The sequence below is a fragment of the Astatotilapia calliptera genome, chromosome 16, assembly GCF_964374335.1.
Source record: "Astatotilapia calliptera chromosome 16, fAstCal68.1, whole genome shotgun sequence".
NCBI lineage: Eukaryota > Metazoa > Chordata > Actinopteri > Cichliformes > Cichlidae > Astatotilapia > Astatotilapia calliptera.
The window spans coordinates 37506462-37650114 of NC_137437.1; the positions used below are offsets into that span (position 1 = coordinate 37506462).

Genomic DNA, 143653 nt, shown 5'->3' on the forward strand with positions numbered 1-143653 from the left:
CTGTGGCAGCTTCTTCGCTGTCAGTTTCATGTAGTTCACCTGGTTTCTATCACAGGTTCAGGCCAGACTGCCAGTCTGTTCAGACTCTGTTCCAGCGGTTAGACTGGCCCATTTTACCTTCAGGGATCAAACCAGAACAGTCTCAACAGTCATCACTGATTATTAATTATTATCGCTGATTATTATTTCTTATTACTAATAATTCAGTTCAATATTATTATGATTATTACTGCCTGTTACCTGATACTGATACTGTTTCTTAATGAGGAAAAGTTATGTCTGAAATGATGGAAATGAAAATTTAAAAAGTTAAAATTGTTGAATTCACATATTAATATTCTTTCATTTTTGTGCTACATTTAAAACATTTTCTGACATTTGATAAAGTTTCTATTCGACCTAGACTCCAAATGTTTTTAATTTTTAATTATTTTTTTATTTGACATTTTATTTGTTGAATCAGATTTTTTTGCACAAACTCTTTTGTTTCTCCTCATCAAAATATGTACATGGATAAATAAATGCTAATTTTCTTCTTTAGTTTTGTGTGTGTGGCACAGCGGGCCTGAGAGGACAGACTTCAAACCTTAGAGAGAAGCAGCTTCATCAGAGCTCACAGAGAAATCAGCAGTGTGTTTGAATAATGAACTAATAACAGCACCGAAGGCAGCGATCACTGTGATACCCAATGTAATGCTCTCTGGGTCTGACACGGGGACACGCCTGGCAGTTGCAGCGGGCTCCCTTGCTCGCTCTCAGACTGTGGCGTTGGACTGAATTCAGGGATTAGCTGTTCCAGGGAGGGAGGAGGGTTTGCTGGCTCGCATCATCCCCCAGAGGATGCTGGGAAAGAGGAGGGAAGGCCCCGAAAAAAAACACCATCCACCCCCATCATCTGTGTGTGTGTGTGTGTGTGTGTGTGTGTGTGTGTGTGTGTGTGTGTGTGTGTGTGTGTGTGTGTGGTTGGTTGGTATGCAGGGTGATGGCGGCCGACCAACCAGCCCGACATACCGTCAGAGCTGTGGAGGCCCAGAGCTGCCAATAACAGAAATGTTTGAACAATAAAACCTCCACAAAGATTTTAGTGAAGAGAAAAAACAAAAAGCAGCTGTTTTCACAGCATCAAGTGTAACCTTTCACTGTCAGAAACAAGAAGGAAATCATTAGACCTTAGGCTTTTGAACAATCTTGACTCATAGTCATGTTTTTAGTATTGAGTATTCAACAGATTTACTTTTTTTTAATGTAATATTTGGACGGACGGGGGGCGGGGGGGGGGGGGGGGAACAGGTGGAGTGCCCACTCTACGTCAGGGATGAGTTCTCCTGAGTAGGCTGAGGTGTTCGGCCGTCTGACAAGGATGCCTCCTTGCCGCCTCCTGGGTGAGGTAGTCAGGGAATGTCCCACCAGGAGAAGGCCCCGGGAGGGAGTGTGTGAGGAGGACCCAGAAGCAGACGCAGGCGAGGAGACAGACTCAGTTCCAACAAAAGGCGAGCCTTTATTTCGGGCAGATACACGTGGAACATAAATGAAAGCGAAAACAAACTAAAGCACAACAAGACTGATGAACTCTGACTTCACCAGGTAAACTATGAATCAACTATGGCACTATGACGACTATGAACTAACCAAGAAGGTATGACGACTGTGTCCACTATGACTTTAAACTATGACTATGGGAAAAGTAGCACAGACGACCTGACGCCGACTGAACGAAAACACACAAATACACACATGAGGTGATCAGGGGAAGTGGAAACACACGGGGACACAGCTGACACAAATAAACATCATGACACCACAGGGAAGTGAACTAAGACAATGAACAAAGAACACAACACCTCTTCAAAATAAAACAGGAGACATAACAGGACACATACATGACACAATCATGAAACATGACAGACAAACACACACAGATACAACATGACGAACCAATAAGAGACACTTAAACACAGGCATAAGTGAAAGGAAGACACTGACGACAAGGCCACATAGTGCACAGGAAAACACTCATAAGAAGACACAGAATAACCTTAACTAGACCTAAACTTAAGGCAACCTGATAATAATCCTGAAACTTAACATTCTTTCAATGTAGCATAAGAAACCACTAATACCAAATGCACACAAAATGCCGGGTCACAGACCCAGCCCCTGACACCCGCCACCCAGCCCCGGATAAGAAGAAGAAGATGGAAGTTTTTAAACACAACTCTCCTCCTGAGTTCACATTTTATGACTTTATCGTCAAATATCCTCCAAATACAGAGGAGATTATTTTGGTCACTTTTTTACATGAACATCAACTAAATCATAAATGTCAGAGTCTATTTTAATAAGTAGACTAATAATTCATAACAATGTGCAGAAATTAACCGATAATCTGGTGCAGTGTTTGTGTCCTCAAACCTGAACAGATCTGGAATATTTTAATATTCAAAGACTTTCAGGCATCATTTATAATTGATTATCTCCCCAAAACCTTTTTTATAAAGTCAGTGGGCCTCCGTACAAGAGTGATGTGAGTGAAGAGTGAGAACCAAAGAGCAGAGACTCCTGAAGCTGTGAGCAGCTTCAGGAGTCGCAGATGGAGCACAGAGAAGAGGAGAAGAGCTCCACCTGCAGGACAAACAAACAAACACATCCAGCTCATTTTATCCTGAGACCTGATAGAAAAGCATCATCATCACTATTATTATTATTATTATTATTATTATTATTATTATTATTATTATTATTATTTATAATAATGTTATTATTATTATTAATAATGTCTGTATTTGTTTTCATCCCCAAACTGAAACAAGCAGCAGGATAAAATCAGAGCTGGAGTTTAAATCTTTACAGTCTCAGAAGGACAAATCTATGGTCTGTCTGATTTGTCTCAATGATACACATATATACTCATATACACTTCACATATGTGTATTATACTCACTGTATACACTGAATATATACATGACTTGTAAAAAGTCACAAAGCACTGAAATGATCCCACTCTTAAATAAAGACACATGACACATGGCTGTGACTGGTTTACCTGTGAAGCTGACCGCAGCGCCGCAGTGCTGAGAGCGCTCAGGGTGGCCGTTCAGCCCATTAACCTCCAGATGAGGGGCTGCTGTGAGCTTTGTCCCACATCAGAGAACAGCTGCTGGTCTTAATGAATCTGCAGCGATGCACATGGAGCTTTCATTACCATCTAAGAGCTGCCTACCCCCCTCGTCTGGAGGCTCCACAGAGGTACGAGCAGAGCTGTGAGAGCTCCACAAATCTGAAAGAACTTCATTCAGGAAAACACACCAGGTTCAAATAAAGAAGAGCCAGCTGCTCCCTCGCTTCCACGTGATTGATTTGCAGATTTCACTTCTAAGTTATCCGGATAACTTTCATGTGTGAACTTTTTATTTCCTTATATAGTGTAATATTTTGTTTTGTTTTAAGATCTAGAGCTTTCACCCCACAGGCCTCACATGTTCTGGATGAATTTAGAGTTGTTTTTAGATCAGTGCTGAGCAGGAAGTGACAGGCAAGTAAGGGAAAGTTATGCTGTGGTAAAGTGAGACACAGCGAGCATTGAACATGACTGAGAACATTCCAGCCACTAATTTTCTCTGCAAGTATGTTCCTGGACAGCTTTTAAGGTTACAGCAGTAGGAATTAAACTCCAACCAACTTCATCACTGGAGGGGCCACAAAGAAGATCTGGACAGTTCGCAGCATTATACTGACCAGTTTTTTGTTCTTATGTGGAAACCAGGTAACAAGGTGCCGACTCCCTCCAGCAGCAAAGGAACACCACCCTCGAAATGAAGCCACACCGAAGACTCACCGGAACCAGCTTCTCCACAAAACAACAACATCGTGGACCTTTTGCCGTTCATACACAAAGCACTGTCCAACTTTGACCCATCCTGGAAATCCCCCATAAAGACTTTCAGGTGCTGTGTGCGTCAGTTCATCCAGCAGCAACAATTACTGCTGAAAACTTAGAGAGTTAGAGAGACTTAGAGCTTATATTGTCACTGAGCGGTTTCTTGCACAGCGAAATTGGGTAGCTGGACCACAAAGGTGGAAAAGTAAACAAAAAATATATACAATAAAGGGGGGGAGCAATATATATATGTATTTATTAGGGGTGCAACGATACACAAAATTCACGGTTCGGTTCGGTTCGATACTTTGGTGTCACGGTTCGATATTTTTTCGATACAAAAAAATGTTCATGCCTTTTTAATTTGTCATTTATTAAAATTATAAATATATATTTCAACTCAAAAGTACAGTTTTTGAATTTAACCCTAACCCTTGTGCGCGTTTTTTATTTTGACAGCGAATGCGCACCTGCGGACCACTTATGTGCAGCCCTGGTTATTTAGCTCATCATATCGCAGCCACAGAAATTCTTTTGTCCATGAAACCATAAAGCTGCACTTTCTTTTTGCCTTATTGATTTGTCATAACTTTTCCGTTTTGCGGTAAGCTTTTCTTTGGCTGTCACTTCTTCACCCTGACCTGTCTTATTTGGCTCAGCAGAACTGAAATATATATCTGTCTGTGAAGGTTCTCAGTCATCCAGGTCATCGTAGTCAAATATAAATCCTGCTGCTTTTACACACGGACTCACATAAGCTCAGCGATTCTCTGCGCGATCAACCTCTCACATGTTTAAGCTTGCTGCGGGAGATTTCACTTGTCATGTTTGCATAGTAAGCTAACGATTAATAAGACGATGTCAGAGGAATTGGTGCACAAATTATCATCACTCACAGATCAGTGCTGTCGCTCTCTATACACAGTTCGCACGATTGCAAAGTGAAAGCAAAAAAACAAGCGCAAATATGTCACATATTGACAGTGGCTCACCGATGCCAATGACATAATTACCCAGCTACATTTCCGAAAGAATGCAAAAGCATTGACATATATTTTTCCTTCCTACAATAGCCCGACGGGCAGGGCAGAGATAGATTTTGGTAGCCCGACTGGAAAAATCGCTAGCCCCAGGACGTCGGGCTAGCGATATTGCGAGCCCTGTATCTGATTGAGGAATCACTCATCTTTGGAAAAGAGAGTTTATTACAGAGAAATGTCTCTTTCCAAAATAAAAGTTATACTATCCGCTTCTTCTGGGAAATGACCTTAACGCCACAACACGGCAAATCTCCGTTAACGAGCTACCCCTGATCGCCCCGGGCATGGGACTAGACGGCCAACACGTTAACGAGCTAACTGCGCTAACACACTAGCTCCCACCCATGTAATTGAGCATTGCTGGCACATCCAACTGTCATGGTCCTGGGCAGAGCGTTCTCACTCCCGAGGCGTAACATGTCGACGTTTTGTCACGTCCCGCGGCGTTCCTGAGGAACGCGAAAGGAGACCTTCGGCGTTCTTATGGTACGCGGCGGGTTATTGCTGGAATCCAGTGCAATGACGCTCCCGCGGTAGTAGACGTTCCAGCCCTGTATTCCAGCCCTAAACCTAACCTTATCCCTAGCCCTGACCATAACCTTATTCCTGACCTTAACCAGGACTTTAATGATGTTAAATAGCGTGTTTCTAAGCGATTTGAAGAAAAAGAGCGAACATGTGTAGGTTCAGTCCAGACGGTTCTCATATTTCCTCTTTTTCCGAGGTCGTCATTTAGGAACGTGGTGGGTAGCCGAAAACGTAATATGGTGACGATTTGTCACCTAGCGTAAAATGTTACGCTTTGGGAGTGAGAACGGGTTGTCCTGGGCCATGTTGGCCCAGTATTCTTAGTTCTCATGTATTTTTGTATTTTGTTCCTTATTTAGGCCATGTTGCCTGAGTTGCCCTGTTGTGTTGTTCCCTAAGTGCTTTCCCTTCGTGACTCTTACCCCCTGTGTGCCCCTCTGTGTATTCATGAGCCCTCGTCTCTCTTTGTGTTTATTCTATGTTTTCCCCAGCCCATTATGTCTGTGTTCTCCCCGTGCTCTCTCTCCTCCTGTCTGAACCTCTGTACTTCCTGCTTTACTTCGCCCGTCTCCCGTCAGTGTTGTGTTCACTCCTGCCATGTCTTGTTATGATGATCAGTGTCACCTGTGTTCCCCATGTGCTCCCACTCCGCTCGTTAACCCTCTGTGTATTTATGTCTGCGTCTCCCTCAGTTCTGTGTCGCGTTCTCCCTCATGCTGCGTGGATTTCCCTGTGTCTCTCTGCGAGTGTTAGTTTACTTTTCCCAGTTTAGTTTTGTATTTCCTACGTTCTGCCGTTCCAGCATTAAAGCTGTGATATTTGAGTTCATCCTCGTGTCTGTGAGTTTTTGCATTTTGGGTCCTCCTCCTGCCTGCCACACAGCGATCCATGACACCAACATACTGTTTTACTTTAGTCCATGACGCGCTTACCTTCAGGGTCATACGTCACATGAAAACCAAAATAATTCCAAACGCCAGATCTGAATGAGGGCGGGGGAGGTTCAATTTGCCATGTTGCAAGGAGAGCTTAACTTCTGTCTCGCTAGCTTGCCCTGCGCTCTTCCTTCTGACTATGCTGTCTGTGTTGAGCGCTCAGTGGATCTGCGCTCGACAGTGCAGCCTAGGCGGAGTAGTCGAACGCAGATTCACTGAGCGCTCAACACAGACAGCATCGTCAGAAGGAAAGTTGATAAAATAAATTACAAATGTTATATTGTTCGATACATATGCGTACCGAACCGAAAGCACTGTATCGAACAGTTCAATATCGATACGAATATCGTTGCACCCCTAGTATATATATATATATATATGTGAGTGAACTATATAAATGGTGTATGGGTAGAAACATTGAACAGGATATTGAAAGGTTGGTGGTTAGGGTGGAGGTGGTCTTTAATAATCCCCCTGGCTCTGGAGAAACATTTTGAGCTGGCAATTAAGTCCAGAGTGGAGAGTGGACAGCCGATCACCTTCTCTGCAGTTCTGATGACCCTCTGTAGTCTCTTCTTGTCAGCTGTTGTGCAACCAGCGTACCACACAGGCATGGCGTGCACCAGCACACTCTCGATAGTGGCACGGTAGAAGGACACTAGGAGGTCAGTCTGCAGCCTGTTCCATCTCAGAGCCCTCAGAAAATGGAGGCGCTGCTGGGCTTTCTTCACCAGGGCTGATGTGTTTGTGGACCAAGATAGGTCCTCAGATATGTGGGTGCCGAGGAACCCTCCCCTCTCCACATAGTCACCTTTTATGGAGAGGGGAGGGGGATCAGTTCTTGTTTTGCAGAAGTCCATGACCACTTCCTTTGTTTTCTTGGTGTTTAGGGGCAGGTTATTGTAGTCACACCATTCTGACAGTTGCTGGACCTCACACCTGTAGGCGGTGTCGTCATCGTTGGTGATGACCCCATCAGAGTAGTGTCGTCTGCAAATTTGATGATGATGATGTTGCAGGGGTGCGTGGGGGTGCAGTCACTGGTGTAGATGGTGTATAGAAGTGGACTCAGCACACATCCCTGTGGTGAGCAGGTGCTGAGTGACAGGGTGGATGATCTCTGGTTGCCTGACTGATTGTGAGCGGTCTGTGAGGAAGTTTTTGATCCATGCACATGTGGAGGGGGGGAGTCCAAGTTCACCAAGTTAATTTTACTCTTCCTTTATTTCTTCACTAGTAACACTTCATGTTTTTTGGTATATGACCACCAAACTTTACTGGACATAAGAGCTAGGCTTTCTCATCATTCCCTGAAGTTCAAGTTGCAGACCCCACATTCATGTCGCCTGAGACGCCTCTGTTGGTCCGCATAGCCGGCGATAAGTCAGACTCGTTCCTGGTGAGTGATGGCTCCGCCAGGGCTGCCCTTTGTCACCAGTTCAGTTTGTAATTTCTATGGACAGAATTTCTAGGCAAGGCCAAGTGGCAGAAGGCTTTCACTTGGGTGGTCTCAGAATCTCATCTCTGCTTTTCACAGATGATTTAGTTCTCATGGCTTCATCAGGTGATGCCCCCCAGCTAGCTTAGGAATGGTTCGTATCATTCGTATCATGCTGTGAATCAGCACCTCCAAGTCTGAGCCGGAAAAGGGTGGAGTGCCCACTAAGGACATCTTAGACAAAAACAGCAGCTTCGACATAAGTCTAAAATCATTATTAGCTGACAAATACAAACCAGTTTGGGGTTTATTGTGGCTGAAGAAGAGGTAGTTTAAAAATATGAAGAGGAATTCCACTTGAGGCACTAATACTTACAATAGTGAGGATGTTAGGGCCAGTTGTCTACAACACATCTCTGAGAAATGGCATGGGGACCAGGTCCAGGGCACAAGGATCAGGTTTCATACGCATGATTATATCAGTAAGATAAGGTAAAGTTCAAGGAGGAAAGAGCAGCATATTGGTCGATCAGAAAGGCCTGGAGATGGGAGCAGAATATGAGCTCTGATAACTCTCAGTTTCTTCAGTAACAAACCCTCACAAGTGTGTGAGGCAGGCTCACGTATAGCTGTACTCGTGGGATGCAGGACATAATTAAACAGGACTTTGGGACAATCAGAATTCTTTGTAATAATCTCAGAGAACCGATTTGCTTTGATGGTGCGCTAATATCTATTCAAACAGTCTCTAAACACTCTTTAAGAATAAGCTTACTTTTCCCTGGAACACTCTCTCACAGTCTGTTTCTAAAACCTAAAAGAGAATTATGGATTTGATCAACTGGTCTCTGAATGCTATTGACACCCTTTTCTCAACGAGAAGTCTGGGCTCGGGAGAGCCCGAGTGCCCTGGAGGGACTTTCCCTGCCGGATACACGATGGACGGGTGGCAGGAATGGAGGGTTGTGTGTCTGGCGGGACTGTCGTTCGAGGACGCTGAAGATATCTACCTATTCGGAACCATGGTAACAGGGTTCTTGCTGATCGGAGCTGGCTTGGCCCTGGCTTATCGGAGAATTAAGAAAGCGGAACCGGCTGTTCAAACCCCCCCAAGGCTGCCCGCTGGGATTGAAACGATGAGACGAGGCGTGACTTCTCAGAACGGGCTCATTGAGAGCAGCACGGTTAAGAGCTTGGAGACGCTTACAGCTGCCGTGAATACTCAGAATAAGACCTCTGAGCGTACATTGGATTACATCGTGGAACAGCTCACTGCGGTCGTGAGTTCTCAGAATCAGCTCTCTGAGCAAACGAATGACAACACCACGGAACGCAAGTTTGATACCATCATCGGGAAGCTCGCGGTTCTCCAACGGGAGATTGAGAGACCAGTGTCGGAGTGTTAAAGAACAGCTTGAAATTCTCATGAGTTGTGGCAAAAGAAAAATCACCATCATATTCCGGCTACCCCTTCGGCGCCAGCTGTGGGCTCAAGGCTGGAGCCGAACAACAACACCCTGATAACGACTGTGTTGATACTGTTCCTTCCCATTCCATGCAAGGCCACCTGGGTTGGCTGGAAGACTGTTTACTTAGCCTGGCAGGGCGAAGGACACTGTCTCAGCTGAACTATGGACACGCACACACATACTGATACTGATAAGCACTCACTGACGCATCACCCTCCCTACCCCGGATCCAAAGCCACCTCCAACGCTTACTTCCCCTCTGATGTGGACATCGGGTCAGCTGGAGGCGCAGTTGAAGATTGCAGCGGTCCCAGATCAGCTGTACACACTGGAACACTTTCCCATGTTGCTTGTCTGTGTTTATTGTGCTATGGTGTGTTGATATCTGTGCATTCCTGTATTATCCTTCTGTGTTACACATTTCGATGTTTTTTTCCTCGCTACCTAGCCTGACCTGTCTCCCCAATGTGATGTTTGTGTATTGTATGTACGGTCGGCAAGGTCTGTCATCTCTGCAACTGACAAATAAAGGCTATCTCATCTCCCATCTCATCATGTTTCGCTGCACTGCTGTCACAAGTGACACTATTTAACCAAGGTGGAGTTTTTATTTACACGCTTGTCAGGTTTATCGTGTTTCATATGTTTGTATCTGTATGATGTCACAAGAGTAGAGCAGGTGAGTGTCACCCACCTGCTCTACTCTTTTGTGAGAGGCAGCCAATGAGGTTCAGGTTCAGGTTAATGTTTATTCGTCTAACAAAGTTTCTAAATGTGTGAAAGATGATTTCAGACTGAGGTTAAGCTGACTGCTGCCACTGCCTACTTACACTCAGGTGCCTTCATGAAGCAGCGGTCCAGCAGCACAGCTCTGTGAGCTGGACGGAGGCTCGGCCTGGTCTGTAGAGTAAACAGGAGGTTCATCAGCCTCGTCCCTGTCACAGTGTCCTGTAGACGTCCCACTGGGTAAAATCACTCAAACTCTGGCAGCCTGTAATTCATCTGCAGCTGTAAGCGCATGAGCGGCGACTGATGGCGTTCAGTGTTTGCTACTAATCAGCTCCTACTCTGTATTCATGTGAAGTGAGCTTGGAGAGGATAATGGGCAGCTTTCTGCTGCAGACTATGACCCAGCCCTCCAAACCAAAAAAAAAAAAAAGATTTTAGAAAAACCAGACAGCTGATAATGTGAGTAAACATGGAGTGCTGCAGCAGAGGAGTAAAACTGTGACACATGACTCTGGACTGTACCTTAATGACTGCTGAGGATCATTAAACATACAGAACCTAAGACCGGCTGATGGAGCTCACAGACATACTGAAACCAGCTCTCAAGATCTGGGTCTCTGGGTGCCTGTGAGTCGTCATTCAGGGCTGATGTTTGTGTAAAGAGGCATTAAATCAATAAAGTGTGTTTTTTATCACGAGGTGTGTAAACGAATGGGACGATTGGGTGTAATAATGACGCAACTCCCCATCTCTTTAGAAGGACAAGCCTTGCTGTGATTGGCTGCCTCAGTTTAATCTTCATGAAGTGTTTTTCTGGCAGTAAGCTCAGCTTTTTGGCTCGTTCCTCGCTTCTTATTGTAAATGCACCCACAGTGTTTCAGAAAGAGACCCAGCCCTCCTCTCTGACACTTCCCAAAGAACTGAAACTGAAGATCTTACCTGGGCTGAAAAACCCTGCAGTTCTTCTAATGTCCACCAGAGGCAGCAGTGATTTAGTCCCCATAAAATTAACACGTTTACAGCCTGGCGCACAAACTATTTGGTCTCTATATATAATTTGTCCTTTGTACCAACTGTACGAAGGTTTCTATAACTTACCTGTTTAAATTATTAGGGGCGTGGCCTCTTTGACTGACAGGTCAGCGGCAGCACAGGTGGCTGTAGCTGCTAGCTTGACCTGAACTGGACCTTTGTGCTGTTGGAGCATTTGTAAAGACATCATGTGACCAATAATAAGGCTCCTGTTAGGTCATTGTACTAACAGAGCATACAAGGAGGTGGAGCTCCAGTTTGGTGCACTGTGAAATTAAGGATTTGATTTGTGTGTGACTGAGCACTGATTAGCAGATAGCTAACTGTTTCTTTCGATGAATTTCCACTAGGTTAGATTTATGGTTTATTATTTATGGTCAGTGCTGCTGTAGATTTGCTGGATCATAAACACAGGAGCTGTCAGACTGCAGAAGCTGCTACTGTCAGTTTTGGAGGGAATGGCTCAGTCTGAGGATGTGCTAGCTGATCTTAAAGAATAGAGTCTCTGTAGTTTCTATGCTCATTACTGTCCCATAGAGACAAACCTGCATACATGGTGATTTCCTGTGTCCATAAATCCCCTGAACATCATGTTGGAAGTTTATTTTAAAAGCAGCTCTTGTCTTTGCAGCTGTTACACTCAAACTCGGCAGTGACCTCAGAAAAACATCCGCTGTAACTGTTTTAAGATCTAAGATAATGTAAACTGCCTGTTTCTGGAGCTGTGATTGGACGATGGGTGGACACCGTGTCATGGTTATTGGTCTGGTGTCAGAGGGTTTATGTTTGATTATTAATATTCTGTGATTTAGTGGTTTTTCATGGTTTAGTATTTTGTACTTCTAGCTCAGTTATTCTTTGGTATTTTGGTGATTTCTAGTCTTGAGGTTTTGTTACTGTGCCTCTCCCGTGTTCTTTGTCTTACGTCTGGTCATCATGGTTTCTATGTTCATGTATTTCCAGTTTCCCGTGTCCTGTGTTATTCTGTTTTGCTTTCTCCCTGTCTCGTGTGTGATTAGTCCCAGCTGTGTTTCCCTGGTCCTCACTCCCTTTTTACCCTTTGTGTATTTAGTCCTCTGTCAGTTCGTCTGCTGCGTTTCTCCTCCCATGTTTCCATGTTTCGTTTAGCTTACCCCAGTTTAGGTTTTTGTTTGTTAGCAGCATGGTGGCACGGTGGTTAGCACTGTTGCCGCACAGCAAGAAGGTCCTGAGTTCAGTTCCAACATCAGGCCGGGGTCTTTCTGTGTGGAGTTTGCATGTTCTCCCCGTGTCTGCGTGGGTTCCCTCCGGGTACTCCGGCTTCCTCCCACCATCCAAAGACATGCAGCTTGTGGGGATAGGTTAATTGGATAATCCAAATTGTCACTAGGTGTGAATGTGCGAATGAATGTGAGTGCGAATGGTTGTCTGTCCCTGTGTGTTGGCCCTGCGACAGACTGGCGACCTGTCCAGGGTGTACCCTGCCTCTCGCCCTATGACAGCTGGGATAGGCTCCAGCGACCCCCGCGACCCTGAAAAGGATAAGCGGAAGCAAATGGATGGATGGATGTCTTCCTTTTGTTTATAGTTTTGTGTAGCTAAATAAAGGCTCGCTTTTTGTTCATCAGCTCACTCTGCCTCCATCGTCTCATTTTGGGTCTGCATCCTCTTCACTCCACGCCGTCTGCCTTTCCGGATATAGAAACCTGTTTCTTTTATTTTACTGTAAATTGCTTTGGTTATAAATGTGCTATAGAAAGAGAATTTACTTACTTATTGGTCCACAGGTGGAGACTAAACTCAGTTTTGGTTGGGTGTCAAAGGTTCTGACAGTTTTCATGTGGTTGGATTCGAGTAGCACAGCTAATAGAATTAACTCTGCTGAAGAATTATAGCCGAGTTTACAGTCCCAGTCTTAGGAGACCAGAACCGAATGGACCCGGTTTAAAGTAAGCCCACGGTGTCAGTGCTGAAGCCTACCTGAGTTCCTGTGGACCATGAGAGGCTGAGCTTTGTGATGATGAGGCTCGTTGTTCTGCAGACTGAGTTTCTCCTGCCTCCTGAATGAGAGCTGTTATCTGCTGAGGATTCATTTAAAACACGTTTTGAAACTGGAAATGAATCGGCGTCTTATCGAGGCTGCTGCTCATTTTAAAATCAACATCATTTCACAGGCGTGCTCGGTTTCTGATAGGAAACACTCAGGGTCGGGATAAATGATGGGCTCTCAGGCTTTAATTAATCACACTTGAAAAGACTTTGACCTTCTGGGGAGAAACAGGAAGTGTCAGATGTGACGGGGAAACGATTGCTTTAATGAAGCCTGTATGATCAGAAGTCGGAGGACTTCAGGCCACCGTCAGAAACTTTCCTGATGATCAGCTGACATCGTTTAGCTCTTCCGAACATTTCAAACCAACAAAGAGATGAAGGAGCTGTTTTTTTTATTTTTTTATTTAAACCGGCCTCCAACGTTCAGACACGTGAAATTAAAGCTCCCCGATCACACTTCCTTTGGTGACCTCTGGGTCAGATCGCTGTTTCAGCTCCTGTCAGAGGCGGCGAGGACAAGTCTCATGCTTCAGGCTGGAAATGTGTCTGACTGTTTGTGTTAGGAAATCACCACAGGCACCGCCCTCGCCCACCGATAGAAGCTCATGACATTCATGGTTAAATTTCAGGTCATAAACATCTGCGTCAAATAACATTAAATATTAAAGAAACAAAACAGGCAGATAAAATAGAAATGCATTCAGTTTACAAAACTCATTAAAAATGTAATTAAAAAAATCAAATTCCTGTGACATCAAATAATGTAAACAAAATACAACGAAATGGGACATAAAATTAAAGGAAAATAAACAAAATGCTATTTCAAAGAAAATAACAGATTAAATCAATTTATACAAATAATATAACATTTAAAATATTAAAAGTAGTTCGATGGGTCTCAGTCAGGCAGGTCATTGAACATCAGCACACAAACGTCTCCAGTTTGCTTTGTTTGGATGGAAATCGAAACGCTGCGAGAGGGCGGGGCCAGAACATGACAACGGCGAGGACAGAGCCCGTTTATCATTGTCGTCGGTTATTTAGACGCTCATCTGCGTCCTGAACATTCACCAATCAGACCTGATCAGAGGTACAGACAGAAACACACAGTAATAGTAAGTTTAGTAGCATACATGTCAATATCTAATAACAGTAATTATGATATAAGGACTGATGTTCTGAGAAAAGCTAATCAGTTTATTGATTATTGAGCTTCAGTTTAAAAATATATTGATATGATGATGTTGGTGGCTGTGGGACATTACGGATCCTCATAGCTGAATGATGATGCAGCAGCAAGTGATCAATATCACTTATAGTATCAGAGGAACAAGCAGCGATAAGTGAAGAAGCAGCAAAAAGAAACAAGAAGCTCAGAGTGATGATCGCAGTCACAGACTAACAGGAAACAGGAAGTCAGACTCAGAGGAGACACTCTGATAGACGAGGTCACACCCATTATTTTATTTCTCCTGCCTGATGAAGACTCTTCCTCCTCGTCCAGCTGTAATCTTTAAATTCCTCATTATCGGACAGAGTGGCAGCAGATCGAGCTCTGATTGGATGAAGGCGACATAATGAGCAGCAGCTCCTGCGGCGTAATGAGACTCTGCCTCACAAAGACTTCTTGTCTTCACCAGGAGGAGGTGAGAAACGGAGGCGCCGCCGGGGTCAGGAGGTCATAGATAAACGCTTCGTGTCCAGACACTCTACCGCCGCCATCGATGGGTCTCAGAGACAAAGTTCGACCTTCAAGTCAAGCCTACCCGGTGTTACTTGCCTGCAGCCTCTGGCCGTGAACTGAGAGAACTCTGAGGGGGAGAAGTGATTATTGATTGATGATCAGTAAAAGCTTCAGACCAGTTTCAGCCTGCAGAGACGATTGAGCTGCTGCTGCTTCTTCTGTGACTCAGATTAAAGCCTCCCTGCATCCTGACACCTTCTTTCTGAGAAATAAACCAACAGACAGGAAGCAGAGCGACGGCGACACAAAGGCCGAGTCAGAGGCGCTCATGCAGAAACAACAAGGCGCTAAAAGGCCGTTTGTGGCGTCTCCATGTGGTCGATCTTTGACTCGCCGCCAGCTGAGCAGAGAAACCGGCATGATGTCCGCCGGTTGCCAGCTCGCTCAGACACCGGGGCGCTTTTCTTCCTCCTGACTCAGAGCAGGTCTGCAGGACGAGGAGGAGGAGGAGGAGTGAAGGCTCCCTGCGGGAGCAGGAAACACTCGTCAAAGGAAGAATGGGTGTGTTTGGAGAGCCCTCGGGTGCGTTTGGTTTTAGTGTTGGCTGCAGAGTTGGTCGGCCAGCGGGGAGGAGACGCTTCCACGGCTGAGCCGCTGTCACTTAGCAACACCACCTTTTAGCTGGCTGAAAGCTCAGGAAGTCCCCCAACAGCAGGACGGACACCATGAGAGACGCTGCCACCGTCCAACGGGAAGAGGAAGAGATTAACCCTTCAGTGACAGCAGGAAGCAAAGCGGTTAACAACACCCGATCAGTGACTCCATCATGTATGATTAATTATTGTTTCATCTCCACACACAGGAGGAGAAACAGGAAGTGATGCCAGCTGTGGTTATGGATGTCTGAAGACTATAAACAATCTGCTATCAAACCCTCCACTCACAGGAAGATGGCTCTATGGTGAAGCCACTGACCAATCAAGGTCAACCTCTTGCTGCTGAGATCCCTCCCACAGGTAACTCCACACAGAGTTTTTATAGAGACTAAAATAGAGCGATGAAGATTTTTCAGATTTGGTCTCGGTGCTGGGACGTGTTCGAGGCCCTCAGTGTTATAACAGTTGTGATCACATATATACATAACCAGCAGGTCGGACTAACTTGGTCTGTGGACTTGTTCAGGTGTTTCTCTGCAGCTTGTTGTGTCAGCCGTCCCTCCTCTGAACAACAACGAACAAAAACTAAGCAAATATATAAAAGTGGAAAAGTTCCGCTGCAAACTCAGATTAATGATTCAGTGTGGATCTGAAAGAAAACAGCTGAGCGCGGAGGATATTCTGACTCTGTGACCTGCAGACATCTGTGTGTGTGTGTGTGTGTCTGTGTGTGAGTGTGTGTGTGTGTGTGTGTGTGTGAGTGTGTGTGAGTGTGTGTGTGTGTGTCTGTGTGTCTGTGTGTGAGTGTGTCTGTGTGTGAGTGTGTGTGTGTGTGTGTGTGTCTGTGTGTCTGTGTGTGAGTGTGTGTGTGTGTGAGTGTGTGTGAGTGTGTGTGTGTGTGTCTGTGTGTCTGTGTGTGAGTGTGTGTGTGTGTGAGTGTGTGTGAGTGTGTGTGTGTGTGTCTGTGTGTGTGTGAGTGTGAGTGTGTGTGTGTGTGAGTGTGAGTCTGTGTGTGAGTGTGTCTGTATGTGAGTGTGTGTGTGTCTGTGTGTGTGTGAGTGTGAGTGTGTGTGTGAGTGTGTGTGTGAGTGTGAGTGTGTCTGTGAGTCTGTGTGTGAGTGTGTCTGTGTGTGAGTGTGTGTGTGTGAGTGTGTCTGTATGTGAGTGTGTGTGTGTCTGTGTGTGTGTGTATCCTGCTGCTCAGAGGTTCGATGAATGAAACATCTGAAGGTCGAGTCTTTGTTCTGGGGCTCGGATCTGGCTGCCAACATTATGACACAGTGCATTATGGGAAGCGACGGGAGGCGTCCCCCCCCCAACATCATGTTGAGGCTTTTATTCTTTCATTTATTCACTCTGGTTTATTACAAACTCTCTCTCTCTCTCTCTCTCTCTCTCTCTCTCACACACACACACACACACACACAGAAACACACACACTCACACTCAAAGGTTAATATTTGTGTTGAAAATCATAAGAACAGGGACACACTGACACAAAGGCTGGAGTGTGCTGCTGCCCCCTGCTGGTCACTCTCCTGCCAGCAGCCACTGATAACAGTGGGCTCAGTGTGACTCTGACCTGTGGTGTTACAGCCCCCTCTGCTGGACTCACACCATCACTGCTCCTCTCTTCATCCCAATCAACAGAGAACTTGGTCAGAGTGTTTGACAGATGTCGGGACAGACATCTGTCAAACTCAGCCACACACTCAGACACAAACTAAACAATAGTGTAGCTGTGCAGTGAGGAGTGCTAAGACCTCTACACTGCAGACATCAAACAGCCACTTCATAAACACACAACATAGAAGAAGAACCCCAAACTGTGCTTCATATCCTGACTCTTAGGACCTCCACACCTGTAGTTTTCCTCATTATCAGTCAGAGCTCTTCCTCATCCTCCTCCTCTTCTTCTTAGGTGCAGCCCTATAAATTTGGTACAACCTTTGGCCTCTCCCCTTTTCTACAGTCCCCCTGTGGGAGAGGTTGGGGTCATTTCTTTTCCAACACTAATTATATCTTTATCCATCCTGATATTTCTGATTGTGTATTTTAGTTGTGAGGGTCTCACAATGTTTTCACCTGAAACCTCTGCTGATAATCACCCACACCTGTTTTCACACCTTGGCTCCCGTGATTATGGCGATGATCAAAAATGGGTCCATGACCCTGTTAAGGGACCACTCCCAACAGGGTTTAAAATCAGGGACTCTCCATCATTTACATTATCATAGCGCCCCTCGAGGCAGACGTGTTTGCTTGCTCCGCTCTCAGATGCCGACTTGTTGTTGTTTGTTTTTTGTTCTTTTTGCACTGGATAAGTGCTGTGCTCTGTTAACATATCCGCGACAGGCACTAGTGGACATAGGTAACTCACACAATCTCTGACCGTCCTCTTTTCCCCGGATATGTCCACTTTTCACGTTCTGTCCGGGGGGATTTTCGAGATTGATGAAAATGTCCTGGTTTTCCTACAGAGGACCCACATGTGTGACGTCATCCCTGAGCTGTGGCTGTGAGTGTTGTTCTGCGCTCACAGACGGGACAGACAGCACGCATTAGTGATGTCTGGTGATGTTTAAAACCAGCCAAAGCGCAACTGCAGCTTTCAGACGAACTGCAAAAGAAATTTCCGTCGTACCATCCCGATACTGGTCATTTTTCTTATAGAGATGAGACCTTGTTTCTGTACTATTATCTAATTCCAGAGGTTTTTAAGTTATTTTCTGCCCTTGTTGACTTGTAAAAGTCTATATGACATTTTTGTTTCACCATTCATTAACCGAGAGAAGTCATCGTTTAAATATGTTAAAATTTTCTTTAAGCAAACAGTATTACTAAGTTCTTCATGACTGGGCCAAGCGTCCTCTTTTTTGGAAATCAAAATATGGTCACCCTAGTGTGCTTTCATTAAGAAATCGTGGCGGTGAAACGTGCAGACTATCCAGAAGCACTGTTCGCCAGACGTGGAGTTTTTAATGCTACATGCCGCCCTTACTATCTGCTGCGGGAGTTGTCAGCTGTGTTTTTGGTCATTGTTTACATCCAGCCACGCGCTAACTCCGCAGCAGCGCTCGGCAAACTCCTTGACGACATCAGCGCATTAGAGACAACTCATTGAGACGCTGTTTTTATCGTCGCCGGTGACTTTAGTGAGTGCAACTTACGGACTGCACTCCCAAAATACCATCAACGTGTGGCCATTCCTACCCGTGACAAGAACACCCCTGGATCATATTTACAGCAACATACAGGGTGCATACAGGGCTGCACCACGTCCTCACTCTGGACAGTCTGATCACATCTCCCTGTTCATGTACCCGGCTTACAGACAGAAACTGAAACCATCAAACCTGTGAAACTGTGGACCCCAGAGACTGCGAGTATCCTACAGGACTGTTTTGCCCAAACAGACTGGGATGTGTTTCAAACTGCAGCCACCAAGGGGAACTGCTCTGTCAATATATGCAGGTTTTAGATGTGTCCTTGATCCATCACAGCTGATTTAAATGGCTAAATTACCTCCTCAACAGGTCTTGAAGTTCTCCAGAAGCCCAGTAATGAACTAATCATTTTTTTCAGGTGTGCTGACCCAGGGTGATATCTAAAACCTGCAGAACACCAGCTCTCGAAGCCTGGAGTTGGACACCCCTGCAGTATGCCTACTTTAGGTAGCTTTAGGTACCTGGGTGTCTACATCACGGAGAACCTCACCTGGACACTGAACACCCCACAGCTGGTCAAGAAGGCTCAGCAGCGGCTGTATTTCCTTAGGAGGCTGAGGAAATTTGGTATGTCGGCCAAGATCCTCAGCTGGTTCTACAGCTGTATTGTGGAGAGCATCCTGACCAGCTGCATCACTGCATGGTACAGCAGCACTACTGCTATGGACCGCAAACGCCTGCAGAGAGTGATAACAACTGCAGAGAAGATCATCAGGAACCCGGTGCCCTCTCTGCAGAGCTTCTACCATCGCACAGTCCAGAGGAGAGCTGCCTCCATCCTCAAAGACCCCACACACCCCCAACACGGACTGTTCACACTTCTGCCCTCAAGACAAAGGTTTAGAAGTGTGAAATCCAGAACATCTCGACTCAACAACTCCTTCTTCCCCACTGCCATCAGACTCTTGAACAGCTGACCTATTTTAACAGTAATAATATTTTTTGTACATCAGGTCATCTCACATATTGCTCTTTTGCACATAAATCTATTTAATACTTCAGATGTTTTCTCCATTTATTTATTCATGCTATTTGTATTTTAGCTATTTGTACATATTAACCAGTCTGCGTGTGGACAGCAGACAAAAAAATTTCATTGTACAGAGTAATGCATTTTCTTGCACACATGACAACAAACGCTTTGAATCCTTGAATTAGATGAATTTGGTGTTAGAAGTGAAGAAGCTTCTTGGATGAAAAGTGAAATGTCTTCAAGATGTTAAAGAAGACCAGACGTTTTTCTTTCCAAGCTCCTTAGACTACCATGACCTGGATTACTGAGGACCTACATGATGTTAGTTCAGTCGCTAACTGCTGTTTCCACCACCAAGTGACGAAACAAGTTTAAAGTATAAATCTCAAAGGCCAGAAAGTTTATAAAGCATTTTTAGATTTTTTAGGTTTTATTTGGATTATAGTACAAAAAAAATTAATAAAAAATAGTTTTACTGAATTTTGATTGGTTTATGGAGGTTTCTTTCCGCTTTTATTTTTCTCCATTTTTCTGACAGCCCACCAACCTCTTTTCAGTGGGCGGGGCTTTTCCCTCATTCCATGGGCTCTACACACAAACACGGCTAATCATTGGTGAATAAATGGGGCTCCGGATTGTTCTAGGCATCCTATTGGTTTTTGCAGGTGCCCGTCAGATGATCGTGTACGCTGTGACAGGTGACTTTGGAAAACTGTGAAAAAAACAAGCTGATCGCAGCGTAGCCGCCATCTTCCTCCTGCTGTCGGCCTCAGAGTGTGGAGTGGAAGTAATACGGAGACTAGGTGAGGGGGAGGCGGACAGGTCGGCTGTACGCTGTGAGCCAGTCCGGGATCGTTCACACGGCGCTTCCTCCCGCTGAGCGAACAGACGGGACGCGGATGCGGTTTGAGGTTTTCCTCCTCGGAGCTAAGCTAAAGGGTAGCCGGGCCAGCTTGCATCCGTGTGACCGAGCAGTGATAATCAGAGGCGGGCTGAGGCTACACCTCCGCCCGGCTCTCTGCGGGGAGGTGAGTTTGATCCAGGGTCACAGCACGGCTGAGGCTTCGCGGAGAATGGTGCAGGGGTCCAAGGTGAACTGTGCTTCATGGCCGGAGGTTCGCTGATGGAGTTACTCCAGATCAGTCCTCTGATTGATAACCTGTCAGTTCGTCGATAAACCGATTTCTGCAGCATAAACCTTTACAGCACCGCTCCAACCCGGCGAGCAGCCTGTACTGGTCCTCAGGTCCGGATCTCCTGACAGCGCACCATGTCTCAGGGCCTGCCCAGCTCCTGGGACCCTCTTCCCGAGTGCTCTCACGGGGCGTCCCGGTGAACGGACCGCAACCGCTGCTTGGACTGGGACATGGTTCCGGTGCCCGGAGTCCTGTTGTCAGTCAGAGGGAGCGTAATCCCGGATTAGGATTGAAACTAGGATTTATCTGAGCAGCACCATGGGATCCGCCACCAGGCTGGCCTTCAGCGTCCTCCTAATCACCTGCTCCTCAGGTGAGCACACCTGGCTCTAACATCATCACCACAGACACAATCAATTAGAAACCAGAGTGTAATTCTGATGTCACAGGAAACAAGCCCCAGTAAATAACTCTGAGCTGCTTTGATCCTAATCCAGGCTCAGAGCTAAGATAGGCTAGAGCAGTCAGCTGTGTGTCAGTGATGCTGTCTGCTCACTGAAACGCCCCAGGGCAGCTATCCAGCAGCTTTATTTCAATGGTGTATATCATATATAGGTGATCTTCAACCACAGGTCACCTCAAACCTCCTGCAGAAAACCTGCTGATCAGATATTGGTCAGTTATTGATTAGCTCTTGAGCTGACAGGAAACAGCTGATCTGTACCTGTTTCAGTCACTCTCACGATGCTGTATGCTTCCTCCTCAGGTGCAATCCTGGGCCACACTCAGACTCAGACCTGTGTGCTGTACAGCTACAGCTCCTCCTCCTCCTCAGTGGAGGGCCGAGGGAACATCAGCGGCGTGGAGATCTGCTCCGGGCAGAAGGATAAGCGGCAGCACTGCTTCGCCACCTGGAGGAACACCTCTGGTCAGGTGACCGTGGTCAAACAGGGCTGCTGGCTTGACGACCCTAGCTGCTATGACAGGTAGGTGGGGCCAGAGAGGTCATGCTCAGGTAACAACAGGAAGTAAAGGAGCGCTTCTGTGGTTCAACAGGAGGATAGCAGAGTTTAGACCTGATCGGTTTATTGATTGATGATGCTCCCAGACCTGAACCTGACTTTGTTCGAGTACAGAGTGGTGATTTTATAAGTCCCCTCAGGGCAGGTGTGTTCAGGTGTATGTCTACCTGTAGTTGAATTGGTTTGCCCACGTGTTGCTGTAGGTTCACTCGGAGGACCAGAGTGATTTCAGGAGAAGAAGAGCTAGCTCACACTCACACACTCCGAATTAGTTAGATAGCACTAAGAACTTAGAAAAGTGTTTGTGTGAATGAGCGAGTTGTATAAAGCGCTTTGAGTGCTCAGAGTAGAAAAGCGCTATATAAGAACCAGTCCATTTACCATTACCTGTCACCAGTCACCCCATGTATCAATCAGAGCAATTGATCAGTTTTCATATGTGAACTGAGAGGTGCTGTAAAAGCTCACCTGTGTGAGCTCATGTGTGAGGTCACTTGAGAGTTCAGTGATAAAGCTGAAAGACAGTGCGTGTGAGGAGGAGACATCAATTGGGAGGGGGGGGGTTACTTGAGTGTGGTGACCTCACCTGTGCATCAGCTCATCTGTGCTGTTTCCTGATAGGTGGGAGTGTGTCGAGAGGAAGGAGTCCCCTGACGTCTTTTTCTGCTGCTGTGAGGGAAGTCTGTGCAACCAGAAGTTCTTCTACCTGCCCAACAGCAACCACACGCCGCCGCTGCCCCGTACGTACCTGCTCATCTCGCACCTTATTCTGAAAATCTTTGATGTTAAAACGGAACCTTATAGTGAAAAGCCTCCTGTACTTCATGTTGTAACCTCTTTTCCGTGTGTGTTTCCATAGCGACAAATATCCCACTCACACTGCGACCCCCGGTGGTCACCGCGCTGATGTATTCGCTGCTCCCCATCATGGCCGTTGCCATCATCGTCCTGCTGTCCTTTTGGATGTACCGACACCACAAACTGGCCTACCCACCTGTGCTGGTGCCCACACAGGTGAGACCTTCTGTGAGGAGTGGGTCATGTGACAGTCAGGTGACTTCCTGCTCTGAGTTTAAAAAATGAGGAACAAACTTTTACAATAAATGCTTCATAACAGCTTTAATCAGCTGTCTGTTCTACAGGAAGTCCCAGCAGCAAGTGAACAAACTCGTTCCAGGTAAACACTGAAGCCAGGTGTACTGATCAGGTGTTTGTCCTGACACGTTCCTGCTGCTTAGTCCAATCAGGAAGTCAGGAACACCGTCAGGTTGACGTTCAAAATAAAAGACCTGAAGCACTCGCAGGGTGATCAGGAAAAACACTGTTTCCATGGTAACAGCACACAGAGCTGGTGTTTGTTGTAGTTTTTAACAGCATCATCAACTCTGTCACGTGACTGTGTCATGTGACATGGATGCTCTTTTTGTTACCTGTGTCTTCACCTCTGGGGTGGGAGGGGCTAAGACACGAGGAGGCGGTGACACATAGCTGGAGTAGTGAGGCAATGCAGATGTTTCAGAGGGAGGCTGTGAGTTAGCTCCACCTCTTCCTGTCTGTGTGACTCTGAGCTGTTTCTTTGCCTCTCAGCACGCCTTTCACATCATGGTCGAGGTAAGGAGACCCACTGAGCGTGCTCTGTCACCACCCGCCTTGTGTTCTCCCACTTTGGGTCTCTGAGCACCTTTATGTTTTGTGTCACATGATGTCTGCACGTCCCGCTCCTTCCTTGCCCTGCATGACTGTGTCAGCACGCCACACCGCCCATCTTTAGGCCAGCCCACTCTCATGGTTCTGTCACTCTGTGTTTTTAATATACACATGTCCATGTGGGTGTGGCCCGACAGCCCTGACAAGATGTTCTTTATTTTCCTGTATCCTCTGTCTCTGATCTCCACCTGTCTCACCCAGGAGACCGGCCCCCTGCCCCCCTCCCCCGTCCTGGGACAGAAGCCTCTGCAGTTGCTGGAGCTGAAAGCCAGGGGGCGCTTTGGCTGCGTGTGGAAGGCTCAGCTGCTCAGTGAACACGTCGCCGTCAAGATCTTCCCTGCCCAGGTCAGTGTGTGTGCCGTTAATCTTAGTGTGATATTGTTAATACAAGTAGCCCATTTACTACACAAGTGCTTACAAGCACTTTGGCAAAACGCTTGGCTGTGAGAGGAGCATCAGAGCGTTGGTCTTCACGGCTCTTCTAACATCCAGACACTGATGACCTTCATACAGCTGAGCACCAGCAGTCACATGACTGAAACACAAACATGTACGCACAGCTCGCACTGCTCATTTAACAAGAACAACAAACGGGTCAGATGTGAGAATGATTTTGTTTATTGTCGTAGAAACAGAATAAATGTTAAAAACATTATCTGATCCTTTGTGTGAAGTCTTCATGAGCAGCTGCGCCAGATGTTTCTGCTCCATATACATGAGCACATCTGCGTGAGGGAATAATGATGAGCGGAATATTCGTTTCCAAACACAGTGACAGCGCTCCAGTGAGACGTGAAAGTTAAATACAACGATCCAGTTTTGATCAAACAGATTTTCTCTAAAACACTGAAATAAGCCAAACATGATGTTTAACCTCCACTGAGTGGCCAAAGCCTGGGGAGATTTAAAAATGATGTGGCAGGAGTCAGGGAGAATAAGCCTCGACCTTTTGGTCAGGTGACACCTGGCGAGGCAAACTGGCCGTTCGCCCAGAGGGAGGTGATGTTTGGAAATATCCGTATCTACATTCTCGCCTGAAACGTCTTAAGAGTTACTTTGTGTCACAGAAACGGGCACATTTCAAACTTCTCTCACAGTTTTAGCCGCTCTCCTCCACCACGGCCACTTTTGAGTTTCAGTTCAGTTTTATTTCCACAGCACCAAATCACAACACCAGTCGCTTCGAGGAGCTTCATATTGTAAAGTAGATTCTACAATAACACATATTTTCAGATGAAATGCAACCTAACCCTTTGAATTGATGTCTCACAAGAGCACATGTTGAGAAATTACCTCTGTGTGAGGTCACAGTTGGGCCACGCCCCTGACTACTCTGACCTCTGACCTGTGCTCAGGAGCGTCAGTCTTGGCAGAACGAGTTTGAGATCTTTAGCCTGAGCGGGATGAGACACGAGAACCTGCTGCAGTTCCTCGGCGCTGAGAAGAGAGGCAGCGAGCTGGAAACGGAGCTGTGGCTTGTCACCGCCTACCATCACAAGGTAACAGTGACCCCCGCAGGCTGGAGGTGGAACTGCAGAACACTCCTAAAACTCCATTAGAACCTGGAAGAACGTGGAGCGTAGACGAGTTGGAGCGGGTTCAGTTTGTGAATGTGTGGACAGAAGACTGAGTCACTCTAACAAATTTGACCTCTGACCCTCAGTCTTCACTCTGTGTTCTCCATGACGTGTTTTCAGGGTTCCTTGACTGACCATCTTAAAGCCAACGTTCTCTCCTGGTCTGAACTGTGTCGGATCGCTCAGTCTATGTCCCGAGGCCTGGCCTACCTGCACGAAGACATACCTGCATACAAACCGGCCATCGCACACAGGTACGAGCGTACAGGCACACACACACACACACACACACACACACAGAGACACACACCTGCCTGACAGCTCTGTGTGTTTTTCAGGGACTTCAAGAGTAAGAACGTCCTGCTTAAGTCCGACCTGACTGCCTGCATCGCCGACTTTGGCCTCGCTCTCAGGTTTGAGGCGGGAAAGTCTCCAGGTGACGCTCATGGACAGGTGTGTCCACCTGAGCTACGCCTCTGTCACGCTTTGTCATTACAGCAGTGACAGTGTAACAGTCAGTGGAAACGGAAATATCTAAGAGTGTTTAGCAAATGCATGATGGAGTTCCAGGTACACTGAGGTCCAGGTGAGGACAGTCTGGGTTAGGAAGAAGCAAATAGCTCCATCTGGTGGCTGATGGGTAAATATTCAAGGATGTTTGATAAAAGAAGAATAATTAGTGCTGGGATGTTGAGCTGGCCTGATTGCAGCTGTGCACAGCAGGGGAGGCGTAGCTGAACGGAGCAGTGTCCAGAGTGTGGGGAACCAAAGAGAGAAATGAGAGCAGAGCGGCCAATCAGAGGGTTTGAGGAGGTGAAGCTGCAGAGCGGATGGTGTGATAAACTCACTGCGTTTACATATTAGTAGCAGCTTTGAGGTTGGCTCTAAATGAGCTGTGTTTATTTACCGGTCACAGCTCGGTCTCCACAGTAATGACATCATTTAGATGCTGTTGTGTTATTACAGAGGTTTAAAATATGTGTGAGGACCTGCCATGAGGTCAGAGGGGGCGGGGCTTCAGATAAGTGCTGCGTAACAAGTTCAAACTTTATTGATATCAGTGATGTTATCCATGTCCCCTCCACCAGCTCCTCTGCTCTTTGTAGTTGTGTCATATCACCTCAGTAAACAGCTGATCTGGTTCCTGTCTGTGTCAGGTGGGGACCAGGAGGTACATGGCCCCAGAGGTCCTGGAGGGCGCCATCAACTTCCAGAGAGACTCCTTCCTGAGGATCGACATGTACGCTGTGGGGCTGGTGCTGTGGGAGCTCGCATCACGCTGCAAAGCTGCTGACGGTATGAAACGCCAGAAGGTCACCTGACTCACCAGGTCAGCACGTCAAAATTTAACAACAGCCCCGGCCTAGGCCTGGCCAGGGTCACGCCTGGTTGGTTGTTAAAGTTTGACCTGCTTACAAAGAATGGTTATGTGACATGTGAAGAAACTGACATGAACATGTCGTTGTGGTCGGTGGAGGCCAACGCCGCCGTCCTGTGTTTACGTCTTCACCTGCTGTGTGTGTGTGTGTGTGGCAAAGTGAAGACTGTCATTGACTGATCCCCACACCTGGTTTTCTGTGGTTCAGGTCCAGTAGATGAGTACCTGCTGCCCTTTGAGGAGGAGGCGGGTCAGCATCCGTCTCTGGAGGACATGCAGGAGGTGGTCGTCTACAAGAAGCTCAGGCCCACAATCAGAGAGTGCTGGCAGAAGCACGCCGTGAGTCACTACGCACAATGCACCAGCACATTACCCACAGCCGATGCATTTGTTTGAAGCATCAGGATGACCTCACCGCTGGTGTAGTTTATAAAGAAACAAGTGCTATGTTTGACCTCTGATCCAGGTCTCCTCTCTGCCCCCCCGGCAGGGTCTGGCTCTCCTCTGTGAGACGATGGAGGAGTGCTGGGATCATGAGGCGGAGGCGCGGCTGTCAGCGGGCTGCGTGGAGGAGCGCGTCGTGCAGATGCAGCAGTCGAGCGTCACGGCCCACGAGGAGATTGTCACGGTCGTCACCATGGTGACCAACGTGGACTACCCGCCCAAAGAGTCAAGCTTATGATCAATCAGAGCAGGGCAGGGACGCCAAAATAAAAGACTTCATGTAGGATGGAGAGTACAGATGTCAGAATAAAAGAACAAAGCCTGTGACTGTGCTACAGGTGTACAGGCTCGTGCAGGTAAGCACAGCTGATTGGGTCATCAGCAGGAAGTCTGATCAGGAACAGAGACAAACTTTATTCATTTTTTCACCTCCTGGAGCTGACAATCGCGTCCGCCATGAACCTTTTCACCTCCGATGACCTAGTCTCTCAGTCCTCGCCGCCAAGAGGTCGGTCTGACCTTCTGGTTCGTCTCGGGGTCAAACTCAGTTCTAGTAAAGCTGCTACATGTGGTCTCACTGAGTCAGTCAGGTGAGGACATCAGGAAACAATCATGTGATCAGATGTATTGATTATCGGAGAATAAAAACATCAATCGGTTTTACAGGAACACAAACAGAGCCGTATTTTTTATTTTCAAACACTAATTTCCTGTGTGAGTGTGTGAGAGAGAGAGACATGTAAGCTGACCTCTGACCTCAGCATTGTTTACTGATCCTGAGTTCTTCATAAGACGTGCATGCTGTGGAGACCATGCTTCTGTGTGATGCCATCTGAGTAGGCGGGGTCAGACTTAGGAGTCTCTTAGAGAAACAGGAAGTCATTTGATCATCAGGACAGGCTTTGATTGGTTGGTTATTTAGCAGCTGAACTCTGGGTGTCACCTTAAGCTGAGCAGCTGGAGGTCAAAGGTCAGCAGGACTGTTTTAACCTCAGATGATGCCGATGATGTCAGCGAACACATCACTAATCCTGTGCTGCATTCAGAGCGTCTGTTTTCTGACTGCTGAATCTGTTCAGATGAGAACATGTTGCGTGCAGGTCCCTGTGCAAATCGAGGATCGGGTTTCCTGATTGGTTTCAAATATCCTGACATCAGGCTCAGGTCACGTGATCATTGTTCTGAACTCAATCGGGTAATCCAGACTTTCTCAATCAGCTCTAAGCATGGTTAGGAAGGAGGCGGAGTCAGAAGCATGGACAGATTTATTTATTATTATTATTAACCTTTATTTAACCAGGAAAAGTCCCATTGAGATTAAAAACCTCTTTTGCAAGGGAGTCCTGGCCAAGAGGCGACAACACGTTGAAATTACAAAGTTACATACATATTATAAATAACAATTACATTTTAAAAACATTTTTCTCTGGCTCTCTCAATCTGGACTTAAAAGCATTTAATGAAATAAGATCTGCTATCTTCCAGTCTTTTTGCATCATGTTCCATGTGAAAGGGGCAGCATAAGTAAAAGCCCTCTTTCCCAGTTCAGTTCTGGCAAATGGAACATTGAGCAATAAAAGATCGCTTGAACGCAGGCTGTAAGAAACAGTACTTCTCCGTGTGAGCAGATCGCAAATGTAGGTGGGCATTTGTCCAAGCAGGGCCTTATAAATAAAGATGCACCAGTGAGCAAACCTCCTGGAGGACAACGAAGGCCATCCCACTCGAGCGTACAGATCACAACAATGGGTCAAGGCCCTACAGTTTGTAATAAACCGTAAGGAGGCATGATAAACTGAGTCAATCTTATGAAGACACTGGGCGGAAGCATTCATGTACAGCAGATCACCATAATCTAAAACAGATAAAAATGTAGCATTTACAAGACGCAGATGTGCTGACAGCAGGTATATGAGGATCAAACACCTGCAGACAGAGCAGCAGGGACTGATGGAGCTGATGGCACTATCACACTCTGACATCACTGCTGTGAGTGATGTCATCAGTTCACAGGTGCCGTTACTGTAGCTGCACGCCTGACGGATCAAACACACCTGAGAGTGAAGTCGGTCTACAAACTTCAGTTAACTTTAAAGTCTGCATCAACAAAGTAATGCTTTACTGTACTCAAAATTACTGAATTACTCTAAATTCAGTAATTTGTTTGTTCTGTTGTTTGTGTGCCACAAAGGCTCTTCGGTTCTTTGCAGATAGAAAGGAAACAAACAGGTTTGTTTTTTTTCTTCCTGCTACAATCATCTGATTTCAGTTGGTGTGTGGAAGGACGAGAATGGTGGAGCGGTCTACAGCGATCGATAGATATGGATGTGACCTTTATTTTTATTGCACAAAAGAAGAGAGCAACCGTAAAGTGCAGTACTGTGTCCAGGACAAACAGCTGCAAACATCTGGGCAGACGTGTTCATCTGGATGTTTTCAGTGGGAGAAACTTTACATCAGATGACTACAGGTTTCCAACCTTATTAACAAAATCACAGAAACCAAACAACCTCCGACTAAACGGATGGCACAACACGGAAGAGCTCAAGGAACTAACCTCCCAGCCCATTGTTCAGTGGTGCTAGTGTCAGTCATCATACAAATGTCATGTTTATAAGGTGGGAAACCTGCAGTCACCTGAGACTGAAGATGTTACCTGGCTGATGATGAAAGGTTCAGATGAACAGAATCCACTTTTTGAGATTACTGCTTTGTCTTTTATTGGCTCAGGGGTTCACGTGTGAAGAGTTGGGGGTTTGATACCTGGTGTTAGTGTGGTCCTGGTCCTGAGACTGGAAGGTTGAACCAGGAAGTGTGTGTGCTGCAAGTCCTGTGCTGAGCCAATGGCAATAAAGGAACAGCTGCACTGTGATTCAAATGCTTTTTAGAGCAGCAGCGTGCTGTGTGAAACACTGCCCCCTGCTGGTAAACCCCAAAATGAAAGCAGTGGTGATGGCAGCAGCCTGACTGCCTGTGGGGTTTGATCAAAGAGGAGGAATTGTGTCTGTAGGTTCTCAGTCCTCCAGGTCAAGGTGATCTAAGGAAACGACTGGATGTATTTCTGATTCCTGAAGATGTTTCACAGACTGAAGCTTCTTCAGTTCTAAAACCAGATGGTGGAGCGTCGCAGGTATTTAACCCATAGTGGGAGTTGTACCTTTTTGACCCACTGCTGACCATGTGTCTCATCACATGAGCCAAGGTGTGAAAAAGGCTCGGAAGTGAATTTCTTCACTGTATCCTGTTTATCCCACAAACCTAACAGTGAATCATGTTCTGCTGCAGAAGAAGAAACCAGAACATTTAACTGTGTGGTCATCATTATTATTATCATTATTATTATTGATGCTGTTGTTGTACAGTCTGTGATGTAAGAGAGTTTGATCTGTTTATGAAAATCATCATGTCCTCTGATTGGTCATCAGTCGTCCAACCTCTTCTGATTGTTTATGTTTTGAAGCAGTCTGAGATCATCACTCAGTAGTAATCGAGGTGACGACGGGAACATCATGTTCAATCTCCGAGCACGCTCAGATTAGAGGTGTTTTGATGCGTAGCGTGGGCGATGTAGCTCGACCTCCTTCAGTCAGAGGATGAACTGGAGACGAATGACGAGTGGAACGTAGATCAGTGGATATACTGATCACACGCACACATGTTTCTTCTGTTTTCAGATATTTGCCAACTAAATTAAATTTGAATTAAAATTTATATGTTGATATATGTTAACCCTCATTCTGCCGGCATATTTAGCATACCGAGTATTGACGCCTTTCTGGGGACTCAAAACTAATTTACTGTGAAATTTAATATGTTCTAATAAAATGTCCACCCATCCATCCAGATGTTACTAACAACATGTGCTGGGTAGGTCTGCCTACTTAAATATAATGTAATCTTTATTCCATTTTAAACAGAAAACAGCTGATACAGGGGTGTGTCATACTGAATTTATGGTTAGAAAGTAAAAAACTGTCCTAATTGAGTATTTCTACACAGTGGTGTTAATACCGTTACTCCAGGAGCGTAACCGAATACTTCTAGAGATCAGATCATCAATGACCCTGAGCATACTCTGATTTATCGGGTTAATTATTTATTCTAATCATGAAGTTGTCAGAAAATTCTGATTTTTGAAACGGGAATGTTTCTCAAGCCTTCTGAAAATCCACCAATCCTCTTCTGCTTGTCCTCGTCAGGGTCTCGGGGGCGGGAACTGGAGGCTAGCCCAGCTTCCATAGGGCAAGAGGCAGGTACGGTCTGTCACAGGGTCACACAGAGAGAGGGAGAGAGAGAGACAACCATTTGCACTCATATTCACACCTATGGCTAATTTAGAATCACCCCACTAACGACACCTGTTACACAACTGTGGGAGAAGCACCTGGAGAGAACCTGCACACTCCACAACAAAGGCCCCGCCCAGGTGGGGGCCAAACCGCCATCCTGTTCCTCTTATGAGGCAGCAGTGCTAACCACTGTTCCACCTTATCACACATTTATTTCTAAATTAATAAACTTTGTTCTATTCACTTATTTTAAAAACCCTTCTGACGAATAAAAAAAAAAGTATAAATGTTTATATGAGTTTTATTTTGTATCAATTTTGTTTTTCAGGGGAAAAGTCGATGAAGTCTTAAAGAGCCTAAAACGTCATGAGTCAAATATGACCCATTGGCTTTAACCCGAACTAAATCATGTTCACGCTGGATGTGAAGGAGGACTTCATGTCCCATGGTTCTTTGCGGCTCGGTGGTCCAGGGTGGACCTGTGAGAGGTGGAGCCTTCAGCCTCCTGATGGAGAAGCAGTAACCGGAGATCGCAGCCTCTGAGCGGACCGTGTGGACCCGAACCAGAGCCGAGCCTCCCGGTTTGTGTGTGTTTCCGCGTGCGTGTCGGTGCTTCTTGTCGGTGATGGAGGCGGCGGAGGGTGGTGTGTGCGGGGTGAAGGTGATGTGTCGCTTCAGGCCGCTGAACGAGGCGGAGCGGAACCGCGGAGACAAAAACATCCCGAAATTTAACGGAGAGGACACCGTGGTGGTGTCGGTGAGTACGCGCGCGCGCGCGCGCTCTCACACACACACACACACACACACACACACACACACACACACACACCGGTGTGTGTGTGTTGTTTAGTGTGCAAACAAACCTGCTGTGTGTAACTGCAGAACCACTGCACGCTGCTCCTCCTTAAATCAATCAGTGCATTGTTTGCATTGATCAATCAGGAGCAGCTGCTTCAAAGCAGGAGAGTCAAACATGTTCACTGCAGTTCTATTTATACAGCGCCAAATCACAGCAACAGTCGCCTCAAGGTAGATCCTACAATAATAACAGTCATATGACCCCCTATGAGCAAGCACTTTGGTGACAGTGGGAAGGAAAAACTCCCTTTTAACAGGAAGAAACCTCCGACAGAACCAGGCTCAGGGAGGGTGAGAGAAGGAAGACAGGATAAAGACATGTTGTGGATGAGAGACAGAGATTAATAACAGATACGATTCAATGCAGAGAGGACTATTAACACATAGGCTTTTTCCCAATTCAGGGTTTGCATCCTTTGGAGGATAAGGCCTTCACTGTAGACCGAGAAGGCCGGAAGTGCGATGCTTGTGAAATAGGATGTCTAGCTTCCATTGCACTGCTCATGTTGCCTAGCAACCATGATAATAACTGCTGGAAACATTTCATCTGGCATTGTTTGACAGAAATGAAGGACAAATTTCTTTTGTTCATCTGTTTGTTTTACATGAGCTCTGTTTGATTTGATAAGTATCTGAGGCTGAAACCACAGGACTGTAAAAACATGATTGTTGGGCTTCATTTCTGTACTGAACAGTTGTTTGACGATTAGCTAATACATAACAATTAGCTAATGTTGTTCATGACACTAAAGTCACTTCACTGGTAATGTAAATGTAATATGGCCAATATTAAAGTTATTATTATATTAATCATTATTAGTTATTACCAGTGTTGGGCAAGTTACTTTGAAAAAGTAATTAATTATAGTTACTAGTTACTTCATCAAAAATGTAACTGAGTTAGTAGCTGAGTTACTTTTCCTAGTAATTAATGACTTTTAGAATCTTGTAACTATTGCATTACTTAAAAAAAAGTTTAACCCTCTGGGGTCCAGGGTATAATTGGCCGTTTTTGACTACTTTTAATTTTACATATACACTTAATTTTAAGTTTTCATTTTGACATACTGTATTAACACAATTGATCAAAAATCAGACAAAAAACATACAATCCGAGTAGAAAAAGTATAAAGTATATAAAAGTATTTGTTACTGTAACAACCACGATGAATCATATTTCATAACTTTAAATGCAAATATAAATTGTCCATTTTAAAATCATACACTGTAAAAAGAATAACCCTATTCAAATTTAAAAAAATGATGTCCAATTGTCACATCCAAAATATTTGACTTCATAGAATCCAAATTGAGTCACTTGATATGACCTGATACTTTTATGTTGATATAAACAATATTACTAGACTTGGCTGAAACTTTAAATTTTGCATTGATCCAAATTGATTTTTTTTACATAGAACCATATTTTAATTATTGAACCAAGCTAATATATTGAAATTTAACCAACCTAATGTATTCACATCGAACCAAATTAACATGAACTAATATGTTTGTGTTGAAGCCAGGTAATTGATTTACATATATTCAAACTATATTTCATTTTATTTCAGTTCAAAAATGCTCTGCATTTCCTATAAAAAACAAGACAGTTGGCCAACCAATTATTTCAAAATTATTTATTGTTCCAAACCATTTTGACTATAATCAATAGAGAGGATTAGTAATATACAGAATTAGTGCTACGGCAGAAATTATTAGAGAAATGTTTGTTTTATAAAACCTGCAACCTTTTGAAAACCAGTATAAAACCTGCAATCTTTTTAGAACTGGTATAAAACCTGCAACCTGTCTAAAACTGGCATAAAACCATTATAAAAACTCTTTTTAAACCAATTTGCAAGTACTCAAAAATGTTTATATGTGCACTGTGCCTGTACAATGTAAAAAAAAAAAAAATCTACACATGTATCAATGAAATCAACTTAAATCTCCCTTTCAAATGGGTGTTCTTATAATTTTTGAATGTAGAATACCACTGCAGGCCAACCAAGTAAAAAAACCAAGCACACATGCACATGCATGTGCACATACACATGCACACATGCATGCAAACACACCACTGTGCAGTGTTAAGTTCACAATTAAGTTTGCGAATCTTAGAGGTCATCTTGTTAAAGTCAAGCTCCATCATAATCTTTTGAAGAGCCTCAAAGGTGAACCTGAATCCTCGTGGATATTCCATATTAAGAGCATAACAGAGTCCAAAGACCATTGCCACTCCAGCTGCCACAGAAGGCAACTCATTCAGGACTTCCACACCATCAATGATTATCCCGATGTCTTGAGGCTGATGTAGGAGGCTTGAGTTGTCCCTGAAGACAAAGAGTGCCATGGTGGTACTCTGCAGCTCTTCCTCAGCTTCATCTTTCTGGGATATCTTGAGGTAAAATATGGAACAAAATGTACAAGTGAAGAACTGAAGTCTGGCACACCTGATAAATCTTTAACCATAATAAACTACTATTTTGACAGTTGTTTGGTCACAGACTATTAGAACAATTATTTGACTAATCAGATTGTGAATTGCATAATCATTAAATTAAATCAATGGTGGAACATTTTCATAAATGTTCCACAAAGCCCAAGAAAAAAAAGAAAACAATACAGAACCCTAAGATATTAACTTGATGAGTTGATTAATCGTTGCTGTCCTACATTAATCACTGCATTTAATAGCAGAGTTGTCAAATTTACATCAAGAGACTGCATCCCATGTAGAGACAGAACAGATATGGACATACCATGTATTCTTTTATCAAGGTTCAAGGTTCAAGGTTCTTTATTTGTCACATGCATAGTTATACAAGTATAACACACAGTGAAATGTAACCTGACACGCTCCTCGACATGTGCAAAAAAATTGGGGGGGGGGGGGGGGGGTGTAGAGGAATAACATTATATATATATATATGTGTGTGTATATATATATCTATATCTATATATATATATATATATATATAGATATATATAGATATATATATATAGATATAGATATATAGGCCTGAACCCCCTCAGTGAGATCATTAACAAGACTGGCTACGGATACCGACTACGGAACGGAGCAGTTGTCAGCCGCCTCCTGTACATGGATGACATCAAGCTGTATGCCAAGAGTGAACGAGACATCGATTCACTGATCCACACTACCAGGCTATACAGCAATGACATTGGAATGTCGTTCGGACTGGAGAAGTGTAGTCGGATGGTAACAAAGAGAGGGAAGGTAGTCAGAACTGAGGGGATTGAACTACCAGAAGGCAACATTGCAGACATAGAGGACAGTTACAAGTACTTGGGGATCCCGCAGGCGAATGGGAACCATGAAGAGGCCGCTAGAAAAGCTGCAACCACCAAGTACCTGCAGAGGGTCAGGCAAGTCCTGAGGAGTCAGCTGAATGGTAAGAACAAGATCCGGGCCATCAACACGTACGCCCTGCCCGTGATCAGGTACCCTGCTGGGGTAATAGGCTGGCCAAAGGAGGAGATAGAAGCCACTGACATAAAGACAAGAAAGCTCCTTACCATGCATGGAGGGTTTCACCCCAAGTCCAGCACCCTGAGGCTGTACGCTAAGCGGAAGGAAGGGGGCCGGGGACTGGTGAGTGTCAGCACCACAGTCCAGGATGAGACAACGAACATCCAAGAATACATTGGGAAGATGGCCCCAACTGACCGAGTGCTCAGTGAATACCTCAGGCAGCAGAAACCCAAGAAAGAGGAGGGAGACGAGGAACCATCATGGAAGGACAGGCCCCTGCATGGTATGTACCACCGGCAGATAGAGGAGGTGGCTGATATCCAGAAATCCTACCAGTGGCTGGACAAAGCTGGACTGAAAGACAGCACAGAGGCACTAATCATGGCAGCACAAGAACAAGCTCTGAGCACAAGATCCATAGAGGCTGGGGTCTATCACACCAGGCAAGACCCCAGGTGCAGGCTGTGTAAAGATGCCCCAGAGACAATCCAGCACATAACAGCAGGGTGCAAGATGCTAGCAGGCAAGGCATACATGGAACGCCATAACCAAGTGGCCGGCATAGTGTACAGGAACATCTGTGCCGAGTATAACCTGGAAGTCCCGAGGTCAAAATGGGAGATGCCCCCAAGGGTGGTGGAGAATGGCCGAGCTAAGATCCTGTGGGACTTCCAGATACAGACGGACAAAATGGTGGTGGCTAACCAACCAGACATAGTGGTGGTAGACAAACAGAAGAAGACGGCCGTAGTGATCGATGTAGCGGTTCCCAATGACAGCAATATCAGGAAGAAGGAACACGAGAAGCTGGAGAAATACCAAGGGCTCAGAGAAGAGCTCGAGAGGATGTGGAGGGTGAAGGTAACGGTGGTCCCCGTGGTAATCGGAGCACTAGGTGCGGTGACTCCCAAGCTAGGCGAGTGGCTCCAGCAGATCCCGGGAACAACATCGGAGATCTCTGTCCAGAAGAGCGCAGTCCTGGGAACAGCTAAGATACTGCGCAGGACCCTCAAGCTCCCAGGCCTCTGGTAGAGGACCCGAGCTTGAAGGATAAACCGCCCGCAGGGGCGTGCTGGGTGTGATATATATATATATATATATTAGTATAGACATTGGGTGAATGTGCAGTAGTAGCAGCAAGCAGGTGAATTCTGTACATTAATATGAATAGACATCTGACAATTCCTCAACACGTTCTCCAAGGTAGATAATGAGAGATTTAAGTATACACTCCATCCTAATGTCAGCATCAGCATCCTGCAGGAACAGTTAAAATTGTTACTTTGCAATATGGAGAGTAAGCTGCGTGAGAGGAATTTTTTTTCACCTCTCTATCCTCATGAGGTGACTAATGCCCCTTTTCCACCGACAAATCGGCACGGTGCGCTTGAGAGCAGTTCAGTTTAGCGCGGATGAACTCGCTTGTTGCGGTGGAAACATAAAGCGGATGGATGTAACTGGGAACAGGGGCGAACCCATCTGGCTATGAAAAGTCGCGCGCAAAAGTCTTTGTCCGCAACGTCACAGCCCGAAGAACAACAACAATCGCGATATATGTGTGTTTTTGTACTTTGCTCTGTCTGTGGTTCATTTTGATTGGTTTGATTTTTGGTTCTTGTGGAGGAAGTCGCCATGGTCCAAAGTTAATGGAGTATGGTTGCTGGGAGTATTTTTTTAAAGCCTTTTGTGGGAGCGCTTCTATATCACATCACGTGGGCACCACACACACCCGGGCCAATCAGGTGTAAAGGCGGTGGAAAAGCATCCGCAGGGGGCTAAAGTGAACTGAGCCACACCGTGTTCTGTCGGTGGAAAAGCGGCATATGCTTTCTTGTCCCTAAATAAAAGTTTATACGTATATATGTATGTATGTGAATCTGGCGAGTGAGAGTGAAAATGTGTCTCCAAAATAAATTTTGTTGTAGTTGTGCTCTGTACTTGTATAATGACAATAAATCTCTTCATTCATTCAAGAACAAAGCCCACACTTCCTTTCAACATTTTAAAAGGTCACAACCATAATCACTGACGTTACCAAAATAAAACTGTAACAGGATACAAATTCTCATTAGATACAGGGGTTAAAATGCTAACTGTCATGTTAATAGTTAATTATATACACCCTACCTGATCAAGAAACTCTAGGATTATGGCAGTTTTTGCTTTGGTTGTCCCTCCTTTCTCTCTGATTATTTTAAGTAGCTGTGGGGAGTGCTTGTCCAGCTGGACCATGAATCTGGTTAGCAGGGGAACTGCAGTAACCCGCAGAAACTCTGCATTAATCTGTACATGAGTAGACAGTGTACAATACATTTTTTTAAAGACCAACTTCCAACAAGAAAAAGTCAAAACATATATTTCCCATTTCCAAACTATGATAAAAGGCATTAGTACAAAAAAGTTATACGTCTTCCATCTGAAATAGACCTGGCCATCTTTCCAAGAGGTTCTTATTGTCAGGCTTCTTATCCACAACCTCTTTCCTCCTGAATTCGAAGGTCCTGGTCATCAACACACAGATATTTATATGAAGAGAGACAGAGACAAACGTGCGCGCACAAACACAAGCTTGTGTCTAGAAACCGCGAGCTCACCAGAAAAATTCAAACGAAGCGGAGCACGGAGTTATACTATGAATGTTATGAACTATGAACTTATGCTAGCTAGCTGTATCCACCACCGATGCATCGTGGTAACGCTAGGTAGTTAGTATACTGGTAAAAAACGGCTTTTTGCCTAACTTGCATTCCCGACTGTGATGGTCGGTTGCTGGTAACCAGTTCTAACGTCGCGCCGGATAGCTAGCTAGCTTGTAGCTAGCAGCTACAATCATGCAAAAATTGGGGGTGGCTGTCGACCCAGCTTAAATGGGGTTATTTTCTGCAATTTTGGCAATACAAATTATAAAAGCTTTTGTAACACACTTGGCTTTACTTACGTTTATTTTCAGATGAAATTAATCAAAGATGTGACACGATGTTTCCAGCAGCCATGCAGAATAAAAATGGGTCCCGGTCTATTTCTGGTTGGCGTGTTCAAGTGCAAATCACTTTGACTCAAATTAAAGATATTATCTGTTCAACATGAAAAGAAATATATGTTTTGAGAGAAATCAAAAACTTTGCGTTGTGTCCTTTGTACAGATATTTAGTTTCATCCAAATCAAAAGTGGTATTTTAAAATGCAAAAAGAAAGAGTTTCACAATCAAATCAATGATTTTATTCTGTTTTGAATGGCACTTATTAGATTGAATGAATGACTGCATGTTAGACTTTTTTCAGTGTATGCACAAGTTTTCCAAACAAAGTTATTTGCATCCATTTACCTTTTACCTTTTTTAAATAACCATTTCAAACTGTTTACAGAACAATCAGCTGTTCTTCAGTAAGATGCCACACAAATTATTTGTGCCACTCCAAAAAAATAATTTCTGTCCACTATAAAGGAGAACATCACAGCCTGATACCTGCAGGTCTGACAGCAGCAGGTGTATCACTCCTGTTTCTACCTGGAGACAGCAGTCGCCTCATTGTTCTGACACACAACACAAAACTATCCACAACACACTAACTACACAAGACAACACACTAACTACACACTCAGACACAAACTTAACAACGTAGTGTATACTGTACAGTGTAGTGACGAATGCCCAGACCTCTACATTGGAGAGACCAAACAGCTACTTCATAAACGCATGGCACAACATAGAAGAGCCACCTCCACGGGACAAGACTCAGCTGTCCATCTGCATCTAAAGGTCAAAGGTCACTCTTTCGAGGATGCCAATGTTCACATTTTGGACAGAGAGGACAGATGGTTTGAAAGAGGAGTGAAAGAAGCTTCTATGTCCACTGTGAGCAACCATCTTTGAACAGAGGGCGGGGCTTATCACACCAACTGTCTGCCATCTATAATCCAATTTTGAGATCCTTCCCAGATGCCTGAACGCCCACTCACATCCTGGGCCTCTTGACCTTAGTGAGTCACATGATAGGGTGGGGCTAGGTCTTAGAACTGAAGAAGCTTCTCAGCTGAAACCTCTTCATCAAACTTAAAGAAGTCCAGCTGATTTTCTTGTCTTTTCAAGCTCCTGATGCACTGACCAACTTTTAGATTGAAATTAAATTATTCAGCAGCAGCCTGACAGAAAGTGCAGACACAGGCTGTTTACTGATGGAGCACCAACATCTGTCAAAGCTCTGAACCTTTAAAATGTTGTTTGACATCAATGACATCATTCAATCTCTAATGTGTTGACATCTGAAGAAGAAATGTAATCAGATTACCATCTGGCTGTCCACAGCTGCAAAGATGGAGACCAGATATTTTACTGTACTGATAATCAATCACACATTGATGTACTGAGGACTGATTAACTGTGATTCAGATAAATTCTCTCCCCTCTGAGCTCTGACAGAGACTTAAGTTAACCTGTCTGTTATCATGATAACTGAGACTGAATGACTCCTCTCAACCTGAAAAAGACTCAACCTGTGAAACCTGTTCCTGAAACGTTTTCAGTGAGAGGATTAAACATGTGACTGTAAACATTCCCAAATGCCCAGTGTTGTATGGTCCTGTTTTTCTCTTGTTCATAACTAAACGTGAAGCACTTTGTTGCTTTCAAATGTAGAAATAAAACCGATCATTGAAAAATCCTCAGAGACAGCTGCACTCTCTGAATTCTCTTGTTTGTTTGTTTTAGACTGAACTTTATTTAAACTAACGAGACAACAGTGAAAGGTTTGTGGTGATTTAACGAGCCCTCATTAAACTCAGACTGAACGTCTTGTTTTTGTTCTCATTACCTCCCCTGAGCCTCTGACCCTTGACCCTACTCTTTATATAAAGGTAAATCTGTTGTAGTGGTAATTCCTCCTGTTTGGCAATAACAAGATCCATTTTTTGTTTCTTCCTGCTGCTTCTCCTGCTCTGGTAAGCTCTTACTGACTAATTGAACAAGGTAACATCAAACAAACAAAACATTGAAACAAATATTAACCTACAAATAAACTTGTAAATAAACCCCAAAATATAAGTAAACTAACAACAAACATTAACAACAAATTTCAAAAATAATAAAAATAAAGAACAAATAGCTCCAACATCTGTTATTGTCTCGGTATTGTCTGTTTGTTTTTCTGAAGGAGAAACTGAGACAGTCATGTGACCATCAGGAGTCCCATTAAACTATAAATTCTATCAAACTTTATTTAAAATCACAGTGGAGACACTTTGTAAAAAAATAATAATTAGATTTATGTTCAGCTTTCAAGGGAGCCAAGGCCGCATTACATAAAGAAGGTCAAAGTTCAAAGATCTGAACATTAACTGATGGACGTTGAAGATCTCAGAGGGGAGCACTCACACAGAGGAGGCAGCAGAGCTGAAGGTCTGCTGTGGGGCTGGAGATGGTCTGACAGGTGCCATCTCCAGCCACCTCGTGCTGACGAGGAAAGCATGGAGGGGTTTGTAGATGTGGGACGGTCAGTGGAGGTGCCTGTGTGGACTGACCAATCAGGACAGCTCAGCAGGAGTCCAACCAGGAGGTGATCAGGGAAGCTCACTGTGACCTCAACGACCAGCGGACGGTTGGTGGTTTTGATCCCTGGTTGCTCCAGTCGCCATGCCAAATACCCTTTGGTGACATACTTACCCCGAGCTGCTCTGTGAGACCTCCATCAGAGTGTGAATGTTGTATAAATGCAGATACATAAGAAGCACTCTCTTTTTACTCCTAGTTTTGTTTGTTAAAACAGAAATCTAACAGTCCTCACTGACTTACATTGATAATCTTGGCTTCGATGTGTTAAGATGTTACTGAGAGACTGAAGCATCACACCATAACACTCAGTGTCAGTGAGCAGGGTGTTTTTTATATGACCTCTTCATAGCAGGAGGAGACTGTCTGCTGACAGCATAAATCTTTTTTTTTTTTCAAACAGAGGCTTTTAGTTTTTACAGTGTGTTTCCTGTGTTTCAGGGGAAGCCATATGTGTTCGACCGAGTCTTCCCCCCAACCACTGAACAGGTTCAGGTGTACGACACCTGTGCCAAGCAGATCGTCAGAGGTCAGTGCAACATATTCCATTAAAGAAGGAAAGTGACTGAGAGGAAGTGACGGCTGTAAACGGCGTTTGTTTCTTTGTTTGTGCCTCAGATGTGTTGGGAGGATATAACGGCACCATCTTTGCTTATGGTCAGACCTCCTCAGGAAAGACTCACACAATGGAGGTTGGTCTGTTGTTTTGTAGTTTATTTTCAGGTCTTTATTTTGGTGTTATTTGAATGATTAATTAAATGATTCGTCATGTTTCAGGGGACCCTTCATGACCCTCATCAGATGGGCATCATCCCTCGTATTTCCAGAGACATCTTCGACCACATCTACTCCATGGATGAGAACCTGGAGTTCCACATCAAGGTGATTCTGCTTGTGAAACAAATATTTTTATGTTGTTTTTGTGTTTCTGTTGTCAGATCTTAGGAAAATCTAACTGTAAAAAATGATTCTTCATCTTAATTCAAAGAAATATCATCATTTGATCAGTGTAGCATCATTTAATCTCCAAAGTGTTTTTATTCTGAATCACAGTTTTTCTTTTTAGAAGACTGAACATGTTTAACGTAACATAAACACTGGCTGTGTATCTGCAGGTGTCTTATTTTGAAATCTATCTGGATAAAATCAGAGACCTGCTGGATGGTGAGACCAACCCTGAACCTTTACTATGCTCATATAGAGTTGAATAGAATAGTAGAGTAGAAATAGAGTGTAAGTACAATCAAGCTAATGCTAACTGCTATGATGATGCTTTCATGTTTCAGTGTCAAAGACCAACCTGGCTGTTCATGAAGATAAGAACAGAGTTCCCTTTGTGAAGGTAAATAAATCGTGTTAGCTGCGTTTCGACTGCAGGAACAAAAGTCAGCAGAAACTGTCTCCAGATGTTTGTTTCCACAGCTGTGGGGATCCACTGGACTCACCTGGTAGCCTAAATAGTGACTGGATATAACTGCAGAGGCCTGAACTATTTTGGGTTAGAAGGTGGTTCATTCTTACTGGGGTAAATCGACACAGTAACTTATGCTGTGAATTTAACTCGCTCTGGAGCCCGTTTAGATCCAGATTAGACGTCAGCAGGTATGAAGCACCGCCCACTGACCAATCAGTTCTCCAGAATACAGCGTCACAGTTCCTGGATGATCCGTCAGAGGTTTGTGTGCAAACAGTAGGAGCGTCTAAAGTTTTCTACTTCCATGCAAAGACATGGTATTAAATCATAAATATTAAATAACAAATAATAATATAGATGTTTAGACACAGTGTTATTAATTTATAAGCGTAATTATATGATTATAAAACAGGACACCTGCACTCTACCTGCTGAGCTCAGATCAAATATGGACATAGACTCATGTCTGAATCGTTAAACGGCAGCTGAGAGAATAGGCAAGGCAAGTTTATTTATATGGCACAATTCAACAGCAAGGTGATTCAAAGTGCTTTACAGAGACATTAAAAAACAGAAACAACTAAAAAGCATGATTTAAAAAGAAAAAGAAAAAAAGGAACAGTAGATAAAATCAGTAGTTAAAATGTAAGTTTTGAAATTTAAGCTTAAAAGTAAAACTTTTAAGGATTTGGTGCTTTATTCAAATGCAGCTGAGAACAGGTGAGTCTTCAACCTGGATTTAAATAAACTGAGTTTTTCCGCTGATCTGAGGCTTTCTGGGAGTTTGTTCCAGATATAAGGAGCATAAAAGATGAATGCAGCTTCTCTGTGTATGGTTCTGACTCTGGGAACTGATAAAAGACCGGATCCAGATGACCTGAGGGATCTGGAAGGTTCATACTGGGTCAGGAGGTCACTGATGTACTTTAAAGTCTATCCTCTGACGGACAGGCAGCCAGTGTAAAGACCTCAGAGCTGGACTGATGTGGTCCACTTTTTTGGTCTTAGTGAGGACTCGAGCAGCAGAGTTCTGAATGAGCTGCAGTCCTAATGTGTTTTTCTAATTTTAGCTCTGCATCCATCACTACACCCAAATTTCTCGCCTGGTTTGTGGTTTTTAGATGTATAGATTGAAGTTCTCTGGTGACCTGTAATCGTTTTTCTTTGGCACCAAAGACTATTACCTCAGTTTTGTTTTTGTTTAGCTGGAGAAAATTGTGGCACAACCAGTCATTAATGTCCTCAATGCATTTACCAAGAGCCTGTACAGGGCCTTGGTCTCCTGGTGACATTGTGATATATACTTGTGTGTCATCTGCATAGCTGTGGTAGTTTATTTTGTTGTTCTTTATAATCTGTGCCAGTGGGAGCATGTAAATGTTAAACAGAGGGGGTCCCAAGATGGAACCTTGGGGAACTCCACATGTGATACTTGTCTGCTCAGATGTGAAGTTACCTATTGATACAAAGTATTTCCTGTTTTCTAAGTATGTTTTGAACCAGTTTAGTACAGTTCCTGAAAGACCTGCCCAGTTCTCCAGTTGTTTGAGTAATATGTTGTGGTTGACTGTATCAAATGCTGCACTGAGATCCAGTAAAACTAAGACTGACATTTTTCCACTGTCTGTATTCAGACATGTGTCATTAAACACTTTGGTCAGAGCGGTTTCAGTGCTGTGGTTCTGTCTAAAACCTGACTGGAAGGCATCATAGCAGTTATTCTGTTTAAGAAGTAATTGAGATGTTGTGTGTGGCCTCTGTTACATGCTGAGTCAGCCAAAGTTGCCCAGAGTGTTACTCAGGTCTTTAGTCCCTTTGTCCTGAGGGTTGTCCACATGGATGTTAAAATCCCCAACAATAATTACACAGTCGAAATCAACACAGATCACAGACAGCAGTTCACTGAGATCATTAAAAAGTCTGTGCAGTATTTGGGAGGCCTGTAAACATTAAGAAACACAACTTTGGATGGGGCCTTCAGCTGTAAAGCCACATATTCAAAAGACTGAAAACTTCCAGGAGATAGCTGCTTACATTGAAATGATTCATTAAATAAGACAGCAACCCCTCCTCTCCTGCTCACCCTGGCCTCACTGATAAAACTGTAGTTAGGAGGGGTCGTCTCGATGAGAACAGCTCCACTGTTACTTTGGTCCAACCAAGTTTCAGTTAAAAACATAAAATCACGGCTGTGCTCAGTGATTAAATCATTAATTAAAAATGTTTTCCCAGCTAAAGATCTAACGTTTAATAAAGCCAACTTAAGTGTTTTAGAGGTATTATTTGCCCCCTCGTGTTTGGGAGCAGTCTGTGGCACACAAGCTATGTTTACTATGTTTAAAGATCTTTTAGAGTGCAGCTCTCGGTGTTTTGACCAGGCCACATGTCTCCTTCTGTCACCTGAAAGTACAGAGATTTTAAAACCTTCTAGTAAACAGGGTCCCAGCTTCTCCTGGGAAAAGTCACCACTGCCATAATCTTCGCAGCCCGGACCCTCCACACATCACACATCAGACTGCGGAGACAGATCATGAAGGTGGTAAGAAGGAACTGGGGGGGGGGGGGGGGCAATGTAACTTCGATTGCTCTGTTGGGGGCGGGGCTCGATGGCGAACCTTTGGCTGTTCTGGTTGGGGGTTTGTGGGGACAAAAAGGGATTGGGCCGGGGGGTAGATCTGATCCCAGCATTGACCCGCTCCATCATCTCCTCAGTGAATTTCAGGTGTGGGGAGGAGGGAGAAAGGGAGGGGGAGGAGGGTGATGACCTGTCAGGGGTTTGGGGGACTGGGGAAGGTCGTGGTCCCTGGTCCTGGTCGTTGGTGTTGTTGAGAGAGTTGGAGGCAAATAGGGACCCCTCTTCTTGCCTCAGACGTCTCTCCTTTCTGAGGCTCTTCCCGGGTGGGGGCAGATGGAGCTCCTCCTCAAGGTTTCTGCTGGGCTTTGTCTGTTCTTGCAGTACTGTTTGTTCCTCTTTATGAGATAACTCCTCATTTATCTCAGCCTTGGCACCAAGCACAGATGGATGACGTATGGAATAAAACAAGTTGGAGGTGAACAGTTTCACCCCTGACTTGTTAAAATTAAATCCATTTGCTTTAAACAAATGCCTGTGTTCCCCAAAAATATTAAAATTGTTGATAAAATGCACTGAGTGGTCAGTACTAGTGATGGGATTTCTGGCTCTTTTTAGAGAACCGGCTCTTTCGGCTCGGCTCACTAAAAAGAGCTGGCTCTTTCAGCTCGAATCCGGCTTTTCGGGTTGTTTTGTTGCTTTAATTAATTTATTATTAACAATAATATAAAATTATGCACAAAAGGAATTACTAATATAAAAAAAAAGTGGTTTTATTTATATATGTTTATTAGGGGTGCAACGATATTCGTATCGATATTGAACCGTTCGATACAGTGCTTTCGGTTCGGTACGCATATGTATCGAACAATACAAAATTTGTAATTTATTTTATCAACTTTCCTTCTGACGATGCTGTCTGTGTTGAGCGCTCAGTGAATCTGCCTTCGACTGCTCCGTCTAGGGTCGACAGTGCAGCCTAGGCGGAGTAGTCGAACGCAGATTCACTGAGCGCTCAACACAGACAGCATTGTCAGAAGGAAGAGCGCAGGGCAAGCTAGCGAGACAGAAGTTAAGCTCTCCTTACAACATGGACCTCCCCCACCCTCATTCAGATCTGGCGTTTGGAATTATTTTGGTTTTCATGTGACGTATGACCCTGAAGGTAAGCGAGTCAAGGACTAAAGTAAAACAGTATGTTGGATGTGCCATGCAATGCTCAATTACATGGGTGGGAACTAGTGTGTTAGCGCAGTTAGCTCGTTAACGTGTTGGCCGTCTAGCCCCATGCACGGGGCGATCGGCGGTAGCTCGTTAACGGAGATTTGCCGTGTTGTGGCGTTAAGGTCATTTCAACGAGATTAACCTGAAAGCACTAGTGGGAACACAACGAATATGACTGCACATTTACGCCGACATCATCCTAGTGCAAAGACAAGTGGAAGCAGAAAAAAACAAGCAAGCATGCTACTAACTTTAGCCGAGTCATTTAGACAGCTGTTTAATATGCTGCTGAGAATATAGCCCAGAAGAAGCGGATAGTATAGCTTTTATTTTGGAAAGAGACATTTCTCTGTAATAAACTCTCTTTTCCAAAGATGAGTGATTCCTCAATCAGATACAGGGCTCGCAATATCGCTAGCCCAATGTCCCGGGGCTAGCGATTTTTTCAGTCGGGCTACCAAAATCTATCTCTGCCCTGCCCGTCGGGCTTTTGTAGGAAGGAAAAATATATGTCAATGCTTTTGCATTCTTTGTAGCTGGGTAATTATGTCATTGGCATCGGTGAGCCACTGTCAATATGTGACATATTGAAATCGCGTTTGAATTTGCGCTTGTTTTTTTGCTTTCACTTTGCAATCGCGTGAACTGTGTATAGAGAGCGACAGCACTGATCTGTGAGTGATGATAATTTGTGCACCAATTCCTCTGACATCGTCTTATTAATTGTTAGCTTACTATGCAAACATGACAAGTGAAATCTCCCGCAGCAAGCTTAAACATGTGAGAGGTTGATCGCGCAGAGAATCGCTGAGCTTATGTGAGTGCGTGTGTAAAAGCAGCAGGATTTATATTTGACTACGATGACCTGGATGACTGAGAACCTTCACAGACAGATATATATTTTAGTTCTGCTGAGCCAAATAAGACAGGTCAGAGTGAAGAAGTGACAGCCAAAGAAAAGCTTACCACAAAACGGAGAAGTTATGACAAATCAGCCTATAAGGCAAAAAGAAAGTGCAGCTTTATGGTTTCATGGACAAAAGAATTTCTGTGGCTGCAATATGACGAGCTAAATAACCAGGGCTGCACATAAGTGGTCCGCAGGTCCGTATTCGCTGTCAAAATAAAAAACACGCACAAGGGTTAGGGTTAAATTTAAAAACTGTACTTTTGAGTTAAAATATATATTTATAATTTTAATAAATGACAAATTAAAAAGGCATGAACATTTTTTTGTATCGAAAAAATATCGAACCGTGACACCAAAGTATCGAACCGAACCGTGAATTTTGTGTATCGTTGCAGTCGGGCTGCAGCGAAGTGAGGTCGGCTGCCGTGCTGGATGCTCTGCCCTAACTTCTCCACTTTTTGCAGTTTTTCGTCACTTTTTGCTATATCTGCGATAATCTTGCATGGGCATCATGCAAAACACACAAATCCGCTACAGTAGAGACACTTTGGTTTCTATTGGTCTGCAATACACGAACATTTCACCATGTTTAACTCCGGACCCAACCTGGCCAAAGGAGATCCTGAGAGAGAACAAAGGACACGACCCTAAGCGACGGCCTCGAGGTAAAAGAGCCGGCATCAGGAACAGGCTACGGGCTCGCGCACACCGCGCACCCATGCCCAGTATCCTGCTAGCCAATGTTCAATCCATCGAGAACAAGCTTGATGACCTCAGAGCCAGAATCAAGTTCCAGAGAGACATTCGGGACTGCAACCTCCTCTGCTTCACCGAGACTTGGCTGAACCCAGCGATACCAGACCACGCCGTGCAGCCGACGGGGTTCTTTTCGGTTTACCGCATGGACAGGACAATGGAGTCGGGGAAGAAAAGAGGTGGTGGAGTATGTTTGATGGTGAACAACAGATGGTGCGACAGCACAAACATCTCCCCACTCACACGCTCTTGCTCGCCCAATCTGGAGCTTTTGATCGTTAAGTGTCGCCCTTTCTATCTCCCTCGGGAATTCACTGCAGTCATTGCCTGCACTGTTTACATTCCGCCTCACGCGGACTCGGACACTGCCTTATGTGAGCTACATGAGGCTCTCACACATCAACAAACACTTCACCGAGATGCCGCACTCATTGTTATGGGAGATTTTGACAGAGTGAATCTCAAACGGACATTTCACAACCTTCACCAGCACATCAACTGCCCCACCCGGGGCACGAGGACATTAGACCACTGCTACACCCCGTTCAAGAACTGTTACAAGGCTCAGCCCCTGCCGGCATTTGGAAAATCGGACCATTCCGCCATCTTCCTCATGCCTGCTTACAAACAAAGGCTAAAGCAGCAACCACCAATCAGGAGGGAGGTCGCTCGCTGGACGGACCAATCGGTGGTCGCGCTGCAGGACGCACTGGATGACGCAGACTGGGACATGTTTCGGCGCAGCTCTGATGACATCAACATGTTTACGGAAGCGGTTGTGGGATTTATCGGGAAACTAGCGGACGACACAGCAGAAAGAACTATCATCCGAACGTTTCCCAACCAGAAGCCGTGGGTGGATAAAAACATCCGCGACGCTCTGAGATCACGCACCGTTGCCTACAATGAAGGGCTTGTCTCCGGTAATATGGACCTATACAAGGCTGCGTCCTACAACGTGCGCAGCGCGGTCCGAAAGGCAAAGCGGAGCTACGGGGAAAAACTAGAGTCACAGCTACGACAGTGCGACTCTAGGAGCCTGTGGAAAGGACTGCGGAGTATAACGGACTATAAACGACCAGCTTCTTCAATGATGAATGCAGATGCTTCACTGGCTGATGAGCTGAACACGTTTTATGCTCGCTTCGACGCCGCAGCAATTAAAACAACAAACGGCTGCGCGCGCTCGGAGTGCACCAGTGAAGAAAATGCATTCGTCATCACAGAGCATGCCATGAGGAACACCTTCAGGAGGGTGAACACCAGGAAAGCAGCAGGACCAGATGCAATCCCTGGCCGGGTCCTTAGAGCCTGCGCTGACCAGCTAGCACCGGTGTTCACGGAGATCTTCAACCTCTCCCTGGCCCAAGCTGTGGTTCCCACGTGCTTCAAACAGTCCATTATTGTCCCTGTTCCAAAGAAACAACAGCCCGCTTGCCACAATGACTACCGTCCAGTAGCACTGACTTCAATTGTGATGAAGTGTTTTGAAAGACTGATGACACTTCTTCACTTCCTGCCACCATCGACTCACTTCAGTTTGCTTACCGGACTAATCGTTCCACAGACGATGCCATATCTCGCCTGCTCCACACATCCCTGAGTCACCTGGACACTGGCAGAGGGAATTATGTTAGGCTGCTGTTCGTGGACTACAGTTCAGCATTCAACACAATAATTCCCTCTAAGCTTTTCACCAAGTTGACGGATCTAGGACTCAGCTCATCACTGTGTCAGTGGATCCTCAACTTCCTCACAGACAGACCCCAATCAGTGAGGGTGGGAAAACAAGTCTCCCCCTCCATCTCACTCAGCACTGGAGTGAATCAGGGCTGTGTTTTAAGCCCCCTGCTGTACTCAATGTACACTTATGACTGTGTAGCCACATCTGTTACACCCCGGCCTAGGCAACCGGAGTGCAACACGAAAAAAGTAAAAATAAAGAAAGAAAAACACACAAAAAAACCCCCACTAAAGCTCACCACCAAAATCCCAAAACGAAAGTATCGACAAATCTATTTACAGCTATTTACAACAAACTATTTCTTTACAACAAAACACCAAACTATTTACAACACGGGGGAGATCGCGACCATGACACACTGAAACACAAGGCTTAAATACATAGAAGGAGCAATCAGGGAATGGACCACAGGAGGGAAACACAGCTGGGGCAACTCAGAACTGACGAGACAGGGAAACGTAAACTGAAAAGACTAAGATAACACAGACTTTCAAAGTAAAACAGGAAACACATAACAGTCACGCCAAAAACAACACACTGACAACACCGAAACGTAACAACATCCGACACCACCTCCATTGTCAAGTTTGCTGACGACACTGCTGTTGTGGGCCTGATCTCCGACAACATCGAGACGGCCTACCTGGAGGAGATTAGGAACCTGGAGACCTGGTGCCAGGAGAATAACCTCCTCCTAAACATCAGCAAGACTAAGGAGCTGATCGTGGACTTCACTACAAAGCAAGCGAGGAATTACAAACCCCTCATCATCAGTGGCACGCCAGTGGAGAGAGTGGACAGTTTCCGATACCTGGGTGTCCACATCACTCAGGACCTGTCATGGTCCTGTCACATCAACACCCTGGTTAAGAAAGCCCGTCAGCGTCTCTTCTTCCTCAGAAGACTTAGAGACTTCCATCTGCCACTGAAGGTGCTCAAGAACTTCTACTCCTGCACCATCGAGAGCGTCCTGACGGCAAACATCTGCACCTGGTTTGGGAACAGCACCAAGCAGGACAGACGAGATCTGCAAAGGGTGGTGCGCTCGGCAGAACGCATCATTCAATCAGAGCTCCCTGACCTGCTGTCCATCTACACCAAGCGGTGCAAGTCCAAAGCTAGGAAGATTATGATGGACCTCTCCCATCCCAACAATGGACTCTTCTCACTGTTGAGGTCTGGGAAGCGCTTCCGCTCCCTTAAGGCCAAAACAGAGAGAATGAGGAGGAGCTTCTTCCCCCAGGCTATTCGGGGCCTGAACCAGGTGTAGGACTGGACTCTCCCAAACACGTCACTATAAGACTGGACTCTCACACACGTCACCACACGCACCACCACACATTTCCTATAATCCTATAATTCCTATAATTTATAATCCTTATCTTTATAATCTCTTCTGCTATTTGCACATTCTTTACTGTAAATTCCTAAGTTAATTTGTAAATTTCTGTAGTAAACTGTAAATTGTAAATATTGTAAAACTTTTCTTCTGTCATTTAATGTGCATTGTACAGCTACAAGCATTTCACCCCCAGTGTCATACTGTGTATGGTTATGTGTGTGTGACAAATAAAATTTGAATTTGAAAAAATTTGAATTTGAAACTGCACAAATTGACAGAAACACTGAAGCAGCTCCACATTTTATTCTTATTGGACATGTATGTCCTATTTGTCAGGTGACAGGAGAACCATCACAAAGCTCAGAGAGTAATAGTGACACAAGGTCACAGGTGAAACTGGATGATGACCTGGTGGTTCATGACTGTATTTGAAGCACATGTGTGACTGCATGTATGTGGAGTGTCTCACTGTTATTTATCAGGTGACAGAGGCAGCTCTGCCATGTTGTAGCTTGGACAGAGGTGAAGAGGCGAGGTCACTGGTGACTGACTGATGATTTTCTGCTATAGATTAACTAGTATTTATTATCATGACAATTGTTAGGCTGCTGATGTAAATTGATTCATTAGTGTATATTTGACAAAGAATCTGAATTGACATGTCTCACTTTTTATATGGAATATGGCTGAAGTAAACTAAAGTCTAAAATACTTAGTCATTTGTTTAATAGTAATTTAACATTATATAATTCACATATAAAACTATGAATTGTAATTTTTAAAAAGCATGTAGAATAGCATATGTAGGCAAGTATATTTCTCCTTTCTTTTAATCAAAGCAAAGACAAAAAGGAAAAAAATAAGAAACAGGGTTCGGTGGTTGAATCATCCGTCCCCACCAATTCCAAAACCAAATCTACGCCCTTGGTCCTCCCCCTTCCAGGAGACGTGATTTATGTCTTGGTTTTGCACCAAGACAGTTCAAGGGGGGATTATTGCTTGAGGATTTATTATAATGCACAGAGTCTACTTTCTTGGTCATGTTATCTGTGCTCCTTAGCTGTGTACTAGTTTGCTCATCGCCATTGTTTTGAATCAAAGGCAAGGTTGTTTCATTTCCACACAGTCCATTTACCTCCACGTTTACTTCTAAGCGATGAATTTTTGTCTCCAGTACTGCAATCTTCTGCAGGAGGCTGTGGTAGTCATTTGTGGAGAGGGGAGGCATTTGTTGCTAGTTAGCCTAGCGGTTAGCACCTTTCCAGGCTATTGAGGCTGTTAGGTGCCCAGACGCTGTAATCAGGCTTCAGCTGTGTGTAGGCCACAAACATACAGAGCGCTGAAGATAAGGTAACTATAAAAATTTTGCTGTTTCTGTTAAGAACACTTTAGTCCTAATGATCTATAAATGACCAAAAGCTATTGCAGGTAAGCTCATGCGGGAAAAAAAGGGAAAAAAAACAGCATAAAAATCAATAAAAGAAGCAAAGCATTTAAAGAGCAAAGAGAGGAAGCATCGACACTCACAAAAAGGGGAGGTACAACCTTTGTGAGGAGCAGGTCATGTTTTCTGGATCTGGTTGTCACAGAAAACTCTGTTTTATTCTGGTGATTTTGAAAATGTTTAATTGTCATTATGCTTGATTCTGATCTGCTGATGAGTCACCGCTGGAAACGCAACACAACCGACCACATTCATTCAAGTTTCCACGTCTCCTTTATGGAGCTGTGGAACAGTAAGCTTTAATATTAAATTGATATATTATATTCGTTCAGTTTATGGAGAATTTTGTTTGTCTGCTGAGTCTCACAGGTGTGCTGTGGGTGCACGCCGCCTCCAAACAGCCATATTTACCGCATGTCTGCAGCGTCCTGCTGCTGATACTCTACTGATGTGTGTTTCATTGTCAGGGCTGCACGGAGCGCTTTGTTTCCAGTCCCGAGGAGGTGATGGACGTTATCGATGAAGGAAAAGCAAACAGACACGTCGCTGTGACCAGTAAGTCTTCACCTGTACGTGTGATACTTCCGCCCCGACCATCGTGTGTTTGTTCTCGGATCAGTTTACTGAATGGGGTTTCTTCTTCATGCAGACATGAACGAGCACAGCTCTCGCAGTCACAGCATTTTTCTGATCAACATCAAACAGGAGAACGTGGAGACGGAGATGAAGCTATCAGGGAAACTTTACCTGGTGGACCTGGCAGGCAGCGAGAAGGTCACACTACTCCATCACACTCAGTGAGCACCTGTTCTCTGTAAATTTCTGCTTGCTGACACCTGGATTGTGCTTTCTGCCATCCAGGTGAGTAAAACAGGAGCAGAGGGTGCCGTTTTGGATGAGGCTAAAAACATCAACAAGTCTCTGTCTGCTCTGGGGAACGTCATCGCTGCCCTGAGTGAAGGAACGGTGAGTCTTCATGTCTCCGATCTTCAGGTCTCTGACATGTATGCCTGAAATATTCTGGATTTAACTTGATTTGTTTGACAGAAACGTCACAGCTCACCTGATTTTCAGGTGAAGTGATTGTCACGTGTCTCGTGTGTCTCTAGAAAACCCACGTTCCATACAGAGACAGTAAGATGACCCGGATCCTTCAGGACTCTCTGGGTGGAAACTGTCGAACTACCATCATCATCTGCTGCTCGCCGTCTGTTTACAACGAGGCTGAAACAAAGTCCACGCTCATGTTTGGACAGAGGTATGGCAAGTCACCTGATCAGAGGAAAAAGCAGAGTACTGTGGTTGAAGTACGTCCTCCACAGATCTGAGTGTTTCTTCATTCCGCGTCCTGTTGTTTCAGAGCTAAAACCATAAAGAACACAGTGTCTGTGAACCTGGAGCTGACCGCCGAGGAGTGGAAGAAGAAGTATGAGAAGGAGAAAGAGAAGAACAGGAGTCTGAACATCATGATCCAGAAACTGGAGAATGAGCTGAAACGCTGGAGGAAAGGTGAAAAAAGATGTTACTTCAGGTTTTCACCTGGAGACGGCATTTATACTTCAATCTGCCTGCACACTCCAGACAGCTCAAAACCCACGATTGATATTGCTCTCTCTCACCGCTGGCACTCCCACAACTTTTTACTCAGAGCTACCGAATACCCATGTTGTCAAATAATCTGATTGGTTGATGTGGTGCATTTTTCACCAACAGCAAAGGGGGCATCATGTTTGTTTGTTTTTCAGTTTTCTTCCTGCACTAAATGTGACTATCCAGGAAACAGCTGTAAATGATGTATGTGCTTTAAAGTCCACAGTTTCCACAAAGGTGGAGTGAGACTGCATCTTGCTGCTACGTCATCTTAAATCTGTCACGTGTTTTGGAAGGCAGGTCATTTGGTGGTGGCACGAACGCATTCTGCACTTTAATTTTTTTCACATTTGGTTCTGGTACCAAAAGAGTTCGGTTAGAGAAAGATCATGATTTTTGCTGGACTCAACCCTCTGACATCAAACTACTCCTATCAGCAAGTCTCCCCACGTGACAGCCTCTGGTCATATATTCTGGCAGCTTTTCCTAAATGAGCTTTAATGATAAAAAAAACACTCATCCTTTAACATTTACCAGCTTTGTTCCAAAAGAAAGTTTAAAAGCTTTTTCTTCCTCCTGGAAGGTAAACGTCTGCCTCCATCTTTGTGTTACTTTAGTCTGTAAAGGTTTCACTTCAGGACTCTGAAGTAGGACAGAGCAATGTGGCCAAAAATATTTATCATGATATACATTTGAAAATTTGTGATAACGATATAACTGACGCGAGAAAAAATACTTTACAACTCCACAACTTTATTAGTGCAAACAATTATGCAAATTCCTCGCTGACAGTCTAACCAAAAGGCATTTCCAGTGGAAACTGGCCGACATAACCTCAGCATAACCATTTATAATATCCACAAAACTTAAAAAGAGGTTATACACACACAATACGGTAACATTATGTTGAAGCACAGTACATATTACACCTGTGGCTCCTGACTACGATGCCATAATGCTCCGACAATCCATCAAGCGGTGCGGCTTTGTAGCTTAGCAAAGTCATATTAAAACATTTTTGACAGATTTCTGAGCGCCGTGCACATAAAATCGGTTCGAGGTCAGTAAGCACAACCAGAATTCATACATAAGGCGCACTGTAGATTTTTTGAGAAAATTAAAGGATTTTAAGTGTGACTTATTTTCCGAAAAACACGGTAATAATGACGGCCCGCTAGCATGCTCTAACAAAAACTGTGCTTTGTTGTGTGTCTGACGGACAAAAGCTAAACCAGTTCCACACCACTGAAGTTGCAGCATTTTTACAAACCAGTTCTGGTTCATCTGATCAACGATCCGCTTTCGCCCTTCTCATTCTCTGCCATGCTTTTTCTGCCATGTGCTCATGAAAACAAAGGCACTGCGCATGCATGTATCACCATATTCTATTGCGATATTTCATTTTCTTATCATTGCCTAACATTATACCGGTATTACCATGAACGGCATGATATGGCCCAGCCCTATTTTGAAGGTTTCCGTTTCAAGGTTTCCGTGTCACGCTTTGATCAGTTCTCTTTAAACTCGTTTTAGAGAAGGCAGTGACAGTACCAGGGAGCGTTTTACATGCAGCTATTCACCTGTCCACTAGAGGCTGCTATACTGTACACGTGGTATTAGTTTGTTTAGGAAAGCTGTCACTGTGAACCGTTTATGATGGAGAGTCTCTTAATATTTTGTCAGAGTGGAGCTGTTTGTGTCTGAGCCTTCATTTTGCGTCTGATTGAATTCCTGTTTAGTTTCTGTTGGCAGCTCACTGATAAGACTCTCAGCTGCAGCTCCGTCTCTTGTGATGTGAGCATGTGGCCAATGTTTTATTCATGGATCCTGATTTGATTCTATTATCAGTAATTTTGACTCCTCCAGGTGAGTCTGTACCTGTGGAGGAACAGCTGGGCAACAGAAACAAGAAGTGCAGCAGCGAGACAGCAGCAGCAATTGACAGCTTGGCTCCGCCCCCTGTCGCCCTGTCTGTGGAGGAGAAGTCGCAGTACGAGACTCTCATCACTGACCTGTACCAGCAGCTGGACGACAAAGTGAGTCGCACCTGTACCCTGTGTGAGGCCAAACTATTTAAAAGCTCAAAGACAGCAGTGCTTTTCTTTTAAAGCAGGGGTCCCCAATCCCAGTCCACGAGGGCCGGTGTCCCTACAGGTTTTAGATCTCACCCTGGGTCAACACACCTGAATCACATGATCATTACCAGGCCTCTGGAGAAGTTCAAGACATGTTGAGAAGGTAATTTATCCATTTAAATCAGCTGTGATGGATCAAGGACACATCTAAAACCTGCAGGGACACCGGCCCTCGTGGACTGGGATTGGGGACCCCTGTTTTAAAGGATTGTGGAGGTCTCATGACGGCAGCTTTGACTGCGGAACAAAAGATTTTTAAAAGGGATCACTACAGGTTTTCCCTTAGTCAGCAGTTGTCCCTCTCCTAGATCAGCTGGAGCTTTCTTTAGGCGCCTTCCCAGCTTTGACAAATGTCCAGCTGTGATAACCACATTTGCTCAGGGCCTTCTTGATGTAATGAACATCATATCAAAGAAACTGACCTCACAACCCAGTGTTAGTCAGTGGTGCTAGTTTCAGTCATTGTGCTAATGTCCTATTTATAAGGTTGGAAACCTGCAGTCAGCTGAGACTGAAGAGGCCCACCTGGGTAATGATGCAACGTTTCTCCCACTGAGAACATCCGGATGAGCACAATCAACCTTTGGAATGTTTAGTGAAGGTTACAAATGATCTTCTTATGGCCTCTGACAGTGGACTCATCTCTGTGCTTGTCCTGCTAGACCTCAGTGCAGCGTTCGATACTGTCGACCATAATATCCTATTAGAGCGATTAGAACATGCTGTAGGTATTACAGGTACTGTGCTGCGGTGGTTTGTATCATATCTATCTAATAGACTCCAGTTAGTTGATGTAAATGGAGAGTCCTCTTCACACACTGAGGTTAATTATGGAGTTCCACAGGGTTCAGTGCTAGGACCAGTTCTGTTTACATTATACATGCTTCCCTTAGGCAATGAGCATCTGCATTTTAAAATTGGCTTCACCGCTGCTACAAAAAAGTAAGAAACACTTAGTAACAATAAATAATTACTGTAAAAGTAGAACAGTCAAAGTCTGATTCTGCCTTTCTAACCTGGATTTCATTCATTATTTTCTCCAGGTAGTTCTAAACACTCTGGATTCTCTGATTAGTTCAGCTGCCATTCCTCTGCTGCTCTGCACCGCTTCGGTCATAGACTCCCGCTCTGACCCACCCTGTCACCATCACCTACATATTTATTGATCAGTCACAAATAGCTAGCTCTTAGTCATGTTAAAGCAGCTTTTACATCAAAATGTATGTCAATAATTGTGTTGCTAGGCAACACCTCTGTAGTGGATAATTTATGCCGGGTCAAAACATCCTCTCCACTTCTAGGTTATAGTGGTCATAATTATTTGTCTTTGGATCCCACACACCCAAAATTCAGTATTTGATGAGTAAGTCCATTTTAGAAAAATCGGGAAATATGAGATGATAGGGTTTTATTTTAACAAGGTAACAGTAAAATAATAATAATAATAATAATAATAATAAACTTTATTTATAAAGCACACTTAAAAACCAAGGGTATGCCAAGGTGCTTAACAAGTAAAATAGAGTATATGAGGAGGATAATAGAAATAGGACCAAAGCAAGTACTAAATATGCAAGCAGATAACTGTCACTAATACATAGGAAAGCAACAGGTACAGAGCAAACAAGAATTTAAATGAGCATACAAGTGCGTGATATAAAATCATAAAAGAAATATTAACTAGAGGGAAAGGCAAGATTGAATAAGTGGGTTTTTAGTCGTGATTTGAACAGTGCAATGGAATCAGATGCGCGGAGGTCGAGAGGAAGGGTGTTCCACAGTACCGGGGCAGCCAGAGCAAACGCACGGTCACCCCGAGACTTCAGTCGAGATCTGGGTTGGGTCAGAAGTAGTTGAGTGGCAGATCTGAGTGTTCTAGCAGGAGTATGTGGTTTGAGAAGTTCACTAAGATAACTTGGCGCTAATTTATTAATAGTTTTGAAAGTAAGAAGTAATATTTTAAATTGAATACGGTACTTTATGGGCAGCCAATGCAGGCTAGCTAGGACAGGGGTAATATGGCAAAATTTCCTGGTACCTGTTAAAAGGCGGGCTGCTGCATTTTGGACTGTTTGCAGTCTAAGAAGAAGAGAAGAGGGAAGACCGTAGTACAAGGAGTTACAATAATCCAACCTGGAGGTCACAAAAGCGTGAATAAGCTTCTCCAGGTCCAGAGGTGTGGACTCGAGTCACATGACTTGGACTCGAGTCAGACTCGAGTCATTAATTTTATGACTTTAGACTTGACTTGAAAAAATGTTCTAAGACTTGTGACTTGACTTGGACTTTTACACCAATGACTTGGGACTTGAATTGGACTTGAACCGGTTTACTTGAAAAGACTTGATATTTTACCCCAAATATAAAATTTAACATGCATATTATATAGAGATTGAAAATGTGACGTCATTCACGGGTAGAACCGCAAAGGATTCTGGGAACTCGTGGCAAGCGGTCAAGCGGTACTAGCGCACGCAGGCTTTCAATTAAAATCAGTTATACAGCGATAAAAAGAAACACAAAAATGTCAAGAAGCTGTTGTATTATTAACTGCAATAGCCGGTCGCATGACAGCCACGGGAAGCCGACGGGTAAAGAGATCGGTTGTTATCGGATTACGTCGTTGAAGAGAAATTGTTCGAGCCATGTTTCCGAAGTAACAAAGAGGCGACGGATGGCAGCCATTCAAAGACCAATTATAACGTCCCAGAACCCTCCAGCTCACAGGTTAGTCTGCTCCAAGCATTAACACGAAGGTCAGTGTTTTTTAGTAGTTAATACGTCATTTTCATAACATAATTGGTGATATAGGTTACAAGCAAGTCTGGCGCTGAACAGAAATTGTCGCGCTATGCTCCTTTATTTATTGTGCATAAATAGTGAATTGTCCTGACACAATATTGCGTTTCGCTTCTGTTATTATGGTACATTGACAAAAACATATACTTTTATTCACAGGATAAAACTGTTGTTTTGTATCACTAATTGCCCAGTGCGATTACAGCATACAGTATTATTGTCACTGCTACATTTCTGTGATGCTACCAGAAATGATTTCCACTGCTAATTAATTACCATTGAGCTCAAAGGTCCTATTAATAAACGGTTAACGAATGTGTATTTATGACGACGATTTGTGAGACTGGTAAACTTATGATACGTACGATGGTCTTTCGTTCTACACGGTGCATTTCAAGGTCCTGCACCCATCCGGCGGTAAACTGTACCTGGGCTTGTTGCAGTGACCTGAAGTTACTAAACTTCATGAGTGTATGCACTCACTCCAAGAACCGTATAATTATAAATATGCATATAAATATGCTACGATGAGATAGCTGACTTCATCTAACTAGCAAATGTTGTCCAGGCTACGTTGGTGATACAGTTTTTTTAATGTGTATGATATTTTTGTCATGCGATTTTAAAGCCGGTCCTACAACCGCATCCAAGAATAACATGCAGCTTATCTCAGAACTGTCGGTGAAAATTATTCTTGGAGCTAGGTTTAATTGAGCTGCATTTTAAAGAGGTGCAATTTCACAATTTGTGTATATTTTCTAAGTTCACTATTTTGTCATGTGTTGAGAAAAACACAGATTTTAAAATTACATGGTCTAATATTTACATTTAGCATATAACTGCAACATTATTTTTTCATATTTTTTTTTTAAAGAATCGAAAGGACTTGAAATTCAAAGTTTCAGACTTGTGACTTGACTCGGACTTTTACACCAGTGACTTGAGACTCGACTCTGACTTGCCTGACATTACTTGAGACTTGACTTGAGACTTGAGGATAAAGACTTGAGACTTACTTGAGACTTGCAAAACAATGACTTGGTCCCACCTCTGTCCAGGTCCTCATGCGCAATATAATGCCTAGCCTTAGAGATAAGGCGCAGTTGGTGGAAGCTAGATCTCACTACAGCAGACACTTGCTTATCGAGCTTGAGCGAGCTATCCAGCAGTACAACCAAGTTACTGACATAGTCACAAGAAAAACTAGCAAAGGAACCCAGGGTTGGGCACGAGGGATTTTACTGTTGAACACCACAATCTCAGTCTTCTTATCATTTAAAACGAGGGAATTACTCAGGAACCATTCTTTGACCTCCCGCATGCATTCTTGAAAGTAGTGCAGGGACACAGCAAGGTCGTCAGTAAGTTCAAAATAAATCTGTATGTCATCGGCATAACAGCGGAAGGCGATATTGTATTTTTCAAAGATTGCACCTAAAGGGAGCAAATACAATGAGAAGAGAATAGGGCCTAAAACTGATCCTTGAGGCACACCACAACAGACCGGAGCGGAGGAAGAGGAGAAGGTGCCTAAGTGAACTGATAAGGATCTATCAGCGAGGTATGATTTAAACCAGTCGAGGGCAGTGCCTCTAATACCCACAGTGTGCTCAAGTCTTAGTAATAAAATGTTATGGTCTACCATATCAAAGGCCGAAGAGAGGTCCAGTAAAACTAGGACCATAGAGCGTCCAGTATCAGTGATTACAAGAATATCATTAAGAACTCTAACCAATGCTGTTTCAGTGCTATGCAATGGCTTAAAGGCAGATTGAAATTTCTCAGCAATATTGTTCGTGTCCAAGTACGCCTGGAGCTGGGAGAGAACTAGTCTCTCCAGGATTTTGGACAAGAACGAAAGCTTAGAGATCGGTCTATAGTTTGAAAGGTCATAACAGTCAGAATTTCTTTTTTTAAGAATCGGGTGGACTACAGCATGCTTAAAGGACAAAGGAACACAGCCTGAGAGCAAGGAAAAGTTCATAAGAAATAGGATACCAGGTCCGATTACATCAAAACAGTCCTTAGCTAAACAAGATGGAAGAATGTCAAGCACAGTATTGGTGTTATTCATTTGAGCAACTAGCCGCTTAAGAGTCAAAAGTGACACAGGCTCAAACTGGTGGAAAGTTGAAATGCACTCAGGAATGGGGAGAGGATATAAAGCAGGGGGGAGGGAGGACTTAAGAGATGAGACCTTTTTTAAAAAGTGATGCCAAGGGATCAATGGACAGTCCACGCCAAAATTCCAGCATGTGCAGTAACCCCGGAAAGCACGCAGTGTCTTCTGGATAGTGTGTGAAATTATCTGTTGTCACAAGTTGCATGAATGGGCCAGATCTTGTCTGGTTTTGTACAGTCAGTCTTCTTAACGCCTGCTGTGGTAACTAGCTGGAAGACATGTTTAAATCATTAAACTCTGTCTGATTGATGTTTAGGATGATGAGATCAACCAGCAGAGTCAGATGTCTGAGAAACTCAAACAGCAGCTGATCGACCAGGATGAGGTGAGTCTCACCTGAGTGTTACATTCCATACTATCCACTGATCGATGGATCACAGGTTAATCAATAGCTCTCCACCAGCTGCTGGCATCTATCCGCCAGGACTATGAGCGGCTGCAGGAGGAGCTGTCCCGCCTGCAGAGGGAAAGCGATTCAGCTAAAGAGGAGGTGAAAGAGGTGTTGCAGGCGCTGGAGGAGCTGGCTGTCAACTATGACCACAAGAGTCAGGAGGTGGAGAATAAGAACCGCTGCAATGAACAGCTGAACGACGAGCTTGCTCACAAAACTGTGAGTCCACAGTCAGAGGGATGGATGGATGTTTGAATGGATGCATGGATGGATTTTTGGATGGATGGATTTTTGGATGGATGGGGGTGGATGGATGTTTGGATGCATGGATGGATTTTTGGATGGATGGATTTTTGGATGGATGGATTTTTGGATAGATGGATGAATTGATGTTTTGATGGATGGATGGATTTTTGGATGTTTGAATGAATGGATGGATTTTTGGATGGATGGATTTTTGGATGTTTGGATGGATGGATGGATTTTTGGATGGATGGATTTTTGGATGGATGGGGGTGGATGGATGTTTGGATGCATGGATGGATTTTTGGATGGATGGATTTTTGGATGGATGGATTTTTGGATAGATGGATGAATTGATGTTTTGATGGATGGATGGATTTTTGGATGTTTGAATGAATGGATGGATTTTTGGATGGATGGATTTTTGGATGTTTGGATGGATGGATGGATTTTTGGATGGATGGATTTTTGGATTGATGGGGGTGGATGGATGTTTGGATGCATGGATGGATTTTTGGAAGGATGCATGGATGGATTTTTGGAAGGATGCATGGATGGATGCATGGATGGATTTTTGGATGGATGGATGGATGGATGGATTTTTGGATGCATGGATGGATTTTTGGAAGGATGCATGGATGGATGCATGGATGGATTTTTGGAAGGATGCATGGATGGATGCATGGATGGATTTTTGGATGGATGGATGGATTTTTGGATGGATGGATTTTTGGATTTTTGAATGAATGGATGGATTTTTGGATGTTTGGATGGATGGATTTTTGGATGGATGGATTTTTGAATGTTTGGATGGATGGATGGATTTTTGGATGGATGGATTTTTGGATGGATGGGGGTGGATGGATGTTTGGATGCATGGATGGATTTTTGGAAGGATGCATGGATGGATTTTTGGATGCATGGATGGATTTTTGGAAGGATGGATGGATTGATGTTTGGATTGGATGGATGTTTGGATGGATGGATGTGTAATGAACCTGCTGTGTTTCCAGGTCAGTCTGGAGGCTGTTCAGAGGGAGCTGTCCTCCCTGCAGGAGCTCAGCTCTCATCATAAGAGGAGGTCAGCGGAGATCGTCACTTTGCTGCTCAGAGACCTCAGTGAGATCGGCAGTGTTCTCGGAACCACCGAGCTCAAAGCTGTGAGCCTCAAACTAGTTCTTCTTCTCATCTACTTCTACTTTTCATGTGTCTGAAAACAAACTCTGATTCTGTCTCTTCAGATGACTGAAGTGAGTGGAGTGATGGAGGAAGAGTTCACCTCTGCCCGACTCTACATCAGTAAGATGAAGTCTGAAGTCAAATCTCTGGTGAACCGCAGCAAACAGTTGGAGGTCAACCTGACAGAAAACACCTGCAAGATGAAGGTGAATGAGAAGGAGCTGAGCACGTGCCAGCTGCTCGTGTCGCAGGTGAGACAAATACAAACTGAGACACACACACACACACACACACACACACACACACACACACACACACACACACACACACACACACAGCCTGTCTGAACAGGTGTGATGATAAATTCACCTGTGCTGTTTGTTTGTGTGTCTGCTTGTGCAGCTCCGGGCAAAGCTGGGGTCTCTCACCGATGACCTCCAGAAGGTGGAGCAGAAGAAGAGGCAGCTGGAGGAGAGTCAGGATGCTCTGATGGAGGAGGTCGCCAAGCTCCGCGCTCAAGGTAATACTGCCATGGTTACAGGAAACAGTAAACTCTGATTGGCTAATTTTTAAAAATCCATCACAGGTGAACAGGTAGAAACAATAAGAGACTCTGTGTTTGTGTGTGAGCAGGTCAAATGCACGAGCTGACAGTGATGGACAAAGAGAAAGAACACATGAGCCAGCTGAAGGATGTTGTGGAGATGAAGGTAAACATGGCGTGACGTCACTGTGAGCAAAGTAACAATCAACAGTCTGTCAAAGCTAAATCAGTGATAGAGGTGATGGAAGTGTCACTGTGTGTTCTATAGAGAACGCTGGAGGAACAGATGGAGAACCACCGGGAGGTTCATCACAAACAGCTGAGTCGACTCCGAGATGAGATCGATCAGAAACACAGAGACGTCGACCGACTCAAAGAGTGAGTTATTGATTATTATTGATTGATTATTGATATTACTAATTACTGAGTGATTGAGCTGCTCTCAGACTCTTCTCAGCTGTTCTGGGTTCAGTCACATCGTTCATTTTAAAGAGATTTGTTATTGGTCAGATTTTTGCTTCAAGCATGTGTTTTGTCAGAGTGTCGAGCCGGCTGTTTCCAGCTTCTTTGTTTCTTTCAGCGTGAATCAGGCTCTGCAGCTGGAAAACAGGAAGCTTCAGTCTGACTTGGACAAACTGAGAGCAGAGGATCAGAACAAAGACCAGAAGCTTCAAAAGCTCATGTACGTTTGTCCCTCTGTTCTTGCAGTCGCCTCAAACATCGTGATTGAGGTTTTAGTGCCATCAGACATGGTTGTGTCCACATTCAGTTCACGATATAATCTGTGACGTCTAAGTGTGTCAGACAGAAATCATATATTTATTTATCATGTTATTTTTCTCATTTAAACTCCTGCGCCGCTCAGATGACATCATTGCATCATGTTGCCTCCTTCTGCTTCCACCTACCGTTTCTCTGACCAATTAGTGAACTCACATTAACAGGCAGTGGGTGTAAACGGAGTTCAGGTGGGTCATGCTAAACTCTGCTTGTGTCTTCAGGTTTGTGAACGAGAAGAGAGAACAAGCCAAAGAAGACCTGAAGGGTTTGGAGGAGACAGTGGTATGAGATTGTATTTTCACTGGCATAGATGCTCAGGGTCCAGAAGTGCTTCTGTGCAGCACCACAGTGGGTGTTACATCAATCTATGACTGAAGTGCAGATTTTCAATTCAACTAAAATTTTATATGAACTGTTGAAATGTGTGCTCAATCATCCAGATAAGGAAATCCATAAAAGTTGATTCTGTTTATCTTCTCTTTATGTATTATTGTAGGTCTACATTACAAGATAAAGCGCCTTGAGGCGACTGTTGTTGTGATTTGGCGCTGTATAAAGGATTACTCCTGAAAGTCTGCAAATAAGCTCTTCAGTTAAGGGCCTCCAATTCAATTTTTCAATTTCATTTCGTCATCAGGACGCTACAACACAGAGCAAACACCATCCCCACAGACACAGCGGCCAGGGAGGCAGAAGAACATCAAGAAGGCCCTGAGTAAATGTGGTTATCCCAGCTGGACTTTTGTCAAAGCTGGGAAGGCGCCAAAAGAAAGCTCCAGCTGATCCAAGAGAGAAGGACAACCGCTGCCTAACAGAAAACCTGTAGTGATCATGTACGTGTCAGGAGTATCAGTACAGTTGAGGCGCATTTTTCCTAAACACCGGTTCTCTGGGGCTTTCAAGCCCCAAAACATGTTGCGCCAGAAATTGGTCCACCCCAAGGATCGGGTCCCCCGACACAAACAGAGTAACAGAGTGTACGCTGTTAAGTGCAGGGGGATTGCCAGGATTTATAAATCGGAGAAACCAAAAAACCTCTGGTGAAGCGGATGGCACAACATAGAAGAGCCACCTCGTCAGGCCAGGACTCTGCAGTCTTCTTGATGCATGCAATCAATAACTTAACTGCTTAAATAACTTTAGGCCTGTGGCCCTCAAACCAATTGTGAGTAAATGCTTTGAGCAGCTGTTTTTGTAGCACATCAAGGACATTCTCCCAATAAACCCAGATACCCTTCAATTTGCATACAGAACCAGTCTATCCATCTCCACCACCCACCACCTTATGCTGTCACACCTGGAGAGGAAAACACCACAGTCACTGACTTCAACCACTTTTAACACAATCATCCCACACCAGCTGGTGGAGACACTGATGCTTCCAGGTGTGGACACTGCAACCTGCAACTGGGTTCTCAGCTTCCTGACAAAATTCAATTCAGCTTTATTTATACAGCCCCAAATCACAACAACAGTCGCCTCAAGGCGCTTTATATTGTAAGGTAGACCCCACAATAATACATACAGAGAAAACCCCAACAATCATATGACCCCCTATGAGCAAACACTTTGGTGACAGTGGGAAGGAAAAACTTTTAACAGGAAGAAACCTCCGACAGAACCAGGCTGAGGGAGGGGCGGGGCCATCTGCTGCGACTGGTTGGGGTGAGAGAAGGAAAACAGGATAAAGACATGCTGTGGAAGAGAGACAGAGATTAATAACAGATATGATTCAGTGCAGAGAGGTCTGTTAACACATAGGTTGTGTCCAAATTCACGGGCTGCATCCTCCTGAGGACGCATTTGTAGTCCGATTACGTCACAGCGACGTGACGAAGGCTGTCCACCCTGTGTAGAGCTTTCCTCTCTGCCTCAGTGCAGTTTCTGTGCCACACGTTGATGCCAGAGCACAGAACATTCTCCACCGCACATCTGTAAAAGGAGATGAGGACTGAGCTCTCAAGTCTCGCACATCTCAGCCGCCTCAGGAAGTAGAGCCTCTGGTGAGCCTTCCTGATCAGGCTGGAAGTGTTTTTCCAAATGAGGTTGCTATCTAGGTACATACCCAGGTACTTGTAGCTGGGTACTACTTCGACTGCAGATCCTCCGACGTGCAGGGGTGTGTGTGTGTGTGTGTGTGTGTGTGTGTGTGTGTGTCTTCCCCTCCTCAAGTCCACAGTCATCTCCTTCATCTTCTTCTCATTTAAGCAGAGATTGTTTTTCCTGCACCAGTCCTCTAAGTGTTCCACCTCCTTCCTGTAGCCGGTCTCATCATTGTTGGTGATGCAACCAACCACAGCTGCAAACCTTACAATATGACAGCCTGGATGGTTGGGTGAGCAGTGTGAACAGGAGGGGACTTAGCACACTCACTTAGTGTTAGGATCCTCAAAGCGGGCGCAGAACTGGTCGAGAGCCTCAGGCAGAGAAGGATCCCTGGGGCATTGTGTATCCCTAGTTTTGTAGTCAGTGATGCACTTACCCCTCCACATACTGCGTGGATCCTGGGAAGAAAAATAACAGTCTATCTCCTGTGTGTATGTGGCTTTGGCTCTCGTGACGCCTGCAGTCATTTCTCTTCTAGCCCTCCTGAGTTCCTGTGCGTCACCAGACCTGAAGGCGGCTTTCAGCAGGGCATGGACTTCTTCTTTGTTTTCTTTCCCGCCTGTCCCGTTTGGCTCTTTTGCCATCAGAATTATTGTCTAAAGGCAAAGAAAGATGCCCAACGGATTTACTTTACCAGATTGACCATCCCAGCCTTGCCGTGTTGGTCTATTTGATTTACCTTTGCTTTTATTGTTTATTTTATTTTATTTTCACTTGCTACACTTGGGACAGACTTGACTGGGGAAAAGAAAAGGGAGAAAGAAAGAGGGGAAAAAAAACAGCGGGGAAGATGAACGGTGATAAAGGGCAAAAAACAAAAACCAACAAAAAAAACAGACAAAAAATACAATCACCTGGATCACCTGTTGAGAAAGAAAAAAGAGAAAACAAGCAAAAAAAGAGAGCAACATAATAAACAACATCATGATGATCTATGTGAATATAACAGTAAATATTAAACATTATTGTGCAGCACGTAAGATCGACAGCGCACAGTGTGCTTTGAGGTAGGAGCCAAAAAGGGTGTAGTTTGTGGGTGTGATCACCCGTGTGTACACCTGTGAGCATGGACGCGCTTGTATTTAACAGGTTCCTTCATGTAATGATCTGCTAGACGGTGTGGGGGGCCACAGCCCCGTCCTCCAGGGCATAAAGCAGGTATGGAGGAGATCCAGGCTCCAGACATCCAGAGGCCCCCAGAACACAAGAGACCAAGGAAGACCAACAGAGGGGCAGCCGCGCCACTGTCCCAGAAAGAGCTGAGGAGAGTCCCAGATGAGGGCTCACTCAGCAGCCACGGAGCAGAAGCCAGAGGGGGTTGCAGTGACGTGCCCGTGAGCTCCGCCGGCAGCCAGCTGCGCCAAAGTGACCGAGCCCCAGCCGAGAGGCCGAGGGCACCCCACCCCCGAAGGGGCCCGAGCGAGCCCCAGGCCCCGACAAGCAGCCACCAAGGAGTGAGCCGGTGTGTACCTGGACGCCCATCCCCGGACACAAAGAACCACCAACGCACCGATGTCTGAGGGCGTCTGCCACTGGCAGGGGGAGTGGTGGGGGGAGATAGGCCTCCATACCTTGGAGGGCCTGAGATGTCCCCAGAGAGATGGCGTCTGATACCCAACCTGACATATAGACACAGACATACAGGCACACACAGACACAAACATCCATCCCCACCCTCATGCTCTCATATGCACTTACTCCACACTCAACCAACGTGGAGACAGACATAAAGAGACGCTGTACACACGATCACACTCCCCAAGCGTACTCTAAGCCCCGGGTCTAGGTACCCTTGCCCCTGGAGGGGGAAACTGCACCCAGACCCAGGTGGTGTTACCCTTTTCCCTGCGGTGGGGGGAGGCAGACCGCCCCGACTCCGCAGCAGCAGGGAGGCCCCACACTCCAGACCGCAGTCGGACAGCCAACTCCTCCTCCTAGCCCCCCCCCGCTCCTACAGGCAACAGAGAATGGGGGGGCAGATTGAGAGGTGGGCAACGACGCCAGGGGTGAGGTTGTACACCCTGCTGGTCTTCTGGATGCCGTGTAGCGTGCCCGCCCCCAAGGTCCTATATGTATGTGTTATGAGAGTGTGAGTAATGTGAATGTCTAAGTTGTGAGATAAAATTAAAGCACAGGCGGCCAGAAGGGGACGGGGGGGGGGATGCCTCCCCTGACCCCTGGTGACACACCTTTACCCAAAGGCCTTGCATGTGTGGGTGATTGTGGTGGAGCGGGAAGAGGGAGGCAGCCGGAGATGGGGAGGGAAGGAAGGGAGGGGCAAGTGGCCCCACCCTGTGCAGAGTCACCGTCACTGGGGCACACAGTGATGGTTTTTAGTGTGGTTTGGAGCGTCGTAGTGGGGGATGGTAGGCAGAGACCAGCATAATACAGATGTGGTCTGAGAGGCTGAGGTGGGGCGGGGTACTGCTCTGTATGCATCTCGCATGTTGGTATAAACATGGTCCAGCGTGTTATTTCCCCGTGTCGGTATGGTGACATGCTGATAAAACCTTGGTAAGATGTCTGTCAGGTTTAAGTGGTTAAAATCCCCAGCCACTACCTAAAAACCTTCCAGGTGCCTATTCTGAAGCGAGCTGATGTGTAGCTCCTTCAGTGCGTTGTTAGCATTAGCATGCGGTGCTATGTAGGTTGCTATGACAAAAAACTCCAAAAACTGAGAAGGTGAATAGAATGGGAGACTTTTCACAGTCATGAGTTCTACATCCTGAATTGAATTGACTGAAGCCTAATCTTGAAAGTAAGATAGTGTCTGTCTCCTGAATCCAAACTGGAAGCTGGTTCCACAGAAGAGGAGCCTGAAAACTGAAGGCTCTGCCTCCCATTCTACTTTTAAATACTCTAGGAACAACAAGTAGGCCTGCAGTGTGAGAGCGAAGTGCTCTAATAGGGTGATATGGTACTACAAGGTCATTAAGATAAGATGGGGCCTGATTATTTAAGACCTTGTATGTGAGGAGCAGGATATTGAATTCAAAATGGCAGCCACAGATGAAAAACCATCTCAGTCAGCACACCTCAGGGGTGTGTCCTGAGCTCGCTGCTGTTTAGACTGTTTACACATGACTGTACAGTCAGATCCAGCACCAACCACATTGTGGTTTCCAGATGACATGTCAGTGCTCGGTCCCATCAGTTACGGCGTTTAGTCCGTTTACAGAAAGGACATGAAGTAGCTTGAAGTCAGGTGTAGATCCAAAAGTCACAATCAATGTGGACAAAATGAAAGAGAGTGATTTCAGGAGGCCCGGCAAAGATCACCACACAGACCTCACCACAAATGGTGCTGCTGTGGACAGGGTGAGTAGTGTTTAGTTCCTGGGTATACTTTTGTTAAACGTCTGAAAGTCTACTCTTCAGTCACATGCTGGATTCTTGGTTTCCTCTGTGATGATGTACAGAAGCAAAATGATAAAGTCCAAAATGTCTTACTGCTGATGTGAGACCAGCTGAGTCTCTGTTTCCTCCAACAGGCCAAAGAGCTGCAGATGCTCAACGACCTTCGCAAACTCTTCATCGACGACATCGGAGCTCGAATCAAGAATGTAAGAATAAAAAGTAGCTTTACTTTGAGATTCAGAGCAGCAGAGCTTTGATTCGTCACACAATTGCTGATGTCACTTCCTGCTTTGAATGGTGTCGCTGCTCCAGGTTTACAATAAGCTCATTTATCATTTTCCAGCTTATTTACATTCAAATTTAATAAAGTTTAAAGAGTACCATTGCGACATTGCATTTCCACTGATGTTAACCTAACTGATCTGCCTCAGTCCATTTTGTGAGGAGTTTTAGGGATCAGTGTGTGTGTGTGTGTGTGTGTGTCCGTCCAGTGATAAAGTCTCATGTGTTATTGTCATGATCAGAGTTCAGAGAATGACAGCGATGAGGCTGGTGGCAGTTTGGCTCAGAGACAGAGGATCGTCTTCTTAGAAAATAACTTGGAGCAGCTCAGCAGGGTCCACAAGCAGGTGAGTGATCTCACCTAGTCTCTAAGCCCTACCCACAGGGTCACCCTCAACTGGTGTCTCCCCCATTGGAAGTTTGTGTTTCAGTTTTTAAAACCAGGATCTTTAGTGTGGGTCTGTCATTGACAGGTCACTCTGTGATTGGATGTTTGCTGATGTTGTGTTTGTTGGCAATTATTTCTTGAAATATGACAGAGTACAGATCCTGCAGTGAAGCTTGTGTCTCCAGCTGTGATCCTCTGTGTGACCATGTGAATGAGAAGCAGTCTCTCAGGTATAATAGTGCATAAAAGCCTAAGAATTTAGACGTGTAGACAGTGTAGAAGCTTCCAGGTGAAGGGACACTAAGTCCTATGATAAGGTGGAGACTTAGGCAGTGATGGGAATAATGGCATGTGATTACAAGTAACGCCGTTAATTTTTTCAGTAACGACTAATCTAACTAATTACTATTTCTATCGTAACACAGTTACCGTTACTAACAAGAAAATGCGGTGGCGTTACTATTTTTCAACAAACAGACGGTTGAAGCTGTGTTCAGTTGACCACATCTTATATCAGTTGCATGGAAATAGCTGTAAGTAATGTGGGCGCTACAGCTTTCAGCAGCTCCGCACGTTCCCGCTGACAGCAATCACTTTCTGCCTGATGATCACTTTTTCTCACAACACCTGCAGCTTAGGGTGCAAAACAATCGCACGAGTGCTGCTGTTTGACTGAGGAAGAATAAAGTAGTCGTGGTAAGCCAATCACATGACCACTTAAAGACAAAGCAACAAGGTGACATATACCCAGAGGTGGGTCGAGTGTCCAAAAATTGTACTTAAGTAAGAGTAGCATTACTTTAAAATATTATTACTCAAGTAAAAGTGAAAAGTAGTCTTCAAAAATGTTACTCAAGAGTAAAAAAGTACTTGGTGAAAAAACTACTCAAGTAGCGAGTAACTGTTTGAAATGTCTGATTTATTTTATAAATAAATGCTATCAGACAAACAAAAATAAATATACAAATTTTAGTATTTTCAACAGGAATATATGTAAAAACATCAACAAAATTTTTTCCAGATTTCAGTTTTTCACAACATAAAGCTTTTTTTCACCAATACCTACAGTAAATAATATAAACATATAAACAGTGCAAACAATTTCCAGTGACAAGATATGCTGTAAACTTTATATTAATTTTTGGAGATGTTTTTTACTAACTCTTGTTGAAAAACAAAATCCTGTCATTCATATCCCGCACAAACAGTTTGCAATGAATTCCAGATTAAGTTTAAAATAAGAATGCGTGCAAGGCTAAGCAGTGCTAGCCAATAGATCCTCCTGTTTGGCTGTTACTCTGGGAAAAGACGAAAGACGGTGATGGAAGCGTGACTGGAGCTGCGATGTAGCCTATATAATATTTATATTGTACGAACGTGATAATTATGTATTTTGTAATAACGTGATATTATATTGTTCAAACGTGAAAGGTATATTGTTAGAACAATATACTTTTCTATTTTTCTTTTGGCTGGGTGGCAGCTCTACGCTTCCGTATCCAAGGCTTTTCAATGTGACCTCACAAAATTGTGACGACTACAACAACCATGAAAAGAGTTGGATGGACATTGCTGCTCAATCACAATTGCCTGGTCAATGTTTTTCATTAGTAATTTAGCAAAGTTGACAGTGGTGTGTGTGTGTGTGTGTGTGTGTCTGTAAGACGGAGAGAGGGAGAGCGAGAGACAGATTTTGTATGATAAGCTTCATGTTATGGACGCACAGTTTGAGCACTCAGGTCGCATCAGAGCATCAGGCCGTGTGAGACCCTACATCGTGACCTATGAACTTCTAACCCCTGCAATTCAATTGTACAGTTTGAGCAGGAGCTGAATAATGCGACGGGAAAAAATCGCACAGTGTTTGCCCAGCTTAATGCAGACTGTTTAAACTAAACAAGCTGCTGCTTCACATAATAAACCCTGTCAGCTGCAGTATTGCCTTCTGTTTTAACAGTTAAAGCAGTAGAGACGAGCTGTTTGCATGTGCGTGGAACTCTAGCGTCATTAAACAGGCTAGCTGTTAGCTTATAGCTCACGCTAGCTGACCAGTGAGCAGTTAAAAAGACAGCTGAAGCTGCACAAAACACCCACAAACTTGTCTCTCTACAACGTAGCGCCGAAAATATGACTCGCAGCTTGAGCTCGACACAGCTGCTGTAACATAAGACTGACATCCAGCTAACCACAGCTAAAAAGATATTTAGAGAAAACTTACCGTTTCCTCAGGTTACACGAGCTGAGTTTTTTTCACGCTGAAAAGTTAGTTTGTTTTGGCTCTCACTGAAGACACCGACGCTGAAGACATAGCTGTTCTTTTGTGCTGCTTTTAAGAGAAACATTCTTTGTATATGAGGAAAATGCTGTTCATCCTCTTCAGCTGTAGCGTAGACGACTGGCTCTGCCATGTTTTCATGTTTCTTCTTTCTGTGTGTCCGCTACTTTGAAACGCTTGGGCCGCTCTGCCCGCCACAGTTTCAAACTGGTCATGACTGGTCATGTCAACTCCTCAGCAAGGAAAATCGCTATTGGCTGTCCTAAAAGTCCCTAGAGGTTGCTAAAAGACGTCATCACCTAATTTGCATAATTGGTCATGCTAATATAATTGTAACCTACGCTGTTGGAGAGAGAAATAACATCATGGAAGAGACACAAAGTGAGCAAAAAACGTCCTAAATGCATTTAGAATTTATTTAGAACTACAAATTAAATTTCTTTTAGCAATTTTTTTTAATATCACAATTCCAACCCTGTTCCTTTATCCGGGCTTCGACCGGCAAAAGTGACCCGAAATAGGCGCTCTGGTGGAGTTACTTTATGTGTGTGTGTGTATGTGTGTTTATAAGTAGTTTTAAACCTTGTGATCCACAAAACAGCATAACAGTAAAAGAAGAACTGCGTTACAGTCAGTGAGGAAGCAGCGGCTTCGCTCATGCGCGATTCATTTGCAGTTTGGACGCATAGGTGTGAACATCTCCTGCAGCTGGGGGAGGACTATCCTCCGCCCGTGAGCGCTTTAGCACGGGTGAGGTGCCCACGGCAGCACCTGCTGCTTGTTGAGAGTAAGAGCAACACGCCCTTTCACGTCAAAAAGTTGTCATAAATAAGTCTCCAATAACACCAGAAAAAGTTGCCAGATTTGTCGCTAGTCGCTTTTTAGAAAAAAAGTCGCTAAGGGGCCTGAAAACCCGCTAAATATAGCGACAAAGTCGCTAAGTTGGCAACACTGACTGAATGGCCACATCTGATTGATAAAAAAGTTACCGGAAACTCCACTGGCGGCATGTTATCTAATGTGTTAAACTAATTATTTTTTTAAAAAGTAACGAGTCGAATTTTGCAAATGTAGCGGAGTAAAAGTACCGTTTCTTCTTCACAAATGTACTCAAGTAAAAGTAAAACGTATCGTGCAAGAAAGGTACTTTAAAAGTAAATTTTTTTTCAAAAACTTAAGTAAATGTAACTGAGTAAATAGGGTTAGGGTTAACCCTAACCCTAACCCTACCCACCTCTGTATATACCAGTTTTTAAATTGTGTTGATAGGCCACATAAAACCAGACTCATGATAAACAATATATACGCGTGTTTTTTCCTCAATAGTTTCTTCACATTCACTGTCTAAGGACAGCGCAGCAAGCACTCTCTGCTTATGAGCAAACCCCCCCCAAAAAAAACCCAAAACAGGGGAAGTTTTAGGAGTGGCGGCAAGAGAGAGAGAGAGAGAGCGAGTTTTGAGATGTGAGAGATTTGTGACGTTTAGCGTGTTTGGAGTGTGTAGTTAGTGTGTTGTCTTGTGTAGTTAGTGTGTTGTCTTGTGTAGTTAGTGTGTTGTCTTGTGTAGTTAGTGTGTTGTCTTGTGTAGTTAGTGTGTTGTCTTGTGTAGTTAATGTGCTGTCTTGTGTAGTTAGTGTGTTGTCTTGTGTAGTTAATGTGCTGTCTTGTGTAGTTAATGTGTTGTCTTGTGTAGTTAATGTGCTGTCTTGTGTAGTTAGTGTGTTGTGGATAGTTTTGTGTTGTGTGTCAGAACAATGAGGCGACTGCTGTCTCCAGGTAGAAACAGGAGTGATACACCTGCTGCTGTCAGACCTGCAGGTATCAGGCTGTGATGTTTCCTTTATAGTGGACAGAAATTATTTTTTTGGAGTGGCACAAATAATTTGTGGCATCTTATTCAAGAATGGCTGATTGTTCTGTAAACAGTTTGAAATGGTTATTTAAAAAAGGTAAAAGGTAAATGGATGCAAATAACTTTGTTGTTTGGAAAACTTGTGCATATGATTTTAAAATTGACGATTTATATTTGCATTTAAAGTTATGAAATATGATTCATTAAACATGTTTGTGGTTGTTACAGTAAAAAATATAACTTTTTCTACTCGGATTTTATGTTTTTTGTCTGATTTTAGATCAATTGTGTTAATACAGTATGTCAAAATGAAAACGTAACTGTAAATTCAGACACGTGAGGTTGTGCTGAAAAGGATGATACCAAACAAGGCAAATAAATAGTTTTTAAAGGTGAAATGTAGAGGAAACATCAAAAGTAGTTAAAAATGGCCAATTATACCCTGGACCCCGGAGGGTTAAACACTGTTTTTTAAAGTAACAGAATAGTTACTTTCCAAGTAATTAATTACTTTTAGAATCTTGTAACTCAGTTACTAACTCAGTTACTTTTTTGAAGAAGAAACTAGTAACTGTAATTAATTACTTTTTCAAATTAACTTGCCCAACACTCCACTAGGGACCGCTTGAGACAAAACAACATCTGGCATCTCAGTCAGGGTTGCTTTCACGGTCACTAAGACAACAGGCTGTTAGGTGAAAGGTGAGTGAATAGGGAAAAGCACTTAGTACATGTTTAGCAGAGTTTGTAGGTGCTGCTCCCCTGGATTGGACAAGGCAGATTGCTGAGAAGCTGGGACCAGCCCGAGGCACCGACGATGGGAGAATTAAGTGTAAACTATGATTTCTCCCCATCAATTTTAATCAATCAGATAGATGCACAGTCTCATATAAAACTTTGTATACTGATAAGTTGAGGAACTCTGATCTGCAACTTTACAGCCTGTGGTCTTCTGAACAAAGGGGATCCATGTACATGATAACATGTAATCATTCATCGCCTGCTTTAATAAATAATAATTAAAGAAAGAAGTGTTTTACTGGGGATTCCTCAAGGTGGATAAACAAACACGCTTTCAAGTCACATAACTGACAGTAGCTGTTTCCTCCAGCTGGTTCGGGATAACGCTGAGCTCCGCTGTGAGCTGCCCAAATTGGAGAAGCGTCTCCGGGCTACAGCGGAGCGAGTGAAAGCTCTGGAAACTGCTCTGAAAAATGCAAAAGAGTCAGCCGTGAGGGATCGCAAACGCTACCAACAGGAAGTTGACCGCATCAAAGAGGCTGTGCGGTCCAAAAACCTGTTCAGGAAAGGACACTCGGCTCAGATTGGTGAGAAGATAACTTAAAACAAGCCAAGTCTGATATGTGATGTGATAGGCTGTTTGTCTTTACCTAAACTCACCTGTTACCTGCATTCATATAGCCAAGCCAATAAGAGCCGGTCATCAGCACCATCAGAATCCGTCCTTCTCCCATGCTATCCGACCTACCATCAGAGGAGGGGGTGCAGGGTCCAGCCCACAACACCAACCCCCCCGACACCAACCTCAGCAACATCTCCACCAGAACAGCAGCAGCAAGTAGGCTCCAGGTGAGTCACACCTCAGAAACCATGGCACACAACTACAAAGCTTCAGCCACAACTTTATTTCTGTCAGCACTGCTTGTCAAACTGATCTGTTTTATTACAGCTCATTAAATAAAATGCTTGGGAGCTTTTCTACTGTATATTTGAGTGGAGGAAAACAGGATAAAAGACATGCTGTGGGAGAGAGCCAGAGATTAATAATAACTAATGATTAAATGCAGAGAGGTGTATAAACACATAGTGAGTGAAAAAGCTGACTGAAGAAGAAACACCCAGTGCATCATGGGAATCCCCCAGCAGCCAACACCCACATAGCAAGCAGGTCTGGCCCGGATCTGGTATCAAGCCGGGCCTGCTGGTTGACTTCTGGCATGGTAAGTGGTATGTCATCCAGATGTGGGCCAGGCCTGGCGTAGATGCCACTGTTTATGTTCCTATTTTCCTATTTTAGTTAGAAGACCCAAATGCCATGTTGCAATTAGAGATGGCACGATACCGATATCATAAATTTGGATATCTGCCAATACCGATATGAATCCGATATAGTGTGTTTTTTAATCAATAAAACTTTTTTTAATATCTTGCTGCTTTTTGTATAAGTTCATACTCAAGTTAAAAAAAACACTAAAGCTATTCTGTTATACCTTTATGCAAAAAATGCACTGCACCCAAAATATTTCATAGTTCAGCAAAACTGATCAATCTAATAAACTTAAACCTGCTCCATCCTCCCTGTTCTGGTGTTTTAAAGAGTAAGCAACCTAACTAATAGGGTTCTAAAACTCCCAGCAAAAAACCCCAAAAAATAGGGAACCACCCTCCACCTCATGATGCTTAATCGACGTAATCAACTTTAATTTGATGCAGTGTGGAAAAAAAATACACAGAAATAAATTAATTTTGAAGAGTAATTAAATAGATTCATCATCTTTCTTCAACAGAACTGCAGACTGCACAGATGGTTCCCTAAGGAAAAAGTACTATAGCTTACTAGGGTATATTAGACTTAATAGTTACTATATACAGTAATGGACGACAGACAAACGCTTTTAAATCTCCAATTCTCTTACTCGCATTGCTCGGATCCATATTGGAACCTGGGCAGTGTTGGGGAGTAACGGAATACATTTACCGCGTTACGTATTTAAAATACAAAATATGAGTAACTGTATCCGTTACAGTTACCGTTTAAAAAGGTGGTATTTAGAATACAGTTACTTTGTTGAAATAAATGGATTACACAAGGGTATTTTCCTGTTTCATATTATCGCGGGTCAGGACTGTTTGGGTTCTGTTTGTTTTGTTGTTCCAGGCGGCAGCGTTACGGTTGCCATGGTTACAGGGTAACGCTCTCTCTGTGTTTCCTGGGTGAGAGAGCACCTTTTTGTTGTTGTGCTAAGCTAATAGGCAGAATGCTACAGGCATCGCCCTAAATAATGTAGCCTCATGGGCAGTGTAGTCCGTGCTGCAGGGAGAATGGACTGCTATACACGTTATGTGTCTGTGAGCGCGAGGAGGGAGAAAAAGGAGAGTAGAAAAGTACAAGTTGTCATCGAGCAGAAACAGGAGCTGGAAGCACATATTATTATAGCATATATAGCATATAATAATAACCACTGCAGCCAAACAGAGAGCCTGACGAGCCCAGTTGTAAGTAAGCTATTAAGACTTAACTGTACACTGTTCGCGTTTTCCTCCGAAACAATAAGTTCCGTTGGAGCAGCCTTTCAACGCCTCTCTCTGTCTAAAACTTGACCCAGAGAACAAAGTAAAGCTATTTTTCGGCTACGAGCCCAACACGGAACCCGACGTATTAGTCAGAGGTCCCTTTACTACGGTTTGGAGCCGCGGACCTTCAGTAACAGTAATAAATCACACAGCAATAGTACATTCATGTAGTTGTAAAAAGCATGATAATATATTAAGAAATCCAAAGTATTCAGAATATGTTACTCTCATTGAGTAACGTAATAGAATACATTACAAAATACATTTTGGGGCATGTATTCTGTAATCTGTAGTGGAATACATTTTAAAAGTAACCTTCCCAACACTGAACCTGGGTGACGCCACCCTGTTACGGCTAGACTCCACCAGTATTTCCTGCCTACCCCTTCCCAACCTGCACAAGAAACGTTACAGGAAACGGGGTAATAGGAGTGTTCTTCGCGTCCGCCTCAAGGCTTACCTTAAAGCAAGGGCTACGGATTATCCAAATGCTGGCCAGGATAGTCTACGCTTTCTCCCCTCCTCCGGAGATAAAGTTTCTTCTCTTAAGTCCTCGCTTCCTTTAGTGTCGAGCCCTGTTTCTTCTCCTGGTTGTTCATCAACCTTCCATCAGTTTGAGCCCGTGTCACTCCTTACTCTTAAGCGATTAGTTGAGCAACTGAATAATACTAATCCTATATATATCCTCCCATCTTGCATAGTATAGGTATAGTATATCGACCCGTCAGCTTTTAAACATGCCGTAGTCCAGCCTGGTCTTAAAAAAAGGAACCTTGATTATAATGATTATGTTAATTGCAGGCCGAGCTCCCATTCCTGTCTAAAATTCTCGAGAGGATAGTTTTTTCACAACTCCTGTCGTATTTGGATGCGAATGACATTATTGATAAATTCCAGTCTGCCTTTAAACCACGTCATAGCACCGAAACAGCTTTGCTTAGAGTCCTAAATGATCTTCTAATTGCTGATACTGGATGCGCTGCGGTCCTAGTTCTATTGGATTTATCCTCGGCATTTGAAATGGTCGATCACAGCATGTTGTTAGCGAGGCTTGAGCATAATAATAATGGATTGGATTTATACAGGGAGTGCAGAATTATTAGGCAAGTTGTATTTTTGAGGAATAATTTTATTATTGAACAACAACCATGTTTTCAATGAACCCAAAAAACTCATTAATATCAAAGCTGAATGTTTTTGGAAGTAGTTTTTAATTTGTTTTTAGTTTTAGCTATTTTAGGGGGATATCTGTGTGTGCAGGTGACTATTACTGTGCAGAATTATTAGGCAACTTAACAAAAAACAAATATATACCCATTTCAATTACTTATTTTTACCAGTGAAACCAATATAACATCTCCACATTCACAAATATACATTTCTGACATTCAAAAACAAAACAAAAACAAACCAGCGACCAATATAGCCACCTTTCTTTGCAAAGACACTCAAAAGCCTGCCATCCATGGATTCTGTCAGTGTTTTGATCTGTTCACCATCAACATTGCGTGCAGCAGCAACCACAGCCTCCCAGACACTGTTCAGAGAGGTGTACTGTTTTCGCTCCTTGTAAATCTCACATTTGATGATGGACCACAGGTTCCCAATGGGGTTCAGATCAGGTGAACAAGGAGGCCATGTCATTAGTTTTTCTTCTTTTATACCCTTTCTTGCCAGCCACGCTGTGGAGTACTTGGACGCGTGTGATGGAGCATTGTCCTGCATGAAAATCATGTTTTTCTTGAAGGATGCAGACTTCTTCCTGTACCACTGCTTGAAGAAGGTGTCTTCCAGAAACTGGCAGTAGGACTGGGAGTTGAGCTTGACTCAATCCTCAACCCAAAAAGGCCCCACAAGCTCATCTTTGATGATACCAGCCCAAACCAGTACTCCACCTCCACCTTGCTGGCGTCTGAGTGGGACTGGAGCTCTCTGCCCTTTACCAATCCAGCCACGGGCCCATCCATCTGGCCCATCAAGACTCACTCTCATTTCATCAGTTCATAAAACCTTAGAAAAACCAGTCTTGAGATGTTTCTTGGCCCAGTCTTGACGTTTCAGCTTGTGTGTCTTGTTCAGTGGTGGTCGTCTTTCAGCCTTTCTTACCTTGGCCATGTCTCTGAGTATTGCACACCTTGTGCTTTTGGGCACTCCAGTGATGTTGCAGCTCTGAAATATGGCCAAACTGGTGGCAAGTGGCATCTTGGCAGCTGCACGCTTGACTTTTCTCAGTTCATGGGCAGTTATTTTGCGCCTTGGTTTTTCCACACGCTTCTTGTGACCCTGTTGACTATTTTGAATGAAACGCTTGATTGTTCGATGATCACGCTTCAGAAGCTTTGCAATTATGAGACTGCTGCATCCCTCTGCAAGATATCTCACTATTTTTGACTATTCTGTGCCTGTCAAGTCCTTCTTTTGACCCATTTTGCCAAAGGAAAGGACGTTGCCTAATAATTATGCACACCTGATATAGGGTGTTGATGTCATTAGACCTTCTCATTACAGAGATGCACATCACCTAATATGCTTAATTGGTAGTAGGCTTTCGAGCCTATACAGCTTGGAGTAAGGCAACATGCATGAAGAGGATGATGTGGACAAAATACTCATTTGCCTAATAATTCTGCACTCCCTGTATAGCCCAAAGCACTTTACAATGCCACTATTCATTCACTCTCGCATTCACACACTGGTGGATGCAAGCTACGGTTGTAGCCACAGCTGCCCTGGGGCAGACTGACAGAAGCGAGGCTGCCATATCGCACCATCGGCCCCTCTGGCCAACACCAGTAGGCGAAGTGTCTTGCCCAAGAACACAACGGCCAGGACAGAGAGCCCGGGGATCGAACCGGCAACCTTCCGGTTACAGATGCGCTTCCCAACCCCCTGAGCCACGGTCGCTCTCCAATAGGTCCTTCTCGGTCAACCTGGGCACCTGCTCTTCCTCCGCTGCACCTGTCTGCTGTGGAGTGCCTCAAGGATCTGTGCTGGGCCCTATTCTTTTCTTGCTGTATATGCTCCCTCTAGGTGCAATCTTTGAGAAATACAATATCGCTTTTCACTGTTATGCTGACGATATACAGATCTACATTGAACTAGCTGATGATCCTGCTCTGTCTCTGCACTGCTTTCAAGAGTGAATGTGTCAGGTCAAAGAGTGGCTCTTAGGAAACTCTCTTATCTTGTCAAGGCTCTGAAGCCAGATGCAGGGAGACATGGAGAGAAAAACATAGGATGACGTAGGGAGATAACACAGACGAACCGGCAACAGGCAGGATAACACACAGGGCTTAAATACACACAGCAGTAATCAAGGGATGGGAGTCAGGAGAGGAACACACATGGGAAAAATCAGAGCTGATGAGACAGGGAGACGTAAATTGAACACCCTCACATGAGACAAAGACCTTCAAAGTAAAACAGGAAACTCACACACGCAAAGACAGACTCAGAGACGCGGGCTTAACACAGACCTGGCTACAATAGAGGGGATACACAGAACCAAAACGTAAGAATAAACAAAGATACATCAAGAAATCAAAGATTAACAATACAGAACAGAAAACACTGGGTCACAGACCCAGGACTGTGACATATCTTAAATGATAATAAAACTGAAATCGTTGTATTTGATAGTAATATTCCTCGCGGACAATTTCACGATGCCTTTGTTTCCCTTGCCAGCTCCCTCTCTGACACTGTTAGCAATTGATAAACAAGTGTCCGCTGTAGTTAGATCTAGTTTCTACCAACTGCGTGTCATTTCTAAGGCTAGGCATTATGTTCTGCATAAGGACCTGGAAAAGCCTTTGTGACCTTCTGGAACTGGGAGGTTTGAATCTATTACCCCTGTTCTAGCTGACCTGCACTGCCTACCCATTAAATACTGCATCCAATTTAAAATACTGCTGCTTACTTTTAAAATTATCAACAACACAGACCGTGCGTTTGCCTTGGCTGCACCACATTTATGGAATAACCTTCCTATTGTTATCTGCGCGTCTGACTCTATCCAATCATTTAAATCACGGTTAAAAACCTATTTATTTAACCTTGCCTTTCCTGCTTGTTAATGCCTGCATCTGATCCCTAGACTTACTCTATTTTACCTTTTATACATATCTTTTGTGGTTTTGTGCTTTTAACATGTTTTACTTGATATGCATTTTATGCCATTCCTGTGTATTAGTAACACTGACCTGTTAGCATACTTGGTATTTTGTTATGGTCCTATAATGTTTATAATATTTCTGTCTTATTTTCTGTCTTTTATGTGAAGCACTTTGGTATACCATTGGTTTTTAAATGTGCTCTATAAATAAAGTTGTATTGTATTCTTTTGTTAGAGGATCTTCGGGTAGAGTTTTAAATCTCACATTGATATTCCAGAAGAGCGTAGCGGGTGTATGAGAGTCTTTGTATCTTTCACACACATGTTGTGTAATAGGGGGCAGAATCAATAGAAAAGCAAACAAAAAACAAAATAATGCACCTGTTTTAGGAGCCGAAGTAGCACGCTGCCATCACATCAATCCAAGATTAATTGGATTCCTCACAGTGTTATTGGAGGCCAAGGTAACGCCATTTAAAGTATCTGGTTAGATATCATGTTTTTAAGGTTTTTAGAAAACCCTGATGGACTAATCCCAGGCTATCGAGACTAGCAATTGGGACATGGAATGTCACTTCACTGGTGGGGATAGGTAACGACAGGCCAAGAGGACCATGGGTCAGGCAGTAGCCGAAGCAAAAACCTGGGTTTAGGTGGAATTCGGAGAGGCCGTGCTGAAAGCCTTTTTAATTCTACTGACATGTCATCTGTATGAAAAAGCAGAGTCTGTGTACAAGGGGGGGCGAATTGTCAATCACCGGGAGTGAGGCCACTTAAACAACTCCATGGTTGCAGAAGTCCTGGGGTGGAAGAAGTTTGGCCTAAGTTCCTGAAGGCTCTGGATGCTGTAGAGCTGTTTTGGTGGTTCCCATCTTTGCCCTCCCAGGAAAGTCTATGCCAGGGTGCTGGGAAAGAGAGCACATATCTACATGGATATTAAAGTCACTCGCTATAATTATTTTATCTACACTGATAAAAAGTCTGAGAAAACTGAATAGGAACAAACTCTTTCTCCCGGGTCAGAGTATGTTTAATATTTAATGTTGAAACCCTGAATTAACTGTTTAATCAGTCAGTTTGTTAACTTCCTTCTGAGTCGTCATTTTTTTAATCACTCCCATTCTTCACAGGTAGCAGATGACTCTGGATCAATTTCCTTTTCTGTGGATCTTTGAACTCTCCTGTTTTCACCACTCTGCCTATACTGGAACCACACCCCACAATGTTCTGCCTTAACAGCCATTCCACCTTAAACAATCCACCTTAACAGCCTTGCCAGCTTAACAAACATTCCACCCTAACGCAGGTGCTCTCTCTGACTGTTTTCTGAATTTTTGTTGTTGTTCTTTATTCTCAAACAATCAAATATCTTCAAAGAATTACCGCTAAGAAAAGTTAGTATCTTCTTTTTTTTTTTTTTAACTAAATGACATTTTTAGATTTTGGGGTCTCTGTTGCCTTTATTACACAGCACAGTGGAGAAAGAGAGGAAGGATGCTCTCGGATCAGTTCTGCCTGGTCGCTGCATCTGGTTGCCTTTAGCTGTGAGCTAAACCTGAGTCTGAATCTGAGTCTGTAAACCTGTCAGTGTTTACTCATCATGTTTAAGACATTCAACTCTCAGATTTAAAGCAAACAGATTTTTCACAGAGGTGCAGAATTCCTCGTTTGAAATTAAATTAAAAAATAGTTTATTATCTTTAAAAAGTGTTATTCTCCAAACCTAGGTAATCTGGAAATGCTGCTCCCTGATTCCAACTCCACCCAAGGACAAAAACTTTTAGCAGTCTAAACTCTACGCAGCCATTTGTTGACTTCGGCAGTGAGCCACGCCAAAATAAAGGTCCCTAATGTTCCCTGCCCAATATGAAAGTCAAACAACAGATAGATTTCTAACCCAAGGTCCTACTCAAACAAGAGAAAATAGATTTCAACAGAAAAGGCTTCTCATTCATATCAGGCTGCTGCCGTGTTTAACATATAGTGAAAGAATACTCCAGGTTGTCTAATTTACAAAACTATTAATAACTATTTACAAAGAGCTTGATTAGGTCTCACAACGCCACACACACAAGTTCACTCACTTTACTCACTAATGAACTTTTTGACTCAGGAGTTTCACACAGAGAACACTCAAAAGTTACCATCAGAAACACACAGCTTGTTGTCCAGTCTGGGAACAGGAATCCAAGCAAACAACTCGGCTGTCAAGATATACCCACACAGGACCCTGGGAGGGAGGAGAGAGAAAAACCCACACCCACATTCTCTGGTGGGAGGGGTCACACAAATAAAAACACACATAACAATGATACTAAAATCAGTCAGGGCTGTAGACTAACTTTTTGCCACAGTTGCCTGGTGCACCTAACTTTTTTTCCTTAGGTGCACCACCACCTGTCAACACAAAGTTCTTTGTTTGGAGCACATTTCTACAAGAAAGACAAGTTACTGAAAAAATTGTTTAAAGTGCTTCACTGAGCTGAAATTTAAACTTAAAACATCTCAAGATATATTCAATAAAAAGAAAATGTAAATTACAAAGACCTGAAAGTGCCTGACAGGCTTCAAAATGAACATCTCAGTATCTGAACAGCTTTATATCTTATGGACCCTCCCCCATTACAGTCACATGGCCCTCAGATGTCCTGTAATCTGGCCTTTTCCCCCTTTTTCCCCATGTGTCTGTGATGACACCTGTAACCCGGGCACACGTGACATCATTACTGTACATGGGGTTTACCTTCAAGACATTTTTCTTGTGAAGAATTATTTTGGACTTGAACTTAGTGAACGGAACATCTTCTTTGGGAATATCGTAGGCAATGTTAAACTTAATCATCACATCGGCCTCCTGTGACGACCTGTTTGCTGCCGCTGAAAGGCAGAGGGGAGAAGCCAGTGCATTTATCGCAGCATATAATGTGTTTTCTGAATGCACTGCTTTTTCAGCGTTTCTTTTTGAAACGTATTAGCTGCAGTCACAAATGCAGTATTGCCGGCCACAGTTTCTCCACACTCACTGCAGTAAATGCAGTGCGTCATGTTGTCAGCTTTACTGTATCTTAGCCAGGGAAACTGGTCAAGCCGCTCTCTTCCCAACGTATACACTTTACGCCTTTACTGTCAGTGGGCTCTGAGTCCATCGTATGTGGCTCATTATCTGATGCCGTCTCTGAACCAGTGTTAGACATAACCTGAGAGGTTGATGGCTCCGTGTCAGAGCACTCGCTATGAATTTCAGAGGGATCAGGCCTTAACGAAACAGTTATCAATCGTTCTTTTCATCTTTTCTCATTACCCACAACTACAGCCACTTCTATCAGGTCTAGGCTGCTCACCTCTGTCTATCTGCCTGCACCTTCAAATGTACACACACAGGCTTACATCTGGACCATGACCAATCAGAGAGCTCCTGCCCCTCACTATCTCTGATTGGTTTAGACCACGATACAGGCATAATGTGTGATGTTTTCTTTACTTGAATGACTGGTTGCACCGGTGTGACCTAGGATTCTTTTAGTCACACCACTGAGAAGTTAGGTCGCATGTCACACTCTAGAGCCTTGTTTATGTTGATGCATTAAAAACCTCAAATCTTTTTTTTTTAATGAAACAAATGTTTCTCACATTTTTTTTTTCATTTTGAAATAAAAATTTCAAAGTGTTACAACTTTTGATTATATGAGTTTTTAAACCATAAATATGATTGCAGCTTTAAAAGACGCTGCTAGAGGAATAAAATTCAGGAAATTCCAGGAACATGATCGAAAGTTTTTCTTTTTTTCTTTTTTTTAAAAATGAATTTAAAACTTGTTTTCCTGACGACAGTGTTGGATTGCAGATATTGATTGTGTGTTTTTAATGTGTTTATTACTGAAATGTAATTTAAGGAGTTTATTTTACTGTTTATTTATTAGCTTAAAGTGAAAAATGTGTATGTTACTTTTGTCACCCAGCTGGAAATGATCATGTGTCAGTGTGTTTGTGCATGTGTTAGTGTTGTGGTTGTTGTTGTGAATCTGTAGTAAGTTTACAGAGCGGCGAGGCTGATGAATGACAGCTTCAAAGTGACACGATCAGCTGATGGCAGATGTTGTGAACAGGAAGTTAGTGGCATGATGTCAGCCAATCAGAACATCATGTTTTCTGCAGTGTTTGTGGTCACTTTACATCTCCAACATTATTCAGTATTGAAAGCAAACTAAAGCACATCTGTTTGTAAGTGTTTATTGATGTATTGGTAATGTTTACGTGCTGCTAATGAAAGTGTTTATCATAACTATGTTCATAATGTGCTGTAAGAACAAAGTGAAGTGATTCACAGGTTGTTGTAAAGACATCGAACATCACGTGTTTCTGAACTTGTCAAATAAAGTGAAAAATTGAGTGTTTATCTGACATCAGGAATAGCGTTTACTTCTTAATCATTTATTTAAACACTGGAAAAATTTGAGATCGGATGATTAAACTGATAAATTTTTCATATACAGGTCAGTGATGTATCTGGCTTAAGTAGTTAAGCTCGTGATTAATTACAACAGCTGTAATCGGGTTTATGTGAACTATTGGCATCGTTATTTATTTATGTTATGTTTTGCACTCTGTTTTTGTTGAGATGGTGTACGCATCTTCAACACATTTGCTATTTTAACTGTCTTAAGGAGTGGAATGTCCCTTCTATTTTTTTTCTGTTTCTTGTAAAAAATCTAATAAAATTCAAGTCTTAAAAAAACACTGGAAAAATTCTAGAATAACATTTATAAAACAGACTTTTAGTCAGCCTCTCATGAACTGCCACTTTACCGTGACACTTTGGGGGTATCCAAATTCATGGACTACATCCTCCTGAGGCCGCATTTGTTGGCCGACATGCCGAAGGCTGTCCAGATTCGTAGACTCCTCCAAATGCAGCCGACAAATGCGTCCTCCTTTTCTCCAAATTTGAAGGATGGGTCGGGTGTGTCCTTCGTGGCCCACCATATCCCAGAATTCATAGCGCGGCCCAGCCAATTCCAGTTTCCAACAATGGCGGTCACTACTAAGTTTTTAATATTAGGCAGACTACCACCAAATATGAATTCTGCCAACATTAGTCTCCTGCTAAAACCAGGCAAAGACCCTTTATTTCCCTCAAGCTATCGTCCAATTTCTCTTTTAAATGTAGACCTTAAAATAATCTGCAAAACTCTCTCAAAGAGATTAGAGAAAATAACCCCCTCTTAATTCATCCTGACCAAACTGGTTTCATAAAAGGTCGGCACTCCTCAACAAACACTCATAGATTACTTAATTTAATAGACTACTCATACGATAAAAACATCAAAACCATAATATTATCTCTAGATGCAGAAAAAGCATTTGACAGAGTTAACTGGAAATTTTTATTCGCAACTTTACACAAATTTGGTTTTGGAAACTCTTTCATAAACTGGATAAGAATATTATACAATTCCCCAACAGCTCGTATCAGAACAAATGACCAGACATCCTCCAGCTTCTGTCTCCTGAGGGGCATCAAGACAGGGATGCCCACTCTCCCCTTCACTTTTTGCAATTTTTATCGAACCTCTAGCAGCAGCATTTAGACAGGCTACAATTAAGGGCATAAAATGTAAGAACATAGAACATAAAATCAGTCTCTATGCGGATGATGTGTTGCTTTTTCTGCAAAACACACAAACCAAGCTCTCTGAGGTAATTACTCTAATAAACTGGTTTTCAAGAGTTTCAGATTATTCAATTAACTGGCCAAAATCTACAGTTCTTCCCATTAACTGCTCCTTCCATAATTCTTCCTCTGCCCCACTACAATCTGGAAATATTAAATATTTAGGTATTAATGTTTCTCCTAAGCTTTCAGACTTAACTAAATTAAACCACATCCCACTTCTAAAGAAAGTAGAAGGCGATCTGACTAGATGGAAATTTTTACCCATATCACTCATGGGAAGGGTCGCCACTATAAAAATGATGATCTTGCCAAAAATAAATTACTTATTTTTGATGATCCCTAACAAACCATCACAAGATTGGAAATATATGAATCCAGAGATCTGAACCAAATTCCTTTGGAAAGATAAACCCCCACGTATCAGCTTAAAAACGCTACAAAGAACCAAGGATAGAGGAGGATTAGATCTGCCTAATTTTCACCAATACTTCTTAGCCAACAGGCTTCAGTTCATCTCAGAATGGTTAAAACATACCTTCTTAGATGAGCCCTGGCTAGATGTTGAACAGGCACTATGCAATGATCTAGAGATTTCAGACCTACCATTTATTAGCTCAAACATCAAAAGACATGAATGCTTTAAAAGTATCAACATCAGCTTTTCTCTGACAGCATGGTGGGAGTTTCTAAAAATAACGGAGTCTTCATTAATCCCATGCAAACGTACACCTATCTGGAATAACCCTGACATATTACAAAACAATAATATGATTAATTTCCCAGAATGGAGTTGTAAAGGAATTAAATACTTAGAATATATATTAGAGGGAACAGAATTTATTCCATTTGACAGACTAGTTGCACAATATGGGATCAACAAGAAAAGATTTTTAGAATATCAAAAAATTAAATCCATAGTAAAAAAGAAATTTAACCTCAGTCAAGTTGAATTACAAACACCACCAAGTGCGGTACATTTTCTTACTCTTAAATCCCCCAAATTATTATCTAAAATATACAGAACACTTTCTAAATTAGATGAATCAATATCCCTTCCTATTGCAAAGTGGGAAGCAGATTTATCAGTCAGCTTAGACCAAAACTTCTGGTCTCAGGTATGCTTAAAAACCTTTAAATTGATTAAAAATCCCAGTCTGCAATTAATACAATACAAAACACTACATAGAGTGCACTATACAGATCATCGGATGTTCAAGATGGGCTTTACATCTTCCAACAACTGCTCACATTGTCAAGGCAATACACCAGACAATTACATTCACGCTCTTTGGTTCTGTCCACCAGTGCAGAAGTTTTGGCACGAGATATGTGAAGACTTATCAAAGTGTCTGAAATGTAAAATTCCAACCTCCCCTTTAGTATGCTTGTTGGGAAAATTGGATGAGGTCACTACAGAAACTAATACAGTCCACATGGTTTTTACTGCCCTATGCATCGCCAAGAAAACGGTCCTCATGAACTGGAAAAATAAAAATAATCTTAATTCTAGCCAATATAGAAACCTTCTAATAGATCACATTAGTCTCGATATAGCCTCTGCCACCACATTAGATCAATCCCTCTGGGCTCCTTTGATCGGCTCCATCACCTAGCGGGGGTAGGGGGTCGTGGTTTGGTCCCGCCTTAGCTACTGTGGTTGATGTGGAGTTGGGACGGGCTTAGGGCGCCTGGAGGACCCCTAGAGACGTTATCCCTGGAGGGCTTAACCCGGGGGTTGTGTTCATAACCTGGTTAGTGGCTCTGGTCGCTCTTAGAGGTTGTTCTCCTCGTGGCTACGTGCAGCGGGGCTGGAGGATGGTCTGTACTGGTGGACGTAGGTTACTGGCCTGGCTGCCCCTGAGTGGATCCAGGGCAGGCGTGGAGGTTTGGGGTTCGGGGGTGCTTCGCCTCCGTGCTGGGGCTCTGGCTGGGCCTTGGGGGCTTTGGTCCTCGTCGGTGTGTCACCGAGGTTGTGAGTGGGTGGGTGCACGGGGGCTCAGCCCTGGCACAGGGGGCCTCTTGTGCATCGGCCTAACTGGGGGGCTCTTCAACTGGTGGGGAGGTTGTTCCATCCTTGCAGGAGTCCACTCTGCAGGTGGGGGAGAGACATAGGAGAGGTGGAGAATAAACTTAACCTGGGTGTCTGTTGTCTTGTGTAGTCTGGGAGATGATTGAATGTTGGGGTGGGTACAGTTTCCTCTGCGGTGGGGTAGGGTGGGCTGCCCCGGGTCCTGTGGGGCTTGGCAGTGCTACCGTAGGCCCCGGTCTGGATGGACCTGGGCTCCCTTGCCTTGGTGGGTACCAGAGGACGGGGGTGCCTACTGGGGTCAGCGGGGGAGCTGGCCCTAGGGAGGGGCATCCTCCCCTCCCTCCTTTTCCTCCCCATCCCCGGCTACCTCCCTCTTCCCGCTCCACCACACTCACCCACACAGGTAGGGCCTTGGGGTGCGGGTGTGTCACCAGGGTGCAGGGGAGACATTCCCCCCCCCCCCTCTGTCCCCTTCTGGCCACCTGTGCCTCAATTTTATCTCACAACTTAGACATCCACATTACTTACACTCTCATAACATACACATATATATAGGGCCTTGAGGGTGGGCACGTTAACGGCGTCCAGTGGACGGTCTGTGTACTCAAACCTGCCTCTGGCGCCGGTGCCCACCTCTCAATTTTAAATCCATGTAGACATTGAGGGTTCTCGGAAGGGGCCGTGCTAACACCTGCTGCTCTCTGGCAGCAGCAGCACCATGCTCTCCCTTGTTTTAAATGCACTTTAGAACAACACGCAGCAACACTACACATGAGCGGGAGGAGGGAGGTATGGGGTCTTCACACACCCCCGTTCTCTGCTAGCCATCGGGGCGGGGGGGCCGGGAGGAGATGTTGGCTGTCCAATTGGCCTCCCTGCTGCTGCGGAGCCTGGGACGGTCTGCTTGCCTCCACTCCGGGGGGAAGGGTAACATCTCTTGGGTCTGGGTTCTGTTTCCCCCTCTGGGGGCGAGGGTACCTGGACCCGAGGTATAGAGTATGTTTGGGGAGTGTGATTGTGTGTACATGTCCATTTATGTCAATCCTTACGTTGGGTGAGTGCTGAGTGTTTGTATATGTGTGCTTGAGGGTGGGAATGCATGTTGTGCAATGCAATGCTGTGTGTGCCTGTTTGTCTGTGTCTATATGTCAGGTCGGGTCTTAGACTCCACCTCTCTGGGAACTCCCAGGCCCTCCAAGGCCTATCTCCCCTCACCACACTCCCTGCCGGTGACTGATGCCCTCAGGGGTCGGTGCATTGGTGGTTCTTGGTGTTCGGGGCTGGGCACTCAGGTATGTACCGGCTCACTCCCGGTGGCTACCTGGCGGGGCCTGGCGCCTGTTGCTCGGTCAGGCCTCCTCCGGGGTGCGGGGGGCCCTCGGGCCTCCGGCCTCTGGGCCTGCGGCTCGGTTCACTCTGGCACAGTTGGCTGCCGGCAGGGCCGGCGGGCATGCCGGTGCAGCCCCTCTAGCTTCTGCTCGGTGGCTACTGGGTGACGCCTCGTCTGGGGATCCTCAGCCCTTCCCATGAGGGTGGCACGGATGCCCCTCCGGTGGTCCTCCTTGGGCTCTCGCACTCTGGGGCCTCTGGATGTCTGGGGCCTGGATCTCCTCCATGCCTGCTTCATGCCCTGGGCGACGGGGCTATGGCTCTCTACATCCTCTTGCAGACCATTACATGTGGAAACCATTTGAATACAAGCGCGCTGATCCACACAGGTATGCACACGGGTGTTCACTGCTCGTAGACTTAAATGACACCTTTCTTGGCTGCTACTTCAGAGCACATTGTGCGCTGTCTGTCCTGCGTGCTGCACAACAATATTGAATATTTAGTATTTACTGCTGTTTACACTTAGCTAGATTAATGCGATGGTGTTGTGTTTAGTATGTTGCTTTGGGTTTTTTTGCTTGTTTTCTATTCTTTTTCTCTCAACAGGTGATCCAGGAGATTTTTTTTCCTCCCCCCCTTTCTCACTGTCCCTCTCCCCTTCTGTTTTTCTTTTCCTTCCTCTTTCTCTCTCCCTTTCCTATCCCTCACTCATGTCTGTCCCGTATGTAACAACTGAAAATAAAATAAAATAAATAATAAAAACAAAGGTCGATCAAATGGACCAATACGGCAATGCCACGATGATCCATTTGGCAAAATAAATCCATTGGGTATCCTTGTTGGTCTTCAGACAACAATTCTGATAGCTAAAGAACCAAATGGGACAGGCAAAAAAAAAAAAAAAAGTTTTTAATATTACTCATTAATCTTTCTGGGTCACAAAATAAACTTTTAACATGTTATAAGGTGAGAAAGTAGCTGTGTAAACTTCAAATATCTGCTCAGTTTATCAAGACATCGCATATTTGCAAAAGTGCGCCGACGTTTTCAGAGACCCACTAGCTCGATAGCTGACCGGGGCGACAACAGCAAACTACCTGCACATCGTTTCCACATCCCCGCGGTCTTTGGCTACTCAGGTTAAAAATGATATAGAAGTCACTCAGATAACTTAAAAATGTTATTGTTTGGCTTTTTCAGTATTTTATTTGTTCCTGAGTAAATCGTTTTGGCTGAGATTAAAGTTATAGTTTTCACACAGCTGAATAAACGTCAAACAGAAAACTGATTAAACAGAAGTGTGAGATGGTCGAAAGTTTACTCCAGTGTCCTAATATATTTTAGATAGCAAGGAACAGACGGCTGAGCTTAGTAAATTTTAATCAGCGAAATCTCTAAAATATATTTATCAATAGGAACTAGTCAAGTAAACTTGAGATGTACCTTCAGTATCTTCGTCTCTCACAAGATGTGCAACCTTTAAAATCTCAAATAATTTTTAGAACGTTTCATTTCTGTTCAGTTAAAATATCTTAACATACAAACACGAACTAGTGGAAACTTATGCTGTTTACAGGAATTTAAAATCACCTCTTTTTCTATTCTTATTAAATAAATTTTTGTCGCTGTAGTCTGATGTGTTCAGACCACAAGAGAGAACCTTTAAAAACTTTAATCGGTTCAGTACCTCCTGGCAGAATTCATTGATTAACTGTCAAACTCACAAACACACATCAAACTCTTTGTGCTGACAGATTAACCCTTTCTGGACTGAATTATTCACACATGAACATATTTTCCGTTATATTCACTCATTTTAACTTTTGACACACAAATTATTGTCTGAATCCAGTTTGTTTTCTGTTTTCTGCTGTAGATTTTTTAAATGCGTCAGTTCTCACTAAAGTTGGATGTTTATGTTGACTTCAGGCTCTATTGTTTCTTTTTAGTCAATATTTATACTGCAAGACTGTCTAGAAACAAACACACTAATCATACAAATCATCTTATTTACTCACCATCATTCAATAACTTTAAAATAATCTTCAGCAATATTTTACCAATAATATGACAGGGTTTGTTTGAGATGTTCATGTGAAGCCTTGAGTAGTGTGAATGCTATATTTGAAATAAAAAAAACATTACTAAGATTCATGTTTCATACATGTTTGCTCTGCAGGCTAATTTTGTGATAATGCAGCTGAATTTTATAATGACACTAGGATATGTTTTAAATATTCAGTGGTAGGTTATATACAGAAAATCATTAGAATTATTTATTGGAGTACTGTATATTTTTGTATTTGAAAACAACACCGATTGTGGCAGAGGTAAAAGGGTCAAAACATTTAATTATAGATTTGTGCTAATGCAATATAAACTCTGACAAAATATCTTCTGAAAATTCCAGTTTTTACATCCCGGCCCAAACCAGACATGGCTTCTAATATCTGTAAACGTGAGTCCATCAGCTGATTTGGTCCCGCTCAGCACCTTTTACTTCCCGTCCAAGTTGAAGATTTCTTGGCTTTCAGTGAGAATGAACTCCACAATCTGATTCTGATACACCATGTTGACCGCCATGTTTCCGGCGTCCAGTTCAGGCCACATCAGCGTTGGACCAAACACGATTCCGATGCCCTGAGTGGACATCAGGTTCTTCCTGGAAAAGGCCAGAACTCTGCAAAAGGAAAATGCAAACGTTAACATGTCCTTTAAATTAGCTAACAAAGCATCAAACAGTGTACTATGTGCTACCCATCCTGAGTTTATAAATACGACCCTTTCTGATGGTGCCTTTCTGATTGTGTGAACATCAAATCAAATCACTTTTATTGACACAGCACATGTGAGTGAAATTCTTGTGTGCAAGCTTCACAAGCAACAGCGGTGTGCAAAATACAAGAAACATAAGATACAAGCCAAATATATGGACAGGAATGTAAGAATTATCACTTGTTTGTAAAGTAATATGTGCAGTGGTTTATTCCACAGTATTCCACCTGAACACTGTAAATGCTCCTAACAGGTGAGGTTCAGGTGTGTGTTGGATTACTTGTGCAGGTGGCTGAAGAGAAGCTTCATGGTGTCATGGTTGGGTTTGGGCAGCTGCTGTATCAGTTTCTTCACAGCCTGAACTTTTTGTTTGGGTTCTTTGATCTCTGTTAAAACAAATGACAGCAGCATTAGTTTAACCTTTAGATTTCTAATTGAAGTTGAAACGTTTTTAAACTTGGGGGGGGGGGGAGAAAAGTCTTGTTCAAGCAGTCTGGTGATTCTGTCTAAATACAAGTCTCATTCTTAAAGTGACTTGACCAAGAGCAGCAGAGATTACAGAAATAAAAGAACCATTTTATGAAGTCATCACAAACTGAAGATTTATAACAAAGGCAGGATTTACTCACTGATGGCCTCCACAAAAGGCTGGAAAAACCTAAATGGAAACAGTGGCTCCGGCAGTTCACGGAAAAACATTTTGAGGGCTCCGGTGACGACGTGGACATCCTCCCACTGACTGTGTTCCAGGTCCAGGTCCTCCTCTGTGGGACAACCATGGAAATATTACTGAGCAGGATTTTATGAGAAGAGGTCAGAGCACATTGTTTTACCATTTTATATGTATTGGTTTTTAACTTCAGAGTCTACTTAGGAGGATTTAATACATTTTGATATAAATTATTGGTGTAAGGCCATGCCACAAGCACTATTTTGATGGGTTTGGTTGACTGACTTAGTTGCTTAGCTGTGTATCGAGGTTTAATTTCTTAATAAAATTCTGTTTCATTTTGTAACCTGCATTGTTTGACTCTTTGTTTTAATCCCCTAGCTTTGTCAGGGCAATGTAAGACTTACGCTGATTAATTATAACCCATTTTCATAAATGAAAGGGAAATTAACTACTTTACAGCTACTGTAAAAGCTACTGTTTAGTTGACCTTCATCGACGAGGAAGCGAAGTTTCTGGATTGTGGCCAGGTTTCCACTGACTCTGTAGATCCCGTCAGCTTCCAGACCTGCAAAGAGATACACTTTATTAAAAACCTTAATTTAAGTCTGAGCTCATTCAATAGATCCATATGTACAACTCGTTGCTAGTTAATTGTACTCAAACAGCTTTAGCTTTCAGGAAACAGAAACTAAACATACAGTGTTTTCCCCCTTCCTGAATTTTTCATATGTTTGTCACACTTAAATGGTTCGGATTATCAAAAAATTTTAAATAGACAAAGATAACACAAGTAAACACAAAATGCAGTTTCTCAATGAAGGTGTTTATTATCAAGGGGAAAAGTCCAAACCTACGAAAACTGATTGCCCCTGTAAATGATCCATGGCAGACCTGACGACATTTTTATGCTTATAAGCATCTCTTTATTTCGCATTCTCACGGTTGTTGTCACAAACACACGACTGCAGCTCTAAAGCTGCCAGCCACACACATCACCAACAACAACAGCATTACAGCAGTCCGCATAACCAGCAAGGCGTGATCTCCTGCAGCAGCACCACAGACCACACCCCACCAAAGTGCCCTAAACCTAATAACTGGTTGGTCCATCGTTAGCAGCCTAATTGCAATTGTGATAACTAGCAATGAATCTTCTACAGCTCTGTGGAGGAATTTTAGCACATCCGAGGTTATTTGAGCATGAACTGGCTTTATAAACTCTGGGTTCAGGTCAGGACTTTGACTGGGCCACTCCAAATTCTTCATTTTGTTTTTCTTAAGCCACTCGGAGGAGGACTTGCTGCTGTGTTCTGCTGCAGAACCCACGTGCACTTCAGTTTGAGGTCACAAACAGATGGCAGCACATTCTTTATACAACAATTCCATGCAGAAGTACTTTTTAACTTTCATAGAGATGCAGAAACTTGACTCTGGCTCATGCATTGGTCAGCATGAATCTGAGTCTTCTTAATTTCCAGATGGAACTCAAGAAGAGGGCAAACACTTTTTCATACCACTGTACCTGTGTTTAGAATCAGAATAATGCCAAAAGAAATCATGTGGTCACAGTTACACACACACAATAACGGTAACAGACTGAACTAAATAATACAATATATTACAAAGTTTACAAAATACAAGAAATAACTCTAATATATAAGTAGCTCAGTTGTAAATATCCAGAATATTGCAGAGGTGAAATATATATGATTGACGTTTTACTCTGACCTGTAAAACTTTGTTAGTTATTATTTTACTGTAAAGCATGTGCAACGGGGTGTAACTATTGTACTGTGTACTGTAGATGGCCACGGGCAGCAATGATTTCCTGTGTCGTTCATTGGTGCATTATGGATAATCTCAGTCTCTCACTGAACGTGCTCCTGTGACTGGCAAGGATGTCAAGGAATGGGTGGGAGAGTGGGTGTCCATATCTTGCACAGTCATGTCTGAGTTTCAGTATCAGTAAACGTACCTCGTTTCTCAACGGCGTCCACACAGATCCGAACAAACTTTGGTACCGTGGTCCCTTCACGCTCACAGAGACTCGACAGATGGCAGCCAAACACTCGATCTGAGACAGATGTTATAACAATTTGATCAATTAGAATTTTTGTTAACTTAATTATTAGATTAAGCACATTTTGAAAGCCAGTTCACTCACAAAAATCATTTTAAGCTTGTGTTAGGGCCAGGGTTAGGTTGTAAAACCGAACCTGTAAAACTTCTGCAAAGGTAACACTGTATATAAAAACACGATGTTATTTTATTTCTTAAACCTCTCTAGTCTGCCAGCAATGCTGTTGAAACAAAATTTATCCAAACTGTTAGTTAAGTTTTAATTTTTAAAAAAGACATTTCTAAAGGAAAGGAAGCAAGCATAAAAACACGACTGGAAAACAAGGCTTCAGGAAAAAAGGCTGAAGCAAAACAAGCAGAAACCTTTTATCAGGCCTTTCTCCTGTAGAGTCTTCATGGATGGACGTCTGATGATGAATTTCTTCAGCCGGTTTTTCACTCCATTCTTGTCTGCGCTATCTGAGGCGCTGTGCTTCAGCTTTGAGCTGCCAAACATGTCTACAAAAGAAACAGGTTGAGGTACAGCTTTGAGATACTATGTAAAACAAGTGTTGTTGTGATTTGGTGCTGTGTAAATAAAACAGGATTCAATTAAGTTGAATTGAATGTAAAAGGGTTAGGGATTAAAAAAACAGAAATTAATTATTTTCAAATCTTATAAACCCATATTTTACTCACAATAGAACAGAAAACACACACATGCGCTCATTTTGAATTAGATGGCAGCAAAACATCAGCTCTTCCCATATGGAAAAGAAATAGTAAAAACATATATGATTTACTCATGAAAGTGGCTACTTTCATGAGTAAATCATATATAAATCATATAAGGCTTACATGATTTACTCATGAAAGTGGCCACTTTCTCATTACTTTCATATATTTTTTTTAGTAAGTATACAAAACATACAAGTTTCATTATATAATTTTTCAAGGAATCTTATATGTGTTTTCACTCTTGTATGCTTTTCATACAAGTTTCATACAAGACAGATAAAAACTTTATAAGATTTATATATATCTTTTCCATATGGGTTGGGACAGATCAAAAAAAAGCTGGATAAGTAAGTGGTACTAAAAAGAAACAGCTGCAGGAACAATTTGCAGCTAATCAGGGTAATTGTATCCAATCACAACAGTGTTTTAATGGATGCAAAACAATTGTAGCCAATCTTTGTACAGTTTAGGCACAACAGGAGCTCTCAGAAGTGAAAAAAGGCAGAGGTTCACCAATCTGCAAAAAACTATGGTGGAATAATGTTCAGAATAATGTTTCTCAATATTAACTTTAAATGATGTCTCTCATCACCCATATTCTGATGATATGGTTACTAATCAACCAAAGACCCAGACAGACTTTTAATTCATTTGAAAGCCTGATGCTTCGCCTCGTCCACCCCAGCTGTAAAACTCAGAAACCAGTCTTACTTGTTATCATCTATCGTCCACCTGGGCCTTACACAGAGTTTCTGTCTGATTTCTCAGACTTTTTTTTTATCTGATTTAGTGCTCAGCTCAGATAAAATAATTATTGTGGGTGATTTTAACATCCATGTAGATGCTAAAAATGACAGCCTCAACATGGCATTTAATCTGTTATTAGACTCAACTGGCTTCTCTCAAAATGTAAAAGAACCCACCCACCACTTTAATCACACTCTAGATCTTGTTTTAACATAGAAACTGAACATTTAACAGTGTTTCCTGAAAACCCTCTCCTGTCTGATCATTTCCTGATAACATTTACATTTACAATAATTGATTACACAGCGGTGGAGAGTAGACTTTATCACAGTAGATGTCTTTCTGAAAGCGCTGTAACTAAGTTTAAGAATATAATCCACCCACTGTTATCATCTTCAATGCCCTGTACCAACACAGAGCAGAGCAGCTATCTGAACGCTGCTCCAACAGAGGTCGATTATCTTGTTAATAATTTTACCTCCTCACCACATACAACTCTGGATACTGTAGCTCCTGTGAAAACTAAGGCCTCAAATCAGAAGTACCTGACTCCGTGGTATAATTCTCAAACACGTAGCCTAAAGCAGATGACTCGTAAGCTGGAGAGAAAATGGTGTGTTGCAAATTTAGAGGATCATCAGTTAGCCTGGAGAAATAAGAAATAAGAACTGAAGGTTTCTCTTCAGCACTGTAGCCACTTCTTCACAAATAACATTTTAACCATTAGAGACAAAATGACCCATAATCATCACACAGATGTAACATTATCTACAGCTACTTTTAGTACCATTGATATTCATTTAGAGTCTTTTTCTGTCACGGTCTGCCATTCCTCGCTGGTCGACCTGCCATGTCTGTGTTGTATTTGGATTTGTGTTTTCTACTCCGGGGGCCTGTTCTTCGTACGTCGCTCACTACATCCAAGATCACATGACACATCCAAGACCAAACCATCGCGCTAACCGTGAGCTCGCTAATCCGGTTCCCCGAACACACCTGCTGTTGACGATTAGTACAGCTGGACGCAGTAATGTGACATCACTGGGTGTCGTAAAAGGGGCTACGCATCGATAGTAGAAACATTGATCGGCAACCCTCTGATTGGTCGGCGAAAATGTCGATGGGGCGTGCACGGTATTTTCCGGCAGCAGAGCAAGAACTCATGAGTGCGGGATTTCAGGAGTTTCAGAGTTTAATTAAAACGCAAGAGAACACTGCAAAGGCTGCAAAAGCAAGGAGAGAGGGCTGGCAGAAAGTTGCTGACAAATCAAACTCGTAGGTAATTTAATAATAATAATAATAATAATGGATTCGGTTTATATAGCGCTTTCCAAGGCACCCAAAGCGCTGTACGATGCCACTATTCATTCACTCCCACATTCACACACTGGTGGAGGCAGCTACGGTTGTAGCCAGGCTGCCATATCGCGCCATCGGCCCCTCTGGCCAACACCAGTAGGCGGTAGGGTAGATCTATCATATGACACTATATTGTCCAATATCATATGGCATTATATTATATTATAATATGTTATATTATATCCCCTTTCACATTAGAGCCACAACAGGACCCACAAGAACATGGGAACAAGTAAAAGTGGAATACAGGAGTATTCTACAGAATGGTAATATTTATCTCTTAGATTGCTTTTCGTCTCTTGGCAAGGTAATACTGGCCTGTAATACTCTGTTAGTTTGTTCATAACAGCAACCAAGAAAAGGGCAGAGGAAAAAAAGACAGGTGGTGGTCCTGCACCCCCTCGTCAACAAGTTGGTTAAGTAAATAATACCCTCACGGGAATATCGATATCTCTCTATGAGCACACTGTCGCGCTGAGCTAAAGGATCCTGTCTATCCCGCAATATACGCTGAATTCTGAGGACTCTCCTTATCAATCTTGCACCTTCCGCAATGGGTTGGTCGCGTATACGGACAGGACATGGCTGCGACAGGCTTCCCAAATCCACCTTCGCTTTTATAGCCGTGGTCTCTCATCTTGATTACACGAAGTAATTTACAATTACTACTCTGAAATATGAATTACATCTGTAATAATCACATACATGTAATAGAATGTTAATAGTACATTTCCCTTTTTTAGGAAATGACCTGTATGTATCTGTGTGACATCAATAAAAGGATCAGGTGCTGCATTATCTTTAGTTACATTGATAATATTTATTTATGGTGAAACAGTGGAAAAATATCGCTGTTGCTTTCGTATAAATGAAGCGGACATACCTGCGTGGCCGCGATCTAATCCTGTTTACATAAAGTAAACCTGCTCCTGAGCAGGTTTACGCTTACAGCTCTGTTGCTATGACAGCAAGTCCCGGATGAGCTTCGGGGAACCGAACGATCCAGGATCACGCGAAATCGTCAACAATCTAATCCAGCTAACTTACTTAGCGAGGTACGAAGAACAGGGCCCTAGTCTGTGCATGTTTGTGTGCATATGGTGGTGTTTGTGTTTTGGTGCAACACCAGGCCTGAAGAGTTTCCCGCCTTGGAGTTGGCCACCCCTCCTGACTAATCATGCTATCCTGATGCTGATCAGCCTTGTCAGTGGCTCTCTACTTAACACAGTAGCTGACACTGTATTGTTGAGGAACACAGTCAGTAATCCAGCTCGTCAAGGTGAAAGTCTCCCAGGAGATTTACGGGAACATGTGGAGATAGCTGAGCACCATTGTACAGAGATAGAGCTGTAAGTTGTATTTTCACTATGAAGAGAAGTCACTGCACGGTAGCATTCAACTCCAGTGAGTAGGATGCTGTGATTTCCATGACTGTTAGGATTGATGACAACATGCAGGTATATGGTAAACAGGTCTCCAGTCCTGATAGATCCATGAGGGGCTGATCCCTGGGAACGAAGGCCAGGAAGAGACGAGCCAGCAGAGGAGGAAGAGCAGACCACGCCAGGCCCGACTTTTGCTCTCAGACTGCAGGAAATGACATCTGGCTGGTCAGTGTTTTTATTGTGGCAGATAAGGACACTATGCAGACACCTGTCCCACGTGGCCGAAAGATTTTGTCCGTCAGTAGCAGTAGGAATGCTGGTGGGCACGATTGAGGACGTCTCCCTACCTAGACTCCAGTGTTAGTGTCAGGTTTATATTGGCCTGCAAGTGACGATGGGTATCATCACTTGCAGGCCATTCAGATCTCCTCTTCCTGCAACCATGTTGAAAAGATTAGTTCCTTTCTGTTTGATGATGCTTGTATCCTTCGTTCTCGGTTATCCATGGCTAAATACACATAAACCCCATATTGACTGGTCCAAGGACTGTATTTGTCATCCAGCAAAGAAGGCGTCTTTGCTTGATTGTTGAGTTATTCTCGTCAGTACAGCTCTGATAATCTGTTTCTTGTGTGATTTCTCAGTTTATTCTAACCACGGTTCTCCTGTGCATAGACTCCTGGACTTGTCCTTATCCCTAGATCTGTTTCCCTGGCAGCGTGGCGTGGAGTAGGTGAGAGTGCTAATGACAAATGCGAGAGGAGCGAACGAGCAGAGTGTGCTTCGCTTTTTCCCTTGGACCAATGAAAGTCCCTGCCCCCATACACTGTTTATAATTTCACATAGTGTGTTTGTAAATACACTTGTGACTGTAATTCTAGTTCAGCTGGTCTGCGCCTGAGTCAGTTTCCGCCCGCGTGACATTATTACCTTAACTTTTTTTAGGAGTTGCACAGCTGCTTTCCACCTCCAGCAGTTATGGAGCAGTCATGATAATTTAGATGTGAATCATGTTTTACACACTAATGGTTTCTGTGGCTTTAGCTGCTCACTGCTGCTTTGTATAAATACAAATCATTATTCCTCAGACTCACTGATAGATCGTCGGTGTATTGGGTTACGTTGTTTGACACCAGGAGAAGCAGAGCCATATCCAGGTAGGGAGCTGTGTCTGGGCAGGTAGTCTGTACTGTTTGATCTCCGCAGAGGAAAACCTTCTTTAGTCTGAGCAGAAAAGAGGTACAAGCAATCTCAGGAAGATTAGTTTGATAAGTGATCAATTTGTCTTTTTGAAAAGAAATTCACAAAATGCACAGAAATAATTTATAATTAATGAACAAGGAATATAGTGATGATGATTTTAAAGGGTGGTGACTTCTTACTGAAGAGTCGACGGTCTTTTTGATGGCGTCGTACCATTTGCTGGCAGTGGAGTAACTGTCAGTCTGGACAAGGTACTCACTTCCTGTGCTTGTTTTAATCTAGAACAGGTAAAAACAACCAAAAAAACCAGTTCATTTCTGTACCATCTATTTTAAATAACCAGAGAGAATAAGCCATCAGCAGCAATTAAGTGTTCACCTGGAAGACATTTTTCCTGCTTGATTTCTCAGTATTCCACTCAATGAATGCTCCACACAGCTGAAGCACATCTGCCTTACCTCCTGGTTTCTAAGCGCAAAGACAGTAATGTGATGGGTCACACAAGTTAGACATGATAAATATAAGTAGAGATACACTGACAGTAGTGATGAAAGATTTTTATACCAGTCCAGTTTCCTGTTTGTCTTTATAAAACATTAACTGGTCTGAGGTGAGCACAGTCCACACTGAAGACCAGTTCTTCCTCTGCTTCTTACCACTGTCTGAAATTTTAGCCATATTCATGATTTCACCTTTCAAATCCACCTGGAAGCACACAAAAGGGAAATTAAGGAAGTGTTCAGACGTTTTATACATATGCTGTCGAGAGCGGGGGGGGAGAATCATCAGAAACCCAGAAAGACAAACTGAACATGGGACTTTACATCAAATCTATTTTAAAATAAACAGTAACTCTAAAGGTTAGCCATGTTTACTTGTGAAAAACTAATCTGAATGAACTGACATGCATATTTAATCCATATGTCAACCAAACCAAGATGTCAGTGAACTCTCTGTAGACACCGATAATCAGACTCACTTGTGGGGATCAGAACAAGCCACTTCAAAGCTTTGAACGTTCCTGGCCTCACCAGTAGTTCCATCCAGATGGCTATCCAAATCTGCATGTCAGATTTGGATAGCCATCTGGATGCAAGAGGAATTTCTCTGACTCTGTGGGGCTCCATTAAAACCCAGACAGCCTCGGGCTAAACCTGCGCCTTGGTTTAATGACAGCGCTCACGCTGTCAAGAGGGAACGTCACCCAGCAGAACCCAGATGGAGAAAGGAAAAACTGCATGTATCATTTCAAATTTTCAAAGACTGCTGACATCGCTACCAGAAAACTGTCAAAGAGACAAAAAAGGGCATATTTTGAAAATATCATTTCTTCCAACAGTCCTAACCCATGTGTGTTATTTAACACCACTGACTCTGTTCCTAATACTCCACTGAATGTCTGTTTGGAAATTTCTCCTGATATTTGCAATAATTTTCTGAGGGGTTGTTGTTTTTTGTTTTTTTGTTTTTTTTTTGTCACCACCAGGGCTCTGATCACAGCTCCTGACTCTGACCCCTCTTTCTCTGTCCCTTGCACTGCTGTTTTTACTCAGTTTGAGCTTGTGACGCTCTCCACTTTAGAGGATGTGGTGCACCATATTAAGCTCACAGGTTCCCCACGGGATCCTTTTCCTCCACAATTTTTTATTTTTAAAGACATTTCTCCTAGTATAGGACAGTATGTCCTTGACATTATTAACAGCAGTCTGTCTTCTTGTATGGTTCCTGCAAATTTCAAACATGCAGTAGTGCAGCCACTGCTTAAGAAACCTGGCCTTGATCACACAGTCGTGGCCAATTATAGGCCTATTTCCAAGCTGCCTTTACTTTCCAAGGTTTTAGAGAAAACAGTTTTTAGTCAACTTCAATATTTTCTAGATGATAATGGCATCCTTGAGGTTTTTTCAATCAGGTTTTAAAACCCTTCATAGCACAGAATCTGCATTAAGGGTTTTTTAATGACATCCTTCTGGTATGTGATTCGTTCTGGTCTTGCTTGACCTAGCTGCTGTTTTTGACACCGTAGACCACAATAGTCTAATTCTTGATTAAATGATGTAGTGGGTATTGGTGGCTCTGCACTTAGTTCTCTTGGCCAAATAAGACCTAAACCAATTGTCTCCACCAGCCTTCTCAGTTCTGAATCATCTTCTGCTCCTCTGTCATGCAGCGTCCCACAGGGCTCCATCCTTAGAAGGTCAAGGTCAAATTTATTTATATAGCACATTTCAAACAGCCGATGCTGCACAAAGTGCTTAACAATATAAAAATGGTATTAAAAAGCAACAATGTAGTACAATAATAACAATAAAAAAACAAAAGAATTAAAACAATAACTAAGACTAATTCAAATAACAGCAAAATGCTTGGGTCATAGTGTGTTAAAAGCCAGGGCATAGAAATGTGTCTTTAGTAATGATTTAAATTGCTCAAGTGTTTGTGCAGATCTAATATTTAAGGGGAGACTATTCCAAAGTCTGGGACCTGCCACAGAGAAGGATCTATCACCATGAGCTTTGAGATAAGTCTGTGGGATGGACAGTATTAATTTTGAGCTAGACCTCGTGGTTTTTCCTGGAGCATAAGGAGGTAAGGAAGGGCTCGGGCATTAAGTGTCTTAAAAACAAAAAGTAAAAGTTTAAATTGGATCCTGTACGAGACAGGAAGCCAGTGTAAAGAAGCTAAAACTGGGGTTATATGCTCTCTCCATTTGGTACCAGTTAGCAGGCGAGCAGCTGCATTTTGGACCATCTGAAGACGATGGATGGAGGCCTGATCTAGACCATAACACAATGAATTGCAGTAGTCTCATCTGCAAGTAAGGAAAAGGTGAATAACACGCTCAAAGACGTTAGCCGGGAGGTATGGCTTTACCTTGGCCAGCTGTCTTAACTGAAAAAAGCAGGACTGAACTACTGCACTTACCTGCTTATTGAATTTAAAAGAACCATCAATGTAGACACCGAGGTTTTTTACATGTGTTTTACAATACGAGGAAAGGGTGCCCAGAGTGCTGTCGATATGATTAAAGTTGCCAAAAATGACAACCTCAGTTTTACTTTCATTTAGCTTTAAAATGGTAAATGGCCTGTATTTATATAGCGCTTTACTAGTCCCTAAGGACCCCAAAGCGCTTTACATATCCAGTCATCCACCCATTCACACACACATTCACACACTGGTGATGGCAAGCTACATTGTAGCCACAGCCACCCTGGGGCGCACTGACAGAGGCGAGGCTGCCTAAAAAATTTAATAACAACCACTGTTTGAAATCGTCAGCGTAATAAGAGCTGGGGATGGTCTGACCCTGCTTTTAAAGGTAGATAAATCTGCAAATCATCAGCAAAACAGTGAAATGAAATGCTGTACCGTGAGAAGATGGAGCCCAATGGCAACAAATAGAGTGCGAACAGGGCAGGACCCAAAATAGAGCCTTGAAGTACACCGTATTTAAGAGGGGCTATTTTGGAGTTGTGGGGGCCCATATTGACATGAAAAGACCTTTCTGACAAATAGGACCGAAACCACTGGAGGGCAGATCCTTTTAGGCCAGCATGAAATTCTAGCCGTGATAACAGGATGTCATGGTCGACCGTGTCAAAAGCTGCTGACAAGTCCAACAATAAAAGGGCAGCAGGGCTGCCAGAGTCCAGAGTTAAAAGAACATCGTTAAAAATCCTTAAAAGTGCCGTCTCAGTGCTATGTAGTGATTTAAAACCAGACTGAAATTTTTCAGAGATCATATTAAAATCAAGGTGGGCCTGCAACTGTAGGTAGACCACTTTTTCCAAGACTTTAGATAGAAAAGGAAGCTTTGAGATAGGCCTGTAGTTGGACAGAACAGTTGGGTCCAGGTTTTGTTTTTTTTAAGAAGAGGCTGAACTACAGCTTGTTTAAAGCATGATGGGACGCAGCCTGTAGCAAGGGACGTATTAATTAATCTCAGGATAAAAGGCCCAACATTAAAAGTGTATTAAAAGTGCTTTTAAGGAAGCTTGGAGGGAGACGGATGGGCAGTGTGATGATCTTAGGTTACTAATAGGGGTGGGTTTTGATAATTGATTTATCGATTAAAATCAATTCAGGCTTGGATAACGTGATATCGATTTATTAAAATCCTGAATCTATTTTTTTATATTAATTTATTTTGCCCGAAACGCCAGAATCTCTGGTGAAATCTCACAAAATTTTAAGAACCACCAAACAGCTAAAACAGTAAATGAGAGCAGGAACACGGATTCTGCACAAAGATGTAAACACAAAGCTCGGACCCGCCGACGGATCAGAATCAGTGAGATGTGACTTTCTCACCCAACGGCACGGACAGGGTTGGGGCTGAAAGCCGACAGCTCGCTGATTCTGATGTCCGCGCTTTGTGTTCACGCCCTTTTTGCGGTGATTCTAAAGCTGTTGGTTTTATCTCTCTTCAAACATTATTGACCAAACCAGCAGCAAAAGATCCAAACTAGCTTCACATAAACATTGTCATGAATTCACTCTGACTTTTGCTGTTCTCTGTCTGTCTGTCTGTCTGTCTGTCTCTCTCTCTCTCTCTCTCTGTCTGTCTGTACTTCAAGAACAGTTTTCCATCTAAAAATCTGTTTTCTGCATTATTTGCTTGCTTGTTACAAACAAGTCTACCGTTGTTTACAGGCTGTCGGCCGCTGTTTTTTTTCCCCTTTTACTTACTTCTGAAAAGAAAACCTAATTTCTGCTGTTCAACAGGCTTCTGAACAAATATAAACTTTTTAAAATTTTGCAAAATGCAAAACGCTCAGCTGTGTCTGTAATAAAACCGCTGTAACTTCAGAGGTAATGTTCATATGTTGATTAATGGTTTTCTTTCGTTTTTGATGTACTGTGGAATATTTTAATAAAATCCAGGCCAGGAAAATCACCTTCATGTTTTTCTGTGTTTTATCTTCAGCTACTTTGACACAAAGGCCTCTGCTGTAACGCTCACACCTTTGATAAAGTCTGGAAAGTGTCAGCTTCCTTTTTATAGATACAAAAATATGTAAATGTACTGATCTGAATTATAATATTTCTGACTGTCTCAGGCAAAATTTCCCAGATTTTAATCGAATCGAATTGAATCGAATCGTGGATCGAATCAATTCGGGACCTTGTGAATTGGAATCGAATCGATTCTAGAAATCAGTGACGATACCCAGCCCTAGTTACTAACTACTGCGGTCAAGTCATTAAGGGAGACGGGATCAAACTGCTCTAGGACAGCTGAGCACATAGGAGAAAGACAATGATCTCAAGCAGCAGACGACGAGACAAGAGCCCTAATCGATAGAATCTTGTCAATGGAGCAATCGAGTCCAAAATATCAGTGCAGGTAGAATGAAGAATGTCCGAAAGGTCCTCAACACTCTTACAGTTGGAGTTCATTATTCCAGAATCCATAAAGGCAGCAGAAAAAGCGGGCGCTGTCAGAGCATTAAGAGCAGCGCAGCGTTACAGTGAACAACACAGGAAGATAATCGGAGATGCGCAACTTGGATATTTCCGTGATGCACACATCCAGCCCGTGGGAGAGCACCAAGTCCAGTGTATGACCTTTTTCATGCGTGGGACCGGTAACCCACTGGGTCAAGTTAAAAGAGTCAATAATATTTAAAGTCCTTGACCAAAAGTTTAGAGTCACAGCAGACATGGATGTTAAAATCACCAAGGATGAAAAAACTGTCGAATTTAAGAACGATTCCAGCCATAAAACCTGAAAACTCTTTGATAAAATCCTTTTTAAGATGGAGGACGGTATATGAGGGCACACAGCAAAGGCGCAGCAGAGTGTAGGTGTAACTCAAACAGTTGGAGTTCAAAACTAGAAAATGAGTCGTGCTGTAATATTTGATGAAATCGTGAAATCGAGCGTTGAACACGGTGGCTAAGCCTCCCCCCCTACCAGAGGGCTGAGGGAGAGTGAAGAATGAGAAATTAGGAGGAACCAGTTCCAAAAAAGCTCCAGACTCACCGGGTTGAAGCCATGTTTCTGTCAGAAACAGAAAGTCCAACTGTTGTGACTTTAGGAAGTCGTTTAATACAAACGTCTTGTTTGCTAATGATCTTACATTTAGTAAATCCATTTGGAGTGTGTAGATCCTAACATCAGATGTTCCAGCTTGGTTAAGTGTACGAAGATTTCTGTGGTCCACACCGCATCCACGGGTCCGAGGCCGCTTAGGGAAATAGAATGCTGAGAGCGGGGGATCAAGTGTCATGGGAGCTCCAGGGACAACAGGCAGGATCCATCTAAAGATGCACTCTGCTGGTCCAGTAGTTCCACGAGAAGCATGGAGAAGAGCTCGGACTTTGATGAGTGTACCAGCCCGCTTTCATCGTTTCCTCGGGTGCTTCTTCCAGGAAGTGGTGTAGGAGTGTTGGCACAGATAAACCGGAATACAGGGCTCAAAAAGTGGTGGAGGAGGCCCATAATCATCTCCTGTGTCCGTTTGTTTAAGAGCCAGGTCATACGATGCTTTGATTTCTAAGAGTAGCTGGCGATTGTACACACGCAGAGCGAGGGCATTTTAGGATCAAATAGAAAAGGATAAGGCTAGCGAAAGCCAAAGCAAAGCTAGCAGAGTTGACGGACGTGTCGCCGTGCATACTGCTGGCGCCATCTTCCTAAGAAGGCATGGGATCTCTTTTCATTGCACATGCTGATGAATGCCAGATCTATTTGCCACTAAAGCAGAAGGATAGCACCTCCATAAAACGTGTTTTGACATGTCTAGATGACATTAAAGCTTGGTTGGCTTTAAACTACTTAAATTTCAAGTACAAGAAAACAGAATTGTTGGTGTGTGGACCCAGTGGTGCCTGTTAGTCCTCCTGTTGATTTTGGATCCCTGGAAGTTTATTTTAAACCTGTAATTACTGACCTTGGTTTTAAGTTGGACAGTGGTTTTAAATTGGACAACCAAATCAGAGCAGTGGTGAAGTCCAGTTTTATTACTTAAGGCGACTGGCAAGAGTGAAATCTTTTCTTTCGAGGCAGCACCTTAAAACAGTGATCCATGCTTTTATTTCATCCCGTCTGAACTACTGTAACTCACTTTATGTGGAGGTCAGTCAGTCGTTGCTCTCACGTCTGCAGCTGGTTCATGCCGCTGCATGACTGCATAACAGGAACTCGTAAAAGAGAGCATATAACCCCTGTCCTGGCCTCACTGCATTGGCTGCCTGTGTCTTTTAGAGTTCATTTTAAGATTCTCATGTTTGGTTTTTAAATTCTTTCACTACCTCTCTGAGCTTTTTCATCCACGCACACCTTGTCAGTCTCTCAGGTCAGCTGACCAGCTGCTCCTGGAAGTATTGAGATCCAGGAGGAAGCTCACAGGGGGCGGGGCCTTTTCTATCATGGCTCCTAAATAATGGAATAACTTGCCCTTCCATGTTAGAGAGGGGCTGTATCCCAATTCAAGGTCTGCAGCCTTAAAGTACGCAGTCTCAACGATCCTCAAGGGCCGCGTACTTAAAGACCGCTAAGGCCGGAAGTGCGAGGCTTGTGAAATGGGATGGTCTAGCCTCCGTTGCGCTGCCCAGGTTGCCTAGCAACCATGATACTAACAGCTGGAAACGTTTCATACAGCTTTGTTTGACAGAAATGAAATGAAGAAAATCATTTGTTCATTTGTTTGTTTGTTTCTACATGAGCTTTGGTCATTCTCTGTAAGATTAAGGTCAGCTATTGAACGGCGTATATTTTAAAGTAAAGGCTTTAAAACCAAGTTAGTACAAACGTCACTAATGTCACATGACTTTGCCGACATGTGGCCAACAGTAATGTTTTAATGTTCTTCATTATTAAACATTTGCACATAAATAAGTGACATAATATTCAGTACTTACTTAAAATTTACTCTTCAGGCGCCCCTCATCCGCCGTTTTTTTCAGCAAAATTATCCACACCCACCGCCGCGCTATGCATTCTGGGATATATTTGGCCATGAAGTCTACACCGCCACGTCCTTAAAATTCAGGGAAATGAAGGACGCATTTGAGGCTGCATTTCGAGCAGCCTTCAAATTGGGACAGCCTTTGTCGCGTCGCTGTGACGTAATCGGCCTTAAAATGCGGCCTTTAAGGCTGCAGACCCTGAATTGGGATACAGCCAGGGCCCTTCACTGTCCACTTTTAAAACACGTCTGTGACAGCAATGACGGCCCCGACCACATACTTTCACTCTTTACACACTTTTTATTCCTGGTTGCTGCATCTACAACTCCCGGCCACAGCTTTTCAGCTGCATCCCACACATAACGTCTCCCACCCCATGCAGCAGACTGTGACAGCACTGAGCAGCTCCTTCAGTGGGAGACTGCGGCACCCACGGTGTGGGACGGAGAGATTTCGCAGGTCTTTCCTCCCCACTGCTGTCAGACTCCATAATAAAGACTTTAACTGATCAAGCACACACATCCACACATGTGCAATAACACTAAGTGCAATAATCTTTTCTGGCATCGTTGTATTTTTACTCAGTTGTATATAGCATTCGTATTCTATTTTTATCTTATTGTATATTTTTATTCTAATTTATTCTACTGTATATAGTATATTATTTTATTCTATTCTGTACAGCTGTGTACTGTATTTATTCTTATTGTATTCTAATTTTTGCGTCATAACTTTTGCACTGTCCACTTCCTGCTGTGACAAAACAAATTTCCCACGTGTGGGACTAATAAAGGTTATCTTATCTTATCTTATCTTAACACCCACCCAACCAAACAAACAAACACTTCCTCAGGTCCTCCCATATGGAAAAGAAATAGTAAAAACTTACAAAAGACTTGCATCAGATGTGGCCTACTTCATATAGTGAATCATATAAGGCTTACATGATTTACTCATGAAAGTGGCCACTTTCTCATTACTTTCATATAATGTTTTAGTAAGTATTCAAAACATACAAGTTTCATTTATATAATTTTTCAAGGGATCTTATCTGTTTTCACTCTTGTATGCTTTTTCATACAAGTTTCACACAAGACAGATATATATTAATCTTATAAAGTTTGTATCTTTTCCATTTGGGCTGGCACATTTAATATGCCTGAGATCGAGCTCAGGTGTGTCAACTTCCCCCACACGAACCACGCCCCACCACAATGTCTTAAAACCCATTTTTATTCTTTGGCTTTTGGCCTCAATGAGACTTAGTTTTTCCTAAAATTAAATTAATTATTAATTAATTAACTATTTCACTTTCTTTTATTTGGATCTTATTTATATGTTATGAATTTTTATTATTTAGTTCCAATGTGCAGCACTTGCTTTCTAAATAAAGATGATGATAAAGAAGAAAGGATGCACAAATTACACTGTAAGTATTGTAAATACTTACACTCTGGACACGTCACCAGTCTGTCACAGGGCTAACGCAGAGAGACTGGTGGTGGAATCAAACTCAGGACCTTCTTGCTGTGAGGAAACAGTGCTAATCACTGTTTCGTACGCCACTGTGCTGTTGTTGAAACATTCATTCATTTAATTGGGAAGTAGATTTTTTGTGTTTTCATAAATGATGACCAATCTGCACTGGGATCAGTTGTTGTGGATCGCAAATAAAAAGCAAAATGACAAAGTAAGATCATCTTACAGAGGAGTGAATGTGGGGGGAGTCAGATGTGGAGAGAGGAGATTAAACCGGATCTGTGAAGGAACTTTTCGAAAACAGGAGGAATGTAATGATTATATAGGTTGTAATTACCAGAGGCTCAAATGTAGCAGCTCCTGCTACCACAACATTGTGCTGAGACTGATTCCTGCGATGTCGAGAGATCTGCAAAAGACATGTTCATTAAAACAGAAGCGTCTCCTGCAGGCTGGTGCTTCTTTGTGATTTACGTACAGGTTTCTGAGGAAGGTCGGTCTCCTGCAGCACCATCGACTTGGACTGACTCAGACGGTCTCCGGAGCTCGGAGAGTTTTTAATGCGCATCTGCACGGCTCCCTGTGTCGCTGTGCTGCGCTGTGGAGCCTGAATCCCTGGTTTCACGGTACTCTGCAGGTTCGTGATTCTGCACATGAAAAACAAAACAATCATTTTTATCATTTCATAGCTTTACAGTTAGTTATGATGTCTGTGAATTTATATTTCTATGCATTTAAACAATCCACTTTAGAGAAAATGTATTATGATATTACATTTTATTTCCCATTAAAATAATGAAGACTATTATGTTTCCCCAGGCAGTATGGGTAACCATTTTCTCAGGTAAAAACGTACATGGACTGTTCATTCTTTTCATTTGTGTACTTTGGGAAATACTTTGTAGAATTTGTATCCCCCCACTGAAAGTTTATTTTACAATTTATTGAAAAAGTAGCTTTTAAACACCCATTATGCGTAATGTTAAATTAACCATGATTAAATAAAAATACATTTAATAAAATATGTAATATTAGAATCAGTTAAACTTAACTGAAATGGCTCTGTCTGCGTCTATTCACCTGTTTACACCTCCTGTTTGTTTAAACTGAGTGACTGAACATTCAGAAGTTCCATCCACAAAAGGATCTGAGGACAGTTTGACTTTTTCCTGTTTGCTTCACTTTAGTTACACAATGTCTGCCTTTCTGCTAGCCAGCTGCAAGGAAACCAGAGCTGAAAAGACTGAGGGTATGTTTGAATAGTACCTCTTCTCTCCTTTTCTAACCAGTTTTCCTCGATCTAAGTGGGAAACAATATAAGGAAAGCTGGATAGGAAAATTAACCAGGACTTAGAATAAGAGAAGAGTGTGTCCGGTTGTATTTAAACTGGCAGTGTCGGCAGCTTTTGGCATGGAATGTAAAACACACTGTTACTTGACATTTACAGTTCTGTTGCTGGTTTACATGAATGGCTGGATGGTGTATTTTATAGAACAGCATTTTTCCTCTTCTAAAGACGTTAATAAGGGAAGCATTGAAGCTCTTTTTCTTAGTATCTGGAGAATTCAAGTAGTTCTTATTGCTGTCATGCAGATACTTCCAGGCCACATGATTCTGGTGACAGAATTTTACCACGTGTCAGGTGTGTAAACAGCCATTGTCTTTTATTTATATCCTGCCAAATCACAACAACAATTCCCTCAAAAGTCAAAGGGGGAGGGAGGGCGAGAGAGAGAGATTATTTCAAACATGGAAATATAACTGAAATAAGAGAAAAGAAGAAAAAGCACAACTTAAAAAACATCAAGTTTTCATGTATATCTCTATGTCCACACAATGTGTGTGCTGGAAAAGAGTAGGATGACGTTTACACTTTTCCTGGAGAATACAATGGAAAAACAATCAACAACATTAAAAAACAGCATTTCTTGAAATCCCTAGTCACATCTTTTTTCAACAGTTTTAATGAAAAGTTTGGTGTACATCAGAGGTTGAGCAGTATCAAGAAAATGTCAAAGTACCATCTCGTAACACTTTGGTCTTCCTCCTAAAATGTGGTTAATCAAATAATTTTAAAAAAGAGGGTAGGGCTGGAGAATGTGGGACTATAGAAAGAAGCTGATGGTTTGTATGTACTTCCTGAACTCTTAGTGTGCAATATTACATTTAAATATATTGTTGAAATGTCTGGTAAGTGTGTTAGAAAATGCAAATAAAAACATTAAACACTCTGATCATTTTGTTTTTTATGACGTTGACATATGTTTGAATCATCCCTCGTGTCTGCAGTTCTGTGGGTTTGAGCTGTTTCAGTAACTGACTGTGACATAAAACCACATCATAAAAACAGCACACTTAAAAATATGATCAGGTCTCAGAACTGACATGATGAGAAGTGAAGCCTCATTAACCGGAAACAAAATGAAACCCTCCAAACAACGGAAGCTGGACCGTCAGTCATGCATGAAGTCTTACGATCATAACCTCATAGTCTGAATCAGAGACTGTTACAATGTTTCCATAACTTCAGATGAGATTGGTCTAAAAAAAATAAGCAAATGAAATCTTTATGCTCATTTAGGGTTATTCCTATTATTATTGGCCTTTTTTTTAAATTTCAGCCAGAAGTGAGCGGAGGCCTACAGAAAGTAAACAAATGTGAACCCCAGTAACGCAGCGGTGAGACCTGCAGACACACACCAAAACAAACCAATCACAGAGACAACAGAATAATGAGATTTCATATTTAAAATGAACTCACCTTGTACCCGCCATCTCTGTATGTCTCAGATCACAAAAGAAGAGACGCAGAGAGGCCTAACTGTCAGAGGAAGTAAAAAGCATCACGTGGTTTCTTCAAACCAGACGTCTCAAACTACAACTGCTGCAACCTCCCCATTTCCTGAAAACAAACCTCACTCTCGTGAGACCAGACACGGGCAGTTTGTCACTTCTGTCAGTGCTGGTGTTCAAACATTACAGATGGTCTGACTTTATTTACCCTGGATTTATAAACCTATTACTCAGAACAGCTGATTAGGAACCTAATCAGATTATTTCGATTATTTCAAGGCTTTCTTGGCCTGTTGTTGTGTTAGTACATAGTAAATTTATTATTTTAGAAAAATTATTCCACCTAAATATCTAATTTATAAGATATAAGTGACTTATAGGTAATTAATATGGGTTAGGGTTTGGGGAAAGAAAGGGGTCCCAGGCAGAAGTCTGGGTCCCCTGATGCACGCTCACTCGACTGGGGTAGGCACTGATGCCCCCGGATCAAAAAATTGCCCATCATTGGGTAGTAGTGGCCATTAGTTGTTCTATTGAGCCCGTCGCGACGTTTCGGCGTTACTTCGCCTTCATCAGGCTGGGCTCAATGAGGGTAGGGACTGGTTTGTCCTCTATTTATACTTTTCTCTTCTTAGCTTTTCTTTCTGACTTTTTTGTCTTACTTTTTTCTGTTTCGTCTTTACTTAGGTTTTTTCTTGGCTTTTTAATTTTTTCTGTACTTAGTTTTTTCTATTTTTCTCTCTGTCACTTTTTCTGTTTTTACGTGACTTTTCTCTTTTCCTCTCAACCCTACTTGGGGAGCTTTCTTACTCTCTCTCTTTTTTTCTCTTCTCAACCCTACTTGGGGAGCTTTCTTTCTATCCTTTTTCTTTATGACACCCCCTATTCCTTAGTCCACTCTGTCTATCATCTTGTTTTTCTGGCACCCCCATCCTTAGTAACCACTCTATTTAGGCTTCTTTTTCTGTTTTTTGTTTTTCCATTTTTTTAGGCTTTTTTTCTGTTTTTTCTGGGGTTTGGGACAGGGAGGGGGGGATAGGTTAAGGTTAGGGTAGGAGATGTGGGTAGGGGCATCACCCACCCCACCGGGACCTGGCTGGTAAGGGTTTGGGGAAAGAAAGGGGTCCCAGGCAGAAGTCTGGGTCCCCTGATGCACGCTCACTCGACTGGGGTAGGCACTGATGCCCCCGGATCAAAAAATTGCCCATCATTGGGTAGTAGTGGCCATTAGTTGTTCTATTGAGCCCGTCGCGACGTTTCGGCGTTACTTCGCCTTCATCAGGCTGGGCTCAATGAGGGTAGGGACTGGTTTGTCCTCTATTTATACTTTTCTCTTCTTAGCTTTTCTTTCTGACTTTTTTGTCTTACTTTTTTCTGTTTCGTCTTTACTTAGGTTTTTTCTTGGCTTTTTAATTTTTTCTGTACTTAGTTTTTTCTATTTTTCTCTCTGTCACTTTTTCTGTTTTTACGTGACTTTTCTCTTTTCCTCTCAACCCTACTTGGGGAGCTTTCTTACTCTCTCTCTTTTTTTCTCTTCTCAACCCTACTTGGGGAGCTTTCTTTCTATCCTTTTTCTTTATGGCACCCCCTATTCCTTAGTCCACTCTGTCTATCATCTTGTTTTTCTGGCACCCCCATCCTTAGTAACCACTCTATTTAGGCTTCTTTTTCTGTTTTTTGTTTTTCCATTTTTTTAGGCTTTTTTTCTGTTTTTTCTGGGGTTTGGGACAGGGAGGGGGGGATAGGTTAAGGTTAGGGTAGGAGATGTGGGTAGGGGCATCACCCACCCCACCGGGACCTGGCTGGTAAGGGTTTGGGGAAAGAAAGGGGTCCCAGGCAGAAGTCTGGGTCCCCTGATGCACGCTCACTCGACTGGGGTAGGCACTGATGCCCCCGGATCAAAAAATTGCCCATCATTGGGTAGTAGTGGCCATTAGTTGTTCTATTGAGCCCGTCGCGACGTTTCGGCGTTACTTCGCCTTCATCAGGCTGGGCTCAATGAGGGTAGGGACTGGTTTGTCCTCTATTTATACTTTTCTCTTCTTAGCTTTTCTTTCTGACTTTTTTGTCTTACTTTTTTCTGTTTCGTCTTTACTTAGGTTTTTTCTTGGCTTTTTAATTTTTTCTGTACTTAGTTTTTTCTATTTTTCTCTCTGTCACTTTTTCTGTTTTTACGTGACTTTTCTCTTTTCCTCTCAACCCTACTTGGGGAGCTTTCTTACTCTCTCTCTTTTTTTCTCTTCTCAACCCTACTTGGGGAGCTTTCTTTCTATCCTTTTTCTTTATGGCACCCCCTATTCCTTAGTCCACTCTGTCTATCATCTTGTTTTTCTGGCACCCCCATCCTTAGTAACCACTCTATTTAGGCTTCTTTTTCTGTTTTTTGTTTTTCCATTTTTTTAGGCTTTTTTTCTGTTTTTTCTGGGGTTTGGGACAGGGAGGGGGGGATAGGTTAAGGTTAGGGTAGGAGATGTGGGTAGGGGCATCACCCACCCCACCGGGACCTGGCTGGTAAGGGTTTGGGGAAAGAAAGGGGTCCCAGGCAGAAGTCTGGGTCCCCTGATGCACGCTCACTCGACTGGGGTAGGCACTGATGCCCCCGGATCAAAAAATTGCCCATCATTGGGTAGTAGTGGCCATTAGTTGTTCTATTGAGCCCGTCGCGACGTTTCGGCGTTACTTCGCCTTCATCAGGCTGGGCTCAATGAGGGTAGGGACTGGTTTGTCCTCTATTTATACTTTTCTCTTCTTAGCTTTTCTTTCTGACTTTTTTGTCTTACTTTTTTCTGTTTCGTCTTTACTTAGGTTTTTTCTTGGCTTTTTAATTTTTTCTGTACTTAGTTTTTTCTATTTTTCTCTCTGTCACTTTTTCTGTTTTTACGTGACTTTTCTCTTTTCCTCTCAACCCTACTTGGGGAGCTTTCTTACTCTCTCTCTTTTTTTCTCTTCTCAACCCTACTTGGGGAGCTTTCTTTCTATCCTTTTTCTTTATGACACCCCCTATTCCTTAGTCCACTCTGTCTATCATCTTGTTTTTCTGGCACCCCCATCCTTAGTAACCACTCTATTTAGGCTTCTTTTTCTGTTTTTTGTTTTTCCATTTTTTTAGGCTTTTTTTCTGTTTTTTCTGGGGTTTGGGACAGGGAGGGGGGGATAGGTTAAGGTTAGGGTAGGAGATGTGGGTAGGGGCATCACCCACCCCACCGGGACCTGGCTGGTAAGGGTTTGGGGAAAGAAAGGGGTTATTGATAGCAGGTCCCCCTAAGGGGCCTGAGTGCACTGTCCATCAATGGGGGCTGAGTAGCCTCTGCCCGGCGGTTCCAAAAATTACCCATGTCTAGGGTGTAAGAGCAAGTGGGCTGTCGCGACGTTTCGGCAGCGTAGTGCCTTCCTCAGGCGAGCCCAGTCAAATGAGAGGTATCTTCCTTAATACAGGCTTTTATGTTACAGGTAAGTATTTCTTTTTTCTTCTCTCCTTTAGGTTTTTTATACAGGTAAGTATTTTTCTGTCCTTTCTTCCTTTATACAGGCTTTTTGTTTTACAGGTAAGTATTTCTCCTTTCTTTAGGTTTTTTACTGGTAAGTATTTTCCCCTTTTATTCCTTTCCTTTATACAGGCTTATTTTTAAACAGGTAAGTTTTTTTCTTAGGGTTTTTCTGCTCTTTTTCTCTTTTTTTAAGGTTTTTTTAATTTTTAATTAGCCCCCCTGGTTAGGGTTAGGGCTTAGGACCAGGCAGGGGCATCCCCCACCCCCACGAGGCACGGGCTGGTTAGGGATTATTGATAGCAGGTCCCCCTAAGGGGCCTGAGTGCACTGTCCATCAATGGGGGCTGAGTAGCCTCTGCCCGGCGGTTCCAAAAATTACCCATGTCTAGGGTGTAAGAGCAAGTGGGCTGTCGCGACGTTTCGGCAGCGTAGTGCCTTCCTCAGGCGAGCCCAGTCAAATGAGAGGTATCTTCCTTAATACAGGCTTTTATGTTACAGGTAAGTATTTCTTTTTTCTTCTCTCCTTTAGGTTTTTTATACAGGTAAGTATTTTTCTGTCCTTTCTTCCTTTATACAGGCTTTTTGTTTTACAGGTAAGTATTTCTCCTTTCTTTAGGTTTTTTACTGGTAAGTATTTTCCCCTTTTATTCCTTTCCTTTATACAGGCTTATTTTTAAACAGGTAAGTTTTTTTCTTAGGGTTTTTCTGCTCTTTTTCTCTTTTTTTAAGGTTTTTTTAATTTTTAATTAGCCCCCCTGGTTAGGGTTAGGGCTTAGGACCAGGCAGGGGCATCCCCCACCCCCACGAGGCACGGGCTGGTTAGGGATTATTGATAGCAGGTCCCCCTAAGGGGCCTGAGTGCACTGTCCATCAATGGGGGCTGAGTAGCCTCTGCCCGGCGGTTCCAAAAATTACCCATGTCTAGGGTGTAAGAGCAAGTGGGCTGTCGCGACGTTTCGGCAGCGTAGTGCCTTCCTCAGGCGAGCCCAGTCAAATGAGAGGTATCTTCCTTAATACAGGCTTTTATGTTACAGGTAAGTATTTCTTTTTTCTTCTCTCCTTTAGGTTTTTTATACAGGTAAGTATTTTTCTGTCCTTTCTTCCTTTATACAGGCTTTTTGTTTTACAGGTAAGTATTTCTCCTTTCTTTAGGTTTTTTACTGGTAAGTATTTTCCCCTTTTATTCCTTTCCTTTATACAGGCTTATTTTTAAACAGGTAAGTTTTTTTCTTAGGGTTTTTCTGCTCTTTTTCTCTTTTTTTAAGGTTTTTTTAATTTTTAATTAGCCCCCCTGGTTAGGGTTAGGGCTTAGGACCAGGCAGGGGCATCCCCCACCCCCACGAGGCACGGGCTGGTTAGGGATTATTGATAGCAGGTCCCCCTAAGGGGCCTGAGTGCACTGTCCATCAATGGGGGCTGAGTAGCCTCTGCCCGGCGGTTCCAAAAATTACCCATGTCTAGGGTGTAAGAGCAAGTGGGCTGTCGCGACGTTTCGGCAGCGTAGTGCCTTCCTCAGGCGAGCCCAGTCAAATGAGAGGTATCTTCCTTAATACAGGCTTTTATGTTACAGGTAAGTATTTCTTTTTTCTTCTCTCCTTTAGGTTTTTTATACAGGTAAGTATTTTTCTGTCCTTTCTTCCTTTATACAGGCTTTTTGTTTTACAGGTAAGTATTTCTCCTTTCTTTAGGTTTTTTACTGGTAAGTATTTTCCCCTTTTATTCCTTTCCTTTATACAGGCTTATTTTTAAACAGGTAAGTTTTTTTCTTAGGGTTTTTCTGCTCTTTTTCTCTTTTTTTAAGGTTTTTTTAATTTTTAATTAGCCCCCCTGGTTAGGGTTAGGGCTTAGGACCAGGCAGGGGCATCCCCCACCCCCACGAGGCACGGGCTGGTTAGGGATTATTGATAGCAGGTCCCCCTAAGGGGCCTGAGTGCACTGTCCATCAATGGGGGCTGAGTAGCCTCTGCCCGGCGGTTCCAAAAATTACCCATGTCTAGGGTGTAAGAGCAAGTGGGCTGTCGCGACGTTTCGGCAGCGTAGTGCCTTCCTCAGGCGAGCCCAGTCAAATGAGAGGTATCTTCCTTAATACAGGCTTTTATGTTACAGGTAAGTATTTCTTTTTTCTTCTCTCCTTTAGGTTTTTTATACAGGTAAGTATTTTTCTGTCCTTTCTTCCTTTATACAGGCTTTTTGTTTTACAGGTAAGTATTTCTCCTTTCTTTAGGTTTTTTACTGGTAAGTATTTTCCCCTTTTATTCCTTTCCTTTATACAGGCTTATTTTTAAACAGGTAAGTTTTTTTCTTAGGGTTTTTCTGCTCTTTTTCTCTTTTTTTAAGGTTTTTTTAATTTTTAATTAGCCCCCCTGGTTAGGGTTAGGGCTTAGGACCAGGCAGGGGCATCCCCCACCCCCACGAGGCACGGGCTGGTTAGGGATTATTGATAGCAGGTCCCCCTAAGGGGCCTGAGTGCACTGTCCATCAATGGGGGCTGAGTAGCCTCTGCCCGGCGGTTCCAAAAATTACCCATGTCTAGGGTGTAAGAGCAAGTGGGCTGTCGCGACGTTTCGGCAGCGTAGTGCCTTCCTCAGGCGAGCCCAGTCAAATGAGAGGTATCTTCCTTAATACAGGCTTTTATGTTACAGGTAAGTATTTCTTTTTTCTTCTCTCCTTTAGGTTTTTTATACAGGTAAGTATTTTTCTGTCCTTTCTTCCTTTATACAGGCTTTTTGTTTTACAGGTAAGTATTTCTCCTTTCTTTAGGTTTTTTACTGGTAAGTATTTTCCCCTTTTATTCCTTTCCTTTATACAGGCTTATTTTTAAACAGGTAAGTTTTTTTCTTAGGGTTTTTCTGCTCTTTTTCTCTTTTTTTAAGGTTTTTTTAATTTTTAATTAGCCCCCCTGGTTAGGGTTAGGGCTTAGGACCAGGCAGGGGCATCCCCCACCCCCACGAGGCACGGGCTGGTTAGGGATTATTGATAGCAGGTCCCCCTAAGGGGCCTGAGTGCACTGTCCATCAATGGGGGCTGAGTAGCCTCTGCCCGGCGGTTCCAAAAATTACCCATGTCTAGGGTGTAAGAGCAAGTGGGCTGTCGCGACGTTTCGGCAGCGTAGTGCCTTCCTCAGGCGAGCCCAGTCAAATGAGAGGTATCTTCCTTAATACAGGCTTTTATGTTACAGGTAAGTATTTCTTTTTTCTTCTCTCCTTTAGGTTTTTTATACAGGTAAGTATTTTTCTGTCCTTTCTTCCTTTATACAGGCTTTTTGTTTTACAGGTAAGTATTTCTCCTTTCTTTAGGTTTTTTACTGGTAAGTATTTTCCCCTTTTATTCCTTTCCTTTATACAGGCTTATTTTTAAACAGGTAAGTTTTTTTCTTAGGGTTTTTCTGCTCTTTTTCTCTTTTTTTAAGGTTTTTTTAATTTTTAATTAGCCCCCCTGGTTAGGGTTAGGGCTTAGGACCAGGCAGGGGCATCCCCCACCCCCACGAGGCACGGGCTGGTTAGGGATTATTGATAGCAGGTCCCCCTAAGGGGCCTGAGTGCACTGTCCATCAATGGGGGCTGAGTAGCCTCTGCCCGGCGGTTCCAAAAATTACCCATGTCTAGGGTGTAAGAGCAAGTGGGCTGTCGCGACGTTTCGGCAGCGTAGTGCCTTCCTCAGGCGAGCCCAGTCAAATGAGAGGTATCTTCCTTAATACAGGCTTTTATGTTACAGGTAAGTATTTCTTTTTTCTTCTCTCCTTTAGGTTTTTTATACAGGTAAGTATTTTTCTGTCCTTTCTTCCTTTATACAGGCTTTTTGTTTTACAGGTAAGTATTTCTCCTTTCTTTAGGTTTTTTACTGGTAAGTATTTTCCCCTTTTATTCCTTTCCTTTATACAGGCTTATTTTTAAACAGGTAAGTTTTTTTCTTAGGGTTTTTCTGCTCTTTTTCTCTTTTTTTAAGGTTTTTTTAATTTTTAATTAGCCCCCCTGGTTAGGGTTAGGGCTTAGGACCAGGCAGGGGCATCCCCCACCCCCACGAGGCACGGGCTGGTTAGGGATTATTGATAGCAGGTCCCCCTAAGGGGCCTGAGTGCACTGTCCATCAATGGGGGCTGAGTAGCCTCTGCCCGGCGGTTCCAAAAATTACCCATGTCTAGGGTGTAAGAGCAAGTGGGCTGTCGCGACGTTTCGGCAGCGTAGTGCCTTCCTCAGGCGAGCCCAGTCAAATGAGAGGTATCTTCCTTAATACAGGCTTTTATGTTACAGGTAAGTATTTCTTTTTTCTTCTCTCCTTTAGGTTTTTTATACAGGTAAGTATTTTTCTGTCCTTTCTTCCTTTATACAGGCTTTTTGTTTTACAGGTAAGTATTTCTCCTTTCTTTAGGTTTTTTACTGGTAAGTATTTTCCCCTTTTATTCCTTTCCTTTATACAGGCTTATTTTTAAACAGGTAAGTTTTTTTCTTAGGGTTTTTCTGCTCTTTTTCTCTTTTTTTAAGGTTTTTTTAATTTTTAATTAGCCCCCCTGGTTAGGGTTAGGGCTTAGGACCAGGCAGGGGCATCCCCCACCCCCACGAGGCACGGGCTGGTTAGGGATTATTGATAGCAGGTCCCCCTAAGGGGCCTGAGTGCACTGTCCATCAATGGGGGCTGAGTAGCCTCTGCCCGGCGGTTCCAAAAATTACCCATGTCTAGGGTGTAAGAGCAAGTGGGCTGTCGCGACGTTTCGGCAGCGTAGTGCCTTCCTCAGGCGAGCCCAGTCAAATGAGAGGTATCTTCCTTAATACAGGCTTTTATGTTACAGGTAAGTATTTCTTTTTTCTTCTCTCCTTTAGGTTTTTTATACAGGTAAGTATTTTTCTGTCCTTTCTTCCTTTATACAGGCTTTTTGTTTTACAGGTAAGTATTTCTCCTTTCTTTAGGTTTTTTACTGGTAAGTATTTTCCCCTTTTATTCCTTTCCTTTATACAGGCTTATTTTTAAACAGGTAAGTTTTTTTCTTAGGGTTTTTCTGCTCTTTTTCTCTTTTTTTAAGGTTTTTTTAATTTTTAATTAGCCCCCCTGGTTAGGGTTAGGGCTTAGGACCAGGCAGGGGCATCCCCCACCCCCACGAGGCACGGGCTGGTTAGGGATTATTGATAGCAGGTCCCCCTAAGGGGCCTGAGTGCACTGTCCATCAATGGGGGCTGAGTAGCCTCTGCCCGGCGGTTCCAAAAATTACCCATGTCTAGGGTGTAAGAGCAAGTGGGCTGTCGCGACGTTTCGGCAGCGTAGTGCCTTCCTCAGGCGAGCCCAGTCAAATGAGAGGTATCTTCCTTAATACAGGCTTTTATGTTACAGGTAAGTATTTCTTTTTTCTTCTCTCCTTTAGGTTTTTTATACAGGTAAGTATTTTTCTGTCCTTTCTTCCTTTATACAGGCTTTTTGTTTTACAGGTAAGTATTTCTCCTTTCTTTAGGTTTTTTACTGGTAAGTATTTTCCCCTTTTATTCCTTTCCTTTATACAGGCTTATTTTTAAACAGGTAAGTTTTTTTCTTAGGGTTTTTCTGCTCTTTTTCTCTTTTTTTAAGGTTTTTTTAATTTTTAATTAGCCCCCCTGGTTAGGGTTAGGGCTTAGGACCAGGCAGGGGCATCCCCCACCCCCACGAGGCACGGGCTGGTTAGGGATTATTGATAGCAGGTCCCCCTAAGGGGCCTGAGTGCACTGTCCATCAATGGGGGCTGAGTAGCCTCTGCCCGGCGGTTCCAAAAATTACCCATGTCTAGGGTGTAAGAGCAAGTGGGCTGTCGCGACGTTTCGGCAGCGTAGTGCCTTCCTCAGGCGAGCCCAGTCAAATGAGAGGTATCTTCCTTAATACAGGCTTTTATGTTACAGGTAAGTATTTCTTTTTTCTTCTCTCCTTTAGGTTTTTTATACAGGTAAGTATTTTTCTGTCCTTTCTTCCTTTATACAGGCTTTTTGTTTTACAGGTAAGTATTTCTCCTTTCTTTAGGTTTTTTACTGGTAAGTATTTTCCCCTTTTATTCCTTTCCTTTATACAGGCTTATTTTTAAACAGGTAAGTTTTTTTCTTAGGGTTTTTCTGCTCTTTTTCTCTTTTTTTAAGGTTTTTTTAATTTTTAATTAGCCCCCCTGGTTAGGGTTAGGGCTTAGGACCAGGCAGGGGCATCCCCCACCCCCACGAGGCACGGGCTGGTTAGGGATTATTGATAGCAGGTCCCCCTAAGGGGCCTGAGTGCACTGTCCATCAATGGGGGCTGAGTAGCCTCTGCCCGGCGGTTCCAAAAATTACCCATGTCTAGGGTGTAAGAGCAAGTGGGCTGTCGCGACGTTTCGGCAGCGTAGTGCCTTCCTCAGGCGAGCCCAGTCAAATGAGAGGTATCTTCCTTAATACAGGCTTTTATGTTACAGGTAAGTATTTCTTTTTTCTTCTCTCCTTTAGGTTTTTTATACAGGTAAGTATTTTTCTGTCCTTTCTTCCTTTATACAGGCTTTTTGTTTTACAGGTAAGTATTTCTCCTTTCTTTAGGTTTTTTACTGGTAAGTATTTTCCCCTTTTATTCCTTTCCTTTATACAGGCTTATTTTTAAACAGGTAAGTTTTTTTCTTAGGGTTTTTCTGCTCTTTTTCTCTTTTTTTAAGGTTTTTTTAATTTTTAATTAGCCCCCCTGGTTAGGGTTAGGGCTTAGGACCAGGCAGGGGCATCCCCCACCCCCACGAGGCACGGGCTGGTTAGGGATTATTGATAGCAGGTCCCCCTAAGGGGCCTGAGTGCACTGTCCATCAATGGGGGCTGAGTAGCCTCTGCCCGGCGGTTCCAAAAATTACCCATGTCTAGGGTGTAAGAGCAAGTGGGCTGTCGCGACGTTTCGGCAGCGTAGTGCCTTCCTCAGGCGAGCCCAGTCAAATGAGAGGTATCTTCCTTAATACAGGCTTTTATGTTACAGGTAAGTATTTCTTTTTTCTTCTCTCCTTTAGGTTTTTTATACAGGTAAGTATTTTTCTGTCCTTTCTTCCTTTATACAGGCTTTTTGTTTTACAGGTAAGTATTTCTCCTTTCTTTAGGTTTTTTACTGGTAAGTATTTTCCCCTTTTATTCCTTTCCTTTATACAGGCTTATTTTTAAACAGGTAAGTTTTTTTCTTAGGGTTTTTCTGCTCTTTTTCTCTTTTTTTAAGGTTTTTTTAATTTTTAATTAGCCCCCCTGGTTAGGGTTAGGGCTTAGGACCAGGCAGGGGCATCCCCCACCCCCACGAGGCACGGGCTGGTTAGGGATTATTGATAGCAGGTCCCCCTAAGGGGCCTGAGTGCACTGTCCATCAATGGGGGCTGAGTAGCCTCTGCCCGGCGGTTCCAAAAATTACCCATGTCTAGGGTGTAAGAGCAAGTGGGCTGTCGCGACGTTTCGGCAGCGTAGTGCCTTCCTCAGGCGAGCCCAGTCAAATGAGAGGTATCTTCCTTAATACAGGCTTTTATGTTACAGGTAAGTATTTCTTTTTTCTTCTCTCCTTTAGGTTTTTTATACAGGTAAGTATTTTTCTGTCCTTTCTTCCTTTATACAGGCTTTTTGTTTTACAGGTAAGTATTTCTCCTTTCTTTAGGTTTTTTACTGGTAAGTATTTTCCCCTTTTATTCCTTTCCTTTATACAGGCTTATTTTTAAACAGGTAAGTTTTTTTCTTAGGGTTTTTCTGCTCTTTTTCTCTTTTTTTAAGGTTTTTTTAATTTTTAATTAGCCCCCCTGGTTAGGGTTAGGGCTTAGGACCAGGCAGGGGCATCCCCCACCCCCACGAGGCACGGGCTGGTTAGGGATTATTGATAGCAGGTCCCCCTAAGGGGCCTGAGTGCACTGTCCATCAATGGGGGCTGAGTAGCCTCTGCCCGGCGGTTCCAAAAATTACCCATGTCTAGGGTGTAAGAGCAAGTGGGCTGTCGCGACGTTTCGGCAGCGTAGTGCCTTCCTCAGGCGAGCCCAGTCAAATGAGAGGTATCTTCCTTAATACAGGCTTTTATGTTACAGGTAAGTATTTCTTTTTTCTTCTCTCCTTTAGGTTTTTTATACAGGTAAGTATTTTTCTGTCCTTTCTTCCTTTATACAGGCTTTTTGTTTTACAGGTAAGTATTTCTCCTTTCTTTAGGTTTTTTACTGGTAAGTATTTTCCCCTTTTATTCCTTTCCTTTATACAGGCTTATTTTTAAACAGGTAAGTTTTTTTCTTAGGGTTTTTCTGCTCTTTTTCTCTTTTTTTAAGGTTTTTTTAATTTTTAATTAGCCCCCCTGGTTAGGGTTAGGGCTTAGGACCAGGCAGGGGCATCCCCCACCCCCACGAGGCACGGGCTGGTTAGGGATTATTGATAGCAGGTCCCCCTAAGGGGCCTGAGTGCACTGTCCATCAATGGGGGCTGAGTAGCCTCTGCCCGGCGGTTCCAAAAATTACCCATGTCTAGGGTGTAAGAGCAAGTGGGCTGTCGCGACGTTTCGGCAGCGTAGTGCCTTCCTCAGGCGAGCCCAGTCAAATGAGAGGTATCTTCCTTAATACAGGCTTTTATGTTACAGGTAAGTATTTCTTTTTTCTTCTCTCCTTTAGGTTTTTTATACAGGTAAGTATTTTTCTGTCCTTTCTTCCTTTATACAGGCTTTTTGTTTTACAGGTAAGTATTTCTCCTTTCTTTAGGTTTTTTACTGGTAAGTATTTTCCCCTTTTATTCCTTTCCTTTATACAGGCTTATTTTTAAACAGGTAAGTTTTTTTCTTAGGGTTTTTCTGCTCTTTTTCTCTTTTTTTAAGGTTTTTTTAATTTTTAATTAGCCCCCCTGGTTAGGGTTAGGGCTTAGGACCAGGCAGGGGCATCCCCCACCCCCACGAGGCACGGGCTGGTTAGGGATTATTGATAGCAGGTCCCCCTAAGGGGCCTGAGTGCACTGTCCATCAATGGGGGCTGAGTAGCCTCTGCCCGGCGGTTCCAAAAATTACCCATGTCTAGGGTGTAAGAGCAAGTGGGCTGTCGCGACGTTTCGGCAGCGTAGTGCCTTCCTCAGGCGAGCCCAGTCAAATGAGAGGTATCTTCCTTAATACAGGCTTTTATGTTACAGGTAAGTATTTCTTTTTTCTTCTCTCCTTTAGGTTTTTTATACAGGTAAGTATTTTTCTGTCCTTTCTTCCTTTATACAGGCTTTTTGTTTTACAGGTAAGTATTTCTCCTTTCTTTAGGTTTTTTACTGGTAAGTATTTTCCCCTTTTATTCCTTTCCTTTATACAGGCTTATTTTTAAACAGGTAAGTTTTTTTCTTAGGGTTTTTCTGCTCTTTTTCTCTTTTTTTAAGGTTTTTTTAATTTTTAATTAGCCCCCCTGGTTAGGGTTAGGGCTTAGGACCAGGCAGGGGCATCCCCCACCCCCACGAGGCACGGGCTGGTTAGGGATTATTGATAGCAGGTCCCCCTAAGGGGCCTGAGTGCACTGTCCATCAATGGGGGCTGAGTAGCCTCTGCCCGGCGGTTCCAAAAATTACCCATGTCTAGGGTGTAAGAGCAAGTGGGCTGTCGCGACGTTTCGGCAGCGTAGTGCCTTCCTCAGGCGAGCCCAGTCAAATGAGAGGTATCTTCCTTAATACAGGCTTTTATGTTACAGGTAAGTATTTCTTTTTTCTTCTCTCCTTTAGGTTTTTTATACAGGTAAGTATTTTTCTGTCCTTTCTTCCTTTATACAGGCTTTTTGTTTTACAGGTAAGTATTTCTCCTTTCTTTAGGTTTTTTACTGGTAAGTATTTTCCCCTTTTATTCCTTTCCTTTATACAGGCTTATTTTTAAACAGGTAAGTTTTTTTCTTAGGGTTTTTCTGCTCTTTTTCTCTTTTTTTAAGGTTTTTTTAATTTTTAATTAGCCCCCCTGGTTAGGGTTAGGGCTTAGGACCAGGCAGGGGCATCCCCCACCCCCACGAGGCACGGGCTGGTTAGGGATTATTGATAGCAGGTCCCCCTAAGGGGCCTGAGTGCACTGTCCATCAATGGGGGCTGAGTAGCCTCTGCCCGGCGGTTCCAAAAATTACCCATGTCTAGGGTGTAAGAGCAAGTGGGCTGTCGCGACGTTTCGGCAGCGTAGTGCCTTCCTCAGGCGAGCCCAGTCAAATGAGAGGTATCTTCCTTAATACAGGCTTTTATGTTACAGGTAAGTATTTCTTTTTTCTTCTCTCCTTTAGGTTTTTTATACAGGTAAGTATTTTTCTGTCCTTTCTTCCTTTATACAGGCTTTTTGTTTTACAGGTAAGTATTTCTCCTTTCTTTAGGTTTTTTACTGGTAAGTATTTTCCCCTTTTATTCCTTTCCTTTATACAGGCTTATTTTTAAACAGGTAAGTTTTTTTCTTAGGGTTTTTCTGCTCTTTTTCTCTTTTTTTAAGGTTTTTTTAATTTTTAATTAGCCCCCCTGGTTAGGGTTAGGGCTTAGGACCAGGCAGGGGCATCCCCCACCCCCACGAGGCACGGGCTGGTTAGGGATTATTGATAGCAGGTCCCCCTAAGGGGCCTGAGTGCACTGTCCATCAATGGGGGCTGAGTAGCCTCTGCCCGGCGGTTCCAAAAATTACCCATGTCTAGGGTGTAAGAGCAAGTGGGCTGTCGCGACGTTTCGGCAGCGTAGTGCCTTCCTCAGGCGAGCCCAGTCAAATGAGAGGTATCTTCCTTAATACAGGCTTTTATGTTACAGGTAAGTATTTCTTTTTTCTTCTCTCCTTTAGGTTTTTTATACAGGTAAGTATTTTTCTGTCCTTTCTTCCTTTATACAGGCTTTTTGTTTTACAGGTAAGTATTTCTCCTTTCTTTAGGTTTTTTACTGGTAAGTATTTTCCCCTTTTATTCCTTTCCTTTATACAGGCTTATTTTTAAACAGGTAAGTTTTTTTCTTAGGGTTTTTCTGCTCTTTTTCTCTTTTTTTAAGGTTTTTTTAATTTTTAATTAGCCCCCCTGGTTAGGGTTAGGGCTTAGGACCAGGCAGGGGCATCCCCCACCCCCACGAGGCACGGGCTGGTTAGGGATTATTGATAGCAGGTCCCCCTAAGGGGCCTGAGTGCACTGTCCATCAATGGGGGCTGAGTAGCCTCTGCCCGGCGGTTCCAAAAATTACCCATGTCTAGGGTGTAAGAGCAAGTGGGCTGTCGCGACGTTTCGGCAGCGTAGTGCCTTCCTCAGGCGAGCCCAGTCAAATGAGAGGTATCTTCCTTAATACAGGCTTTTATGTTACAGGTAAGTATTTCTTTTTTCTTCTCTCCTTTAGGTTTTTTATACAGGTAAGTATTTTTCTGTCCTTTCTTCCTTTATACAGGCTTTTTGTTTTACAGGTAAGTATTTCTCCTTTCTTTAGGTTTTTTACTGGTAAGTATTTTCCCCTTTTATTCCTTTCCTTTATACAGGCTTATTTTTAAACAGGTAAGTTTTTTTCTTAGGGTTTTTCTGCTCTTTTTCTCTTTTTTTAAGGTTTTTTTAATTTTTAATTAGCCCCCCTGGTTAGGGTTAGGGCTTAGGACCAGGCAGGGGCATCCCCCACCCCCACGAGGCACGGGCTGGTTAGGGATTATTGATAGCAGGTCCCCCTAAGGGGCCTGAGTGCACTGTCCATCAATGGGGGCTGAGTAGCCTCTGCCCGGCGGTTCCAAAAATTACCCATGTCTAGGGTGTAAGAGCAAGTGGGCTGTCGCGACGTTTCGGCAGCGTAGTGCCTTCCTCAGGCGAGCCCAGTCAAATGAGAGGTATCTTCCTTAATACAGGCTTTTATGTTACAGGTAAGTATTTCTTTTTTCTTCTCTCCTTTAGGTTTTTTATACAGGTAAGTATTTTTCTGTCCTTTCTTCCTTTATACAGGCTTTTTGTTTTACAGGTAAGTATTTCTCCTTTCTTTAGGTTTTTTACTGGTAAGTATTTTCCCCTTTTATTCCTTTCCTTTATACAGGCTTATTTTTAAACAGGTAAGTTTTTTTCTTAGGGTTTTTCTGCTCTTTTTCTCTTTTTTTAAGGTTTTTTTAATTTTTAATTAGCCCCCCTGGTTAGGGTTAGGGCTTAGGACCAGGCAGGGGCATCCCCCACCCCCACGAGGCACGGGCTGGTTAGGGATTATTGATAGCAGGTCCCCCTAAGGGGCCTGAGTGCACTGTCCATCAATGGGGGCTGAGTAGCCTCTGCCCGGCGGTTCCAAAAATTACCCATGTCTAGGGTGTAAGAGCAAGTGGGCTGTCGCGACGTTTCGGCAGCGTAGTGCCTTCCTCAGGCGAGCCCAGTCAAATGAGAGGTATCTTCCTTAATACAGGCTTTTATGTTACAGGTAAGTATTTCTTTTTTCTTCTCTCCTTTAGGTTTTTTATACAGGTAAGTATTTTTCTGTCCTTTCTTCCTTTATACAGGCTTTTTGTTTTACAGGTAAGTATTTCTCCTTTCTTTAGGTTTTTTACTGGTAAGTATTTTCCCCTTTTATTCCTTTCCTTTATACAGGCTTATTTTTAAACAGGTAAGTTTTTTTCTTAGGGTTTTTCTGCTCTTTTTCTCTTTTTTTAAGGTTTTTTTAATTTTTAATTAGCCCCCCTGGTTAGGGTTAGGGCTTAGGACCAGGCAGGGGCATCCCCCACCCCCACGAGGCACGGGCTGGTTAGGGATTATTGATAGCAGGTCCCCCTAAGGGGCCTGAGTGCACTGTCCATCAATGGGGGCTGAGTAGCCTCTGCCCGGCGGTTCCAAAAATTACCCATGTCTAGGGTGTAAGAGCAAGTGGGCTGTCGCGACGTTTCGGCAGCGTAGTGCCTTCCTCAGGCGAGCCCAGTCAAATGAGAGGTATCTTCCTTAATACAGGCTTTTATGTTACAGGTAAGTATTTCTTTTTTCTTCTCTCCTTTAGGTTTTTTATACAGGTAAGTATTTTTCTGTCCTTTCTTCCTTTATACAGGCTTTTTGTTTTACAGGTAAGTATTTCTCCTTTCTTTAGGTTTTTTACTGGTAAGTATTTTCCCCTTTTATTCCTTTCCTTTATACAGGCTTATTTTTAAACAGGTAAGTTTTTTTCTTAGGGTTTTTCTGCTCTTTTTCTCTTTTTTTAAGGTTTTTTTAATTTTTAATTAGCCCCCCTGGTTAGGGTTAGGGCTTAGGACCAGGCAGGGGCATCCCCCACCCCCACGAGGCACGGGCTGGTTAGGGATTATTGATAGCAGGTCCCCCTAAGGGGCCTGAGTGCACTGTCCATCAATGGGGGCTGAGTAGCCTCTGCCCGGCGGTTCCAAAAATTACCCATGTCTAGGGTGTAAGAGCAAGTGGGCTGTCGCGACGTTTCGGCAGCGTAGTGCCTTCCTCAGGCGAGCCCAGTCAAATGAGAGGTATCTTCCTTAATACAGGCTTTTATGTTACAGGTAAGTATTTCTTTTTTCTTCTCTCCTTTAGGTTTTTTATACAGGTAAGTATTTTTCTGTCCTTTCTTCCTTTATACAGGCTTTTTGTTTTACAGGTAAGTATTTCTCCTTTCTTTAGGTTTTTTACTGGTAAGTATTTTCCCCTTTTATTCCTTTCCTTTATACAGGCTTATTTTTAAACAGGTAAGTTTTTTTCTTAGGGTTTTTCTGCTCTTTTTCTCTTTTTTTAAGGTTTTTTTAATTTTTAATTAGCCCCCCTGGTTAGGGTTAGGGCTTAGGACCAGGCAGGGGCATCCCCCACCCCCACGAGGCACGGGCTGGTTAGGGATTATTGATAGCAGGTCCCCCTAAGGGGCCTGAGTGCACTGTCCATCAATGGGGGCTGAGTAGCCTCTGCCCGGCGGTTCCAAAAATTACCCATGTCTAGGGTGTAAGAGCAAGTGGGCTGTCGCGACGTTTCGGCAGCGTAGTGCCTTCCTCAGGCGAGCCCAGTCAAATGAGAGGTATCTTCCTTAATACAGGCTTTTATGTTACAGGTAAGTATTTCTTTTTTCTTCTCTCCTTTAGGTTTTTTATACAGGTAAGTATTTTTCTGTCCTTTCTTCCTTTATACAGGCTTTTTGTTTTACAGGTAAGTATTTCTCCTTTCTTTAGGTTTTTTACTGGTAAGTATTTTCCCCTTTTATTCCTTTCCTTTATACAGGCTTATTTTTAAACAGGTAAGTTTTTTTCTTAGGGTTTTTCTGCTCTTTTTCTCTTTTTTTAAGGTTTTTTTAATTTTTAATTAGCCCCCCTGGTTAGGGTTAGGGCTTAGGACCAGGCAGGGGCATCCCCCACCCCCACGAGGCACGGGCTGGTTAGGGATTATTGATAGCAGGTCCCCCTAAGGGGCCTGAGTGCACTGTCCATCAATGGGGGCTGAGTAGCCTCTGCCCGGCGGTTCCAAAAATTACCCATGTCTAGGGTGTAAGAGCAAGTGGGCTGTCGCGACGTTTCGGCAGCGTAGTGCCTTCCTCAGGCGAGCCCAGTCAAATGAGAGGTATCTTCCTTAATACAGGCTTTTATGTTACAGGTAAGTATTTCTTTTTTCTTCTCTCCTTTAGGTTTTTTATACAGGTAAGTATTTTTCTGTCCTTTCTTCCTTTATACAGGCTTTTTGTTTTACAGGTAAGTATTTCTCCTTTCTTTAGGTTTTTTACTGGTAAGTATTTTCCCCTTTTATTCCTTTCCTTTATACAGGCTTATTTTTAAACAGGTAAGTTTTTTTCTTAGGGTTTTTCTGCTCTTTTTCTCTTTTTTTAAGGTTTTTTTAATTTTTAATTAGCCCCCCTGGTTAGGGTTAGGGCTTAGGACCAGGCAGGGGCATCCCCCACCCCCACGAGGCACGGGCTGGTTAGGGATTATTGATAGCAGGTCCCCCTAAGGGGCCTGAGTGCACTGTCCATCAATGGGGGCTGAGTAGCCTCTGCCCGGCGGTTCCAAAAATTACCCATGTCTAGGGTGTAAGAGCAAGTGGGCTGTCGCGACGTTTCGGCAGCGTAGTGCCTTCCTCAGGCGAGCCCAGTCAAATGAGAGGTATCTTCCTTAATACAGGCTTTTATGTTACAGGTAAGTATTTCTTTTTTCTTCTCTCCTTTAGGTTTTTTATACAGGTAAGTATTTTTCTGTCCTTTCTTCCTTTATACAGGCTTTTTGTTTTACAGGTAAGTATTTCTCCTTTCTTTAGGTTTTTTACTGGTAAGTATTTTCCCCTTTTATTCCTTTCCTTTATACAGGCTTATTTTTAAACAGGTAAGTTTTTTTCTTAGGGTTTTTCTGCTCTTTTTCTCTTTTTTTAAGGTTTTTTTAATTTTTAATTAGCCCCCCTGGTTAGGGTTAGGGCTTAGGACCAGGCAGGGGCATCCCCCACCCCCACGAGGCACGGGCTGGTTAGGGATTATTGATAGCAGGTCCCCCTAAGGGGCCTGAGTGCACTGTCCATCAATGGGGGCTGAGTAGCCTCTGCCCGGCGGTTCCAAAAATTACCCATGTCTAGGGTGTAAGAGCAAGTGGGCTGTCGCGACGTTTCGGCAGCGTAGTGCCTTCCTCAGGCGAGCCCAGTCAAATGAGAGGTATCTTCCTTAATACAGGCTTTTATGTTACAGGTAAGTATTTCTTTTTTCTTCTCTCCTTTAGGTTTTTTATACAGGTAAGTATTTTTCTGTCCTTTCTTCCTTTATACAGGCTTTTTGTTTTACAGGTAAGTATTTCTCCTTTCTTTAGGTTTTTTACTGGTAAGTATTTTCCCCTTTTATTCCTTTCCTTTATACAGGCTTATTTTTAAACAGGTAAGTTTTTTTCTTAGGGTTTTTCTGCTCTTTTTCTCTTTTTTTAAGGTTTTTTTAATTTTTAATTAGCCCCCCTGGTTAGGGTTAGGGCTTAGGACCAGGCAGGGGCATCCCCCACCCCCACGAGGCACGGGCTGGTTAGGGATTATTGATAGCAGGTCCCCCTAAGGGGCCTGAGTGCACTGTCCATCAATGGGGGCTGAGTAGCCTCTGCCCGGCGGTTCCAAAAATTACCCATGTCTAGGGTGTAAGAGCAAGTGGGCTGTCGCGACGTTTCGGCAGCGTAGTGCCTTCCTCAGGCGAGCCCAGTCAAATGAGAGGTATCTTCCTTAATACAGGCTTTTATGTTACAGGTAAGTATTTCTTTTTTCTTCTCTCCTTTAGGTTTTTTATACAGGTAAGTATTTTTCTGTCCTTTCTTCCTTTATACAGGCTTTTTGTTTTACAGGTAAGTATTTCTCCTTTCTTTAGGTTTTTTACTGGTAAGTATTTTCCCCTTTTATTCCTTTCCTTTATACAGGCTTATTTTTAAACAGGTAAGTTTTTTTCTTAGGGTTTTTCTGCTCTTTTTCTCTTTTTTTAAGGTTTTTTTAATTTTTAATTAGCCCCCCTGGTTAGGGTTAGGGCTTAGGACCAGGCAGGGGCATCCCCCACCCCCACGAGGCACGGGCTGGTTAGGGATTATTGATAGCAGGTCCCCCTAAGGGGCCTGAGTGCACTGTCCATCAATGGGGGCTGAGTAGCCTCTGCCCGGCGGTTCCAAAAATTACCCATGTCTAGGGTGTAAGAGCAAGTGGGCTGTCGCGACGTTTCGGCAGCGTAGTGCCTTCCTCAGGCGAGCCCAGTCAAATGAGAGGTATCTTCCTTAATACAGGCTTTTATGTTACAGGTAAGTATTTCTTTTTTCTTCTCTCCTTTAGGTTTTTTATACAGGTAAGTATTTTTCTGTCCTTTCTTCCTTTATACAGGCTTTTTGTTTTACAGGTAAGTATTTCTCCTTTCTTTAGGTTTTTTACTGGTAAGTATTTTCCCCTTTTATTCCTTTCCTTTATACAGGCTTATTTTTAAACAGGTAAGTTTTTTTCTTAGGGTTTTTCTGCTCTTTTTCTCTTTTTTTAAGGTTTTTTTAATTTTTAATTAGCCCCCCTGGTTAGGGTTAGGGCTTAGGACCAGGCAGGGGCATCCCCCACCCCCACGAGGCACGGGCTGGTTAGGGATTATTGATAGCAGGTCCCCCTAAGGGGCCTGAGTGCACTGTCCATCAATGGGGGCTGAGTAGCCTCTGCCCGGCGGTTCCAAAAATTACCCATGTCTAGGGTGTAAGAGCAAGTGGGCTGTCGCGACGTTTCGGCAGCGTAGTGCCTTCCTCAGGCGAGCCCAGTCAAATGAGAGGTATCTTCCTTAATACAGGCTTTTATGTTACAGGTAAGTATTTCTTTTTTCTTCTCTCCTTTAGGTTTTTTATACAGGTAAGTATTTTTCTGTCCTTTCTTCCTTTATACAGGCTTTTTGTTTTACAGGTAAGTATTTCTCCTTTCTTTAGGTTTTTTACTGGTAAGTATTTTCCCCTTTTATTCCTTTCCTTTATACAGGCTTATTTTTAAACAGGTAAGTTTTTTTCTTAGGGTTTTTCTGCTCTTTTTCTCTTTTTTTAAGGTTTTTTTAATTTTTAATTAGCCCCCCTGGTTAGGGTTAGGGCTTAGGACCAGGCAGGGGCATCCCCCACCCCCACGAGGCACGGGCTGGTTAGGGATTATTGATAGCAGGTCCCCCTAAGGGGCCTGAGTGCACTGTCCATCAATGGGGGCTGAGTAGCCTCTGCCCGGCGGTTCCAAAAATTACCCATGTCTAGGGTGTAAGAGCAAGTGGGCTGTCGCGACGTTTCGGCAGCGTAGTGCCTTCCTCAGGCGAGCCCAGTCAAATGAGAGGTATCTTCCTTAATACAGGCTTTTATGTTACAGGTAAGTATTTCTTTTTTCTTCTCTCCTTTAGGTTTTTTATACAGGTAAGTATTTTTCTGTCCTTTCTTCCTTTATACAGGCTTTTTGTTTTACAGGTAAGTATTTCTCCTTTCTTTAGGTTTTTTACTGGTAAGTATTTTCCCCTTTTATTCCTTTCCTTTATACAGGCTTATTTTTAAACAGGTAAGTTTTTTTCTTAGGGTTTTTCTGCTCTTTTTCTCTTTTTTTAAGGTTTTTTTAATTTTTAATTAGCCCCCCTGGTTAGGGTTAGGGCTTAGGACCAGGCAGGGGCATCCCCCACCCCCACGAGGCACGGGCTGGTTAGGGATTATTGATAGCAGGTCCCCCTAAGGGGCCTGAGTGCACTGTCCATCAATGGGGGCTGAGTAGCCTCTGCCCGGCGGTTCCAAAAATTACCCATGTCTAGGGTGTAAGAGCAAGTGGGCTGTCGCGACGTTTCGGCAGCGTAGTGCCTTCCTCAGGCGAGCCCAGTCAAATGAGAGGTATCTTCCTTAATACAGGCTTTTATGTTACAGGTAAGTATTTCTTTTTTCTTCTCTCCTTTAGGTTTTTTATACAGGTAAGTATTTTTCTGTCCTTTCTTCCTTTATACAGGCTTTTTGTTTTACAGGTAAGTATTTCTCCTTTCTTTAGGTTTTTTACTGGTAAGTATTTTCCCCTTTTATTCCTTTCCTTTATACAGGCTTATTTTTAAACAGGTAAGTTTTTTTCTTAGGGTTTTTCTGCTCTTTTTCTCTTTTTTTAAGGTTTTTTTAATTTTTAATTAGCCCCCCTGGTTAGGGTTAGGGCTTAGGACCAGGCAGGGGCATCCCCCACCCCCACGAGGCACGGGCTGGTTAGGGATTATTGATAGCAGGTCCCCCTAAGGGGCCTGAGTGCACTGTCCATCAATGGGGGCTGAGTAGCCTCTGCCCGGCGGTTCCAAAAATTACCCATGTCTAGGGTGTAAGAGCAAGTGGGCTGTCGCGACGTTTCGGCAGCGTAGTGCCTTCCTCAGGCGAGCCCAGTCAAATGAGAGGTATCTTCCTTAATACAGGCTTTTATGTTACAGGTAAGTATTTCTTTTTTCTTCTCTCCTTTAGGTTTTTTATACAGGTAAGTATTTTTCTGTCCTTTCTTCCTTTATACAGGCTTTTTGTTTTACAGGTAAGTATTTCTCCTTTCTTTAGGTTTTTTACTGGTAAGTATTTTCCCCTTTTATTCCTTTCCTTTATACAGGCTTATTTTTAAACAGGTAAGTTTTTTTCTTAGGGTTTTTCTGCTCTTTTTCTCTTTTTTTAAGGTTTTTTTAATTTTTAATTAGCCCCCCTGGTTAGGGTTAGGGCTTAGGACCAGGCAGGGGCATCCCCCACCCCCACGAGGCACGGGCTGGTTAGGGATTATTGATAGCAGGTCCCCCTAAGGGGCCTGAGTGCACTGTCCATCAATGGGGGCTGAGTAGCCTCTGCCCGGCGGTTCCAAAAATTACCCATGTCTAGGGTGTAAGAGCAAGTGGGCTGTCGCGACGTTTCGGCAGCGTAGTGCCTTCCTCAGGCGAGCCCAGTCAAATGAGAGGTATCTTCCTTAATACAGGCTTTTATGTTACAGGTAAGTATTTCTTTTTTCTTCTCTCCTTTAGGTTTTTTATACAGGTAAGTATTTTTCTGTCCTTTCTTCCTTTATACAGGCTTTTTGTTTTACAGGTAAGTATTTCTCCTTTCTTTAGGTTTTTTACTGGTAAGTATTTTCCCCTTTTATTCCTTTCCTTTATACAGGCTTATTTTTAAACAGGTAAGTTTTTTTCTTAGGGTTTTTCTGCTCTTTTTCTCTTTTTTTAAGGTTTTTTTAATTTTTAATTAGCCCCCCTGGTTAGGGTTAGGGCTTAGGACCAGGCAGGGGCATCCCCCACCCCCACGAGGCACGGGCTGGTTAGGGATTATTGATAGCAGGTCCCCCTAAGGGGCCTGAGTGCACTGTCCATCAATGGGGGCTGAGTAGCCTCTGCCCGGCGGTTCCAAAAATTACCCATGTCTAGGGTGTAAGAGCAAGTGGGCTGTCGCGACGTTTCGGCAGCGTAGTGCCTTCCTCAGGCGAGCCCAGTCAAATGAGAGGTATCTTCCTTAATACAGGCTTTTATGTTACAGGTAAGTATTTCTTTTTTCTTCTCTCCTTTAGGTTTTTTATACAGGTAAGTATTTTTCTGTCCTTTCTTCCTTTATACAGGCTTTTTGTTTTACAGGTAAGTATTTCTCCTTTCTTTAGGTTTTTTACTGGTAAGTATTTTCCCCTTTTATTCCTTTCCTTTATACAGGCTTATTTTTAAACAGGTAAGTTTTTTTCTTAGGGTTTTTCTGCTCTTTTTCTCTTTTTTTAAGGTTTTTTTAATTTTTAATTAGCCCCCCTGGTTAGGGTTAGGGCTTAGGACCAGGCAGGGGCATCCCCCACCCCCACGAGGCACGGGCTGGTTAGGGATTATTGATAGCAGGTCCCCCTAAGGGGCCTGAGTGCACTGTCCATCAATGGGGGCTGAGTAGCCTCTGCCCGGCGGTTCCAAAAATTACCCATGTCTAGGGTGTAAGAGCAAGTGGGCTGTCGCGACGTTTCGGCAGCGTAGTGCCTTCCTCAGGCGAGCCCAGTCAAATGAGAGGTATCTTCCTTAATACAGGCTTTTATGTTACAGGTAAGTATTTCTTTTTTCTTCTCTCCTTTAGGTTTTTTATACAGGTAAGTATTTTTCTGTCCTTTCTTCCTTTATACAGGCTTTTTGTTTTACAGGTAAGTATTTCTCCTTTCTTTAGGTTTTTTACTGGTAAGTATTTTCCCCTTTTATTCCTTTCCTTTATACAGGCTTATTTTTAAACAGGTAAGTTTTTTTCTTAGGGTTTTTCTGCTCTTTTTCTCTTTTTTTAAGGTTTTTTTAATTTTTAATTAGCCCCCCTGGTTAGGGTTAGGGCTTAGGACCAGGCAGGGGCATCCCCCACCCCCACGAGGCACGGGCTGGTTAGGGATTATTGATAGCAGGTCCCCCTAAGGGGCCTGAGTGCACTGTCCATCAATGGGGGCTGAGTAGCCTCTGCCCGGCGGTTCCAAAAATTACCCATGTCTAGGGTGTAAGAGCAAGTGGGCTGTCGCGACGTTTCGGCAGCGTAGTGCCTTCCTCAGGCGAGCCCAGTCAAATGAGAGGTATCTTCCTTAATACAGGCTTTTATGTTACAGGTAAGTATTTCTTTTTTCTTCTCTCCTTTAGGTTTTTTATACAGGTAAGTATTTTTCTGTCCTTTCTTCCTTTATACAGGCTTTTTGTTTTACAGGTAAGTATTTCTCCTTTCTTTAGGTTTTTTACTGGTAAGTATTTTCCCCTTTTATTCCTTTCCTTTATACAGGCTTATTTTTAAACAGGTAAGTTTTTTTCTTAGGGTTTTTCTGCTCTTTTTCTCTTTTTTTAAGGTTTTTTTAATTTTTAATTAGCCCCCCTGGTTAGGGTTAGGGCTTAGGACCAGGCAGGGGCATCCCCCACCCCCACGAGGCACGGGCTGGTTAGGGATTATTGATAGCAGGTCCCCCTAAGGGGCCTGAGTGCACTGTCCATCAATGGGGGCTGAGTAGCCTCTGCCCGGCGGTTCCAAAAATTACCCATGTCTAGGGTGTAAGAGCAAGTGGGCTGTCGCGACGTTTCGGCAGCGTAGTGCCTTCCTCAGGCGAGCCCAGTCAAATGAGAGGTATCTTCCTTAATACAGGCTTTTATGTTACAGGTAAGTATTTCTTTTTTCTTCTCTCCTTTAGGTTTTTTATACAGGTAAGTATTTTTCTGTCCTTTCTTCCTTTATACAGGCTTTTTGTTTTACAGGTAAGTATTTCTCCTTTCTTTAGGTTTTTTACTGGTAAGTATTTTCCCCTTTTATTCCTTTCCTTTATACAGGCTTATTTTTAAACAGGTAAGTTTTTTTCTTAGGGTTTTTCTGCTCTTTTTCTCTTTTTTTAAGGTTTTTTTAATTTTTAATTAGCCCCCCTGGTTAGGGTTAGGGCTTAGGACCAGGCAGGGGCATCCCCCACCCCCACGAGGCACGGGCTGGTTAGGGATTATTGATAGCAGGTCCCCCTAAGGGGCCTGAGTGCACTGTCCATCAATGGGGGCTGAGTAGCCTCTGCCCGGCGGTTCCAAAAATTACCCATGTCTAGGGTGTAAGAGCAAGTGGGCTGTCGCGACGTTTCGGCAGCGTAGTGCCTTCCTCAGGCGAGCCCAGTCAAATGAGAGGTATCTTCCTTAATACAGGCTTTTATGTTACAGGTAAGTATTTCTTTTTTCTTCTCTCCTTTAGGTTTTTTATACAGGTAAGTATTTTTCTGTCCTTTCTTCCTTTATACAGGCTTTTTGTTTTACAGGTAAGTATTTCTCCTTTCTTTAGGTTTTTTACTGGTAAGTATTTTCCCCTTTTATTCCTTTCCTTTATACAGGCTTATTTTTAAACAGGTAAGTTTTTTTCTTAGGGTTTTTCTGCTCTTTTTCTCTTTTTTTAAGGTTTTTTTAATTTTTAATTAGCCCCCCTGGTTAGGGTTAGGGCTTAGGACCAGGCAGGGGCATCCCCCACCCCCACGAGGCACGGGCTGGTTAGGGATTATTGATAGCAGGTCCCCCTAAGGGGCCTGAGTGCACTGTCCATCAATGGGGGCTGAGTAGCCTCTGCCCGGCGGTTCCAAAAATTACCCATGTCTAGGGTGTAAGAGCAAGTGGGCTGTCGCGACGTTTCGGCAGCGTAGTGCCTTCCTCAGGCGAGCCCAGTCAAATGAGAGGTATCTTCCTTAATACAGGCTTTTATGTTACAGGTAAGTATTTCTTTTTTCTTCTCTCCTTTAGGTTTTTTATACAGGTAAGTATTTTTCTGTCCTTTCTTCCTTTATACAGGCTTTTTGTTTTACAGGTAAGTATTTCTCCTTTCTTTAGGTTTTTTACTGGTAAGTATTTTCCCCTTTTATTCCTTTCCTTTATACAGGCTTATTTTTAAACAGGTAAGTTTTTTTCTTAGGGTTTTTCTGCTCTTTTTCTCTTTTTTTAAGGTTTTAGGGTTAGGGTTAGGGTTAGGGGTTAGGGTTAGGGTTAGGGTTAGGGTTAGGGTTAGGGGGTTAGGGTTAGGGGTTAGGGGGGGTTAGGGGTTAGGGTTAGGGTTAGGGTTAGGGTTAGGGTTAGGGGGGGGGGGTTAGGGTTAGGGTTAGGGTTAGGGGTTAGGGGTTAGGGGGTTAGGGTTAGGGTTAGGGTTAGGGGTTAGGGTTAGGGTTAGGTTAAGGGGATTTAGCCAGAGCTTGACGGAATAAAATGGAATAACTGGGAAAGTAAGTGTCGTAGAGGGATGAAAGTGGTGTCTACGTGGGGATTTTCTGCCGCTCCGCACGCGCTGGTGAAGACCCCATGTCGATAGCACCAACGGTTCTGGACTTGGTGTAAATGGGTCCAAATTTGACGGAATAAAAAGGTCAAAGTGGCAGATAGGAGTGTCCGATCGGGCCGATTCCACCACCACTGTACTCAGCAGGCCCTGCCGGGTCGTTAGACACGCAGCATGGCAGGGATCGGTGACATAACATGTAGCAGTTTCCCTTCACAGAAGCGTCTGCAGCAGGTGGGTGGAGGAGGAGGCAGCAGAACCAGGCCTTTGGAGCACTGTGTCATCTCCTGGTCCTGATGCTTTGAATCTCCCTCTCTGTCTGTCTGTCTGTCTGTCTGTCTGTCACACACACACACACAGAAGCTGGTCAAGTGCTGTGCAACTGGGATTGCACCTGTCGTCCACAGGAGGGCGCCTAGCTGGGAAGTCCAGTACATTCCATATTAAAGTTGTTGCAAGTGCATTTTTTGTGTAAAAGACAGACACACACACACACACACACACACACACACACACACACACACACACACACACACACACACACAGTAAGGTCTGAAGTGCAAAATTTGAATTACATTCCTTTGTATCTCTCCCTCTCTCTCTCTCTCTCTCTCTGTCTCTCTCTCTCTGTCAACACACACACACACACACACACACACACACACACGCTCAATGGAGTATAAAATAAAGACCGGGGCAGTTCTCTCACTGGAGTCTCTTAGAGTGGAGGCTGCCCTTGCTAGCAAGAAGTTCTGTGTGTTTCTCTTCTCTGAGTCTTTACTGAAGAAGTGTTTTATAACATTTTCCTTAACAACTGACATGTGTTTTTTGTGTAAAAGAGAGAGAGACACACACACACACACACACACACACACACACACACACACTCACACTCAGCGGCTCAGAGATGAGGGAAAAACAACAGAAATCAGGATAGATTTTAATGTCAGGAGATGCCCTGTGATGCTGGGGCCATTGTGTAAGATTGGAATGTGTACCAGTGGCTGGTGGGTGGTCCTTGAAGGTCCCGGGAGGAGGCGGCGAGGAGGCAGCGGGTGGCTGGGCTTGAGCTGTGGATCAGGGACGTCATTAATTCTGCCTGGTGCTGCGTGTGCCCTGTGCAGCTTGGATGTCTGCCGCTGACGCTCTGTGGTTCCTGTTCTGCTGATCTCCTGGTCCACACACGGCTTCAGGGTGCACTGTACAAGGGAAGAAGAAATGCATCATTGGTTACCAAAATAAAACAGTGTCTTTCTGCCTGTGTCATTCTGTTTGGTTTCTTTGAGCGTTTGTTTCTTAAATACACAGCAAGTGTCTCTCTCTCTCTCTCTCTGTCTGTCTCTCTGTCACACACACACACACACGCACACACACACACGCACACACACACACACACACACACAGACACAGACACTGTGAGGTTTGCAGTGCAAAATTTGAATTTTAGTGCATGGTGATTTGTCTCCCTCCAGTGGCCCACGGCAGGTATGATGAGGCTTAGGGTTAGGGGGTTAGGGTTAGGGGTTAGGGTTAGGGTTAGGGTTAGGGTTAGGGTTAGGGTTAGGGTTAGGGGTTAGGGTTAGGGTTAGGGTTAGGGTTAGGGTTAGGGTTAGGGTTAGGGTTAGGGTTAGGGTTAGGGGTTAGGTTAAGGGGATTTAGCCAGAGCTTGACGGAATAAAATGGAATAACTGGGAAAGTAAGTGTCGTAGAGGGATGAAAGTGGTGTCTACGTGGGGATTTTCTGCCGCTCCGCACGCGCTGGTGAAGACCCCATGTCGATAGCACCAACGGTTCTGGACTTGGTGTAAATGGGTCCAAATTTGACGGAATAAAAAGGTCAAAGTGGCAGATAGGAGTGTCCGATCGGGCCGATTCCACCACCACTGTACTCAGCAGGCCCTGCCGGGTCGTTAGACACGCAGCATGGCAGGGATCGGTGACATAACATGTAGCAGTTTCCCTTCACAGAAGCGTCTGCAGCAGGTGGGTGGAGGAGGAGGCAGCAGAACCAGGCCTTTGGAGCACTGTGTCATCTCCTGGTCCTGATGCTTTGAATCTCCCTCTCTGTCTGTCTGTCTGTCTGTCTGTCTGTCTGTCACACACACACACACAGAAGCTGGTCAAGTGCTGTGCAACTGGGATTGCACCTGTCGTCCACAGGAGGGCGCCTAGCTGGGAAGTCCAGTACATTCCATATTAAAGTTGTTGCAAGTGCATTTTTTGTGTAAAAGACAGACACACACACACACACACACACACACACACACACACACACACACACACACACACACACACAGTAAGGTCTGAAGTGCAAAATTTGAATTACATTCCTTTGTATCTCTCCCTCTCTCTCTCTCTCTCTCTCTGTCTCTCTCTCTCTGTCAACACACACACACACACACACACACACACACACACGCTCAATGGAGTATAAAATAAAGACCGGGGCAGTTCTCTCACTGGAGTCTCTTAGAGTGGAGGCTGCCCTTGCTAGCAAGAAGTTCTGTGTGTTTCTCTTCTCTGAGTCTTTACTGAAGAAGTGTTTTATAACATTTTCCTTAACAACTGACATGTGTTTTTTGTGTAAAAGAGAGAGAGACACACACACACACACACACACACACACACACACACACACTCACACTCAGCGGCTCAGAGATGAGGGAAAAACAACAGAAATCAGGATAGATTTTAATGTCAGGAGATGCCCTGTGATGCTGGGGCCATTGTGTAAGATTGGAATGTGTACCAGTGGCTGGTGGGTGGTCCTTGAAGGTCCCGGGAGGAGGCGGCGAGGAGGCAGCGGGTGGCTGGGCTTGAGCTGTGGATCAGGGACGTCATTAATTCTGCCTGGTGCTGCGTGTGCCCTGTGCAGCTTGGATGTCTGCCGCTGACGCTCTGTGGTTCCTGTTCTGCTGATCTCCTGGTCCACACACGGCTTCAGGGTGCACTGTACAA

At 43.4% G+C, this 143653-nt stretch overlaps 3 protein-coding genes and 1 long non-coding RNA gene across 8 annotated transcripts; 3 read left to right on the plus strand and 1 right to left on the minus strand.

The window, feature by feature from the left end:
• The first annotated feature begins 15328 nt into the window (after nucleotides 1-15328).
• Nucleotides 15329-27552, plus strand: LOC113007857 (activin receptor type-2A-like). 4 transcript variants are annotated; one of them, XM_026144861.2, is made up of 13 exons: nucleotides 15329-15779; nucleotides 19005-21128; nucleotides 21522-21741; nucleotides 22399-22517; nucleotides 22637-22791; nucleotides 23365-23388; nucleotides 23686-23829; nucleotides 24840-24983; nucleotides 25182-25315; nucleotides 25400-25514; nucleotides 26219-26357; nucleotides 26648-26778; nucleotides 26906-27552. In XM_026144861.2, exons 2-13 carry the CDS (start codon nucleotides 21074-21076, stop codon nucleotides 27119-27121), a joined length of 1596 nt encoding a protein of 531 aa, XP_026000646.1. In that variant the 5' UTR covers nucleotides 15329-15779; nucleotides 19005-21073; the 3' UTR covers nucleotides 27122-27552. The 4 variants fall into 4 exon arrangements, with proteins under 4 accessions (XP_026000646.1, XP_026000648.1, XP_026000647.1 ...); XM_026144863.2 differs by lacking the exon at nucleotides 23365-23388 and having other exon boundaries at nucleotides 15351-15779; XM_026144862.2 differs by lacking the exon at nucleotides 15329-15779 and having other exon boundaries at nucleotides 19020-21128; nucleotides 26930-27552.
• A 4074-nt stretch (nucleotides 27553-31626) lies between these two features.
• On the plus strand, nucleotides 31627-86414 carry LOC113018452 (kinesin heavy chain-like). Its single transcript, XM_080290771.1, has 26 exons — nucleotides 31627-31929; nucleotides 41517-41604; nucleotides 41694-41767; nucleotides 41853-41957; nucleotides 42191-42239; nucleotides 42362-42417; nucleotides 52949-53036; nucleotides 53131-53255; nucleotides 53343-53447; nucleotides 53591-53739; nucleotides 53842-53990; nucleotides 55938-56107; nucleotides 61444-61512; nucleotides 61591-61797; nucleotides 62835-62981; nucleotides 63063-63251; nucleotides 63403-63520; nucleotides 63634-63710; nucleotides 63813-63922; nucleotides 64125-64226; nucleotides 64546-64606; nucleotides 69922-69993; nucleotides 70312-70416; nucleotides 75696-75912; nucleotides 76007-76174; nucleotides 83144-86414. The coding sequence occupies exons 1-25, from the start codon at nucleotides 31798-31800 to the stop codon at nucleotides 76165-76167; spliced, it is 2925 nt and encodes a 974-aa protein (XP_080146897.1). The 5' UTR covers nucleotides 31627-31797; the 3' UTR covers nucleotides 76168-76174; nucleotides 83144-86414.
• A 6888-nt stretch (nucleotides 86415-93302) lies between these two features.
• On the minus strand, nucleotides 93303-114562 carry arhgap15 (Rho GTPase activating protein 15). Of its 2 annotated transcripts, XM_080290772.1 has the most exons (13): nucleotides 114145-114562; nucleotides 111861-112029; nucleotides 111720-111791; nucleotides 102551-102691; nucleotides 102365-102454; nucleotides 102166-102264; nucleotides 101878-102007; nucleotides 96939-97073; nucleotides 96472-96570; nucleotides 94984-95061; nucleotides 94453-94587; nucleotides 94104-94209; nucleotides 93303-93728 (listed from the first exon to the last, which is right to left on the minus strand). In XM_080290772.1, exons 1-13 carry the CDS (start codon nucleotides 114156-114158, stop codon nucleotides 93545-93547), a joined length of 1452 nt encoding a protein of 483 aa, XP_080146898.1. In that variant the 5' UTR covers nucleotides 114159-114562; the 3' UTR covers nucleotides 93303-93544. The 2 variants fall into 2 exon arrangements, with proteins under 2 accessions (XP_080146898.1, XP_080146899.1); XM_080290773.1 differs by lacking the exon at nucleotides 111720-111791.
• On the plus strand, nucleotides 99218-100196 carry LOC145421040 (uncharacterized). Its single transcript, XR_013902309.1, has 2 exons — nucleotides 99218-99501; nucleotides 99597-100196. It is a non-coding gene; the product is annotated as an uncharacterized LOC145421040 (long non-coding RNA).
• Nucleotides 114563-143653: the final 29091 nt, after the last annotated feature.

Bases quoted from the DNA above. Each gene is read 5' to 3' on its own strand.
- LOC113007857 (XM_026144861.2), top strand. From the start codon at position 21,074: ATGGGATCCGCCACCAGGCTGGCCTTCAGCGTCCTCCTAATCACCTGC. The intron at 21,742-22,398 runs GTAGGTGGGGCC...GTTTCCTGATAG, and splicing joins GACCCTAGCTGCTATGACAG to GTGGGAGTGTGTCGAGAGGA. The intron at 26,779-26,905 runs GTGAGTCACTAC...CCTCTGATCCAG, and splicing joins AGTGCTGGCAGAAGCACGCC to GTCTCCTCTCTGCCCCCCCG.
- LOC113018452 (XM_080290771.1), top strand. From the start codon at position 31,798: ATGGAGGCGGCGGAGGGTGGTGTGTGCGGGGTGAAGGTGATGTGTCGC. The intron at 53,256-53,342 runs GTCACACTACTC...TCTGCCATCCAG, and splicing joins ACCTGGCAGGCAGCGAGAAG to GTGAGTAAAACAGGAGCAGA. The intron at 64,607-69,921 runs GTATGAGATTGT...TTCCTCCAACAG, and splicing joins AGGGTTTGGAGGAGACAGTG to GCCAAAGAGCTGCAGATGCT.
- arhgap15 (XM_080290772.1), bottom strand. The intron at 102,265-102,364 runs GTGAACACTTAA...TACCTGTTCTAG, and splicing joins GCAGGAAAAATGTCTTCCAG to ATTAAAACAAGCACAGGAAG. The intron at 93,729-94,103 runs GTAATCCAACAC...TTCCTTTTGCAG, and splicing joins CTCTTCAGCCACCTGCACAA to AGTTCTGGCCTTTTCCAGGA.